Genomic DNA, 140,324 nt, shown 5'->3' with positions numbered 1-140,324 from the left:
CATAGATAAGCAATGCAAATTTCCTGGATTGTTTTAGAGAAAAAAGCTCCGGTTATCAGATCGTATCCATGCAGAAATAAGATTTACAGTAAAATTCTCATTATTATTATTCATGCATGAATAAGTTCAAAAAAGAGATGTGGGGGATGTTGTTTCAATTCCAGCTGATTTTAGGAAGCACTGTCAGGATGGAAAGGCTAGTGTTTGCCATGGGCAAAGAAACACTTCTGGTTTTCATGTTCCCTTTGTCTTTGAGTGCAAGAGGCCATGAGGAGAGTGTGCCCTAAACTTGGACCCTTTTTGACCATTGCAGCAGAGATGGAGAAGTGTTCAACCTTCTAGAAGGATTTCAGGACAAAGATATGTAATGAAAATAAGTCCAGGCTGGCTGTCCTTGTGGGCATCAGCTGCTGGCATCTGCATAGTTGTTGCTATGGGAATGGCAGAACAGCTGGAATGTTGCATTTCCTTGTGTGACACAAGCACTGGTGAATTCAAAGCCAGAGGGGTATAATAGAAAGAGAATCACCTCCCTTCCAGATTAGGCAAAGGTGAGTGGGATGTTGTTTCAATTAGTGCTGATGTCAGGAAGGACTGTAAGGATGGAAAGGCTGGTGTTTGCCATGGGCAGGGAAACACATCTGGTTTTCACCTTCTCTTTGTGTGCCAGAAAAAGAGCAGAGTGTGCCTGTAACTTGGACCCATCCTGCCCTCTGCTGCTCAGAGGGAGAAATGTTCCAGCTTCTAGAAGGACATCAGGACAAGGATATGTAATGAAAATAAGTCCACGCTGGCTGTCCTTGTGGGCATCAGCTGATGGCATCTGCATTGCTGCTGCCATGAGCATGGCACAGCAGGTAAAAGATTGCTTTTCCTTGTGTGACACACTCTGTTGACTTGAAAGCAAGAGGGATGCAATAGAAAGAGCTGCAACCTCTGCCAGACATGGCAAAGGTGAGTGGGATGTTGTTTCCATTGCTGATGATGTCAGGAAGGACTGTAAGGATGGAAGGGCTGGTGTTTGCCATGGGCAGGGAAAGACATCTGGTTTTCATTTTGTCTTAATCTTTCAAGGCTAGATAAGTAGAGGTGAGTGTGCCCTCACCATGGACCCCTCCTGCCCTCTTATGCTGAGATTCAGAAATGTTCCAGCTTCTAGAAGGACATCAAGGGAAAGATATGTAATGAAAATAAGTCCCGGCTGGCTGTCCTTGTGGGCATCAGCTGCTGGCATCTGCATTGCTGCTGCCATGAGCATGGCAAAGCAGGTAAATATTGCTTTTCCTTGTGTGTCACAGGAGCTTTTGACTTGACAGCTAGAGGGATGCAATAGCAAGAGCTGCAACCTCTGCCAGACATGGCAAAGGTGAGTGGGATGTTGTTTCAATTAGTGCTGATGTTAGGAAGACTTTAAGGATGGAAAGGCTGGTGTTTGCCATGGGCTGGGAAACACATCTTGTTTTCATTTTCTCTTTCTCTTTGAGTGCCAGATAAACAGGGGAGAGTGTGCCCTCACCTAGGACCCATCCTGCCCTCTGCTGCTCAGAGGGAGAATTGCCAAGCTTGTAGAAGGACATCAGGAGAAAGATATATAATGAAAATAAGTCCAGGCTGGCTGTCCTTGTGGGCATCAGCTGCTGGCATCTGGACTTCTGCTGCCATGAGCATGGCACAGCAGGTAAAAGATTGCTTTTCCTTGTGTGACACAGGAGCGCTTGACTTGAAAGCTAGAGGGATGCAATAGAAAGAGCTGCAACCTCTGGCAGACATGGCAAAGGTGAGTGGGATGTTGTTTCAATTAGTGCTGATGTCAGGAAGGACTGTAAGGATGGAAAGGCTGGTGTTTGCCATGGGCAGGGAAACACATCTGGTTTTCATTTTCTCTTTCTCTTTGAGTGCCAGATAAAGAGGAGAGTGTGCCCTCACCTTGTAACTCCCCTGCCCTCTTCTGCTGAGATGGTGAAATGTCCCAGCTTCTAGAAGGACATCAGGACAAAGATATGTAATGAAAATAAGTCCAGGCTGGCTGTCCTTGTGGGCATCAGCTGCTGGCGTCTGCATTGGTGTTGCCATGAGCATGGCACAGCAGGTAAAAGATTGCTTTTCCTTGTGTGACACAGGAGCTCTTGAGCTGACAGCTAGAGGGATGCAATAGAAAGAGCTGCAACCTCTGCCAGACATGGCAAAGGTGAGTGGGATGTTGTTTCCATTGCTGCTGATGGTAGGAAGGACTGTAAGGATGGAAAGTCTGGTGTTTGCCATGGGCAGGGAAACACATCTGGTATTCATTTTCTCTTTCTTTTTGAGAGCCAGATAAACAGGGGAGAGTGTGCCCTCACCTTGCAACTCTCCTTCCCTCTGCTGCTGAGAGGGAGAAATGTTCCAACTTCTAGAAGGACATCAGGACAAAGATATGTAATGAAAATAAGTCCAGGCTGGCTGTCCTTGTGGACATCCTTGTGGACAATCCTTGATTGCCGAGGATCGCCGCTTCGGAGCTGGTCCAGCCAGAAGCGCAGCGACTGATCGCGAGGTACAAGGGGGTTTCGGTCGGTTCCCTCACTCAGGGATCCCCGAGAGAGCAGAGTAGCCGGGCAGCTCTCGGCCGGGAAGTTCTCGCGAGAGCGGACGTCGCGGCGGGGGCGTTGCCAGGGCAACGGTTCCGCACCCACCCCTTCTTGCTTTAAAAAGCCTCGGGGAGGGCAGCGACACGTTGCTGCCCACCAGAGAAGGTGTGTGGGAAACACCTGGGCTTATCTGTCGAGGAGAATCAGTAAGCCACTCCTGCACGGAACTCCCCAGCCTAGGACGGTTGACATTGCCAGGGTGAGTGATAAGTGGGGGGGCTCCTGTTAACGACCCGGCAACGGTGCGGGGGCAGCGCCAGCACTACCGGCAGCAGGGCGGGCCTGATCAGGCACACCCCGTTAAGGCTATCTAATAGTGTTGGTGTGCCTGCTGGTTGGCAATGCCTGCACCCCGGAGGAAGGCTAATAGCACAAGAATTGTGGAGTCCCAGGTGGAAGTCCCATGCTCCCGCAGAAAAAAGGCTGCGGCCATAAAGAGTGTGGAGACTCAGACTGAGGCCCCAACGCGAGATGCTAGTACACAGGTCGCTGGCTGTTATGAGTGCCAGAGCCTGGCCTTTGCAGTGCTGGGTGATGACAGTGGTAGATGTATAAGATGTGACCAACTGCATGACTTACTCAGCCTTGTGGTTGACCTGAAAGAGGAGGTAGAGAGGCTGAGGACCATAAAAGAGTGTGAGAAGGAGATTGACTGGTGGTGCCAGTCCCTATCGGCCCCGAGATCTGGGCGCATAACTGAGGCATCATGTGGAGCTTGTCACCCCCCCCTGCCTCATAAACAGGTGGGAGAGGGGAAGCGGCACGTGGGTGCAGGGAGCCGGCGGGCTGACGGTGCTGCAGTGAGCCTCCTGTCCTCTCCTCCTCCTAAGAACAATTCAAGAAAGGGGGATGAGTGGAAACATATACCGGCTCGACAAAGTAGGCGTCCCCCATCCCGACCATCCTCGGCTCCCCAGGTGCCTCTGAGTAATAGGTTTGAGGCCCTGGAACTCGAGGGAGAGGTGAGTGAGGATGTAGGGGGAGGTCAACCTGTGAGGTTGCCTCGGGAAAAGCACTTGGCCCCACGCCTCAAGACTGCCTCTGCCCGGAAGGACAGAAGAGTGGTTGTTGTAGGAGACTCCCTGCTGAGAGGAACAGAAGGTCCCATATGTCGGCCTGACCCTACCCGCAGGGAGGTGTGCTGCCTCCCTGGGGCACGGGTCAGAGACATTTCTAGGAGACTTCCTGGTCTGATTCGCCCTTCCGATTATTACCCGTTATTGATAATCCAGGCTGGCAGTGACGAAGTTGCAGAGAGGAGTCTCAGAGCTATCAAGAAAGACTTCAGGGGACTGGGGCGGGTAGTCGAGGGAGCGGGTGTGCAGGTGGTGTTTTCTTCCATACCTTCAGTGGCAGGGCGGGATACCGAGAGATACCAAAAAACACACCTCATAAATAAATGGCTCAAAAGTTGGTGCAAATCCAGGGATTTTGGGTTTTTTGACCATGGGGAAACTTACTCAGCACCTGGCATGATGGCAGCAAATGAAAGTAGTCTGTCTCTGAGGGGGAGGAGGATCTTAGCTGAGGAACTAGCAGGACTCATTGACAGGTCTTTAAACTAGGTATGAAGGGGGAAGGGAGCAAAATCAGGGATGTTGAGCTTGAGCGAATCATTCCAGGGCTCGTACCAAACCTGCTGGGCGACGACAGTCAAGTACGAAGGGATGGACTGGGGCAGGGGGGTGTTGGGGATGCTGCTGTTCTAGGGGAACCTAGACCATCTATAAAGGCGGTGCGACGGAAAGCCGAGCTGAAGTGCCTTTATACTAATGCACGCAGCCTGGGAAACAAGCAGGATGAGTTGGAAACCGTGATGTGCTTAGAAAATTACGACCTTGTTGCTATCACGGAAACGTGGTGGGATGATTCCCATAACTGGAATACCACCATTGAGGGCTATCGGCTCTTTAGAAGAGATAGGCTAGGTAGGAAGGGTGGGGGAGTAGCCCTCTATGTCAAAGAGTGGATAGACTGTGAGGAGCTTCCTCTGAGAAACAGTCATGATCAGGTTGAGAGCCTGTGGGTTAGAATTAGGAATGGGTCTAACAAAGGCCAGCTGGTGATAGGAGTATACTATAGGCCACCTGATCAAGGGGAGACTGTTGACGAGGCTTTCTTGCTTCAGATGCGGGAGGCTTCGTGCTCACGGGCTCTTGTCCTGATGGGGGACTTCAACCATCCGGATATCTCCTGGATAGATCACACGGCGAGTTGCAAGAGGTCCAGGAGGCTCTTGGAATGTGTTGATGATAACTTTCTGGTCCAGGTGTTGGACAGACCGACCAGAGGTGAAGCGCTGCTGGACCTGCTGCTCACCAATGTGAAGGAAATAATTAATGGTGTTAAGGTCGGAGGCAGCCTGGGTTGCAGTGACCACGCTCTGATTGAGTTTGTGATCTCGAGAACTGTGGGCCTGGTGAAGAGTGGCATCAGGACCCTGAACTTTGGGAGAGCAAACTTTAAGCTGTTCAATGGACTGTTGGCCGAGATCCCCTGGGATGCTCTCTTTAAAAACAAAAATGCTGAAGAGAGCTGGTTACTCTTCAAGGATGCCTTCCTAAGAGCGCAAGAACTCTCTGTCCCACTGAACAAGAAAGCGGGCAGAGGAGGGAGGATGCCAGCGTGGCTCAGTAAGGACCTGCTGAGAGAGCTGAGGGCGAAGAAAGGTGTGTACAAACTCTGGAAACAAGGGCATGCCACCTGGGAAGAATACAGGGATGTTGTCCGGACTTGCAGATGTGGGATCAGGAAAGCCAAGGCGCAGGTGGAACTGAACTTGGCGAGGGACGTGAAAAACAACAGGAAGACTTTCTATAGGTACATTAGCCAGAAGAGACAGGCCAAAGCGAGTGTACCTCCTTTGGTAAACGTAAAAGGAGAACTGGTTTCAACGGACGAAGAGAAGGCCGAGGTACTGAATGAGTTCTTTGCCTCGGTCTTCACTGGCGGCCAGGACTCCAGTACTCCTTCCGTCCCTGTGCCCTGCATCCCTACACCTCTGGGTGGGGACTGGGGTGGTAAATCCCCCCCTGCTGTGAGGACAGAGCAGGTCCGAGACCGCCTCATGAGACTGAATGTGTACAAGTCTATGGGGCCGGATGGCATGCATCCCAGGGTTCTGAAGGAGCTGGCTGAGGTGGTTGCCGAGCCGCTCTCCATCATATTTGAGAAGTCGTGGCTGTCTGGTGTGGTCCCGGATGACTGGAGGAAGGGTCACGTCACTCCCATTTACAAGAAAGGGAGCAAGGAGGACCCTGGGAACTACAGGCCGGTGAGTCTCACCTCTGTGCCTGGGAAGATCATGGAACAGATCATCCTGGATGACATGCTTGATCACATGAGGAAAGGGCGTGTGATCCGTGACAGCCAGCACGGCTTCACCAGAGGAAGGTCATGCTTGACCAATCTGGTGGCCTTTTATGATGGAGTGACGGCATCGGTGGACAAGGGAAAGGCGACCGATGTCATTTACCTGGACTTGAGCAAGGCCTTTGACATGGTCCCCCACCACATCCTTCTCTCCAAACTGGAGGGATGTGGATTTGATGGGTGGACCACTCGATGGATAAGAAACTGGTTGAAAGGCCGCAGACAGAGGGTGGTCATCAATGGCTCCATGTCCAGGTGGAGGCTGGTAACGAGCAGCGTCCCCCAGGGGTCTGTCTTGGGACCGGTGCTCTTTAACATCTTTATCAATGACATTGATGACGGAATTGAGTGCACCCTCAGCAAGTTTGCTGACGACACCAAGCTGAGTGGTGTGGTTGACACAGTTGAAGGACGGGATGCCATTCAGAGGGACCTCGAGAGGCTAGAAAGGTGGGCCAGGGTGAACCTGATGAGGTTCAACACTGCAAAGTGCAGAGTTTTGCACTTGGGCCGGAGGAATCCCAAGCATCCCTACAGACTGGAAGGAGAGGTCCTTGAGAGCAGCCCTGTGGAGAAGGACCTGGGGGTCTTGGTAGACGAAAAACTTAACATGAGCCAGCAGTGTGCCCTTGCGGCTCGGAAGGCAAATGGGATCCTGTGCTCCATCAGAAGAGGGGTGGCCAGCAGGGACAGAGAGGTGATTGTTCCCCTCTACTCTGCTCTTGTGAGGCCCCATCTGGAATACTGCGTCCAGGTCTGGAGCCCCCAGTACAAGAAAGACAGGGAGCTGTTGGAGAGGGTCCAGAGGAGGGCCACAAAGATGATCAGGGGACTGGAGCACCTCCCCTATGAGGACAGGCTGAGGGAGCTGGGCTTGTTCAGCCTGGAGAAAAGAAGGCTGCGGGGTGACCTCATTGCAGCCTGTCAGTACCTAAAGGGAGCCTACAAAGAGGAGGGGAATCAACTCTTTGAAAGGGTAAGTGACAGCAGGACAAGGGGAAATGGTTTTAAGCTGAGGGAAGGGAGATATAGGTTGGATGTCAGGGGGAAATTCTTTACGGAGAGAGTGGTGAGGTACTGGAACAGCTGCCCAGGGAGGTTGTGGATGCCCCGTCCCTGGAGGTGTTCAAAGCCAGATTGGATGGGGCCCTGGGCAGTCTGGTCTAGCATTAGGTGGAATGGTGGTGGCCCTGCATGTGGCAGGGGGGTTGGAGATTCATGATCCTTGAGGTCCCTTCCAACCCTGGCAATTCTGTGATTCTGTGAAATCACTGTGTTCCTCAGAATGAAAAGCAAAAGAATAAAAATCTTTTTGTGAGTGACAGCACGCCTGAATGAAGCACAAATCTAAACATTTAAAATAAGGGCTAGTGTCAAAGGGACTTGCAGTATTTCTCGTGAAGAAATATTTGATGCTTCTTTAGGAAAGTCATCCTAACAAAAGTGTACTGATGTCTTTGCTGAGGATTTCCTTGGTTCCAGCCTGAAGGTGTGCGCAGGCATGAGCAGGCAGTGCTGAGCTGCAGGTGAGTGCCTGTGTCCCACAGCAGGAAACCCGTGGATGTCTTCAGGGGTTTGAAATGGGCAGAGCTGTAAAACCTGCAGGCTTTCACTGAAATTGTCCTCTGCTTTATTTTGTAATCTTAGTTTCACCAATGCTTTCCAATATGATTTTCGTATGAATGCAGATACATGGGATAGGATTTAAAGTTTTTATGGTGCTGCTGTATAATTTTCTGTAGTCATCATAAGCCAATAAAAAAAATAAATGGTAATCAGGCAATCTATTAACAACCTGTGGCACGTGTCAAAACAATGAAATTCCTTGCAGGAAGACAGTATTGCTATACAATAATGTGGCAATCCAAAACTGTTAATTATACTTGATGAGCTGGAGATAATCCTGAAATGCGGGACTTTGATCTTAGCCAAGAATAATAAAAGTTATTATCATTCTTAAATTGGCAGCTGCTATCAAAAGCCTGTGTCTTATTTCCCTTTTAGTAACACTGGCTAAATCAGAGAAAGTGATAAAAGAATTTCATGATTGCAGCTTAGGGATTCTTTCCCACTTGACCAGAAGTAATCAATGTCCAAAAATGTCTGTAAATACTTTTTCTATATTATTTGGCCAGATGTATTGATATTTGAGATGAATGGCAAAAACATTATGCGTACATAGATAAGCAATGCAAATTTCCTGGATTGTTTTAGAGAAAAAAGCTCCGGTTATCTGATCAGACTCCTGAGATTTACAGAAGAATTCTCATTACTATTATTCATGCATGAATAAGTTCAAAAAAGAGATGTGGGGGATGTTGTTTCAATTCAAGCTGATTGTAGGAAGGACTATAAGGATGGAAAGGCTAGTGTTTGCCATGGGCAGGGAAACACATCGGGTTTTCATTTTCTCTTTCACTTTCAGTGCCAGATAAACAGGGGAGTGTGTGTCTGCAACTTGGACCCATCCTGCCCTCTTCTGCTGAGATGGTGAAATGTTCCAGCTTCTAGAAGGACATCAGGACAAAGATATGTAATGAAAATAAGTCCAGGCTGGCTGTCCTTGTGGGCATCAGCTGCTGGCATCTGCATTGCTGCTGCCATGAGCATGGCAAAGCAGCTAAAAGATTGCTTTTCCTTGTGTGACACAGGAGCTCTTGACTTGAAAACTAGAGGGATGCAATAGAAAGACCTGCAACCTCTGCCAGACATGGCAAAGGTGAGTGGGATGTTGTATCAATTATTGCTGAAGTCAGGAAGACTGTAAGGATGGAAAGGCTGGTGTTTGCCATGGGCAGGGAAACACATCTAGTTTTCATCTTCTCTTTGTGTGCCAGAAAAAGAGGAGAGTGTGCCCACAGCTTGGACCCCTCCTGCCCACTTCTACTTAGATGGTGAAATGTCCCAGCTTCTAGAAGGACATCAGGACAAAGATATGTAATGAAAATAAGTCCAGGCTGGCTGTCCTTGTGGGCATCAGCTGCTGGCATCTGCATTGCTGCTGCCATGAGCATGGCAAAGCAGGTAAAATATTGCTTTTCCTTGTTTGACACAGGTTCTGTTGACTTGAAAGCAAGAGGGACGCAATAGAAAGAGCTGCAAGCTGTGCCAGACATGGCAAAGGTGAGTGGGATGTTGTTTCAGTTGCTGCTGATATCAGGAAGGACTGTAAGGATGGAAAGGCTGGTGTTTGCCATGGGCAGGGAAACACATCTGGTTTTCATTTTCTCTTTCTCTTTCAGTGCCAGATAAACAGGGGAGAGAGTGCCCTAACCTTGGACCCCTCCTGCCCTCTTCTGCTGAGATGGAGAAATGCTCCAGCTTCTAGAAGGACATCAGGACAAAGATATGTAATGAGAATAAGTCCAGGCTGGCTGTCCTTGTGGGCATCAGCTGCTGGCATCTGCATTGCTGCTGCCATGAGCATGGCAAAGCAGGTAAAAGATTGCTTTTCCTTGTGTGACACAGGAGCTCTTGACTTGAAAACTAGAGGGATGCAATAGAAAGACCTGCAACCTCTGCCAGACATGGCAAAGGTGAGTGGGATGTTGTATCAATTATTGCTGAGGTCAGGAAGACTGTAAGGATGGAAAGGCTGGTGTTTGCCATGGGCAGTCAAACACATCTAGTTTTCATCTTCTCTTTGTGTGCCAGAAAAAGAGGAGAGTGTGCCCACAGCTTGGACCCCTCCTGCCCACTTCTACTTAGATGGTGAAATGTCCCAGCTTCTAGAAGGACATCAGGACAAAGATATGTGATGAAAATAAGTCCAGGCTGGCTGTCCTTGTGGGCATCAGCTGCTGGCATCTGGACTTCTGCTGCCATGAGCGTGGCACAGGAGGTAAAAGATTGCGTTTCCTTGTGTGACACAGGAGCTCTTGACTTGACAGCTAGAGGGATGCAATAGAAAGAGCTGCAACCTCTGCCAGACATGGCAAAGGTGAGTGGGATGTTGTTTCCATTGCTGATGATTGCAGGAAGGACTGTAAGGATGGAAAGGCTGGTGTTTGTCATGGGCTGGGAAACACATCTTGTTTTCATTTTCTCTTTCTCTTTGAGTGCCAGATAAAGAGCAGAGTGTGCCCTCACCTTGGACCCCTCCTGTCCTCTTCTGCTGAGATGGAGAAATGTTCCAGCTTGTAGAAGGACATCAGGACAAAGATATGTAATGAAAATAAGTCCAGGCTGGCTGTACTTGTGGGCTTCAGCTGCTGGCATCTGCATTGCTGCTGCCATGAGCATGGCAAAGCAGGTAAAAGATTGCGTTTCCTTGTGTGACACAGGAGCTCTTGACTTGAAAGCTAGAGGGATGCAATAGAAAGAGCTGCAACCTCTGCCAGACATGGCAAAAGTGAGTGTGATGTTGTTTCAATTAGTGCTGATGTCAGGAGGACTGTAAGGATGGAAAGGCTGGTGTTTGCCATGGGCTGGGAAACACATCAGGTTTTCATTTTCTCTTTGTGTTCCAGAAAAAGAGCAGAGTGTGCCCTCACCTTGGACCCATCCTGCCCTCCTCTGCTGAGATGGAAAAATGTTCCAGCTTCTAGAAAGACATCAGGACAAAGATATGTAATGAAAATAAGTCCAGGCTGGCTGTCTTTGTGGGCATCAGCTGCTGGCATCTGCATTGCTGCTTCCATGAGCATGGCACAGCAGGTAAAATATTGCTTTTCCTTGTGTGACACAGGAGCTCTTGACTTGAAAGCTAGTGGGATGCAATAGAAAGAGCTGCAACCTCTGCCAGACATGGCAAAGGTGAGTGGGATGTTGTTTCAATTAGTGCTGATGTCAGGAAGGACTGTAAGGATGGAAAGGCTGGTGTTTGCCATGGGCAGGGAAACACATCTGGTTTTCATTTTCTCTTTCTCTTTGAGTGCCAGATAAAGAGAAGAGTGTGCCCTCACCTTGGACCCATCCTGCCCTCTGCTGCTCAGAGGGAGAAATGTGCCAGCTTCTAGAAGGACATCAGGACAAAGATATGTAATGAAAATAAGTCCAGGCTGGCTGTCCTTGTGGGCATCACCTGCTGGCATCTGCATTGCTGCTGCCATGAGCATGGCACAGCAGGTAAAAGATTGCTTTTCCTTGTGTGACACAGGAGCTCTTGACTTGAAAGCTAGAGGGATGCAATAGAAAGAGCTGCAACCTCTGCCAGACATGGCAAAGGTGAGTGGGATGTTGTTTCAATTAGTGCTGATGTCAGGAAGGACTGTAAGGATGGAAAGGCTGGTGTTTGCCATGGGCAGGGAATCACAGCTGGTTTTCATCTTCTCTTTCTCTTTGAGTGCCAGATAAACAGGGGAGAGTGTGCCCTCACCTTGGAACTCCCCTGCCCTCTTCTGCTGAGATGGTGAAATGTCCCAGGTTCTACAAGGACATCAGGACAAAGATATGTAGTGAAAATAAGTCCAGGCTGGCTGTCCTTTTGGGCATCAGCTGCTGGCTTCTGCATTGCTGTTGCCATGAGCATGTCACAGCAGGTAAGGGATTGCTTTTCCTTGTGGGACAGCTGTTAAGCCATTCTGATTCACCCTTTGCATCCACAGCATACAGTTTTTTCCCACACTGCTGTTTCTATCCAGCAGTGTGCATATGTGCAGTCGTACAGATGTTGGTGGTCCTTCCTGTGGCAGGGGCTTGGAGATTCCTGATCCTTGAGGTCCCTTCCAACCCAGGCTATTCTGTGTGTGTGTGTGTGACTGGCTAAACACCAACTCTTGCTAGCTCAGCAGGTATACTGCTAATTATTGAACGCCTGACAGCTGCTTATCAACACTTGGCCACTATTTCTGGACACCTGCTCATCCCTGAAGAGAGAGAAGTTTGGAAGGAGGACAGAGGGGAGTCTCTTGATGCCTGCCTGTTGCATCCCAACCTGCCCACAGAGTGAGTCAGTTCGGCCTTGTGTGGAGGCCCTGGCTTCTTTGGAGTCTGTTTTTCTTTTGCTGAGCTTCTCCTATCCAAACAGAATGGCCTTACAACATGCTTTCTGGTCCTTAATACTAAACCCATGCAATTTGTAACTATTACAGTTCTGTAAGTGAGAATTGATCACATGATTGAACAACTGTATTTCTAAAATATGTTATGAAATAACTTCTTTTTACTAATACTAATAAAGTCTTTCTACTTTTTCAAGCTGTTTCTAAGGGCAAATTACTAAACACATGGTGCTGTACTGCTTCTGTCCAATCCCACATTTGATACCCAGAGCAGAAACAACATTCCATCCTACAGCATTAGCTAGTTCAGAGGTACCAGACGTGTATCTGGATGTGGCTGTTGTGCATAACTGGGGCTGAGGGATCAGAAGTGACAGCTCCACTCTTGGAGACCACAGAACTAAAATGGAAAGATAAAATAGTTGCAGGGCAATTGTTCTGTGTGCCTGAAGCAGGGACCGATTTATGGGGGAGAGATTTAACAGTTAAATGAGGATTACAGCTGCAAGTCTGTGAAACAGATATCAGGTGTCAATGAATGTGTTAACAGCTGTGATGAGAAGAAATGAATCCAAAGCTGTGGGCAGGGGAAGGAAATCGGGGTGGACTCACAATTTTCCCTTACAAATAACTGCCCAAGGAGGGAGTGGAGCTGTGAAACAGCAACAATATCCCATAGCCTTAGAAGGGAGAGTGGGTCTAAAAGCTGTAACACAGACAGTGCTTAAGGATGGTCTTCTGGAACCTTGTCTGTGGCCTTATAACACCCCAATCCTGTCGGCACGGAAGGCAGACGGCACGTATCGGCTGGTGCAAGATGTAAGGAAATGACTGAACCCGTTCTCAAAAGACAGCCTGTGGCTCCTAACCCCTACACCCTAATGAGTCAGATCCCACACGGACAGCAGTGGTTTGGTGTGAGAGACCTCAAAGATGCTTTCCGGACAGCCTTTGGACTCAGAGAGAAATGGCTGCGTTTGTATGAGGACACATTGTAATCCTATCGTGATTCGTGATGATACTGTAGATACTGGAACTCGTGCTAATCCTTGTCTTTGCAGCATTTGAAGCAAGCAACTGGTGCTGCTGTCATGCAGAAAGCTCCCTTCCAACCACTCAGCAAGCATTTGGATGAGACAGCTTCCTGCTGGGAGCCCTCCGACATCACTGCTGCCTCCTCCAGAACCATACCTGCAGATGCTTCAGAGCTCTTCAGCATGGACTTCCTTCCTCCCATCAGCAGCTGCTCCTGCACTGACCTTCATTCACACTGGGATACCATCTGCTTCCAGCAGGAGCTGACCTGCGAGACAGAGAAAGGAAACGTGGGATGAGCACCAATGCAGAAGCACAAGGCTGTGTCACCACCACGTCTTGCAGCCTTGGGAAGTCAGCTGCAACTGCAGCCTTGGTCAGAATTACAACGGGCACCGTAAATTAAGTGTGACCTCTGAAGTTGTTGCCATGATCAGAAATAGACGCTGAAATCGCTCACATAACTGTCGGTGGTTCCCTCCAAATTCTTTTGCTTTGGGGAACAGATGGACTCGGAATGGAAGGACACGAGAAAAATGACATCTGATTGAGCTCAGCAGACTTGAGAGGTGGGCCTGGGTGAACCTCATGAGGTTCAGCACAGCCAAGTGCAAGGTTTGGCATTTGGGCCGGAGGAATCCCAGGCATTCTTTTGTCATCGTGGTGGTTTCCAATAGACCCCAACAATGAGACATCAGGTCGCCGTGTGGGCTCCTGGGTGACACTGCCATTTCCCAGCCATTGCAGCCTAGGGGCAAATAAAGTAAAATCCTTCAGAAAGATCTCACACTGATTGCATATTTTACTGTTCTTTTACACAAAACAGAAGGAGAGGGCAGCAGATGCATACAACTGCATCAACACCCAGGCTGCTAAAGGAATGGAAAGACAGAAACATCAAATATCAATGCCTTATTCTAATGCAAGGAGGGAAGCTTCTATCAATGTTACTTTTTATCATTTAAAATGAGCAGTTGGCACTCTTAAAGGAAAATCCTAGGCCCCAGGTTCTGACAGTGTGGCAATCTGGACTCAGCTGTGACTGATCCAAACAGTCTGTTCCAGATTTTAACATCCCTTCTATGCATTCACAAGTTTTCTCTCTTGACTTCCCCTTACAGCCGTTAGATGCCAGCAAAACATCCCACAAACACTCCTTACCTCTGTGCACACAGGCACCCATCCAACCAGAGCCATCAGTCATTCCCAGCCATGCGCTCTTCCTCCAATCATGGTCAGCATCACACGGCCGTCACGCAGCTCACTTGACTCAGTTTTTCTCTTCTTTCTGGAGGTGTCCTTGCTTCTCAGCCTTACCTTCTCGTGATGTTTATCTCGCTCTGCAGCTCCTGCTCTGAATAGGCTTTCTTGGATTCCCGCATGACAGGCACAAAATGCAGCCACAGCCCCTGCCACCAAGGTCAGCTCTTCAGCACACATTACCTGAGGAGCACTTGGCAACTCCTGCAACCTGAGCAGTGCCAGGAAGACTGTTTCACTTCTGCTTCTCCTGGCTCAGAAATTCATTTTCCTATCTAGAAAATGGAAAAAGAAAGGAAAGAAAAAAAATCCTGACATAAAGCAGACACAATTGATACTATGGAATTCTGGAAGGCAAGGGATTTGCCCTCTATGATGAGAAGTTGAGTGCAAAGAACTAAGAAGAGCCATGAGCAGGTTGTGAACTTGTGGGTAAAATTAGGAAGTGCAGCAGTGCAGGGCTTCTGGAGGTGAGGGTCTGCTACAGCCGCCTGGAAAGAGAGCCTGTTGGTGGGAGCTGCTTACTGCAGCCAGCAGAAGCATCGCACTCACTGACTCTCATCCTGATGGGGGATTCCAGTCAGTCTGGGAAATCAGCATGGCTGGCTGCAAGCAATCTGACAGACTCCTGGAGTGCAGTGAGAATCACTCTGTGGTGCAGGCATTGGGCACAGCAAGCAGAAGGGAAGCATTGCTGGACATGGTGCACACCAGGGGTTACGACAGGAGGCGGTCAGGGCTGCAGTGACCATGCCCTCCTTGAGTTGGTGATCTCAAGGAATGCGGGCCTGGCAGGAAGCAAAGGCAGGAGCCTGAACTTCAGGAGAGCCAGCTGCAGGCTGTTCCAGGAATTCTTGGACGAGATCCTCTGGACAACTGTTTGTAGGGGCAAAGGGATGGAAAAGAGCTGGTCACTTTCTCAGAAAAAAACTTGCTCAGGTTGCAGGCTGAGCTGCAGGAGAGGAAGGGGAGGAGGTGCCAGCACGGCTCTGCACGATGCTCTGCCACACTGGGCAGCTTGATCATGGCTCAGCAGTGGGATCAGACGAGGAGAAGGGGAGAAGGAAATCAAGGATGGGAGGGAACCATCAGACACAGTCGGTGAGTGTCTGTGAAGTCTTGCAGACCCAGAGATTCCCAGGTTGTTTCTGCTTTCGTAGCATTTGTGTGCTGCAGGGTGAGCAAAAGGTTCTGCTGCTTGATTCTTCTGCAGGAGCCGCCTAAAGGGGAAATGGCCACTGAGCTGCAGACCAAGCAGTACTGCCTGACGTTGGCCAGGGGGAGCTTCTCCTGCCGCAGTGTGCTGATGACAGGTCTGGAGATGATCTGCATGACCAGCTCGTAGCTGGGAGCCAGGAAAGGACATGATGCGAGGAGGGAGGTGTTAAGCAACATCCAAGGCATCAAAATGCATCAGAAAGCCCTGAAAAGCATCACAAAGCCACAGCCAGGAAGCTTGGGAGTATCATGAGCAGCATCCAGGATGTGAGAGATTATTTGCTACCATGCCAAATGGTAGCAGAGCTCCCCCTGCAGACATCCCAAAGCCAGACAAAACAGGAACAAACCCGGAGCTGTGCTGCACGCACCCCACAGCCACAGCATTGCAAGCTGGGGTGCCTTGCTGTGTGCTGCATTCATCCCAGTCCGTGTGAATGAAGACTCTGGAGGCAGTCAAGGCGTTGGTTGAGCACGAGTGTGCTTTTATTATTATATAAAGGACAGGAGGGTGTGAGAGGTCCATGATGACTTAGGGACTCATCCTGTCTTGTCGTGGAGAGAGTGGCTCAGAGCTCTCAGTGCTGCTGTCCGGTGCCTGGGACTGGAGGCCTGATTGAAAGTCCCCCTGCAAGAGGCTCTGCTCCTCCGCACTGACGCTGACCTGCTCCTGCATGGAGGTGCTGCTGTCGGGGCACTCACACTGCTCTTGGGATGGGCTGCACTGCAGAGACTCCTGGTTACAATCCAGGCTGGTGACTGTGGTGTCTGGGAGGCTCAGGTCACCAACTTCAGCAGAACCAGGTGTAATGAGAGCATGAACTTCGATGAGCTCCTTCTCTCCATTAATGTTGTTAGATTGAAGGCTGCTGTTGGAACTGCAGCAATTTGTGCTTCCTAAGAGCTCTCCACTGATCGAAGCACATAGAGCATTGTTGCTACTTGCCCTGGATCTTATGGGTTGGCAAGGGCTCGATTCACCTAGAAAGGATACACAGGGGTTAGTGTCAAACTTTCACAAGCTGAATTACGACAGTGGTTCTTGATCAGGAGTGAACTGAAGATGCTAGGCAGGGGCTGGGATGCCAGAAGGAGATACAAGTGCAGAGCAAGCTTGAATTCTATGTTCCTGAAAAGCAGGGATTTGGAAGCTGCATTTGCACCCTTACCTGCCAGGACTACCACTGCTGTTTCTGAGGGCTGCCTGGCATTGCGCTGCAGTTGGCGTTTGCTCCCAGAGGATGGCTTTCTGAGCCTGAAGCAGCAACACCAACTGCTAGCTGGTGATTCCTCAGTTTTGCTGGGTGGATTTTGCCTGGAGAGAGAAAACAGCCAATGCTGTGAGTCGTGCGTGGTGCAGGGTGAGGGAAGAGGAGCACTGAGCTCTTGGCAGCAGTTGCTTGTTCCTAGCACTGCCTGGTTTCTGCAGAAACACAACTTAGAAACTCGCTCTGTTTCCAACAGTTGAGGATGGTTCCCTTCTACAGCTCAGCCCTGAAGTCTTGCTGGCTGAATTCTCCTCAACTCTGTCAAGCAAGATGCAGAGCATGTGAGCAAAGGCTCCACAGCTGTACAGCACAACATCTGAGGGATGGCTTTGATGGAGCTGTCAGGCGTAACTGCTTTCTGAGGAACCGTGCAGCCATAAAGGAAGTTCAGAAGCATCTCTGACTCTTACATTAGCACCTCATCGGCCTCATCTCACTGCCATGTTTAATTTCTAGTGCCAGCAAGTCTGACCAACTGCTCTGCTTAGAGGAGAACTGCAATTGGTTTCAGGCACGTGGCCCTGACATCTGGAAAACCCCACCAGTAGCATAACTTAGTTTCAGCAAGCTTTGGCACTAGAAATCATGGAAAGAAAAACACAAAAACCCACCCAAACAATGATGCTAGGTGCTGGAAAAGAAAGTCCTCTTTACCTTTCAGATGGAAAGTCGATGACTGTGTGGAATTTGCCCTGCCCAGCTGCAGGGCTTTCTTCCACTTCAATGTCGTGGCTGCCCTCTGTCACAGGGGGAGAGCTGCGGTGGCCTCGCCTCTGTGCCTGTGCCTCCTCCAGGCTGAGCAGCTTTGTGGCAGCAGAAGAGACCCCCACAGACTTGGGCCCTGGGAGAGAATTGTGCCCTGTCAGGGAAAACCACAGGTAAGAGCGAGGATCAGAAAGCAGCAGCACAGCCACCACAGTTCTGGGGGAGGTGCTGTATTTTTCTCAGGCTTGCTTATCCCAGCCACTGGAAGAAGAGGAGCCCAAAATAACCATGTGGGCAGAGGTCTGTTTATGGCAAAGGACACGGTCATCATTAAGAGCAGCTTACTGTATCATAATAGGCAAGGAAAAACCCAAGGAAATGGGGGCAGGGAACTGAGAAAGCTTCACTGCCACACTTGCATCAAGCTTTTCCTGCATGCAAACCATAATAATGATGGTTTCCTCCTTGTGAAGTTTGGGCTTGGACATTCTCAGCATCCAGGAACAGAATGCCATACCCTAATGGAAGCCCAGAGGTCTGCTGTCCCCTTGATGGTAAAAGAGTATCTCAAAGGTCCCGGAGAAGGCCTGCATTTGATCAAGGTGTCAGGTCAAGATAAAGCTAATGGAGGAAGACACTCACCTGCTGCATCTGCGATGTCTGCTCTGGATTTGGAGCAGAAGAGGACGTCTGTGTGGTTGATGATGAATTCCACCACATCTGACTGTGTCTGCAGCTCCATGCAGGCAGCTCTTCCGCTGGCGCAGGCAGACTCGTTCTGCTGTGATCTGTAGAAAAGGCAGATTTTAGAAGTCATTTCTCCAAGACCGTTTCCCCGAGTCTGAATTGTTGCAGCCAAAAGCTGTCAGCTGAGGCTCTGGAGACTTCCGCAGTGGGCAATCAGTGATGGCACTGCAGAAATTCCCCTGGATGATCAAGGACACGTCAGTCCCATCTCAACAAGACTGCAGAAATTGTCACCTAGACATTGTGCCCGTGGGGATGGAGAACAGCCCAGGCTCCTGCTCTTCTGTCAGCCACAGATTTTACAGGAGAAGAGCACATTTGATGGAGAAAAAGGGAGGACTGTTTTTTTTTTTTTACTGGAGAACAGATGTAAGCGTTGTGTTGAAACAGAAGCAGAAGTTTACCTTAAGAGGTTTGGAGCCCACACAATGGCTAGGTTCTTGGCATGCATGTTTGTGGTGGTGGAGCTCCCAGCCAGACACGCCAAGTGTCTCATCAGGAACTCCAGTGTCCTGGAAAACAAGAGAGGCAAACGTTCAGCACCAACGAGCATGCCGTGCTGCAATTCAGAAAGACAAAGGCTGGAACCGCATCGTTGCCCTCTGCAATGCAGCAGGGCTGAGCTCAGCAGGCTGAGGGCAGCACTGACCTGTAGTGAGGAGCGGGCAGCTGCTGGATGACGTCCTGCATTCTGAGCAGCCGCTCCTCCTCTGTAGCGGCACCAACAGCATCCTGGAGTAGTGCAGAAAGGGAGCGAGACACCAATCAGGCTAGTACACCACTGCGAGTAAACCTCGTGGGGCTGACAGCAAAAGGGCCTCCGAGCTGGGGCACTGCTGCAGCCATCTGCCAAGAGGCCCAGGAAGAGGGAAATGAAAGACGTGGCCTTGTGCTTACCGAGAACTTGCCGTACAGCTGGTGGGTGAGCAGAGGGTTCGGGAGCTCCCTGAAGTACATCTTGCAGAGGGAGCTCACGCTGTGAATGTCGCGGACGGTGAGCTCAGGAATCTGCTCCGACTCAAATTCCTGCCTGGAGAGAGGGACGCAAACCCGGTTGAGCGAGAGGAAGGCAAGCCCAAAGCCACACCAGATGCACTCAGGCTGTGTCAGTCGCAGCACTCTTACCGCAGTCTCTGGATGTTGGACGCGACGCCGGACAGGCGGTATATCCCCTGCACCACGCCGTGCTGCTCAATGAACTCAGCGCAGCTCTGGAGGACCTGGGGGACTGAAGAACACGTGCCAGTCGTCAGTGGAGCTCCTGATTCAATCGTGCTGCAGGCTGTGCTTCACATCCCATCCACTAAGCCCAGCCAGGCTTGGCTGAAGCAAATACAGATGTGCTTGTCTCTTAGGAGCATCCGCCTCACTTTATCCTTCAGCCATCAACTCCCATTACACGTGTCTCCACGGCTATCAGCCTGCCCCCTGCTAGATATGAGCTCCCTTTCATCTTCTTTAGATGCCCAGCAGAGGAAGATCTCAGGAATGGGCAGCTCCTTACCATCACGACCGGAGTGGAGAAGATGCTCTCCCAGGTCACCGCCAAACACCCTTTCCTTCTCCACCTCCCGCTCGGTCGGTTTCTTTGGGCGGGCCTTCACCAAGGAACGAAGGAAGGTGAGGATCTTGCTGCGTTTCTTGGGCACTGCACAACAAAAGGAAGAAACCAGGTCATTTCAGGTCTGGCTCCGTTGGACGAGGCCGAGCACAGCACATTCTACAGAGCACGTCAGAACGGGAAGAACATTACCAAACAGTACATACAAAAAGGGATTTTCCCCATCTCTGGAGGAGCCCAAGGCCAGGTTGGATGGGGCCCTGGGCAGCCTGGACTAATCTGACATTAAATGTGGGGGCTGGCAGCACAGCCTGATGCAAGGAAGTGGAAGCTTGAGGATCCTTAAGGGCCCTACCATCCCAAGCCATTCTATGAAGATTCTATAGTTTTGCCAAGTCCAATCATAAACACAGGAGGATTGGGCCAAATCTCTGCCCCATGGTGTGCATGAAGAATCATCAACCCAGAGGACAATGTGGGATGGATAAAGGAGGTACTAAACATGGAACGCACCCCAAAAAAGACTTCATTTTGCTTCCCCACACCATCAAATGTAACATCCCTACCTGGCTTTGGCACTGAGTTGATGAGTGCCTCAGGAATGTTCTTATTAATCAGTTCCACACACTCCCCTGGGAAAAATCCAACCTGTAACAAGAAGAGAAGCCAACTATTGCATGCAGCACTTCTCAGGTCTGAACTGTTAAACCAAAAGCCACATAACATTTCCCTCGGAACGTGCTTGCCTGACGTTCCATAAGACTATCCAGCAGAAAATGGCCATAGTTCAAAGCATAAAGGTAATAATTTTTCAACATTTGCAGCCAACGGCAAGGTCCCCTGACACCGACACAGGGAAACTGTTTACGTCCATTAGGCATCCTGTGCATGCAGAGCAGCTCTAAGCTAAGATTCCTGCCTTTACTGCAGTTGCACTCTCCAGTCTGAAGCTTGTGCCTACCTGGAAGCCGAGCTTGCCTCTCCACCAGGGGGTCAGCTCCTTTGGTGGCATGTCGATGACACACACGATGTCTCCCACCTGCAAGAGATTGCAACGTCAATCCCAGCTTCAGCACGGCTGGGAGGAAAGCACAGCTCAAATGTCTGCATTCTTCTGCACTGCCAAACATCGCCGAGCATTAAAGCACTTGCACCAGTGCAGCTCTGAAGACATTTGCCATTGTAAAATTGAGCAACAAGGAACGCCTTGAACTGCTTACCTCAATGGAGAGTTCATCCGCTGCCTGGGCAACGTATCTCTTAATAGCATGGGCAGCAGCAATAGCTGGAACATTCACAGGTGCCACCTCATGGTCCAGCAGGGGCTTCCCCTTGTTCTCAGCCTGAAACAGAGAGCACAGGCCACGGTGAGGAGCTGGGAACCAACAAGGAGGATTTCAAGGTGAGGAGCACATCTGCAGAGAAAGCTGCAGGAAATGCACTCGGTCCTTATCATGGGCACTTCAGAAGGAACTGCAAGTCTAATAACGGCTGTTTCTCTCCCTGGTGTGCAGCAGGCACACGCCAGCAAAGATGCATCTCTCCCCATCCAGACTAATCAGCAATGGCACTGACGCAGACAGGTGGCCTTGTGTATTTTGCCCCCTCCTTTCCTGCGCTCTTTGTGCAGGAAGGCTGACTGTTTAAGATGCTAGGAGACCGTGAAGAGGGAAACCAAAGCTACGGCTGCAGTTACAAGGTGCAAACAGTGCCACTGCAAGCACCAAGCAGCTCTCTTGAGCAGTCCAACCAACAGCGAGGCCAAACAGAGCAGAGAATGATTGTTGATTCTGCAGCCATTTCAAGGGAAAAGTCAGTAGAGGACAAACACAACAGCCGAGATGGCTCTGGTACTTTTATAAACTTGCCACGCTTGCACTACTGTCTTGCCACAGAGGAGCTCTCTTGGAAAGCAGGAGAGCACATCTGCGGCTCACTCTGCTGGCTGCAGTCAGGGAACAAAGACCAATCAGAGCTTCATACTCTACCTCTGTCCATGCCAGGTCAGGCCCACAGCTGATCTCGCTGCACGCCACAGCCATCAGCGTAGGTGTGACAAGCTGGAACTGAAAAGAAACACACTTTTATTTTCTCTGTTCACATCTCTGCTGTGCTCCCTACAGCTGTCGGGCACACTCACACAGCCCAAGCACGCCTGCTGGTGTCCCTGGTGATGCTGTGCAGCTCTGCACAAGCTGGGGCTGGGACTCTTTGCCTAAGGGACTGGTTTCCTGTAGACCAGCTGGTCACAGCACCACAGACAGCATCCTTCTGAGGGCTGAGCTGCAGAGCACGTGGAGAAAACCCACACGTGACCAGTGTCTCATCAAAGCTGGATGAGGCTGTGTTACTAAACACGGGGCGTCACGGGCTGCTAAAGCATGTGGGGGGACAAACCATGGCAGGTACCTGGCAAGAGATCAGAACGAGGGAGAGAAATCTCTCGAATCCGCAGCCGTTCCTTGTCACTTTGCTCTGATCTTCCACAAGCAAAAGCTGCAGCAGGGAAGCAGGCAGAGGGTGGAGAGAGGAGAGAGAAAGAGCAGGTCAGTTTGCTTCCACGGTTTAGCAAAGACTACGAGGGAAAAACCAAAATCTGCCCTCCCTCAACTTAAAAACTCAAGTTTTCAACTTAAAACCATTTCCCTTGTCCTGCTGATATCTACCCTTTCAAAGAGTTGATTCCCCTCCTCTTTTTAGGCTCCCTTTAGGTACTGAAGGCTGCCATGAGGTCACCCCACAGCCTTCATTTCTCCAGGCTGAACAAGCCCAGCTCCCTCAGCCTGTCTTTGCAGGGGAGGTGCTCCAGTCCCCTGATCATCTCTGTGGCTCGCCTCTGGACCCTCTCCAACAGCTCCCTGTCTTTCTGGACACTGTACTGCAGCTGGGGCCTCACAAGAGCAGAGCAGGGGGGGACGATCACCTCCCTGTCCCTCATGGCCACCCCTCTGCTGATGGAGATAATGTGATCCTATGAGCTCCGCCAGCCAGCAGTTCTCAGCACTCACTGTCCCCCCGTCTCTCCCACACTGTCTCAGCTTACCTACAAGGTGCTGCACAGGACGGTGTGAAGACAAAGGGACGCAGTCGGTGCACAAGTGCAACAAGCGAGCTGCTCAGTCAGAGCTCCAGCGCTCCAATGAAGGGACGCAGCACGCACTGCTCCTCCCCTCATTCTAGCCCTTATGACATCACTGAGGGCCACCAGGCTGCTCCACCACGACGCACAGGGTGGGGAGGCAAGACCAGGCACAAGGGCAGAAGATTCCAACAGCCCAGCCCAACGTTCTGGAATCAGGGGCTGCTTGGAATTCTACCCCAGCCAAATCCTGGAGAAGCTGGCACGGGGTCGTCATGACCAAAGCGCAGGACCTGGCGCTTGCTCTTGTTGAGCCTCGCACAACTGGCCTCAGTGCATCCCTCTGGAGGGCCTTCCTGCCCTCAGCCAGATGGACGCTTCCTCCCAGCAGCGTACCTTGCAGTGCTGGGCCCATGTCAAATCCACACTAGAGTGGGTTTTGTTACATTCAAGGGCATGTTGCAGCACCCATCTATTTCACCTGGAAGGAAATAAAGAGGAGATGGGAGAAACACAGAACTACTGCCAGACTGCTTTATCACTTTCTTACACCAACTTCCCTTGCCTCATCCCCTACCCCAACTCCTGGATGATGCCCACGGGCTGATAGTTGGATCTCAAGTCCATAGGACTCCTTTCACAGGGCTCCATCAAAAAGGCTGTCACACTTGTTCCGTACACTCACACTGACCCAGCAGTGGTATCACAGTCACTTAACACACACACAACAACCAAACCCCGAGCATGCACATCCCTTCCTGCGTGACTGCAGCCCACAGCTCCCCTTCACACCTCCGTGGATCTCTGGTGTTTTACACTGATGCAGCCTCGCTGCAGCTCCGTGGCTGTCACACAAGGCCTGCAGGACCTCTTTCTCTGCAAACCCCGTCTGCAGGCATTGGTTCACGAGGTTCACCTCCTGCCCTCCTGAGCAAAAACAAGCACTAAGAACAAGAGCAAAGCACACTGGACTCGACCTGGCTGGACATCAGCACAGGCATCATTCTTCAAACGCCCCATCCAAGCAGCAAGGGATCAAAGCGTTGGCACAGCTGAAACAGAAATGCTGTGTGAGTTTCCTGTTAGCACTGAGCAGGAACAAATCTACCGCTGAGCAGCAGGATGTGAGACAAGCAGCAGAAGACACCCAACCTGCAGAACCAGCTCGTTTGGGGTCGGTCCAGATGTTTGTCTGCTCCCTTCCCTGGCCCAGGCCAAGCTTGTGAGCTGCTCCTCCTTTGTGCAGGGGGAAATGGTGCAGATGCCATGTGGTGGCTATGCACAGCATGCCTTGCACTTGCTTTTCCTCTCTCCATCTGCCATTAGCAAACAGCATCTCCAGCCTGCAGAGATCACTGAGTCCAACCCCTGCACAACAGTGAAAAAAAAAGATATGATAAGGGGTACTTAAAGCACAGCATCTGTAATCAGATCAGACTCCTGCACTGTGAAGACTTCCATGAGTATTCCTGCAGAGTGCATCACTTAGTCTCTCTTTAGCCTTGTGTTCATGGTTTTCCTGTAAGAGCTTGTCTAAACACTGCCTGTAATCGTGGTTATGCTAGAAGCATTTGGATTTATTGATCCTCAGTGTGATTTCAATAACAAATGCAGATGTTTTTTGTTAGGGACAGCTTTCAATTTCTCAACTGAAATTTCAATATTGCATTAGGTGTTGACAACCACGGGGCTGCAGTACAGAGAATTACAGGAAGATTAATTTCTCCATCTCCATGCTCCTAGACATTTGTACAGTGATGTAGTTATATACAAAGTTGCAAGATACCAAAGCTAGAATAACCTCTTGGTGCAGCAGGATGTCTGGAGCCCAAGTGCAGAGTCTCAGTGTTCCAAAGCCTTGAAGATGTGCACCGATGGGCTGGGGCTGATGACACAGACACTGGAGCAAGGCCAGTGTGCTGTTAGAAACTTGACCAGCAGCTGATCTGTTGTCAGCCATTTCTGGACACAAACGGGATCTGGTCGACTTAGGACATGACCTTTGGGCTGGAGAGCAACTCCCCGAGGAATCACACAGCCACTGCAGACCGTTGGCAAGAACCCCATACCAAAACAGCTCATCTGCAATCAGTTTTTAATCTGTGCAGCAGTGATTGGAACAGGCGCATGCTCTCTGGAATTGCAGGAATGTTCACAAGTGGAATGTACATCACCTGTGTGCTCCAGCTCTTCTGTGTGCATGCTAGGAGCAGTGATCCCCCTGCACCCAGGGCTGCAATAAAGTCCTGTGGGCTTTCTAACCTGCCCACCAGCAGCCCAGGCTGCCCAGAGCCACATCCAGCCTGGCCGTGGATGCCTGCAGGGATGGGGCATCCACAGCCTCCCTGGGCAACCTGTTCCAGTGCCTCACCACCCTCTGGCTGAAAAACTTCCTCCTCACATCCAACCTCAACCTCAACACCCCCCGTCTCAGTTTAAAGCCACTCCCCACTTGTCCCATCACTGTCCACCCTCCAAAACAAAACACCTCGGCTGTTCAACACTGAAAGAGCAAAATAACCCACAGCTCTTACTTCCACTGTATGCATTTAATTCCAAACTTAAGGTCACAGGTTAATTACTCATGTGATCCTTCCTGACAGAAGAACTACTCGTAGTGATGTGTAGGAGTAAGGAACAGCTTGAAAAGGTCATGGACATATTAGAACTTGCATCATTTATCTTAATAGATGCCTACATTGCACAGCATTTTGTAAAACACACGTTACAAGTACTGTGCATTGGATAACACTATAACAAACTCTATGTAACAATACAGGTTGCTTTTAAATCTACACTTACTTGTTTTCTTCTAACTCCTTGATAACATTCCTTACTACCTTCAGTTTTATAGCCAAAGCAGTGTTTGAGCTGGTAATGTACTCTTGAACAGCACTGCTGCCTTCAGCATTTGTATGTTTAGATCTGAAAAGAGAACTTGGTCATTATTTCACGATGAGAGAATCTTATATGACAAAACAGAATTACAAAAATCTGACAATACTGTAAAATGCCAGCGTAAGAATGTGGCTTTGATTTTTTTTTTCTTTTTTTTTTTTAAATGGTGAGTGTACCATTAATTCAAGACAAGAATTTTGTTTGTAAGTCGATCTCTATAACTGTTCTTGGCATCATTCTGTAGGATGAACTAGATACATGGAATTTGGCACTGGCTCCCCAGGGCAGTGGTTTGGCACTGAGCTGACAAAGGCCAAAGAGCATTTGCACAATGCTCTCAGACACAGGGCTTGACCCATAGGAGGTCCGGTGTGGAACCAGGAGGTGGAATACATGATCCTCGAGGTCCCTTCCAAATAAAGATATTCCATGATCCTCTAATACTTATATTCCCAAGTCCTGTACACAGTGCTCAGGTGCTTAATTGAAAGGTTCCATGAAACAGTGAGGTATCTATGTCCCTTTACCACCCAGTTATTCAATTTGCCACGTGGATCTTTTATCCAGTCACATTAAAAAACCCCTCAAAGTATTTCCTTCAGTCTTCCATTCTGATAGAGCTTTCTGGAGCAAATAAAGAGTTGCAACTCAGAATGTCCACACCTCCCTTCCTGCACCCTGCATACTTTTTTCATTGTACTGTGATTACGTACCATTCTATTGTCACCCTCATTCTGTCATTATCTAGGCAGTTTACTGCCATTAAATTTTCCAGCAACAGATGCCCACAAGTACAGCCAGCCTGGACTTATTTCCAATACTTATCTTTGTCCTGATGTCCTTGTAGGAGCTGGGACATTTCTCCATCTCAGCAGCAGAGGGCAGGAGGGGTCCAAGGTGAGGGCACGCTCTCCTCTATTTTTCTGGCACTCAAAGACAAAGGGAACAAGAAAACCAGATGTGTTTCCCTGCCCATGGCAAACACCAGCCTTTCCATCCTTACAGTCCTTCCTGCCATCAGCACTAACTGAAACAACATCCCACTCACCCTTGCCATGTCTGGCAGAGGTTGCAGCTCTTTCTATTGCATCCCTCTAGCTTTCAAGTCAAGAGCTCCTGTGTCACACAAGGAAAAGCAATCTTTTACCTGCTGTGCCATGCTCATGGCAGCAGACATGCAGATGCCAGCAGCTGATGCCCACAAGGACAGCCAGCCTGGACTTTTTTTCATTACATATCTTTGTCCTGATGTCCTTCTACAAGCTTGGACATTTCTCCCTCTCAGCAGCACAGGGGAGGAGAGCTCCAAGGTGAGGGCCAACTATCCCATGTTTATCTGGCACTCAAAGAGAAAGAGAAAATGAAAACCAGATGTGTTTCCCTGCCCATGGCAAACACCGGCCTTTCCATCCTTACAGTCCTTCCTGCCATCAGCAGAGATATTTTGCTTTCTTGTGCCACTTCATCCCTTTAGCATCTGGCATTCTAACAAAAAAGTACTTACAAGGAGTTTTAATATTTTCATATTAAATGTCAGAATTAGAACCATTATGTTTACCAAATATTTAAAACATTCAACCCAGTGAGAATTGAATTGATTTAGCATTCAGATAAGAACTTGTAAAGGAAGTAAAAAGTGCTGCTTTCATAAACTATAGTCTCATTGTCAAGCCTTGCAATGTCTCAGCAGATTATTACAGAATGTTCATTCAAGCAGGAATTAAGAGATGCGTCTGAATTGATAAGAACAACGAATAATTAAGAAAGCTTGACTGCAGTCTGCTTGAGGATTCCAGTCTGAAGTGTGTTCCACCTGGTGACAACTGGGAATGTCTTTCTCTCACCATTAGAACCATTGCACCTCTGACTAAACACATAGCTAATCACCACTGAAAACCTAGGTGCAATTTCTGCAGTGCACAGACCAACTACGTGTTGATTAACATTCAGAGAGATTGTGCAGGTGTCCTTTTAGGAACTGGCCTACAGTATGCTAAGAGGGATGGATGTGGGGACATTAGGATAACGTGCCCTCTGCCTGTTAAGACAGCCCCAGCAGAGCAGGTCAGCAGGCTGAAGAGCTGAGTGGGTCACCAGGGCTCAGAGACTTCACTCGGCCATCTGCAAGTTGAGGGACTTCAGCCCAAGCTGCCCTTTTCCATGCAGGCAAGGAGGCCAAGAGAAGGTGGATCGGCACGGTTCTGGTGCAGACAGGGGCTGCAGTGTGAGCAGGCCTACACAGACAAGGCTGTGCCCACACAGAGTGACAGCAGCTTTCGCTGTGAGCAGATTCCCAGGGGGCCTGAGCCATGGCAGTTCTTGATGGCAGCATGTTCCAATCAGCCCTGGAAGTCTTCTCTGGACGTCTGTCGCATTCTGGAATCCACACTGAGGACGCAGTCGCTGTGTCAGAGCAGCTGGCAGAGTCACGGGGAACCGTGACGTAGTTGGCCCAGGGAGCAACAACAAGGCCTGCACTGCTCAGCCAGCCCAGGCCAAAGGGGAGCACGAGAGAGAGCAGAGGAGAGAGGGGGGGAAAGAGGGCCAGGAAGGAAAGGCCTGTGCCTGAATGGACGTGTAGCAGCAGCTGCTGACAGCAAACTCGGTGATGGCAGGGGCACAGCAGAGCAGTGCAATGCTGGCAGCTTCCTGTGTCTTTCACACAGGCACTGCAGACATGGCCAGCACTGGGAGATCAGCAGAACTGCTGCACACCTCTGCCAGCCCAGGCCAGAGGAGTGCAGAACAGTGAGCTGCTGCTGAGGGGAGAGAGGATGGCCTGAGAGCTGACCTGAGAGGCAGGGCTGGCTGTGTTACAGCAGCCTCTGTGTCCTCCTCCTGTGTCTGTGAGGGCCAGAGGGCCAGAAGAGAACATGCCCAGACAACGAAGCCCTGCTGTCCTCTGCTGCTCAGCTGGAGAGATGTTCCGCCTTCCTGAAGGACGCTGATCCAAAGGGAAGGAATCAAAGGAAGTCCAGGCTGGCTGTCCTTGTGGGCATCAGCTGCTGGCAGCTGCATTGCTGCTGCCATGAGCAAGGCAAAGCAGGTAAATGATTGCTTTTCCTTGTTTGACACAGGTTCTGTTGACTTGAAAGCAAGAGGGATGCAATAGAAAGAGCTGCAAGCTGTGCCAGACATGGCAAAGGTGAGTGGGATGTTGTTTCAGTTGCTGATGATTGCAGGAAGGACTGTAAGGATGGAAAGGCTGGAGTTTGCCATGGGCTGGGAAACACATCTTGTTTTCATTTTCTCTTTCTCTTTGTGTGCCAGAAAAAGAGGAGAGTGTGCCCTCACCTTGGACCCCTCCTGCCCTCTTCTGCTGAGATGGAGAAATGTTCCAGCTTATAGAAGGACATCACGATAAATATATGTAATGAAAATAAGTCCAGGCTGGCTGTCCTTTTGGGCATCAGCTGCTGGCATCTGCATTGCTGCTGCCATGAGCATGGAAAGCAGGTAAAAGATTGCTTTTCCTTGTGTGACACAGGAGCTCTTGACTTGACAGCTAGAGGGATGTAATAAAAACAGCTGCAACCTCTGCCAGACATGGCAAAGGTGAGTGGGATGTTGTTTCAGTTGCTGCTGATGTCAGGAGGACTGTAAGAATGGAAAGGCTGGGGTTTGCCCTGGGCAGGGAAACACATCTGGTTTTCATTTTCTCTTTATCTTTGAGTGCCTGATAAACAGGGGAGAGTGTGCCCTCACCTTGGACCACTCCTGCCCTCTTCTGCTGAGATGGAGAAATGTTCCAGCTTCCAGAAGGACATCAGTACAAAGATATGTAATGAAAATAAGTCCAGGCTGGCTGTCCTTGTGGGCATCAGCTGCTGGCATCTGCATTGCTGCTGCCATGAGCATGGCACAGCAGGTAAAAGATTGCTTTTCCTTGTGTGACACAGGAGCTCTTGACTTGAAAGGTAGAGGGATGCAATAGAAAGAGCTGCAACCTCTGCCAGACATGGCAAAGGTGAGTGGGATGTTGTTTCAATTAGTGCTGATGTCAGGAAGGACTGTAAGGATGTAAAGGCTGGTGTTTGCCATGGGCAGGGAAACACATCTGGTTTTCATCTTCTCTTTGTGTGCCAGAAAAAGAGTAGAGTGTGCCTGCTACTTGGACCCCTCCTGCCTTCTGCTGCTGAGATGGAGAAATGTTCCAGCTTGTAGAAGGACATCAGGACCAAGATAAGTAATCAAAATATTTCCAGGCTGGCTGTACTTGTGGGCATCTGTTGCTGGAAAATTTAATGGCAGTAAACTGCCTAGATAATGACAGAATGAGTGTGACAATAGAATGGTACGTAATCACAGTACAATGAAAAAAGTATGCAGGGTGCAGGAAGGGAGGTGTGGACATTCTGAGTTGCAACTCCTTATTTGCTCCAGAAAGCTCTATCAGAATGGAAGACTGAAGGAAATACTTTGAGGGGTTTTTTAATGTGACTGGATAAAAGATCCACGTGGCAAATTGAATAACTGGGTGGTAAAGGGACATAGATACCTCACTGTTTCATGGAACCTTTCAGTTAAGCACCTGAGCACTGCGTACAGGACTTGGGAATAACAGTATTGGAGGATCATGGAATATCTTTACTTGGAAGGGACCTCGAGGATCATGTATTCCACCTCCTGGTTCCACACTGGACCTCCTATGGGTCAAGCCCTGTGTCTGAGAGCATTGTGCAAATGCTCTTTGGCCTTTGTCAGCTCAGTGCCAAACCACTGCCCTGGGGAGCCAGTGCCAAATTCCATGTATCTAGTTCATCCTCCAGAATGATGCCAAGAACAGTTATAGAGATCGACTTACAAACAAAATTCTTGTCTTGAATTAATGGTACACTCACCATTTAAAAAAAAAAAAAGAAAGAAAGAAAAAAAAGAAAATAATAGAGAAAAAAAAAGAAAAAAAAAAAGAAAAAAGAAGAAAAAAAAGAAAAAAAAAAAATCAGAGCCACATTCTAACACTGGCATTTTACAGTATTGTCAGATTTTTGTAATTCTGTTTTGTCATATAAGATTCTCTCATCATGAAATAATGACCAAGTTCTCTTTTCATATCTAAACATACAAATGCTGAAGGCAGCAGTGCTGTTCAAGAGTACATTACCAGCTCAAACACTGCTTTGGCTGTAAAACTAAGGTAGTAAGGAATTTTATCAAGGAGTTAGAAGAAAACAAGTAAGTGTAGATTTAAAAGCAACCTGTATTGTTACTTAGAGTTTGATATAGTGTAATCCAATGCACAGTACTTGTAACGTGTGTTTTACAAAATGCTGTGCAATGTAGGCATCTATTAAGATAAATGCTGCAAGTTCTGATATGTCCATGACCTTTTCAAACTGTTCCTTACTCCTACACATCACTACAAGTAGTTCTTCTGTCAGGAAGGATCACATGAGTAATTAACCTGTGACCTTAAGTTTGGAATTAAATGCATACAGTGGAAGTAAGAGCTGTGGGTTATTTTGCTCTTTCAGTGTTGAACAGCCGAGGTGTTTTGTTTTGGAGGGTGGACAGTGATGGGACACGTGGGGAATGGCTTTAAACTGAGACGGGGGGTGTTGAGGTTGAGGTTGGATGTGAGGAGGAAGTTTTTCAGCCAGAGGGTGGTGAGGCACTGGAACAGGTTGCCCAGGGAGGCTGTGGATGCCCCATCCCTGCAGGCATCCAAGGCCAGGCTGGATGTGGCTCTGGGCAGCCTGGGCTGCTGGTTGGCAGGTTAGAAACCCAGCATGACTTTATTGCAGCCCTGGGTGCAGGGGGATCACTGCTCCTAGCATGCACACAGAAGAGCTGGAGCACACAGGTGATGTACATTCCACTTGTGAACATTCCTGCAATTCCAGAGAGCGTGCGCCTGTTCCAATCACTGCTGCACAGATTAAAAACTGATTGCAGATGAGCTGTTTTGGTAAGGGGTTCTTGCAAACGGTCTGTAGTGGCTGTGTGATTCCTCGGGGAGTTGCTCTCCAGCCCAAAGGTCATGTCCTAAGTCGACCAGATCCCGTTTGTGTCCAGAAATGGCTGACAACAGATCAGCTGCTGGTCAAGTTTCTAACATCACACTGGCCTTGCTCCAGTGTCTGTGTCATCAGCCCCAGCACATACGGTGCACCTCTTCAAGGCTTTGCAACACTGAGACTCTGCACTTGGGCTCCAGACATCCTGCTGCACCAAGAGGTTATTCTAGCTTTGGTATCTTGCAACTTTGTATATAACTACATCACTGTAATCATAAATGTCTAGGAGCATGGAGATGGAGAAATTAATCTCCCTGTAATTCTCTGTACTGCAGCCCCGTGGTTGTCAACACCTAATGCAATATTGAAATTTCAGTTGAGAAATTGAAAGCTGTCCCTAACAAAAAAACATCTGCATTTGTTATTGAAATCACACTGAGGATCAATAAATCCAAATGCTTCTAGCATAACCACGATTATGGGCAGTGTTTAGACAAGCTCTTACAGGAAAACCATGAACACAAGGCTAAAGAGAGACTAAGTGATGCACTCTGCTGGAATACTCATGGAAGTCTTCACAGTGCAGGAGTCTGATCTGATTACAGATGCTGTGCTTTAAGTACCCCTTATCATATCTTTTTTTTCACTGTTGTGCAGGGGTTGGACTCAGTGATCTCTGGAGGCTGGAGATGCTGTTTGCTAATGGCAGATGGAGAGAGGAAAAGCAAGTGCAAGGCATGCTGTGCATAGCCACCACATGGCATCTGCACCATTTCCCCCTGCACCAAGGAGGAGCAGCTCACAAGCTTGGCCTGGGCCAGGGAAGGGAGCAGACAAACATCTGGACCGACCCCAGACGAGCTGGTTCTGCAGGTTGGGTGTCTTCTGCTGCTTGTCTCACATCCTGCTGCTCAGCGGTAGATTTGTTCCTGCTCAGTGCTAACAGGAAACTCACACAGCATTTCTGTTTCAGCTGTGCCAACGCTTTGATCCCTTGCTGCTTGGATGGGGCGTTTGAAGAAGGATGCCTGTGCTGATGTCCAGCCAGGCTTTGGGGATGAGTCTCCACACCAGGGTCCGTCTGACAGGACTGAGGGTTGGGGATCCAGCCAGGTCGAGTGCAGTGCGCTTTGCTCTTGTTCTTAGTGCTTGTTTTTGCTCAGGAGGGCAGGAGGTGAACCTCGTGAACCAATGCCTGCAGACGGGGTTTGCAGAGAAAGAGGTCCTGCAGGCCTTGTGTGACAGCCACGGAGCTGCAGCAAGGCTGCATCAGTGTAAAACACCAGAGATCCACGGAGGTGTGAAGGGGAGCTGTGGGCTGCAGTCACGCAGGAAGGGATGTGCATGCTCGGGGTTTGGTTGTTGTGTGTGTGTTAAGTGACTGTGATACCACTGCTGGGTCAGTGTGAGTGTACGGAACAAGTGTGACAGCCTTTTTGATGGAGCCCTGTGAAAGGAGTCCTATGGACTTGAGATCCAACTATCAGCCCGTGGGCATCATCCAGGAGTTGGGGTAGGGGATGAGGCAAGGGAAGTTGGTGTAAGAAAGTGATAAAGCAGTCTGGCAGTAGTTCTGTGTTTCTCCCATCTCCTCTTTATTTCCTTCCAGGTGAAATAGATGGGTGCTGCAACATGCCCTTGAATGTAACAAAACCCACTCTAGTGTGGATTTGACATGGGCCCAGCACTGCAAGGTACGCTGCTGGGAGGAAGCGTCCATCTGGCTGAGGGCAGGAAGGCCCTCCAGAGGGATGCACTGAGGCCAGTTGTGCGAGGCTCAACAAGAGCAAGCGCCAGGTCCTGCGCTTTGGTCATGACGACCCCGTGCCAGCTTCTCCAGGATTTGGCTGGGGTAGAATTCCAAGCAGCCCCTGATTCCAGAACGTTGGGCTGGGCTGTTGGAATCTTCTGCCCTTGTGCCTGGTCTTGCCTCCCCACCCTGTGCGTCGTGGTGGAGCAGCCTGGTGGCCCTCAGTGATGTCATAAGGGCTAGAATGAGGGGAGGAGCAGTGCGTGCTGCGTCCCTTCATTGGAGCGCTGGAGCTCTGACTGAGCAGCTCGCTTGATGCACTTGTGCACCGACTGCGTCCCTTTGTCTTCACACCGTCCTGTGCAGCACCTTGTAGGTAAGCTGAGACAGTGTGGGAGAGACGGGGGGACAGTGAGTGCTGAGAACTGCTGGCTGGCGGAGCTCATAGGATCACATTATCTCCATCAGCAGAGGGGTGGCCATGAGGGACAGGGAGGTGATCGTCCCCCCCTGCTCTGCTCTTGTGAGGCCCCAGCTGCAGTACAGTGTCCAGAAAGACAGGGAGCTGTTGGAGAGGGTCCAGAGGCGAGCCACAGAGATGATCAGGGGACTGGAGCACCTCCCCTGCAAAGACAGGCTGAGGGAGCTGGGCTTGTTCAGCCTGGAGAAAAGAAGGCAGTGGGGTGACCTCATGGCAGCCTTCAGTACCTAAAGGGAGCCTAAAAAGAGGAGGGGAATCAACTCTTTGAAAGGGTAGATAACAGCAGGACAAGGGGAAATGGTTTTAAGTTGAAAACTTAAGTTTTTAAGTTGAGGGAGGGCAGATTTTGGTTTTTCCCTCGTAGGCTTTGCTAAACCGTGGAAGCAAACTGACCTGGTCTTTCTCTCTCCTCTCTCCACCCTCTGCCTGCTTCCCTGGTGCAGCTTTTGCTCGTGGAAGATCAGAGCAGAGTGACAAGGAACGGCTGTGGATTCAAGGCATTTGTCTCCCTCGTTCTGATCTCTTGCCAGGTACCTGCCATGGTTTGTCCCCCCACATGCTTTAGCAGCCCGTGACGCCCCGTGTTTAGTAACACAGCCTCATCCAGCTTTGATGGGACGCTGGTCACGTGTGGGTTTTCTCCACGTGCTCTGCAGCTCAGCCCTCAGAAGGATGCTGTCTGTGGTGCTGTGAGCAGCTGGTCTTAAGGAAACCAATCCCTTAGGCAAAGAGTCCCAGCCCCAGCTTGTGCAGAGCTGCACAGCATCACCAGGGACACCAGCAGGCGTGCTTGGGCTGTGTGAGTGTGCCCGACAGCTGTAGGGAGCACAGCAGAGATGTGAACAGAGAAAATAAAAGTGTGTTTCTTTTCAGTTCCAGCTTGTCACACCTACGCTGATGGCCGTGGCGTGCAGCGAGATCAGCTGTGGGCCTGACCTGGCATGGACAGAGGTAGAGTATGAAGCTCTGATTGGTCTTTGTTCCCTGACTGCAGCCAGCAGAGTGAGCCGCAGATGTGCTCTCCTGCTTTCCAAGAGAGCTACTCTGTGGCAAGACAGTAGTGCAAGTGTGGCAAGTTTATAAAAGTACCAGAGCCATCTCGGGTGTTGTGTTTGTCCTCTACTGACTTTTCCCTTGAAATGGCTGCAGAAACAACAATCATTCTCTGCTCTGTTTGGCCTCGCTGTTGGTTGGACTGCTCAAGAGAGCTGCTTGGTGCTTGCAGTGGCACTGTTTGCACCTTGTAACTGCAGCCGTAGCTTTGGTTTCCCTTTTCACGGTCTCCTACCATCTGAAACAGTCAGTCTTCCTGCACAAAGAGCGCAGGAAAGGAGGGGGCAAAATGGACAAGGCCACCTGTCTGCGTCAGTGCCATTGCTGATTAGTCTGGTGGGGAGAGATGCATCTTTGCTGGCATGTGCCTGCTGCACACCAGGGAGAGAAACAGCCGTTATTAGACTTGCAGTTCCTTCTGAAGTGCCCATGATAAGGACCGAGTGCATTTCCTGCAGCTTTCTCTGCAGATGTGCTCCTCACCTTGAAATCCTCCTTGTTGGTTCCCAGCTCCTCACCGTGGCCTGTGCTCTCTGTTTCAGGCTGAGAACAAGGGGAAGCCCCTGCTGGACCATGAGGTGGCACCTGTGAATGTTCCAGCTATTGCTGCTGCCCATGCTATTAAGAGATACGTTGCCCAGGCAGCGGATGAACTCTCCTTTGAGGTAAGCAGTTCAAGGCGTTCCTTGTTGCTCAATTTTACAATGGCAAATGCCTTCAGAGCTGCACTGGTGCAAGTGCTCTCATGCTCGGCGATGTTTGGCAGTGCAGAAGAATGCAGTCATTTGAGCTGTGCTTTCCTCCCAGCCGTGCTGAAGCTGGGATTGACGTTGCAATCTCTTGCAGGTGGGAGACATCGTGTGTGTCATCGACATGCCACCAAAGGAGCTGACCCCCTGGTGGAGAGGCAAGCTCGGCTTCCAGGTAGGCACAAGCTTCAGACTGGAGAGTGCAACTTCAGTAAAGGCAGGAATCTCAGCTTAGAGCTGCTCTGCCTGCTCAGGATGCCTAAAGGACATAAACAGTTTCCCTGTGTTGGTGTCAGAGGACCTTGCCTTTGGCTGCAAATGATGAAAAATTATTACCTTTATGCTTTGAACTATGGCCATTTTCTGCTGGATAGTCTTATGGAACGTCAGGCAAGCACGTTCCGAGGGAAATGTTATGTGGCTTTTGGTTTAACAGTTCAGATCTGAGAAGTGCTGTATGCAATAGTTGGCCTCTCTTCTTGTTACAGGTTGGATTTTTCCCAGGGGAGTGTGTGGAACTCATTAATAAGAACATTCCTGAGGCACTCATCAATTCTGTGCCAAAGCCAGGTACGGATGTTACATTTGATGGTGTGGGGAAACAAAATGAAGTCTTTTTTGGGGTGTGTTCCATGTTTAGTACCTCCTTTATCCATCCCACATTGTCCTCTGGGTTGATGATTCTTCATGCACACCATGGGGCAGAGATTTGGCCCAATCCTCCTATGTTTATGATTGGACTTGGGGAAACTATAGAATCTTCATAGAATGGCTTGGGATGGAAGGGACCTCAGGGATCATCATGCTCCAACCCTCCTGCCTCAGGATGGTCTCCCAGCCCCCACATTTAATGTGAGACTAGACCAGGCTGCCCAGGGCCCCATCCATCCTGGCCTTGGGCTCTTCCAGGTATGGGGAAAATCCCTTTTTGTATGTACTGGTTGGTAATGTTCTTCCCGTTCTGACGTGCTCTGTAGAATGTGCTGTGCTCGGCCTCGTCCAACGGAGCCAAACCTGAAATGACCTGGTTTCTTCCTTTTGTTATGCAGAGCCCAAGAAACGCAGCAAGATCCTCACCTTCCTTCGTTCCTTGGTGAAGGCCCGCCCAAAGAAACCGACAGAGCGGGAGGTGGAGAAGGAAAGGGTGTTTGGCAGTGACCTGGGAGAGCATCTTCTCCACTCCGGTCGTGATGGTAAGGAGCTGCCCATTCCTGAGATCTTCCTCTGCTGGGCATCTAAAGAAGATGAAAGGGAGCTCATATCTAGCAGGGGGCAGGCTGATAGCCGTGGAGACACGTGTAATGGGAGTTGATGGCTGAAGGATAAAGTGAGGCGGATGCTCCTAAGAGACAAGCACATCTGTATTTGCTTCAGCCAAGCCTGGCTGGGCTTAGTGGATGGGATGTGAAGCACAGCCTGCAGCACAATTGAATCAGGAGCTCCACTGACGGCTGGCACGTGTTCTTCAGTCCCCCAGGTCCTCCAGAGCTGCGCTGAGTTCATTGAGCAGCACGGCGTGGTGCAGGGGATATACCGCCTGTCCGGCGTCGCGTCCAACATCCAGAGACTGCGGTAAGAGTGCTGCGACTGACACAGCCTGAGTGCATCTGGTGTGGCTTTGGGCTTGCCTTCCTCTCGCTCAACCGGGTTTGCGTCCCTCTCTCCAGGCAGGAATTTGAGTCGGAGCAGATTCCTGAGCTCACCGTCCGTGACATTCACAGCGTGAGCTCCCTCTGCAAGATGTACTTCAGGGAGCTCCCGAACCCTCTGCTCACCCACCAGCTGTACGGCAAGTTCTCGGTAAGCACAAGGCCACGTCTTTCATTTCCCTCTTCCTGGGCCTCTTGGCAGATGGCTGCAGCAGTGCCCCAGCTCGGAGGCCCTTTTGCTGTCAGCCCCACGAGGTTTACTCGCAGTGGTGTACTAGCCTGATTGGTGTCTCGCTCCCTTTCTGCACTACTCCAGGATGCTGTTGGTGCCGCTACAGAGGAGGAGCGGCTGCTCAGAATGCAGGACGTCATCCAGCAGCTGCCCGCTCCTCACTACAGGTCAGTGCTGCCCTCAGCCTGCTGAGCTCAGCCCTGCTGCATTGCAGAGGGCAACGATGCGGTTCCAGCCTTTGTCTTTCTGAATTGCAGCACGGCATGCTTGTTGGTGCTGAACGTTTGCCTCTCTTGTTTTCCAGGACTCTGGAGTATCTGATGAGACACTTGGCGTGTCTGGCTGGGAGCTCCACGATAACAAACATGCATGCCAAGAACCTAGCCATTGTGTGGGCTCCAAACCTCTTAAGGTAAACTTCTGGTTCTGTTTCAACACTTCCTCTGTTCTCCAGTTAAGAAAAACAGTCCTCTCTTTTTCTCCATCAAATGTGCTCTTCTCCTGTAAAATCTGTGGCTGACAGAAGCGCAGGAGCCTGGGCTGTTCTCCAACCCCACGGGCACAATGTCTAGGTGACAATTTCTGCAGTCTTGTTGAGATGGGACTGATGTGTCCTTGATCATCCAGGAATTTCTGCAGTGGCATCACTGATTGCCCACTGTGGAAGTCTCCAGAGCCTCAGCTGACAGCTTTTGGCTGCAACAATTCAGACTCGGGGAAACGGTCTTGGAGAAATGACTTCTAAAATCTGCCTTTTCTACAGATCACAGCAGAACGAGTCTGCCTGCGCCAGCGGAAGAGCTGCCTGCATGGAGCTGCAGACGCAGTCGGATGTGGTGGAATTCATGATCAACCACACCGACGTCCTCTTCTGCTCCAAATCCGGAGCAGACATTGCAGATGCAGCAGGTGAGTGTCTTCCTCCATTAGCTTGATCTTGACCTGACACCTTGACCAAATGCAGGCCTTCTCCGGGACCTTTGAGATACTCTTTTACCATCAAGGGGACAGCAGACCTCTGGGCTTCCATTAGAATCTGGCATCCTGTTGCTGGATGCTGAGAATGTCCAAGCCCAAATTTCACAAGGAGGAAACCGTCATTATTATGGTTTGCATGCAGGAAAAGCTTCATGCAAGCATGGCAGCGAAGCTTTCTCAGTTCCCTGCCCCTTTTATCTAGGGGTGAGATCTCTTAATGATGACCATGTCCTTTGCCATAAACACACCTCTGCCCACGTGGTTATTTTGAGCTCCTCTTCTTCCAGTGGCTCGGATAAGCAAGCCTGAGAAAAATACAGCACCTCCCCCAGAACTGTGGTGGCTGTGCTGCTGCTTCCTGATCCTCGCTCTTACCTGTGGTTTTCCCTGACAGGGCACAATTCTCTCCCAGGGCCCAAGTCTGTGGGGGTCTCTTCTGCTGCCACAAAGCTGCTCAGCCTGGAGGAGGCACAGGCACAGAGGCGAGGCCACAGCAGCTCTCCTGTTGTGACAGAGAGCAGCCCCGACATTGAAGTGGAAGAAAGCCCTGCAGCTGGGCAGGGCAAGTTCCACACATTCATCGACTTTCCATCTGACAGGTAAAGAGGACTTTCTTTTCCAGCACCTAGCATCATTGTTTGGGTGGGTTTTTTGTTTTTCTGCAGAAACCAGGCAGTGCTAGGAACAAGCAACTGCTGCCAAGAGCTCAGTGCTGCTCTTCCCTCACCCTGCACCACGCACGACTCACAGCATTGGCTGTTTTCTCTCTCCAGGCAAAATCCACCCAGCAAGACTGAGGAATCGCCAGCTAGCAGTTGGTGTTGCTGCTTCAGCCTCAGAAAGCCATCCTCTGGGAGCAAACGCCAACTGCAGCGCAATGCCAGGCAGCCCTCAGAAACAGCAGTGGTAGTCCTGGCAGGTAAGGGTGCAAATGCAGCTTCCAAATCCCTGCTTTTCAGGAACATAGAATTCAAGCTTGCTCTGCACTTGTATCTCCTTCTGGCATTCCAGCCCCTGCCTAACATCTTCAGTTCACCCCTGATCAAGAACCACTGTCGTAATTCAGTTTGTGAAAGTTTGACACTAACCCCTGTGTATCCTTTCTAGGTGAATCGAGCCCTGGCCAACCCACAAGATCCAGGGCAAGTAGCGAGGATGCTCTCTGTGCTTCCATCATTGGAGAGCTCATAGGGAGCACAAATTGCTGCAACTCCAACAGCAGCCTTCCATCTAACAACAGTAACAATAGTGATGGAGAGAAGGAGCTCATTCAAGTTCATGCTCTCATTACACCTGGCTCTGCTGAAGTTGGTGACCTGAGCCTGCCAGACACCACCGTGACCAACCTGGATTTTAACCCCGTGCCTTTGCTGTGCAGCCCAGCCCAAGCACAGTCAGAATGCCCCGAAAGTTGCACCTCTGTGCAGGAACAGGCCAGGATCAGTGAGGAAGAGCAGAGCCTCTTGCAGGGGGACTTTCAATCAGGCCTCCAGTCCCAGGCACCGGACAGCAGCACTGAGAGCTCTGAGCCACTCTCTCCATGACAAGACAGGATGAGTCCCATCGTCACCGTGGACCTCTCACACCCTCCTGTCTTTTATATAATAATAAAAGCACACTTGTGCTCAATCAACGTCTTGACTGCTTCCAGAGTCTTCATTCACACGGACTGGGATGAATGCAGCACACAGCAAGGCACCCCAGCTTGCAACATGATGGCTGTGGGGTGCGTGCAGCACAGCTCTGGGGTTTTTCCCATTTTGTCTGGCTTTGGGATGTCTGCAGGGAGAGCTCTGCTACCATTTGGCATGGTAGCAAATAATCTCTCGCATCCTGGATGCTGCTCATGATACTCCCAAGCTTCCTGGCTGTGGCTTTGTGATGATTTTCAGGGCTTTCTGATGCATTTTCATGCCTTGGATGTTGCTTAACACCTCTCTCCTCCCACCATGTCCTTTCCTGGCTCCCACCTACGTGCTGGCCGTGCAGATCTTACTTCTCCAGCAAAATTGGTGTGCCCTTATCTTACTAGAGAAAGGGCCTCTCACCATGGCACAAAGCTGCTAGAGTTTCCCAGGACACAGGAAGAAGATTTTCTCCACTTTTCCACTCCTCCACTTTAGCATTTTGCAGTCAGTGCTTTGGGGTTTTGGCAGAACTCACGGGTTACCCTAGTGTAGGATACTGGCTTCTACATTGCCAAGATACCTCATGGTAATTTTGGTCGCCCAGATTTCAGCTCTGTTGGGGATGAAAAAAGAGGCTGAATTTCCCACCGTCAGTCCCACAGATTCCTTCTCTCCCATTGGAAACGTCTGGGACATTACTGAGAAAAACACTGCAGTCTTTTGTTCAGGGGTTGGCAAAGGCAATGCTCCCTGCATTCCTTGCAGGGGGCTTTTTCCATGACTTTTTCATTGCTGTACACAAGTGCATACGGATACTTGGACACTCCGATGTAGGTCGCTCCAAAAGTAATGCCTGCTGTTGATTTCGATGGAAACTGCAGCTCTGCTGCCATCTGCTGGCACGACAACAAAACGTAATGGAGCATTTGTAGGAAGGTTCAGCCTCTGCTGCCGTACCACCAACAGTCACCTCTGATATCACGGGCATTCATCATTATCTGTCATCACAACACCTGAACGTACGGCCACTGACACAGATTGCTGACAAGGCCTACGATTAACCTGCAGCAATGAGGAAACCCATGAAGTCTACGTGGAAATGATAAAAGCTGACCAGGATAACTGCCAGCCAAGTTTCATGTTACAGATCGGTGCATCATTTCTGTATTTGGCAGGGTTGAGCAGTCGGCAGCTGGAAAACAAAGCACTGGATTTTGCAGTGTTAGTGAAAGAGTGAGATGTGAACAAATTCACCACTTGTCACGTACTGCCTTCTTCTGTAGCGACATTAAACTCTGCAGAAATACATTTTTCCTGTGTTTGCCTGTATTTGTGAGGAACCGGGGCAGAAAGAGAGCAGCGTCGGGCAGAGGGGATGAAAGATGGAACCCTGCTTTCTCGGGCTCTCCTGCTTGCAGGAGGCCGCCACCGCAACTGCGAAGAACGTCTGCTTTATCCGAGACGCCGTCCCAGAGCGTTATGTGGAGACTTCCCACACTGCGGCACGTCCTCCGGCATCACCGCGAAGTGCGGACGCCTCGACCGCCGAGGTTCGCCGCTTCGGAGCCGTTCCCGCCAGAAGCGCAGCGACGGCCCGCGAGGCGCGGCGCGGTTCCGGCCGCTTCCCTCACTCACGGCTCCCCGAGGCGACGGAGCGGCCGCGCGGCTCTCGGCCGGGCGGCTCTCGCGAGAGCGGCCGACGCGGCGGGGACGTCGCCGGGGCTCGCCTGGAAAAAGCCTCGGGGGCGGAGCGGAGGCGGCGGGGCGCGAGGATCGCCCGGGCCGCTTTAATGAGGAGAAGCCGCGAGCCGCTCGGACGCGGGACCGCGCGGCGAGGGCGGCCGTCGGCGCCGCCGGGCGAGCGGTGAGTGCGCGGCTCCCGTTGACGGCCCGGCGGCCGCAGCTCCGGAGGCGCCGAGTGGCCGCGGCCGCGCCCGGCGGAAGGCTGACGCCGCAGCTGCGGAGCCCCGGGTGCTGCTGGGCGCCGGCAGACCGGGCGGCTTGTGGAGATGGAAGCTGCGGGTTGTGTCGGCGAAAGCGCCTCAGCTGCCACACGCAGGCAGGGCTGCTGTTTCGTCGTTGCTGTGCTCGGCGGCCGCTGTGTGAAATGGCGGCGCTTCATGTGAACCTGGCTGCTGTCTCAGTTAGTCCAGGCTGTGTCTTCTGTGGGTGGTTCTGCTGGGAAAATGAGGTGCTAGAGATCCACCTCTGCAGTGTGAGTGTTCTCCTGCTCCCGCGTTGCTTCTCCTGCTCCCACATCCCTCTCTGCGCAGGGCTTTGGTGGTTTCTGTGAGGAGAAGCCTGGACGAAGAAGTGGCTGCAGGACGGTGCCCAGAGGCTGGTGCTCAGTGGCTCGACGTCTCGCTGGAGATCGGAGGCAAGTGGTGTCGCACGTTGCTGGGACTGATGTTCTTTTGTGTCCGTGAGATTGGCAGTGGGGCTGAGTGTTCCCTCAGCAGGTCTGTAGATGACACCGAGCTGTGGGCTGTGGTCAGCACACCGGAGGGATGGGGTGCCACCAAATGGACCTGGACGGGCTTGAGCACTCGGCCTGGGAGAGCCTCAGCAAATTCAAGTGCAAGGTCTTGCACCTGGGCTGAGGCAACACCCATTAGCAGTACAGACTGGGGGATGAAAGGATTGAGCGCAGCCCTGCTGAAAAAGTCCCGGGAGTGCTGGTGGATGGAAAGCTGGACATGAGTCAGCCCGGAAAGCCAACCGTGTGCTGGGCTGCACCCAAAGCAGTGTGGCCAGCAGGGTGAAGGAGGGGATCCTTCCTCTCTACTTTTCACTGGTGAGACCTTACCTGGAGTCCTGTGTCCAGATGTGGAGTCCTCAGTACAGGAGAGACGTAGACCCGTTGGATTGTATTGAGTGGAGGGCCATAAAAATTATCGAAGGGGTGAAGCACCTCTCCTATGAGGACAGGCTGAAAGAGCTGGGGCTGCTCAGCCTGGAGAAGAGAAGGCTCTGAGGTGATTGTGGCATTTCAGGATCTCAATGGGAGCTACAGGAACAAAGGTGATAGACTCTTTATCAGGGTCTGTTGTGATAGGACCAGGGGAAATGGTTTCAAGCTTAAAAAGGATGGATTTAGGTTAGATATAAGGAAAAAGATTTTTTACAGTAAGGGTGGTAAGGCAGTGGAACAGATTGCCCAGAGATGTGGTGGATGCTGTGTCCCTAGTGACTTTCAAGGCAGTGTGCTGGATCAGACCCTGGGGAACCTGATGTAGATGTAAATGTCCCTGTTCATTGCAGAGGAGTTGGACTAGATGACTTCTAAAGGTCTGTTCCAACCCTAAGGATTCTATGATAAAAGACGCTATACACACTCTCTTGGCTTTGATTTCTATCTCTTGCCACTTACTCTTCCTTTCCTCCTGTCACAAATACAAACATCTCATTTGCTTTTCTCTGTTCTGTTTCCATGTAATCTTCTAGTGTCTTCAGATGCCTTTCTTGCACTCAGTTTCTTTGTTTCCTACACAGAGGAAACCCACCCGTGACCCTTTCCTCCCCCCACTCTTCGAACTTCTTTCCAGGCATTCCATTCCTAAACTTATTGGTATTCTGAACTCTCCTCTGATTTCATCATGGCAACAATCCATCCTCCATCCTTGACATCTCTCTAGAATTTCTCTCACTAAAGCCTTTGATGACTGCAGCTGAATCTCAGATCCACATCAGTATGCTTATCTTTTTCAAATTATCAGACACCTGCCTCACATTTAACCAGGCTTTTCTTACTGAATTCTTGCCCTTCCTCAGGGACTGTATCCTCTCTGAGCTTCTCTCATTATTCTCCAACTTTTTTTTTTTTCAGTTTTGTTTTGGGGGGGGTGGGGTAGGAGCAAGACAACACCTTTAACTTCCTCTGGGTTTTGGATAAATTTTTTGTCTCTATCCATGCTGTCTGTGGATAACTTTGTCAGGAAACAAAGTCAGTTCCAAATTCTGAGACAGAGAAGCAGATTAAAACTTGGTTTTCTCTCTTTGGCACTCTCTTCCAAACATTCAGCAGTCCACTCTAGCTGTGACTAGAGGAAAACTCATTTTCTCTAGGCCACCTGGCAGCTTTGTGTCCTGTTTGTTCAGTCCTTAGTCACTGAGGTTATGGCCTGTGACTAGAGTGCTGCAGCAGTGTGACAACCAGAATAACAAATAGCCACAGAGTTGAATTAGGTAGAAACAAGTCAGTTTTGAAACGAGTGTCACAGTACCTTGAAGAACACCTACATAAAGATTTACTGTCATTAAAAACTAAGTATTTGACTCGGTTGTTCAGCATTTGTGTGCATGCTGCATGGCCTGAATTCAGTGCTCTACAAAAGTTTCTGTTGTTTGGCATAAAAGAGGTCTGGATCCTGTACTTTGCTACCCTAGTATCTCTGGTTCTGCTGGTACATCTCTTGTGCCTGGAGCTGGCTCTCCATCTAACTGAGGCATCATCTTTAACACTTAAAAAAACAAGCTCAAGGAAAAAAGGTTTTGGTGATGTGACATGAAAATAGACAGCACAAATACAGACCTGCAGTAACAGAAGATGTACGTGCTAGGTGTTGAATATAATTTGGAAACCAAGCCACAGATGAGAGGTCTTACTTGATTTGGTTTATTTTTGCTAATCAGAAAGTCAGTAGATGTAAACTACAGATGCATCATAGGGATATTCAGTCAGGTGATGCAACATGTATCTAATAGTTTTTTCATAATTACAATGATTAATAGATATTAGCATGATGATGACTCTCTTCCTAGCTTAAAATATGTTATCACTAAATTTGAAAATGGCACACTAATAAATAGGGCTTCTAAAAGAGGTGTGTTGGTAAAACCTTGTTTTATCTACTTGTTTTTCACTGTAATATCAATATATTGAAAACATTTGTACGGGGCCAAGTAATTGTGAGGGAATAAAACAGCATATGAGGTTATAATTACTATGTTAGGTAAAACAGAGCATTATCAGTCTTCATTGTTGTTGTTTTTTTTTCCCTTCCAATTACTTGACAGTCCAGGAAACTTTTCACAGCTGAGCCATTGTGTTTTCTTCAGAAGTTAGAAAGAAGATTGGCAGCCATGCAGCAAAGTGCTGGAAGAACTGCACTATTTCATCCTACTCTTCTGTGAGTTTCTATTATTTACCACGTAAGAACAACTTCTTTGTAATGTCTCCCTTGTAGAAAAATGCCATGTTTATCTTCAGTGCCAGCCCTTGATTTCCAGTGCATGTTCAAAATAGTTAATGGGTAAAGGAATGCTGGCTGGTTTTATGCCAAGAAAAAAAGCCTCCACAAGTTCACAGTTAGTAAAGTACACTTTTTTTTTTTTTTTTTTTTTTTTTTTTTTTTTTTTTGGCCAGATGGTCTGCTGGTTTCTCAAGTCTTCTTCTGTAACATGAGGGAACATTTTGTTGTTAGAAATGTTATAACTGCCTATTTTCTGTGTTCAAAGGAATAGATTCCCTTACATCTGGGGTATTTTTAACTGGATAATGTAACTCAGAGTGATAATATATAAAAACAGACTTCTGTGTTGGTTGTTTGAAAGAAAGTTGTTTTTTCATTAGAAATACTAGAAATGTCATAATTTGATTTGGTAGTTAGTTTTTCATCTGAATATTAAGTTCCGAGCAGAAAAGAAAATAGCACTAAGTTTAATTGCATGCTTTGAACAAGTTTTAATAACCTATACACTTTCTTAAATATCCCTCAGTAGTGTATGCTGTTATTGTCCTTAGAAGCACTGGATGTCCTTGTTTTAATGGTTCAAAGCATGTGAAAAATCTTTGTCTGGAAGAATATAACAACTGGGATTTTTTATTTGTACATGATAACACACTAAATTCTATCACTTTTAATTAATTTGATTAATTATAATTTAATAACTTAATAATTTAACTATATATAAAAATATATGGCCTTAATTCACTGCTGCAGATCTGAATACAAAGATTGCTGGGGCAATGCTTTCAGGGCCAAAACTTCAGCTAGACTGTTGTGTCTTTTGAGAGAATTATGCAGATCCTTCCTATTTGAGGGTCTAGCTTTTGGCTGTCACCTTATGAAGTCACTGCTTTCCATGGACTTCCTGGCATTCGCCTTAATCAAGAGTTGGTCAGGGATAAAAGCCCCTGGCTGATCTCATATCTGCACTTCTTGCATAACCATTGTAGTAAGTATCATCTTTAATCTAACATTGTGAAATGGTTTAATTTATAATGATTAAAAAGGTGCAAAAATATGTCAACCTTCACATACCTTTGGAAGATCACAGAATCATATAATGGCTTAGATTGGAAAGGACCTTACAGGCCCCCCCAGCCCCAACCCCTGCCATGTGCAGGGCTGCCCCCCACCAGCTCAGCTGCCCAGGGCCCCATCCAGCCTGGCCTCGAGCGCCTCCAGGGATGGGGCACCACAGCTTCTCTGGGCAGCTGTGCCAGCGCCTCACCAACCTCTGGGTACAGCATTTCCTCCTAACATCTAACTTAAATTGCCCCCTTTTTAATTTAAAATCATTTCCCCCTGTCCTATTACTAGCAGACTGTGTAAAAACTTGTAAGCTCCCTTCAAGTACTGGGAGGCTGCAATCAGGCCTGCCCAGAGCCTTCTCTTCTCCAAGCTACACAAGCCCAGCTCCCTCAGCCTTTCTTCACAGGAAATGTTCTCCAGCCCTCTCATCATCTCCAAGGCCACCTCTGGACCTGCTTCAGCAGCTCCACATCCTTACTGTACTGGGATGCAGTACTCCAGATGGGGCCTCACAAGGACAGAGTAGAGGGGAGCAATAGCTCAGGTTGGGTAAAACCCAGCATCCTGGCCGAGAAGCAAGGATGTGTAAGCAGTGTGCTTACATGTATTTCTGAAGCTGTAGTTTGATTTTTACGGTGTATATATGTATGGGAAGAATGGCCTGAACCTCTGATTGATCACCTGAGGCGAGCAATGAGTCAGCCCTGGGAGCACAGGTGAAGGCAATTCAGCTGTGCTGCTGGAAGGAGTGGAGCCTGGCTGCACCTTTCCTAGACCCATTTAAGAGCTGACTACCAGTGGGGAAGGATCTTTTTCTGGAGATCCCTTCTTTGGAGTTTTTCAACAAGCCCAGGTAAGTGTAAGCACTCTATCTGTTCTTTCTTTGGTGTATGTAATAATCTGCTTAGCCAAACTCTCTTGTGTTTCGTAATTATAATGTCTGTGTATTCATTGATTATACAGTATAACTAAGGTTTTCTAGCATGTGTTCACTGCAGTTGGGAATTATCTAGGGCAAACATGAAAACCTGGCAAACTGTAGTATTGTGGAATAAAGAGAAATCCTGCAGTAGAACAACTTGCAAGCAGAGGCGTCTAAGCAGAGAACTAATTGCTTAATAGTATTTTTTTATCGTTTGTTTTCTTGAGAGCAAGAAGGCAAAATGGAAGTCAAGGAGTAAGAATGGACATCATGAAAACATCAGTAAGAATTTCTGTTCTAAAAGTAAGCTAGAGAAGGAGTCTGTAAATACTTACAATTCCACATTAATCATAAATTATTTTTCTTGAGTTCCTGTATTCAAGTTTGTTTAAATAAGAGGTTGACATAATCTCTGCTTATGCTTGTGTGTGCATAGCAGTATATTTGGAGATGCTCAGGTTAATGGTGGGCCAGTAACTCAGTCACTCTGTTATAGCAAGAAAGGGATGTTTTAAATTCTTTATTTATTAAATATTTAATTATAATATAATATATATATATATATATTAATATTTTATTTAAAAATTTAAATAAAATTTAAATATTATAGAAATAGTTGCTAGTCAAAAATGGATTTTTTTTGGTTCCCAGTCCTTACCAATACATTTCTCTGGTCTTGAGTCAACAGGTGGGTCGTTTATTACAAGATGAAGAAAATCCAGCAGAACTGTGTGGAGCACTGAGGGCATAGCCAAATAATGGATCGTCAGTACCAGATGGATGTATGTATTTCTTAAAATTCCGTCTTTTTATATAGCAATATAGATGGCTGTACTTATCTTGTCCTTAGTACACTTCAAATACTTTGATTCCAGCCTGTTCTGACTTCCTTGTCAGTACCAACTGGGGTACAAATCATCTCACTTGACATCAAACCTGTAACCGTTAGGTGTGAAGTTAAGCTGGCTGAAGATCAGATTTGGCTGCTATGGACGTTCTAAGTGCATCTACAGAGGAAGCTTAATCTTTCCCATCCCAGAGGGCTGTCTTGAAAAGGTATGGATTGCTGTCCTTCATCACTGCTTTCTCTTTGCTGAATATATAGGGAATGTAAATACTAACTTAAGATAATATGTCTAATTTTTGGATGGCTGATTCTAGAGAACAGAAATTCTATTTTAAGGAGGCACACAAATCCTTCCATGCGGTACTGTTCTTTCTGGGATGTGGTGTCTTATGTACTTTGAGGAAGATAACAATTTAACTGCTCTGTCCTGTACTCTTGGTGTATTTGCTTGGTGCTGGGGGAGTACTGGTCCATTAGGATCCTGGTATGAAAGGCACTCAGAGTCTGTAAGGTACCATTTGACCTGCTGTTTATTAGATGGAATGCTAAAAGGACAGAATAATAAATAACTGATGTCCCTTTAGATGCTAAGAACCCCAAGTTATGCAGCACCGAAGAAGCATCTGATCCATGCACAACACTATGCAGACCCCTTATTTGAAGGGGTACTCCCATTTGGATAATTTCCCAACATGCCAGCTTTTTGCTGTACTTCTAGACAAAGGCAGGATAACCCAAGTGGCATAATCACTGGTACTAAATGGGAGCTGGAGTTTTTGTGAAGGAAACTTAAAACTTGATTGCAGTACTGAATCAACAGGTGAGAATGATGCCTAGAGCAGAGATCCACGGCAGTTCTAGCTGTTTGGTTCTGTTCACTTGTAGCCTTTAATGTCAGGAAAGGAGTTGAGCACTGAGCTGTGTATGCTCTGTTTTGCTGAGAGTTGCAGCGTGGCTTATTGAGTCAAACTGCTATCTCTTCCTGGAAGGCAGGTTCCATTTAAGACACTTTTGTGGCTCACACACTCCAGATTATGCAGATGCACGTTTAAAGGTTGTGCATGACTGGCTCTGGGTCTTTTGAAATGCTCCTTTCCTACCTATCTACTTCAACAAGTAAATAGTTTTGTGTCAAGTTAAAGATCAGAGGGCATTATTCTACCTGATCGTATTTGTGGCTTGGAGACAATCACTATGGCAGATTTCCTGCTCTGAAGAGTACTGCTATGGCATTTAGCTAAGAAACAGAAAATCTGTGGAAAAGATAGACCTCTTCTGTTACTGAGGCTTACTGTGTAGAAGTGCTTTTTTGGGAGAGCAGTTTGAAGGAAATCGTCCTGAGAGCTTGAGACATTTCTAACTGTAGCTGTTTAGATCTGTTTCCAACCACCACAGAGCCGACAAGAAAGCTGCCCCAACTCCTCTGTAGAGGTCTGATGTGACTGATGATGGGGCAAGGCCAGGGCCTCCTTCTGTTACCTGTCCTCCTGTCAAGGAAGAAGCATTGCTGCACTTGTGTTTTCCAGAAGAGGTGACAGGCCTTGGCAGTGTGACGTCTGCGATGCTTGCAAGGAAGTCAGGCTGGTCCTATGTAAAAGTGAGAAAAATCATCTGGATAAAAAATCATCTGGTAAATATTGCCTTCATAACCTGGGGCTCCCTTATTGCATCCGTGTGCAGAGGGACTGGGCTTTTTCTTGGTGATGGACTGACAGATTAATGAAGAAGATTCAGTATGGATCAGATAGATAGAATTGGAGCTGGAGGTCTCAGCAGCAGTATGAGATGCCTAAACAGTGTCATCCTATGAACTCAGAAGGCTCAGGGTGCATTACAGCCATACATGAATTCATGGAGTTCAGTAAAAGACTCACGGTAGGGGTTGCATGGTCAAGGCATCTGGCTTTTGATCTGAAATATGCTGCATTTAACACACGACTCAAACTGATGGTGTGGGGCCAGAGCAATGGAAATCTGTGCCCTAATATGCAATTAAGTCCTATTATGGGCCTTGCAGACAAGGTCAGACAAGATCAGAATTTCCCTTCTCCTATTAGAAGCTTTTAGTAGAAAAGAAAATAAAGCTTGAAATCATACTTTTTTAAAAATTACTATTATTTGGAAGAGAATATCAGTGTACCGTGTGGTAAATGCCGCTGAATGAAAGGATTTTCATTTGCAATTGGCTTGAAGCTAATTTCTATTAGCATCTCTTCTACCAAGATTTAATAGCAATCAGAGGGCTGAGGAGGCTTCCCATGCTCTTCAGTTGCAGTAGCATGTGCAGTGTCAATTTACTGGATCCGTAGGTGAAGTCTGTGCCCTTTATCTCAAATCCCTGGGCACTGCCTGCCTTTTAACTACATTTCTGGCTTTTCATCTGATGTTCCTACCCCTGTTTACAGATACTTGATTTTTGCCTTGGTAATCCAGTTTGGCTTGAAACTTTATTCTGGACAATGAGCTTTAATCTCTTACTAAGTTAACAAGAAAGCAGGCATGGTTTTAGGTTTGCTCAAAGAAAGCTTAGCAGTGATTATGTGGGGACGTTTTAGAAGTCAAAGGTCTAGTTTCATTTGATTCTGTTTTCTGTATTGTTTACCATCTCTATCTTAATGTTTGCTGGCATAGCTGACTTCATCTCCCCAGCGTCACCGATTCATTCGTAAGTTTGTTGCTTGGATGAACCTCAGCTGTATTCACTCCTCTCTGTGCCTTATTCTCAGATTTGGTCGTTTCCTCTTTTTTTTTTTTTTTCCCCAGGCATTTATTGAAGTGCAACCTTTTCCATGTAGTCCTCTTTTTCCTTTGGTGTCCAGACAGTACTACCTCCTCTTCATCCTGAGCTGATGAGATTTATTGCCACCCTGCTTCAGTCTGATCAGGCAGTCAAGAATTTCTTGCTGTTGATGGAATTGTTAAAACTTTCCCAACTTTGTTTTTTAGAGTTTCCAGTCTCTTGAGTTTACTGTGGCAAGATCAAGGTTCTCAGAATTCTTGTATGCCTATTCATTATGAGTAAAAACAATGTTTTTCATCTGTCAACTGAAGACATGCTCAGAGTGCTAAGTAAACATGCTACAACAAACAGCAAGAAGGCTAAGCCTTTAAAATCCCCTTCATTTGCTGTGATTTGTGACTGTTGTCTTTCATTTTTTGAGTTTTGTAGGAGTTGTATCTAACCCGCTTACCCTGTGGCATTCATTCAGATGTTGTGCAGGTCAGAGCAGAAGTCTGCATTGGTGCGTTTGAGATTTGCTGTAGTTTGAGTCTAGCTTTAATATATTGATTCACTGGATGAAGGACTGATTCAGCCTTGATGTGACTGTTAAACTGCAGTAGATAGAAACCTTGACTACAGCTTGCCCAGCCTTGAACTTGGCCGTCATGATCACTTGGGCACTCCTCCTGGAAAGCTGCTGAGTATAAACTTAGCCTGAGAAGATGAATCTGTTAAATTATCTAACTTTTAACAGATGGACTTGCTTGAACACAGAAGTCTCTGTTATTCTATGGAAAATGCCTTTAGAATTGAGGAAGAATGTATGAAAAGGAAAAATATGCAAAATTTGCATTTTCTTTGGCAATGGGATACTCAGAACAACTTAACAGTTATGGTTGGCATGTAAGTAATGTGAGATAAGATGAAGCTTCTTTTTGAATCTGAAGTTTTCAAAACTTCAGAGATGACGTAGATGTTATTGCAAAATAGCATAGTGGTTACAAGTGATGTGCTTTTGTACCCATATAACAAGCAGAAAAGATTGTGTATTATTTAGAATAATTTAGAATAATTCAAATAGAATTAGAAAAAATCCTTTATGTAAGCAAGAATGAATTTGGTATTCCAAGCACTATCATTCATGGAAACTTGTCAGTGCTCATGTATCATAGATATCTACTGGGATACTTACAAATACATGCACTTAGGTACAAGACCTAATATTTGCAAACTAATGAAGATCATTTAGTTCAGACACTGAAACTAGCAAAAAAGAATAACCTTAATAAAATAAAATAACCCCACAATTATCAACTGTTAGGATTCTGATAGGCTTTTGTAACAAGTCTTTGTCTCAGATACTAAAAATACCTTTGGAAAAGACAGATGGGGAGCTTTCTGACTGGTTTTGTGAGAACAGCCAAAATGTGCTCTGAAAAGGAATGTCTTCCTGTATGACCTGATGCACTGATGTGTGTCCAAGCTGCAGCTCATTTCACAAGTGTTGCTGGGCTTGTTAATGGTGCGTTGAGAGAGCTTTTCCTTATCTGAAGCTGCTCATTAATGACACAAAGGATCTAAATAACCTTAATTGGTTTCAAATACCTATATGCTGAACTCAATTACGTAAATTTGATTTCTCTTCATTCTTTGGAGATAATTTGATAGGAAAATCTTCATCTTAGCTAAAATGATCCCATTCGCTCCTGCTAGTGTAGGTATTGCTGTCCACATTTCTTAAATAATCACAGATTTCTGTAAATTGCATAGTTAGTTGGGATAAGACAGCTGTTAAGTTCCCCAGACTGGCTCATATTGCATTGTATACATTACTGTTTTTGAAACATTGCCTATACCTCTGCTGACAGCACTTTCATATCTTCAAGATTAACCTTCTATTGAGTACAGTGATACCATGGTTTTCATATTGCTTTACCCCAGCCTATGCACATCTGATTGCTGTTGTGGGTTCTTCCTTGTATAGGTTTGATGTCACACATCTTGACAGTATTGACCTGTATTAAATTGTATAAAACCTTTTGCTTGGAGAGTAATAAATGACTTTACCCCGGAAAGAACGGAAATATTCCCTCCCTCCTTCCTTCCTCCCTCACTTACTGCTTTGGCTTATTGTTGGAAATGCAAAACTCCTAGAGATCTTATTTCAAGTGTTTCAAATATTCTCTACAATACTTGTCATTAATTTATGTTACTGCTTTTTTGCCCACATTCTATTTATTATATGGAGCTGGCGTCAGTATGAACCTTGAGAGGTTGCCATCCAGGAGCATTAAAGAGATTTAAATCCCTTAATGTTCAATGCATTAAAAACTATTTTATGATATGGCAATTAAAAATGACATGCTGTGGCAAGTAAGAGGATCCCACAGAGTATGTTACAGGTATGGCTCAGCAGAAAATGAGCAGTATGTCCAACTTCTCCCCTTGGCCTCTTCTTATCTCATAAAAACTGTAACTTTCAAAATGTAAAGGAAGCAATACAGATCTCTACTGGGTTGAAGGATGATGTTTTGTTGCAGGATGGAAAGTTGCAAGTTATTAGAAAGAAATGACCATTGAAAGTGGTCAATTTATGGTGCAGGAAATCCAATTTCTGGAGCTGTGTGTGCATGTATGTTCTCACTTCATCACTGTTTCCAGATGATGGGGCTACAAAGTCGGGCAGTAACCATCATCAGTCATCATTAGTCTCAAAGTTCAGATCTTCTTTCTGACTTTTTAGAGATCATTTGAGATGTTTGTAGCAATGGTCATGGCATTCTCTGTTTGGCTGCAGCTCTGACTAAATGGAATAGAATTATGAAGGAAAACATAGAAGCTGATATTCCCTGGGCAAACCTGCAGGCCAAATGTACCTTTCGCAGAAAAAGATGTAATGTTTTAGAGCTCAGGAGAGCTGTAGCCACACGCTGCAGGCATATTTGATGAGCTTGCATTCCCCTTCTGTTGAATCAAAAATCTGGGCTAAGCAGGAACTTTGTAGGGAAAAGAAGATAGAACATGTTCCTTTCCAGGCTCGCTTGGGAAATGTCAGGTCTTTCTAAAGGCACCATTCAGCCCCCGGCCTTTTTTGCCAAAAAGATAACAAGACAGCCAGCACTGCAGAACTGAGTATTCTCCATGTATTTACTCATAGCCTGAAATAGACTATGGCAGTTGCCTTTAAGATCATCAATATACAGTTAAGAAGTGAGCAGCTGACAAAGGTAGGGGCATACCAATGAGTCTTTCCATTTTGAAAGATTTTCATGTAGACCTTAACTCTAAGTATTAATGATTGATCACAGTCACAAATCCCATCTTTCATCCCAAACCTATTAAGCTATTGCAAATTGACCTTACCTGAGCCCTGTTCTTTTTTCTTTTTTTAACTTAACTGCTTATTATGTATTCATTTTATGTATCTCTTATTTTTGCCTCGCCTCGAGCTGGAAGTCACTTTAAGAAAGCCATCTAAAAAACTCTCTGTATCTCTATTTAGTATGTAAGTAAATCTTGGTGTGAATTGTAGGGTATGTGTATCTTTGGTTCATCTCCTGTACTACATAGTGTGGCAGTATGTCTTTACTCTTTCCAAAACAGTATGCCTTCTCAGAAAGCACTTCACTGACAGCTGAAGCTGTTCCTGTGGTTTTGAAATGTCAGGGGGATAAGAAATGCCATGTGGCAGCAGCAGCTGTGCTGGCTGCATCTCCTCTGTTGTCTGGGGGAACATCTGATAAGGTGCCCATCTTGCACCTTATCTGTGGCTCCAGTGGAATGTGTAGCAAGGCAGAAGCAAAAGACTTGAGCTTTGCAGCTGTGAAGAAAACCTACAAAATAAGACAGTTACTCACAGCTTGAGATAAAAGTGACAGATATGAATAATGAAGAAGTCCATGTGATATCTAACCTTCTTCCTCATCTTCCTCCAAGCAGAGATTCACTGTCAGACAGGCTGCTTCAGACATTGATCTCGTATTATCACACATCTGGAGCAATGACAGCCTTTGCTTCCTGCTTACAGGGAGACCTCTAGGGTAAATGCACACACAAGTGTACAAGGAGAGTTAGCAGTTGTCACTCTTCCCAAATGCACTGTGACATGGGATGTGTTCAAGGTAACAGACTTGCTGGAGGGGCAGATTTCCTTGCAGCTTTATAGGAAACCTGAGAGCTAGGTGCAGAACTGTATGATAAAACACCCTTAGTAAAGTCTAGTTGAGTGGTGAATCCTCCTGGTTTCCATGAAGTTTGGGACTCCCTAATAATGAAATTAAAATTTGCACGATTGGAAATTATGTTTGGTTCTTTTGATCCCACTGGACTTTAGTTTTAATATTTACCTTGCTGCCTATTGGGGTACTTGAGTAATTTTAATCTGCCACAATATTATGCAGCTCCTCTCTTTAACAGAATGGTGTAGGCTGTTACCAACTTGGCTGAGGGAGCTGGCATTGTTCAGTCTGCTGAAGTGGAAGCTCAGGGGAGACATTATAGCTCTCTCTACCTACCTGAAGGGAAGTTGTAGCCAGCTGGTCTCGGCCTCTTCTCCCATGTAACTAGTGACACGACTGGAGGAAATGGCCTCGAGTTGCACCAGGGGAGCTTCAGGTTGGACATTAGGAAATTGTACTTCTCTGAAAGAGTGGGCAGGCACTGGAATGGGCTGCCCAGGGAGGTGGTGGAGTCACCGACCCAGGAGGCATTCAGGGAACGTTCAGATGTTGTGTTGAGGGATGTGGTTTAGTGAGAAATATTGGTGATGATCTTGCAGGTCTTTTCCAACCTCGGTGATTCTGTGATAGCAGGAGAAATAGTTATTGTATATCCTTTATTTTCTATTCTTCATCACTTTGTATTTGGGTGCTGCTTGGGATCTGCTCAGGATCACAGATTATCTTAAATACTTTTGATCTATAAAGATGAAAATAAGAATGAAGATGGGGTGGATTTTAATATTAGCTTTTGGGTGAATACCAAGGGTGTAGAAAGGGATTAGAAATATTTTGATGGAGAGAGATAAAAAAAAGATCTAGTGGAGATTGTAGAGATTGAATTGTCTTTCCTTCTTCATGTATCAAATTTGTTAATAGAGAAAGTGCTCTTTAAGATCAAGCGAAGGTGACAAATTTTAATTAAATCATGTCTTTATGGATTTTTTTTTCTGTTCTTATACAGTCATCTAAAAATGTTGTAAAGAAGACTGCAACATTTCAGAGGAAGAGTGAGATTCAATTTCCAGTTAATTGCTTTCCTGAACATAGGTGTCCTCATGTCGGTGTGCACATGGAGCTAGGAACTTGGCTCAGTTCCCCACATGCAGGCACTGATGAAAGTTGAGGTGCTCTGGGGTGCTCCTTGTTTCCTGCTGCTGGCTCAGACGAGTCTGGGTGTCTCTGAAGCTGCCTGTCACGTTCAGCAGTCCTGTATGTGCTGAACTGCAGCACAGTTCTGTGCACTTTTAAGGCTGTGCTGTTGGATAAGGTGATGAGAGCACTTGACCAGTATAGGGCAGTGCAGGAGCACAGGATTCAGTATTGTCTTGAGACTTTGGAGAGGAGAAATAAGATTCAGCTACAAACAGACCCAGGACTGGGAAAGGGTCTTCCATCCCAGACAGATCCTGCTGATGAACTGCTCAGCATAGAGTTGTCTCCTGCTCCCCAGTGAGGAAACATCAACAAGAGCAAAGCTGAAAGCCTCATGATCAGGGACTTTGCCTGAAAGAGAGTTAAATGTGGCTCTAATTCTTAGTCTGAAAACCACATCAACAATTTATTCAATTACTGTTTATAGTAGAAGTTTATAGTAGAAGTAGCTACACAAGCTTACAATCTGTACAGGCTCCAAGAATGCCTTCTATTTATGTGCAGTTTTTGTTTGTTTTCCCCTTGATCTCCAGATGGGTTCTTCATTTGTTCACATGAGAAAAAAATGAACAGAAGTAGAGAGGTGTGAATTGAGTGTGTGTGTATACTTTTACATCTGTTCCTTGTGCTTCGCATGCTCTATAGGAACGTAGGTGACCTGGATGCAAACTCCATAAGGCTGTGGGGGAAACTTAAATATATCCCTACTCCCTGGGTGGCAATTAAGTATTTGTTATCTTACAGAAGGAGGCTGCGTATGAACTGAGATGCCTGTCAATTTCTAATGACATTTCTGTAAGTCTTGTGGTAAAAATGGTGAAGACAGATGAAAGGCAAGTAGGTTGGTTTATTAAATGTTCATTCTTCACATTGAATAGCAATTTGATGCACTCTGAATCCAAGTATTAGAGCCTCTTGTTGTTTTGTAACTTGATCACAGCACAGTAACTCCTAAGCTAATTTCTTAAAGGCTCATCTGTAGTCTCAGCTGATTATGCTCCGACAGTGAAATGTTTGGGATGGAGAACAGCAGCAAATGTAGATCACTGATTTATTTTATTGCAGCCATTATGTCTACCCTTGGAGGCCTTAGAAGCAAATTCTGTTTTCCATGTATTCAAGCTGGAGTAAACCTTTGCTCCAACAGTACTAAATGTAACTATCTGAAATGTTTTGTAGTGTATCAGTAGTTAAGAGTGAGCACCCTATTCAGAGTCACTGAAGTCCAAGACTTGCAGGTAGCTGTCAGAGCTGAAGACAAGTGGCTCTGTGGGCATGTTGCATAGCCACGGTCCCGCATGCATCCCTACTGGTGGACGGGCTGTCGAAGTGCCCTGTGGTTCCCTTTCAGCCTCTGCACTTTCCTTCTCAGGGAATCAGAGTAAGAGATCAAAGGCAGAGAGAAGGTGCACAGTGTTTTGCCCACCTGTGTTTTCTGGAGAAGAGCCTTCAGATGCCTTGGCACAAGTTTTTCCCTAATGATTTCGTAGGGCTTTGCACGTGGCTGCAGACTAGCACTGTTTGAACACACAACATAAAGGTAATGTAGGTGCCCTGCTCACAAAGGAGCAAAATTGTTTCTGACAGATTCTTGGAGATACCAGACAAAGCATTCACAGGTAGACCAGTAATCATAGCAAGAAAAATTGTGCTCCCCCAACTGGTGAAGGGGCTCTATGGCCACACAGCACTCCTTCCCAGGAAGCAGCCTAGTTCCAAGAGATCCTCTCTTGTTGTGGTCTTATGATTTTTGGTCAGTATTCCACATCATAACATCACACTGTACTGGGAGTTAAAGGGTTAGTACTGCAGCTCAGTGGCTTGTCAGCATTTCTGGTTTCCTGGTCTCAGAAGGAAAGAGTGAGCTACAACTCCCAGAAGACTTCATTGTTCCATTTCCATTCGAACAAAAAGATAAAACTGGCGGAGTCTCAAGACTGCCTCTCTTTGCTCTCTGTGCTCTTGGCTGCCTCTCCTATAGCATTAGAGTAAGGAATGCAGTTTTGTAAACTCTCTCCTGTTTTATTTGAGTTATTAACTCCAAATCCCATTGTATTCTATTATCTCACATTCCGACACTGTATTTTTTTAAATGAAGTTTTTCCCTTAGTTCACTGCTGCTGGTTTTCTTGCCTCTTCCCCCACCCTTTTGTCTTCCCAGTCCATAGATCCCTTAGCTCCCTCTCACCAAACCTGGCCAAGCTACGACAACTTCCTTCAGTGACTGGCCCTTACATGAGCCCAGGCTAACAGAAGGGGACTTATTTTCTGGAGAACATTTTTGTCCTTTTGTTTTTCTTCTAAGACTGTGCAAGCTTTGGGTAGCAGTGTCATGGTAGGGAAAGGAGATCGTGTGGACTTAGCAACAGGTAGGGCATACTGCCACCTGCAGAGCCTGAGTTGACTTCAGACAGAGCACAGAGGGCACCTGAAGAATGGGGGATAGGGCATAATGGATATACCTCATCTTACTAGAGGATCATTAGATGAGGTAACTGGAGGTAAAAGGTAAAGGAGTTTACACTAGACAGCAGGGATTTATCTGAGCATCAGCTTAGTAAGGGCTATGCAGAATATCTCATCGTGCCAACCTAGCTTCTCCCCATCTCACTTTTGAGCACTGCACAGACTTTTTGATGTGCTGTACTTTCTGACGTGGTGGGACTCAATAGTCAGGAACCAGAGGAGATAGACCATACCCTCTCAGCCCACCTGGAGGGTTTGGTTTGGAAATGTCTTGGGCTGATGCAAGCGAACAAATCAGGAAATAATTTTTGCTGCTGTATTTTCAGTTAGTGAGCAGGTGTAGCTTGTGAGCTCTCAGGGCCAAATCAGAGAGTATTCAGGAAAAGCAGCATTACCTTTAGAGTGAGGGTGGAACCACTGATGTGATGAAGTTCTGAAGTGTGGTCTAAACTACTTAAAGTAAACTCCAGATTGAATGAATATAGCTTCACATGAAAAATGAAGCTGTGTAAATGCTTACAACACGACAGTCTTGAAAAATACAGCTCTCTAGGTGTTAGATTCTTATATCCTATTAGGGAAAGAAGTTGTGTGATTCCTAATGATTTCATCTGGGAGCACCCAAAGGTACAAGAAGAGTAATTTCAGAGAATCTCAATTGGAATCACAGATTCTGGAAGGGCACCTTTGGAGATTTTCTAGTCCACTGCTTGCTCAGGCAGGGTGTTGCTCGCAGACGTGTCCAATTGGGCTTGAGCATCTCCAGAAATTCCATCACCTCTCTGGGCAATCTGTTCCAGTGTTTGACTTCTCCTGGAGTAAAACTGTTGTTTTTTTGTTTTGTTTTTCCTATTTATACAGACTTTCACAGGTATTCACTTTGTGTTCATCACTTGTTATCCTATCACTGGGCAGAATCTGGCTCCCTCTTCTTCATTCCTTCCTATCAAGAATTTATATCATCAACAAGATCCCCCTAAGCCTCTTCTTTTCCAGGCTGAACAGTCTCAGTTCTTTCAGCTTCTCTTCATGTCACATTATCCTCTTCCTTTGTTATTTTTGTGCCCCTTCACTGCACCTGCTGCAGTAGCTTCCTGTCTCATACCAGTAAGCCCAGAGCTCCAGATGTATTGCACCAGAACTGAGTACAGGAGAGGGAATTCCTCTGCTGACCTGCTGTCAATGCCTTGCCTAACGTGACTCTGGAGGTCGCTGACCTCCTCTGCTGTGAAGGCACAGTGTTGGCTTGTGGTCAGCTTTTTGTCCTGCAGAACCCAGATTCCTTTCTGTAGTGCTTCTCCTCATCCTGTCGTTATGTACTGGGGAGTCATTCCTTGACAGACACAGGACTTTGCATTTCTTCTTGCTGAATATCACATGATTCTTTTCAGCCTAATACTGCAGCCAATCCAGCTCCCTTTGAATGGCAGCACACTCAACTAGTGCCTCAGCAGCAATGTTGTACCATCTGCAAACTTGATGAGAGTGCACTTTGTCCAGACGGTCAGGTCATTAATGAAGATAGACAATATTGGCCCTGATGTTTTCCTCTGGCATACTTGTTGTGGTTTCAAGATTTCTGCTATTGGTATTCCACATCATAGCATCAGGTAATGCACGGGGAGTTAAAGAGTTAAGGCTTCAGTTCCATGGATTGTTGATAGTTCCAGGTACATTTCACAGAAGAGAGAGAATGAACTGTATCTCCCAGAATACTTCACTGTTCCATTTCCATTTTCTGTTAAAAGGGAAAGAGAAAACTGGGAGTCATGAGACTTCTTTTTCTGCTTGGCTCTGCAGTGTGTGCTCCCTAGCTGTCAACATTAGAGTAAGGCCTTTGGTTTTGGACAATTTCTTGTTTAGTTTATTAGCTACAATTCCAATTGTATTTTGTTCTATTGCATTCTCTCACATTGTGCTCTAATACTTAGTGAATTCATTTTCTCCCTTAGCTCGTTGCTGCTGTTTTGTTTTTAGACCCATCACAGGGTCCCCCTGTGCCATTTAGTCAGGGAACCAGGTCAAACCAGGCCAGAACTGTGACAGTGCTGTATCTGAATAAGTGGGTAAAAGGCACGAGGTGCACTGAGTAGGACTTCTGCTCCACCATACGTTTTTGTTGAGTTTGTAATATAGAGCTGGTTGTATTGAAGTGGAGCTTAATTGTAACTTTCCTAAAATCAGAATGCTGTATTGTTGTAATTCCAAAGATGTTCACTATATGTTTCCCATTTACGAGTATTTATAGCTGACCTACTGTTACTGAATCCTTGCTAATTTTGTATTTACCTTTTTTCTTTGAGAGTTATAACTGTGAGGTGAGAAGATGGAAAATTCATTGCACTCTGCGGAGAAGAAAGACAATTTTCTTTGCATGAATGGCAGAACAGCCCCACGGCAAGACTTGTAGGGTGAGTTAATACCTTTTTCTGGAGTAACTGAAAAAAATAGAGAAGACATGAAAGCTGCTTGCAGCCCTGAAATGGGGGATGTATGGCAGAATAATTAATATTGACCTCCAAAGGTAAATCCAGACTGAGAACAGTTGTAATGACTGCAACTGCACAGTGTTGCTCAGTTAAGGAAAAATTAAATGTAACGCAGTGGAGAAAAGGAGAAAGAAATGAAGAGTTTAGTGTTCAGATCACATACACGGAGCCAAAAATTTCTATATATCATGTGTGAGATGCCTCTGCTAAGTGAAAAAACATCATTGATTTAACCCCTACAGACTAAAGCACCATGAATTTCTACCAAACGCTGTGAGTATGCTTGCTTCATCACATTTTTTCCACTCTCTGTCAAGACTAGTGGGGTAAGAATCCTCCACAAGGGAAACACTGGGGCAAAAGTACTAAGAGAATCTGCTGGGAAAAGGGGAAAAGGAGTTGGGGGGTGTTGTCTGTAAGAGTGGATGTGATGATGCCCCAAATTGCAGGTGTATTCTGGATGTTGGCACCAGTGTTTTCTTTGCATAACTCTGCTTCATGGTATGAGTGGTGAGAGGCAGTCAGAAAGCTCACCTGGCTGTCTGCTCAACAGGGATCACACTGAACCTCTATTTCAGTAGTGGAAAAAATGGTGAATATATGATGTCTGACTGTCTGCTAGCAGTCAGTTTGGGTATGCAATTTTTGTAGGAAGAATGATGGAACAGGGAAGTCAGCTGGCCTTCTAGTTGTCCCTGAAAAGCAGCTTATGCTACCATGGCTTGGAATCACAGAATCATGGAATCATAGAATGGCCCGGGTTGGAAGGGGCCTCAAGGATCATGAAGCTCCAGCCCTCATGCCACAGGCAGGGCCACCATCCTCCAAATTTAGTACTAGACCAGGCTGCCCAGGGCCCCATCCAACCTGCCCTTGAACACCTCCAGGGATGGGGCATCCACAACCTGGAAGATCTTCCTGGAAGATCTGGGCATTCACTTAGGGACTACCTGAGTTCAGTAACTCCTCTGCTACCCATAGAAGTACATGGAAATTGTGAGTAAATGATACTACAGCACATCAACCAATATTAATACTGCTGCTAATGCTGATGGAGGTAAATGAATAGATGTAAGAAAATATGGGAAGTTAGAAGACACAAAGTTGTCCTAAAACATTTGCTGAGAGTTTTACTCACGTAAGTGTTTCCATATGTTAAAGTGGGACTGTTCATGCACATGAATACATCTTTGAAGGATTCACTCGTTAGCAACGTCATCTTTTTCACTTTAGAAGATTTTAATGTGACTGTTGTACTTTCTTGAAAAGACAAACAGATATTTTACTGTAGTATTCTTCTACATCTTTTTAGTTGTTTTACATAAACTGCTTACATATGTGATTTTTTGAGACCTTTTATTCTTCTCTTACTGTATGATCGTCAGTTTCTATAATGACTTTTTAAATTGTAATACATTCTATTGTTTATATTGCAATGAGTCACAAATATGTCTCATGCTCAGTTTCCTCTCATTCCCTTTGATCACTCTGTGCGACTGATTTCTCAATACTGGTGTGCTGTCTTTCATGGTTTCTGTCTTTTCCTTTTGCAGAAATTGCTGACTTTGACACAATCACCTTTCATCCATACTCTGTTCTCATCAAAGTTAGTATAACCACAAGCTGTAGGCTTCTTTTTAGCTTTACTCTTTCTCATTTATCATAGATGAGCTGCATTTAAGCTACAGCCAACAGTACCTCCTTGCAGGTCCACGCACTGGAGATAACGGAGGTCCTTGCTGTGAAGAAAGGGGAATAGAGATGCAAGGGAATGATGGAGCTGAAAAGAAGTACAATAAGAGACTTTGGCAAACTTTTTTCACAGGACAGTGATTCATCAGTTTGCTCTCTTCTACTTATGAATCATCTGGAAGTGGGCTTTGCCACAGTGTATGCTCAATCTGTGAGTTGTTTTTGAGTTAATTACTATGACTATCAGCCTTTCTGTTTATTTGTAATGTGTAATAATCCAAATCACCTGTCTGATGTCTTTTCCTTGGTTCAAAGATTCATTAATCCCACAAATGACTTTCACTATAAATGTGAGTACGTTGATATAACTTTCTGTTCACAAATCTATGTTCAGAGAATAGAAGTAGTCCTATCTTAATTTTTTTTCTGCTTACAAACTGCCATAGAGTGTGCTTTCAAATTTACATGAAAAGAACATGAACAATGTATTGAAGGAGAATTTACAGACATACAGATATCCTTGTGCAATATTTGCCCACGTTTGAAGTGTCTGTATAAGTACCAAACATGAGGAAGAATCAGAAACTCATTAACAGAATTTCATGTACATTTAATGTAAACAGTATCTACTAAAGTCCCCAATTAGGAAAGCATAACATGGCTTTATCCCAGTGTTAAATGTGCTGTGATTAAGTAATGGATGGCTTTTGGGAAATGAATTGATGGTCTCAGGCTTGTTCCTGCTGGACAGTTATCACTGTCATACAAATGAAATTGTTATCCTGTTGCTTTACGAGCTAAGGAGAAGGATAATGAACAGGATAGATAAAGCAGCAGAACTATTCCTTGTCCTTAAAACATTTAAGTGGCATTTAATCATCTGGATGATATGGTAGTAACTTATATTGCCACTGGCCTCGCTGAAATCTTTGTGGCAGAAAATATAACTTCCAAGGTCTCTAAATCTTTCTTATCAGTGACATCTCAGATGAAAATGTTCACGCAGGTTCCTACATCAGGTTGCTTTTTACTGTCAGAATTTTACACAAAAAGTTTTCTAAAAGCTATACTACCTACTGGGAAATGAGTCCTCACGTGGAAGGAACCCAACCCTTGAAAACCAAAATGTTGGTTAAAATAAAGCAAAATAACAATATGCAGTAATGCAACATTAATTAAATAACTTTTCTCGGGGAAAAAGTTCATAAGGTATTTTTCATCAGCTCACAAATGTTCAAGAGGAGTCCTTTCTGTTAAAAAGAGCTCAGATACTTCCAGTACTTAAAGCTGAAGGTACATATTATGAAGTATGAAATGTCAGGAGATGCCTTAAGGTACCGTCTACTCCATCAGTGCCTAGAAAGACAGGATCAACCACAGATGTATATCATTCTTTACCACTGTCTAACTTGTTATTGAAACTCTCAGATGACGTAGATCTTGTTTGTTGAACCAACAGTACATCTCATTGTTTAATTAGCTCTGTTTATTCTTCCTCATGTCTGCTTGGATTCTTCTGTACTTCAGTTTAAGCCATGTTTTGTCTTACTGTCAATGGATTTATGTAATCCATACGTAATATGTATGCATGATGCCATGGGCTTCTCCTGCCCTATTCCTTACAAGGCTTTCTCCTCTCTATCGTGTAAGCCAGTTGTGAAGATTCTCTTTAAATCCTAATGATTAATATTTGTCTTTTTCATCTTTATTATTTTGTCGGTCTTCAGGGAATTGAGAAAATGACAACATGGCATAGAATTGTGGCTTAAACTCTCTTCTAACAGCTGTCACTAAACCAGCCATCTGTACAGTATCTGTAAGGATTCCTAAATATTCATTTTTCTCTGTTTTTTGTTTTAGAAAAGATGATGGCTGTACCACGAGACACGAAGGACCCGAGAAGAGATGAAACGAAGGTCACTCATCTCTGGGCCCTGCAAACAGTGCAAGGCAAAAAACTCTTACCATCCTGAAGGCCTGTCGTTCTGCACACCGATGAATCATCCAGTGTGGAACCCTGCAGATACCAGTAAGGTGTGCCAATTAACAGAATAATGATGTAGATTGCTCTTAATCATAATAGGCCATTAATTTTCTGGTAACTCATAATACAAATAAGACAGTAGCTATCCAAGCATCCCAGTCACCTCAATTTCATAGAGTAGCTATTGTTGCTAAGAATCGTATCGCCCCTGTGCGTTTTGGATCAGCTGTGTCCTTGAGAAGTCTCCTAAAGTCTCTCTGCTCTGAAGCAGACACTCATGCCAAGAATAGGAGTGCTGGAGATGGAATACCACACGTGCTTCAGAGTTCACACACTGCGTAGTGCTACAGGCAAAGAGGCATAAAGGAGGAAATATGCAGAGCAAATGTGGAAGTTTCATGTGAGATTATCTTCTCCTCTTTTACCAGACCACCACTAGATTAATTCTGATGTCTTTTGCTGACAGGTTTACAAATTATCTCGTTAGTTCCTGTGAGTGTACATTCTTCCACTCAGTGAACAAATAAGCAAAGACAAAAGCAAAACCAAAAATCACAGCAGGCTGGAATTCCTACACTAAGTACAGGTCAGGCAACACAGCTATATGATAAAAGGAATTCACACAACAGAACTGATCCAAACCAAAAACATCTTGGTGAAGGCTTTTAGTTAGAGGTATCTGGTTCAGCTTGTTATTGAAGTAATGTATTGATCAGCCTTATCGTCACATTTTCCTGGACCCCATAGGCATTCTGCATTGACACTAATTGCTACTGACATATTTCCTTTTTTTCTGTAATTTTCTATGTTTCTCTAATTTTCTTTCAGAATTATGTTCCTACTAAAAAATCCAGCTTTATACAAGCACTGTTGTTAAGTACTATATGTTAAAAATATAGGTACATAATATATTTAAAATTTAAAACAAAGGGCATAATTATACCCTTTTTCAAAGTGATAAAATTAACCCTTTTCATTTATAGGAATATTTGAATACTGTCTATTGACTACTTACAAATCATCTTATTTCTAGATGAGCAAAACTATTTTTTGGAACGTGATGTTGCATGTGTCCTTTTTAAAAGCTAGAAACTATACAATGCTTCATAAAGTCTTACAGGTCTTACAATCCATGCTTGCAATATTTAGTTTTGAGGCATGTGGCTTTTAAAGCTCATCTCCTTAATGCCGTTTGTGTGCCAAGTTTACAGCTTGGCTTCCAGACTGGGATTCTCTGTTCTAACAACTGTGAATGCCTAAAGCCCTAGCAGATTGTCTGAAGGATTTGTTTCCAATAGCTGCTCATATGGAAATAACAGTCAGCTGCTCATAATGGAAATTAGTGAGCTACTTTGACACTTGTGAAATACACGGATCACTTCTTAGAGCTTAAACATGGCTTTTTTTTTTTTTTTTTTGAGGAATTGAACTTGAATAAGATAAAGTGGGATAAAGATTAAAAAAGACTGTGGACAGCTTAGAAAGTAGGTGGAAGGGAAATTTTCAGGACTCTACTAACAGTGCACAAATCACATAGGAATGACAGAGAACAGAGGCTCATGGAACAGAGGCTGAATAAATTACAGAAAATATCAGATATTATAACTGAAGTAAGATGCCTATAGGTGGAAATTCCATACCTAAGTAGGTAAGCAGAGCATGAAAGCCATGCAACTGCCTGCCTCTCTTTATCCAGGTGATGCCAGTGACTATGGAGAGCAAGTGACCATGAGATGCTGCTACCTCACAGTAATCTGATTGGAAAGGGGCTTCAGGAAGTCTCTGTCCCACCGTAGGACAAGCTTTGGGGTCAGACCAAGTTGCTCAGGGCTTTGTTCATTTGAGTATCTAAAGCCATCATAGCCATATCATTTGCATAGTGATGCCAACACATGTCAGGGCAACCTGCTCCACTTTTCCAGGATAATTAAGAGGCCTTACCATGAGCAGCTCCATTCACTAGGTGCATTCCATCAAGTTCCTTGGGCTCACGTCCTATTCAAGTGCATCCTAACCTGATTGTCCTCTGCTCAGGATAGGTCTTTATTTGGCTTCTAACCTTCCCTCTTTTCTCAAGGGTCAGGAATTCCTAAAGACCAGTCTTACCAGGAAAGACTGAGGTAAGAAGGGCACTGAATACCTCATTCTTTTCAGTGTTCTGCAAAGGGTTCCTTCTTCATTCAGCATTGAGCCCTTATTTTCCCTAGTTTTCATATTCCTGCCTGTGTACCTGTAGAAGTCTTTCCTGTTGCCTTTTATGTCCCTCACCAGATTCACCTCCAGATGGACTTCGGTTGGAATAATGACTCTGTGTTTGTCCTCGGTCACCTCTTGCTGCTTATGTTTGAGTTTAGTCAGGATATCTACACTTGCTCTTTTGATCACCTGTGTCAGGATCATCAGTGCACTCCAGAAATCTGGATTGTTTCTGATTGTGCTGGACTGCGTTGTCTCTTTTGCATTTATTAGGCTGTGCAAACAAGAGGTTTCTTCCAGTTATCTAATAGGCTCTAATTATGTGAGCTATCCCACTGCATTCTGATGAAGTCATAGCCCTTTCCCTGCATACAGGCCTCCATTTCATGCTTTTGTTCCCATGACGTGGGCATTAGTGTAGAGCACTTCAGCAAGTCACAGAGATGTGCTGGTTTTCCAGAAAGAGTGTGAAAGCCTTCCCCACGTGCTGAGGAGACCTTTTCAGGAGACTGAGGCAAAACAGAAAACAGATGAATAATGTCAGATATTTGTATCTTCACTAGACCACTTTTGATTCAGAAAAGTTGTATTACTAGGATGTACTTGTTGCGTATTCAAATAACATTACCTCTGCTCCTTAGAGCACGTTGTCCTGCAGGAAAAAACAGCTCATGACTTAATTATAGAATCAGAGAATTGTTTGAGTTGGAAGAAACCTGCAGAGGTCATCTTGTCCAACACCGCTGCAATGATCTGGTGCTCAGTGCCCCATCCAGCCTGACTTTGAGTGTCTGCAGGGACGGGGCAGCCACCTCCTCTCTGGACAACATGCTCCAGTGACTCACTACTATTACTGTAAAAATCTTTTTCCTTATGTGCAATCTAAATCTCTCCTTTTAGTTTAAAACTCCCCCTGTCCTATCACAGCAGGTACTGCTAAGGAGTCTGTCCTCTTCTTTCTTATAGTCCTTGTTTAGATACTGATAGGAATGGCAGTAAGTGCCATTATCAGTTTCATCACGCTAATTATTCACCTACATAATTTAAGACGACCTGAAATGAAAGATGAGTCAGACTGAGCATTATAGATCTTTCTGTGTTCCCTACCTGTCTCGTGTTAGCACTTTTACTCAGTGGAGCAGTGTGGGAATCAACCAAGAAAAGAATATTTTCTTTCTTTCCAGTATCTACAACTAAAAGATCAATTTGTTTTGCTCATATATATATACATATTCTTGGGATATCTGTTCCCAAATTAGATGATAGTTATTTGATTGATATGTTTGATTTTTATTTGGGTTGTTTCTTTTTTTCCCCCCTGAAAGCATCAGTTGGTGAGCTCTTCTCTGTGAATCTTCCTTTCTTGTAGCAAGCTGGGGAGAATTTTCTTGCCCTTCTCAAAACTCACTGGCCCTCAACCTGTGGGCTGGAGTATCATCTGGTCTACTTGGGTTAGCATGCATTCTACTTTGCTGAGCATAAATGTTAGCATCTTTGATAAAGCAAGAAGGTGCCTGCCTGGAGGCAAGTACTGATACAAATAGGGAAAAACCTTTGATGTCACTGATAACCTGAAAATGGCTTTCATTGCTAGCTGAGAGCAACATATTAAAAAAACATAGACTTGATGTTCATGGAGAATGAAAAAATCAGGTACAGTTCTTGTTCATAACACCCAAACATTCCTGAGTCTTTTTCTCTAGGAGCGACAAAATTGGTTTAGCTTATTCACATCAGCAGAAAGCTTCATTAGGTAAGTTTAATAATTTTTAATAATGTCATGGCATAATATTATTAAACTGTATCTCACGTATTAGAGTCTTTCAGTCAAAATAAAATACAATAAACTATTTCTTTTGTAAGTCTAATGACTAGTAACAAGGTTACTGATTACCTTTCCTACACAAAGGGAGACTTGTCTCTGTGAAGAACTGATTGTCTTCAGATGCTTGTTGGCAGCAGGCAATGTAGGGTGTTCAAGTATTCAGCAAGTATTCTTGTCCAAAAAAGCCTCATGGCCTTGCTATGTTCTGCCCTCAGAATGAATCTGTACCTGTTCTGCAAAGTGGAAGGCTGCACGGGAGTTCTCAAACAACTTCACACGTGCAATTTGTCAAGGGCAAAAGCCACCAATCCCCAAGAAGCTGATAAAGGAGTGGGAAGTTCATTCTATGGCTTTGTCTCTGTCTTATTTGCACCTGTTCTGTTTCTATCCAAAACTGTGCTGAATCTTACAGATATTGCTGTCTTATACAGGGTATGAGGACTCTGGGGAGCCAGATTTGCTATGTTATGATCCCACAGATGGAAAAAATTCTGCCAATTTATTTAAATAAGAGGCATAATTCATTACATCTTTATTCTAGGAAACCAAACTTTGTGTGATAGTAAGTTTTCAAAAGCACTAAAATTATTTTTCAGCTATTTTTTATGTCACCCGTTGTGTAGACTTCTTATGTATTGTTTCTTTTGATACTACTGGGAAGGAACCAGTCTTTATCTCTTGGTTGTCCTGAACTTTGAGCTGCAGGGAGCTGGGGCAGTACCTTCTTAATTTGTATATACACATTCCAGTCCATGGGTCCATGTAACAGTCAGAACAATTACTAAAGGGAACAGAAGTGATTTCTGTCACACAGAATACAGTCTGACATTGCTGACTTAGTGTCTTTCAGAAGTGTTGTCTACAGAGTCTTTCCTGACCAGTGGCTAGGATCCCTGCCTCATTTGTAGTGTTATCCTTGCTTCTTATATGCCAGTACTGTGGGGATTTGGAGATGCAGAAATGTTATTTAGTCATGCACCACCAGACTAAACTCAGTCACCATAAAGTGACCCAGCCCAGATCCATAGAGTGGTGTCTAAATTTGTCATTTAATAGCAGGTGTTTGGACGTGGTAGGAGTAATAAGGGTATCTGACAATCTGTGCAGTTTTGGTAAGGTTTCCTTCTCCAGAGAGACTTCTCCTATCTTTTTGTATCTTCTGTGGGAATGAGCTCTGCGTAAGCCTCAATGGAGTTAGTCTGGTTCCAAAGGAGAAATAGAAAAATGTTGCCTTTCATACATAGTCTAGCTCTTAATACATGTAAGAGTACAGGAAGAATTTCTAAGTATTTCAAGAATCCATGAAGGAAAAGGAAGCAATCCAAATTTATTTGCTCTCAGAATATCACCCAATAACAGAAAGTCTCTGTGCCTACATTTTCCTACCTCTGAGTCTCTAACCTATAGAGAAGAGTAGTGATACAGCTTGAAACATCACCTGAGGAACAAGGTCTAACTGGAGATTAAACTGAGGATGTTATCAAGATGAAACTGAGCAATAGATGGGGCCCTGCACAGCCTGAGCTGGGGGGGGCAGCCCTGCCCACGGCAGGGGTTGGGGCTGGGTGGGCTTTGAGATCTCTTCCAATCCAAACCATTCTCTGATTCTATGATTCCAACATCTCTACTAATCTCTACTCTAATTCAGGGATTTCCAGTAGTGGAAGTGTAACAGCAGAACTTCCTCTGTCTATTCTGTGATTATAAGCTCTTGTCACATGTGCCCAGGGTTTCCAGGCTCTCTCTTCTGCGACTGTGGGACTGGGAGACTGGGTTTGGCAGGGCACGCAGCAAAATTCCTGTCTGTATGCCAGCATCGATGGGAACAAGGGATATAGCTGTTATAGCTGCATAAGGTAAACCAAGAAAAAAACAACAACAAAGCTATTTCTGTGCCAGATGAATGTCACGTTTCTTTTTTACTGCTTTATGACTTACTATCCCACTACAGTATAAAATAAATATTCCTGTGGACCTGTGAATCAGCCTTGCCCTTGTTTTAATATAGGGGATTGTATTTATGTTTGTGAGTATAATAACTTGTCCTCGACTGAAGGAGCTCTGTGATTTTTCTTGCTCTTTGTTAAATTTATTTTTGAGAGGTGCACTTGCTGCTATTTTGATACTTACATTTTCTTTTAGCATTGTGCTGAATTCAACCTGATAGCAGTGAGAGCCCTAGGCAGAAAATACCAATTTTATGATTGTATGGTAGGCTTATGACACCTGAGTAAAATTTCCTAATTTGCTATTGCTAGTGTCATACACTGCTACAACTGAGCAAAAGTACTTTAGATGTTCATTGTGCATTCTTATTAATAAGACTTTCTTGCCTCTGAGCCCTTGCAAATCCAAAGTTGATCAGTAGGAGATAAAAGGAAATACCAGAAAGGGATATTCTTAAGCAAGTTCTACGAGATTATAGGAATTTTTCTCACTAGGAAAACAGACCATACATTTGGCAAATTACTAGGTTTTTTTCCCTATGTTCAAAAGTTTTTATGAAAAATAGTCAAAATAATCCTGAAGACAAACAGCAAGAAGAGTACTCTGCTTTTCCAGTGGAGATAGTTCAGCTTTTGATTTTCACTTTTCAAATACTGTTAGCCATGAGAAAGCTATGGAAAAAACAGAGTCTGATGACTACGTGCAGTGATTAATGTAATTGCCTGCAGAACTAGGCCCCAGATATGTCTCCTGTTTTCATCTTGTGGGCACTGTTGGTTTAGGAAAGCTATCAGATGTGTGGGTTTCTCCTCCAGGTGTGTACTAGAACCACAAAATTATATAGGATGTAAAGGACCTCTGGAGGTCATTTAATCTAATGTCCTGTTCAAAATCAGGTGCAGGCTAGATCTGGGTGCTGAAGGCTTTACCAGTCAAGCTCTGAGTATCTTCAAGGATGGAGGTCTCACAACCATTATGAAAGAACCTGTTCTAGATTTTGACTACAATTTTTGTTACAAGATTTTTTTTCTAACATCCAATCATAATTCCTCTTCTTGCAAGCAGTGTCTCTTGTCCTTTGTCTTTTTCTCTATGAATCTTCAAGAAGTGATGAGTCTTGTTCTGCTAGCCTCCCACTAGCCAGTTGAAGATATGGTCTGTCCTCCTTCCACATCCCAACACTGAACAAACACAGTTCTGTCAACCTTTCCCACATGTTTCTGTAGACAATGGCATAAAAAATAAAAGAAAGGGATTTGGGAAATATGTGGTAGAAGGGAGAAAGGTCATTGATGGGCTGCCCAATATTAGATCAGAAATATCCTTAACATATATTATCTTGTATCCTTGACACTAAAAATGTCAATATGTGTTGAGTGCAGGTTTCATTTTTCATTTGTTAGAAGTCTGTAGGAAAGAGAAGGGCTCTTCAGCCACAGTGCAGCCCAGTGGAATACAGATTTTCATGTCTCCTGGTATGTGTTCATATCTTCCAGGTTCCCACAATCACAGTGCTTTATGTATCAGTGTTGCACTGCAAGCAGATAGCTATTTTGATCTTCAGGCACAAATTGGAATATTTTTACCCTACATATTTTAAAATATTCCAAACAATAATATTTATGTTTTGAGTTATTCTCCCCACAGACATCAGTCTACATATTTAAAATCTAACCTTTTTTTTTTTTTTTCCATTTCTCAATCTTCTAGATTCCTTTTCCCTCTATTTCATTAGAGACTACAATCTTTTCTATTTGAATAGAACTTGCAGCACACTATTGACTCTTTCATCAAGTTATGGAAGAAGTCAATTGGGCAGTCTTTCTTGTGCTCAACAAGAACATCCCTCTGCACTGTGCTGGTCTATCATGACATCCTGCCAGCATTGCTCCTCTCTGCTTATAGCCCTTCACTGAGTTCATTACTGCTCTAACCTGCCATTCCATGCAAAACAAACTGCAGTACATTTCACTCTTCAAATAAACTATTAACCTGTATTCTTAGAGAGGGAAACTTTTCGAGCTGTGTCCTACAATATAGATTGAGAATATCAGTAGAAATGAGCTCAAAGAAGTGTAAGGAAATATTACCAAGAAGTTAGGAATTAATGTTAAAGCATTACATGTCCTCTCCAGATTGATGCAGCTATATCCCACTTAAAATGTCAGTGCATATGCAGACACCATCTTCAAAGAACTTCTACTATATGCATACACGTATATATAAAATTATGTTAATAAGATCAGCCATTTCTGTCTTTGCTCTGAATACTTTTGAGAAAGTGTAGGTGGTTTTCTGTAGTATGATGAATATCTTTTCAGATTAAGAGACTGTAAAAAGAGAACATTCACCTAAGAAGGGCCATCAAATGATATCAACAAAACAGTGAATGACTGCATTTCTTTGTGCATGGTTACTTCTTTTCCCTGTTTTTCAAGATACCTTGCTGTTTGTTTAAAAATCCCAAGGAAAGAGTTTTTCTGTTAAACAGAAGAAACAGCCATGCTGGATTGGACAGAAGATGCCTTAGGGTTAAGTCTTCATTGTCTTTTGAGATAAGCCTTAAAGCAACCTTACAGCCAGTGTGCTATGCCACATGGACTCACTCACGCTCAGCCACAGGCACATCAATCACACATCAGTCTTTCAGGGACATGCAGGCAAACTCCGAGCATGCCTCTGGGTCCTGCTCTGCTCACTCATTTAGAACAGGCTTTGGGATCTAAAGATGTGTAAAGCAGTTGGTATCCCATCTCTTATGCAGTTGGGGGTTAGATGCTTCAAAGGAAGATTCCTGGCTATACTAATGGTGAAGAATTTTGAAATCAATTAGAATCATAGAATCATTGAATTATTTAGGTTGAAGGAGACCTCTGGATGCCATCTAATCCAGTCTGTTGCTCAGAGAGGGTCTGATTATATCAGTTTGCTCAGGGAGGTTTCTAATTGAGTGTTCAACAACTCCAAGGCTGGAGATCCCAAAAGCTGTCTGAACACCTTCCAGTGTTTGACTATCCTTATAATGAAAATATTTTCCTTATATCTAATTGGAATTTCCTGTGTTCCAAACTCTGCCCAAGCCTTTTTTCCCCCTGCTGTTCTGCACATCTATTAAGAATTTTGCTCAGCCTGGCTCCACCTGCTCTGAATCTTCTGTTCAGGTACCAACTTGGTTGTTCCTCCTAATCTAGAGTTGTCTGCAGACTTGCTGAGAATGCATATTGTCCTGCCATTGGGGTTAATAATGAGGACATTAAACAGTATGAACTTCAGTGTCAGCCCCTGAAGGGTGCTGTAGTTTCTGGCTGCCAGTTGGACTTTGCACCGCTGATCACAACATTTTGCTATGTTGTTTTCGCAGGGACTGAACTGAGACTGACGAGCCTTTAAGTGACCTGGATCCTTACGCCTGCAATTCCTGAAGCTGGATGAAGACCTGCTGAAATGTTCTTGCCCTGAGGCTCCTGTGGTTAACAATTATTTTATTCTTTATACGTAAGAACTTACAAACCTCATAGATAGTGTATCTAGACTTCCATTAAATAAAAAATGCTGCAGATTTCTTGGCTCTAAGAGTAAACTGGGTTAGCAAATTCATGGGTCTGAAATTGTTCCTGTCGGTTGTTGTTCCTGAATATGAGCCAGTGCCAATTTTTAGATGTTCTACTTCTCACTAACACAGCTTTATTAGGTTCCTTCAGAATCCCTTGCAATCTTCTCTGATCTTGCCAAATGAAATAATTTTCAACCATCTGCAAGATTAATTGACTGACTCACTGTTCACAATTTTTTCTCAGTGATTGTACTCATACAAAACACATGGGGTTCTATCAGACGTTGGTCCTATCATGTTCCCTGAGATGTTTTAAAAGACTATTTTTATTTAAATTTTACAAGATTAACTTACATTGAAATAAAACTCTATGATCTGTGTTTCTCCAGTTCCCTACCTTTTCTTTTTTCCTTTCTTTTTTTTAATAGCTGGAACAGTCGTTACCCTGCAGGTCTCCAGTGGAGCTGCTGATTTTAACCAGAGATTGAATATTTTGATAGCTGTTAAATCCTTTCTGTCTTCAGCATCTGCAGAGCTTTGGAGAGGTACCAGCTAGTCCTAGTGAGTTGTTGTTTGCCAGTTTGTGCCAGCCTCGTTTGCTGTACTTTTCATCTTCAGTCTCTGTTTGAGGCCCATCTTCATTACTTGAAATTACTGATCCTGGGTTGGTGAATGAATACTTTTGCTGTGACATGGTGGGAAGGGATTATTCAAAGAATTCTTTAAGTTTATTTGCATTTTTGTTGTCTTTTAGTTCGTGGTCGTCTTGGGCTTGGAGATAACTAATTCACTTCTGACTTCCTTCTTCTGTAATACCTGGAAAGTTTCATTGGGTTTGTTGTATCCCGTGCAGTTCTTCTCCAAATTCCTGCTTTGCTCTTCTGTCTTCTTTTCTGCACACTGTCACTAATGATTTTCCCTTTCCTGTTGACTTCTCTTCTCTTGGGTCAGATTTCTTTCTTCCCAGTGAGATTAAGTGCACGTCAGTAGATTTTTAACTTTTTTTACTTATCTAGCTAACTTCCTCAGCTACTGGCTTATATTTCATACTAGTCTTTCTTAAGTATGTATATATACATGAGATTCATTGTATCATTTTTCCCACAAAGTAAAACTTCTAAGATACTTCTGTTACTGTACAAAGAAATCCAGCTTTAAATAATGTTTTGTGGAAAACCCAGCTAATCATGAAATCTTTAGCTGTCAAGAAACGTGTTGCTCAGTCCAGTAAAGCTACTTCTGTTAATTCAGGATTCCGTTAATTAAGCATTCACTTCATCAATGGAGACCACAGTGGAAATGTCAGGAGATGAGGAAGTGGGAGATTTTCCAGCAAGAAATGTTTAAAGCAGTAACCCTGAAGTCAGCTTTAACAATAACCAGAGAACAAAAATTTCAGAGTGCTTGACAGTGGCCTTTAAGGTGAAGGATGAATACTGAGGGAGGAAGAAAGAAGCCACACTCGTGTAAAAACAGGTTTTGGATTTATAGCTTGCTACAGGCTACTGAAGATGCTTATGTTCTTCAGTTTCTATAAATCTTTCTGTGTGAACTTGTTCATCCAGATGGAGACTCAGTAATGGTACTGATACTGCAACTGCAGAGTGGAGTTGTAGATTACTTTCTTAAAGATTACCTGTGAACTTTTGTTATAATTTCACAGAGATCCACATATATTCATGATTTTTAAGAGTGAAGAAACTTTTTATTTATAGCTAGAAGATAATACTTTCTCAGCACCAACCCTCAAGTACCAGATTTATTTCTCTAGCTTTGTTATTCTTGGCAGCAACTGAAACCCACAAGAACTTCATCTTCATAATCTGCAGCTTTCACTACCCTGCAGCAATTCTGAATACTTAACAAGTACATTTCTAAACCAGACATAGAAAGGAGGTGTATTTACGATAAAAAGAAATTGCCAAAGGAATTCTGAAACTAAACAAGCTATCACTTTCTTTCTTTCCCCAGTTCCGTCACAGTATGATGAATCACAAATCAAGTTATCTTTTATTCTCTTGGAAAAGCTTCCAACCAAATCCTTGTTTAATGTCATAGGCAGTGTTTCAGCTGGGTTTTCTCAAGAGAGTAGCTCTATTTCATGAAGTAATTAAATTCAAATTTCCTTGGTGGCCTAAAAGTCCTCAACTGGATTTCAAGCTTATAAACACAGTGGGAAGAAAATGATTCCTGAGAAATGAGAACGGAGTCAAGCTGGGGATAAATACTCTAAATAGTGATCTCAGCCACAAATCCTGTTTCAGGAGCAGAGAGAATGCAGGCAAGGTGGTGATCCAGACTGACAAGACACGAAACTGCAGTACTGGTTTATTAAGTCTAGCACAAGCATGTTAATCAAAGTCAGTGAAAGAAAAAAGGAGTTGCTGGACTGAAGTGATAAAATCAGATACAAACTCTGATTTGCTAAAACAATCTGCAAGAGGCAAAATTTCATTGTAGGGAGCACGGTCACAAAAAGGTAGAGAGTGCTGTGCTCACTTACACTGAAGCAAAAAGCTGTGTAACAGTGAGGGAGAAAATCAGTATCATATAGGAATAAACAAAAAGAGTATGTGCCAGCAGTAAGTCCTTTCATTCTGTTTGAACTCTAGGAAGCTGTGGGGACTGCACTGGGATCTGAATGCTAACTGCATTGCAACTCTTCTCAGGTTAAAGGTAAGGATCACCCCCAGACTGTCTGATTTTCCACTACATTCACATCAGTGCATATAAAAGCAGTTAAGCAAGATAAGAGCTATGCCTGAATCATAGAAACATATAATCATTAAAAGGTTGGAAAAGACCACTAAGATCATCTGGTCCAACCATTCACCTACCACCAGTTAAACTATTCTTGGATATTCTGTTTTAGGAGAGCCTCAGTCAATGTCTTGCTAGTTCATACTTGCCTTCTGCAACACTTTTTGAACAAACAGTTTAGTAATACATTCTGATGGGGGGACATAGCTCTGGTCTTTGGCACTATGTCTGACATTTTCCTTAACTTGCTAGCAATACCTTACTCCCCTCCCATATACTTACTCTACCAAGCTTTCTCCCTGCTCTGATCCAAAGGATCACTGCATTTTCTGTTGTACGTGGCCCAAATCTTGGTCTTCAGCAAAATAAATATTTCTGTGTAGATGTTCACTGTTCCAATTGGTCTTTTCCATGGAAAGGATGACTAGGTTCAATTGAAAACAGTTGTAAAGTTTTTTTCTATGCCATATTTTGTCCCATGGAAAGGATGGAATAATGCTGCTCCACTGCCACACTTGTGCTGCTTTTGAGTTGTGTCAGGGAAGATATGCTGCCACAGTGAGACCCGGTGTGAAGGGCTCTTGCCAGTGCAGTGGCTGTTTCCTGAATGCAGTCCCTGTAAAGATGGGAAACAGATCTGACTGTGAATTCTTGTTCTACTGTTTTGTAACTGCTGGAACTTTTATTATTTGATGCAGATGCTCTTACTAAAACCTCTGTCAGTTGCCATCCCTAGGGAAGTGGTGATACTTGGCTGAGAGTAGAAAAGGGAAACCTCAGTTAGAGAAAGCGAGAAGCCTGGGGCAGGGAGCAGGGGGAGCACCCACCATAGATTTTCCTGCTGGAAAAGGTTTCATGCACTTCTTTTTCTGCTCCCTCTTTGCTGAGTGGGAGGCAGAACACTTCTCCCCAGACATCCCCTGGTGCCTTCTGACGTGTCCTGTGCGGCACCTCTGAAGCACACAGCAGTCCCTGCAGATGAGAGAGCTTCCTTCCATGCTTTCCTGGGGACGTTTGAGCAGATTGCATTCTTCAGGGTGGTTACTTTTTGTTCTAATTACCAAGAACAGCTTTACAAGGTTACTCAAACAGTGGTCTATCCAGAGGAAGTTGTGTAACTTGTGACCTGATGGCACTGTGACTGACTCAGATGGGTTTTGAACGTTCAGATCTGGTGTTATTGGCTCTTGTTGTCCAATACAGTTTCTTTTCAACATGGGCAGAGTGTTGAAATATTTCTTCAGTACACTGCATCTTTAACATCACACAGGCAAACAAGAGCCTCACAGCTCCTCCCTTCAAATTCGTGACAATTATTTAAATACCACAAGAAACATCACAAGAAGGGTTGTAGTTTTCTTTTTTTTTTTTTTTAATACATATATTTTTTCTCTGTTTACAGCCTTTAAATTTATGGCTATGGTGGGTTGACTCCAAGTGGCAGCTAAGTCCCCACTCAGTTTCTCACTCCTTACCTGCAGTACTTGGGAGAAAAAATTGGAAGAGCAAGAGTAAGAACAGATTATGGTTCAAGACAAAGACAGTGTCTGTATCCCCAGCTTTTATGGTTGAGCATGACGTCAGATGATATGGAATTTTGTTCAGCTGGAGTCAGCTGTCCCTCCCAGCTTCTTTTGCAGCCACAGCATCCTCACTGGCAGGGCAGTATGGGAAGCTGAAAGTCCATGACTTGGTGTATGCACTGCTCAGCAGCAATCAAAACACTGCTGTGCTATCAACATTATTTTCACCCCAAATTCAGAACACAGAACCACCCCAACTGCTATAATAACTCTGTGCTACCTGAGACCAGGACACCTCCCAACCTTTACCTTCTCTCCAGCCTACTTTCAGTGGGGCCTGAAAGGGAAAAAAAGACAAGGCCTATATACCGTGCAAGCGCTGCTCAGCAAAAGCTGGAACACCAGTTTGTTATCACCACTCTCTTGGCCACCAATCTAAAGTAAAGCCCCAAAGAAGCTATTATGAATTCCAGCCTAGCTGGACTCAGTTCAATCTCTGCCCCTTTTTCCATGCCATTTACATCATGGTCAGTAATGCCCCACTATCTAATGCCTCTTTGTCAGCCACACCTCTCAACCTCACTTTCAGCACATCTACCCATTCCCTGTGTAACATCTGTAAAATGTACAGCAAATATCCACCAGGTTCATTCAGCTCTGCCTGTCCATGCCCACCCCTGGGCCTTCCCTTGCCCAAGCCCAGGCCCCCACACCATCCTGGGGCTGTGGTCCCTTTCCCAGCAAGACAACAGCAGGCTGGGCTTCGGCCCTTCACAGCCCTGCCAGGTCAGCCCTTTGCCCAGCTGAGCCCACCTGTGGCCCAAACCCACCCCAACCTGTGGGCCTGTCCCCCCCCAAGGAGACTCCACACCCAAGGTCTGCACCACTGTCCCTGACCGCCTTCCTGTGCTTGGGAACATAGGATGGGATCAGGTTGCCAGGGCCTGCCCTGAACTCCCCATGGGGACCCCCAACACTTTTGTCTTGCAGGGTGCCCCTGGCCCATCTTCCCATGCTGTGTCACTGAGTGGCAGAGAACTCTTCCATCCTTTTAAAAAAATTGTTGTTGTTTTCAGCTTTTGTTTGTTACTTACTTTCTGCATCCAAGCTGTGTTTCTTGCCCAAGCGTGAACCTTAGAGGTGAATCTTTCAAAACAACAGAACATAAAACCATACTTCACAGCAAAGTTGTGTTTGCACTTGTGAATATGTTGACAAAAAGGCCAACTTTCAAGAAAGAAAGAAATTCAAGGGAACACAAGAGGCACAGGAATAGTCTGTAGGCAGAAATATGGCCTGCCTTACGTATGAATGGGAAAATACTTCTTCTAATGTAATATGTAAATAATTATAGATGACGACCCCTAAGAAATATCTTATGAACAGTTGCTTTTTCCAACACCTTCTATTTGGTTTGGTTCAGGTTGTTGTTTTTTATTCAGTTTTTGTGTCTCCTGGGCTGGATCTTATTGCCTTCTCTGGGCTGAACATTTGAAACCTATCATTAAAATATTCCTTCTGCTAGATCTTTGAGAGCGAGCACTCAACCTCTGCAAATCCCCATTAGTTCTGTATTTTAAGTTGCTGTGGAAGTTTGTTCTGCCGTGTCACATGCACAGTGTGCAAAGTGCAGTGTGAAGGGTCAGGCTGTGTCAGGTGGAATTCCCAGTCCGAACTGAACGTTGCTCAATTTTCCCACTGCCCAGAAGCATTTTGAGAAATGACCTTTCAGTCATGCCTTTAAGCAGGAATCTTCAGACTGTCCGACTTGATCCACCAGCCCTCACAACATGGGTATATGAAAGTTGGGGCCAGGACTTTATTCCAGACTACAGGGTATTTTAGTACTGCTCATCAAAGCCCCTGGTTACTCTTACCAGTGTAGTGCACTCCATGTTCTTAGAGAACATACTTCTAAACAACTTAGCTGGCCTTTCAGCATGTTCTGCTTCTCACCTGAGTTAACCATTAAAGAAGGCTGAACAAAGGACATTATTTTCCTACTGATGGCAAACAAATCCAAAGAGAATGGTATGGTAGAATTGACAAAGCAGCATGAAATAGAAAGAAGGAGAGCTCTGACACTGATGACTCAAAACCAGCAAATACTCCAAATTTCAAAGCCAGCGTAATTTGAAAACTGTGATGAAATCATAGGAGTATGTTTAGCAAAAAACACTGTGATTACCTCTTTCTTGACAGTCTGCTGCTTCATGGATACTTGATGGATATTATGTGCATTCATAGCAGTACATAGTTTGAGCAAATGAGTTTCAAAGTACAAAGCTAAATGTTTTCATAATTCAGTATTTTAGGATGAACATAGTGCAGGTGTGACCTAGAAAATCAGTTCTCTAGAAACATAGTCCATTTCTTTTGTTACATTTTGGCTTATTGAAGGATACAGGTAAGATTGCATGTTACAGTTGTCACTGAAGCACATATTTTACATAGAATGTCTATTTAAGTTTAAAAAATATTTTACTTTTTTTTTTTTTTTTCAATATTGAAAAGATATTATGCTGTTTTGTGGATTCTGGGCTATCATTTATTCACACTTTTATGTACCTCTGACTGCAATTCCTGCATATATCAATTCTCTCTTTAGCAGCTTCATCTGCAGGAAGAAAAATGGCAGCACAACAGTTGTCCGATCTGCAGATTTTGCTCCTTGCAAATTCTGAGAAACATTTCAATACAGTTTTCCTTGAGCGACATCTAATACTGCTAAAAGCAGTGTTTTGTTCCCATTTCTAGATTATTTACAGTATGAAGGAACCATCAGCTGCACTTCCTTTCTCTTGTAATTTTTGCTCCTTGATTGAAGTTGCTGTTACATGGCTTCTCCTGGAAGCTGTTGGCACTGTCTGTGGTCTCTACCAGCATCATGATTTGGAAGGTACGACATTTCTGGCTCAATGGAAAGAAAGTACATGTAGTAGATGTAGAAAGTCATGCTTCCATGTTCTGACAGCACTTGGGTACAGGACGGCAGCCCTTTGGCACTGTGCAGCTGGCTGTGATTTAGAAAGAAGTTTGCCGAGGCATCTCCAGACAGTGTGGGAAATTCAGTTCACCAAGGGCTTAGAAATGAAGGATGTATATTCCTGTGCCCTTTTTCTGTTGCTGTGCTTTTTCTTGGCAGTGTGAAAGTAGGAAACAGTAACGGAAGGAACAGAAACCTGCAGATGTTGTTCTTGCAAACAAAGTACGCTCATGTTACTCTTGAGATTTTCACCTTGCAGATCGCTGAGTAGAATTCAGGTGCTTATGCATGAATGGCTACAACTATTTTAGATGCCTTGGGACACCTGAAACGTTCAAAGCCTGCAAACATGCCATGGATCCTACAGAAGATGTGTATCCTTTTGGAGAGAAAGGCCAAGAGAAAAGCTGGGGAGGCTTAATTGGTGTTAGATGTCCTGTGCTTATTTGAAAGATTCCTGTCTACACTGCGTCTCAGGTGAGTGTCCTGTGTCTGAAAGGAGAGGGCAAAGAGTGGAGAAGGGAGGTTCACATGGATGTATTGGTAGAAATGTTCTGTAGATTGTAGACAAATTGGCTCTTATCTTCATCACTGCTAATAAGAAAACTATTTTGCATTGTATAGCATTGCATGAGTGTGCCTAAACTGTGTTACAAATACTGATGAAATGATTTAATCTTCTTCATTCATACAAATACAATTAAACCACTTTTCTCCACTCTTCCCTCTAATCCTCACATTGACACAGAGTCAGTGGGACAGTTGTTATTCCGGGGTTTGCTATCTGATAGAACAAAAAAATAAAGGACTTATTCATTACAGAATGGTTTATGGTCAGTGAAGCTCTGACTACCTGTTCTCTTTAGCTGTACTGTATTCTCATGTCAGGAATGAGAAAATACAAATTTGTCCATTTCATCTCTCTTTTGGGAACAAAAAAAGTTGTAGCAATTTTTGTTTGGACACGTGCTAATTTTTCTTCCTGCCCTAGGGCAGAATGGTTTGGAAATGGCTTTAACAGAGTGCTTTGGAAACTGTTCCCAGCTAATGAAAGCTATTAAGTAGCCAGATCTAGCTGAAGGAGGATGGCTTTGGTAACCTGTGTAGAGCAACATGCTGGTTTTGCTTTGCAGTATAATTAGCCTCTGGATGAGGCACCCTGCTTTTATTTTAAAAGTAAAATATATGTGTGGTTTATGAAAACCAAGCATCTGCCACAGAGACACTAAAATATGTACCCTAAAATATCTTCTGCTAATACACTGCTAAGTACATTAAACAAATTAACAACGATCCAAACGGACATTTTAATACTGAAATTATGGTTGCCTGTCACTTAACTCATGTATCTTCCTGTTAATTATACTCCTGATATACAGACCTTACTTGCTTTAAAAATATATCTTCCATGTTTCTGAATCATCTTTTCATCTACTGACCACAAGACTTGCTTCACTCCCAGAATGAGCAGATCTCATACACCTTTCTTCTCAATTCTTTTCTTCTTAATTTCTTCTTAATTTCCTCCTTAATTGTATAGGATTGATTCCTCTTTATCATTGCTCAGTGATGTCTACCCTAGAAAAACAGAAGACCAGTTTGTCACCTGTCAGATGCTGGCAGAATAAGAGACACTGATTGATGGAACGATGACTTGAATCTCCCCACATATGCCGAAACTGCCTTAAATATTCCTTTGGCCGTGGTATTTACAGGAAAAAATGCTGCAATGTGGCAATAAAGGAAATGAATATGAAGGGCAGACTGACTTTTCTGCTGGTGGTTTTGCTACACAAAAACTTAACTCCCAGGCGGTGACACCTTGTACTAATGAGAAGCACCGTTATCCAGGGTCTTTCCTAACAGCACATGAAGCTTACTTGAAGTTTCAGCTTTCTCTCCCCTACTAATAGAAACTAGAAAACACAACTAATGCATTTGATAATTAAATTGCCAAGTTACTTCATGGGAAACCGCTCACACCACTTCAGCTTGTGTTCAAATCAGCAACCGGCTGGAGAAACGTGGTGTCTTTTCATCATTCTGTTGTCAAAGGGCAAGCTTGGAAAACAAACTGAAACATGCATGCTGGCTTTCTGTCACTGAATAGGCGGTAGCAAAAAGTGAATGCTGACACGGACTTAAAGATTGGAGATCCTGAAAGTGAGGGAGGCAAGTTTTCCTAAGATTTCATTAGAACTCTCCCATAAGGTAAGGCAAGGCTGCACTTACAGGCACTGAAATTGTTGAAAACAGAAATAATTTCTGTTGAGAGTCAGAGTTGTAGTTCATGGGAGGAACTACTCTTAAAATCTCCTCGTCTGAATGGAGTTTGATAGCTGGATAAGCTAATGGTGTGAATTAAGTTTCTGTCTGTACATTCCCTTTTCTTTATTTGTTGATTTGTTTACTTTGCTTTTCAGGGAGGAAGAGGCAGTAGGACAAGACCAGCTGTTTTAACATCAGGCTGTGAAAAACAGCCATCAAATAATGCAGTAAATTATTCCTCTTGTCCAGTGAGCAGCACTATGGAACCACCTTCAGTGAGAAAATAGAGATTCGTAAATACAGAACATTTCACCAGGATTAGATTAAGAAATCTTTGAAATAAATTTGTTTCAACTTCATTTAAAATAAAAAATGTGTGCATTTTTTATGCTGCATGTTGGTGGTAAACTTGAGACACACACAAAATGAACATACTTCTACATGTATAATAAGCCATGGTGCAAATGAGAAATCTTTTTTAAAAGAAATAGGTTGTTTTTCACTGAGGGCATTCTGAGTCTTCATGCTGGAAAACTATGGCTCTCATTTCAGTACGATTTTAATTGCAAAGTCTCCTTCAGCAGAAAAACAATGAACTGCTGGACAGGTAGATGAAGGTACGTGATTAATGGAGTTGTTCCCTGGAAAGGGAAATATTCGGCCACATTAGAAGTCCAGCCTGTTTCTGTTTGCATATTTGGCAGCCTTAAAAAAAAGGCATTAACCAGTACTGCTGTGTCAGTGGGGTTATGTCATATTGTGTGGGGACACCAGTGGTTCTTCCCTATATGATATTCTAAGGTTAAAAAGGAGAGGGAGAGAAAAAAAAATGAAAATAAAAAGAAATCAAAATCAAAACCAAGTTGTTCATTTTTGCTGTTGTTTCTTTTAGTGCATAAATTAAAACATAGTTTTATGATGCTTTAAGACATGCGACCTTTGTCTGTGAATAAAATGTATCAGAGAATCATAGAATGACAGGATAGCCTGGGTTGAAAGGAACAATGATCACACAGTTTCAACGCCCCTGCTGTGTGCAGGGCACCAAGCACTCAACCAGGCTGCCCAGAGCCACATCCAGCCTGGCCTCGAATACCTCCAGGGATGGGCATCCACAGCCTCCTTACTCTTCTCCAGTGTGAGAAATGCTATTGCTGGGCTACCTTGGAGTTTGTTCTGTGTCCTCACGATGTTCTAGTGAGGCCAAACATCTGCCAACCTGTCTAATTGAGCGTGGCTGACAGCTGCTTTTGCTTCTGGAAGTCTGTAAACCCACTGAATCTAACTAGGAGCACAGCGTAGTTGTGAGAGATGTGTGAACTTGCAGCCTAATTCCACCCTTAGCTGTGCAGCCCATCTGCCACTGCTGAGAGTGGCTTCTATTACTGTTGGTTCACATTTCGTGCTGTTGCCAAAATAATGCAAATTATTGTGTGAATATTTCCAGATTTGCTGCCAAGATAAGCAGAGCTAGCAGATAAATACCTCTTTGGCATCTGAGTTGCCAAGAGACATTGCTGAGCTTTGAACGAGCGTCAGCCACTCAGTGAGGAACCACCCACAGCTCCAACATGGACCAGATTCTCTCAGTGGTACTCATGTCTGACTGCACAACTGAGGAGCCTCCAAATTTAAGGCGTCTGCAGCAACTACATTTGAGTGTCTAAATGTAAGTGTCTGAATCTAGAGCTGAGCTACACAGCTTCTGGTCTGAAAGACTGTTAAAATTAAAGCCTGCCACCAAGCACTGTCTGCCAACATATTATGACACATTTTGTCATAGATGCTAGGGATGTGAGGAATTTAAGGGGGAAAAAGAGACGTGTAGATGTGTCCTAGTTTCATGAGAGACACATGCACTTAGACTGCTGAGGTAAACTTTTACAGTTCATAACTCAACTAGTTTTTCAATTCTGAAGGCCACTCAGACTTTCAGACCCTTCAGTAAGGGTGATGGAGCACTGGAGCAGGTTGCCCAGAGAGGCTGTGGGGTCTCCTTCTCTGGAGACATTACTCAAAACCTGCCTGGATGCATTCCTGAGTGACCTAATCTAGGAGTTCTGCTAAGGCAGGGGATTGCACTCGATGAGCTTCCAGGTTCCTTCAGCTATAAATAGGAAGACTGCTAAAAAAGTACCCTTTTCACATCTCAGCCAGGATTCTCGCATTTATTTATTTTTAATAAATGATACAATCTTCTCTCTTCTCTTCTCTTCTCTTCTCTTCTCTTCTCTTCTCTTCTCTTCTCTTCTCTTCTCTTCTCTTCTCTTCTCTTCTCTTCTCTTCTCTTCTCTTCTCTTCTCTTCTTTCTCCTCTCTTCTCTTCTTTCTCCTCTCTTCTCCTCTCTTCTCTTCTTTCTCCTCTCTTCTCCTCTCTTCTCCTCTCTTCTCCTCTCTTCTCTTCTTTCTCCTCTCTTCTCTCTTCTCCTCTCTTCTCTTTCTTTCTCCTCTCTTCTCCTCTCTTCTCCTTTCCCCTCCTTCCCTTTTTCCTTCCCTTTTCCTTCGCTTTCTCCTTCCATTTTCCCTTCCCTTTTTCTTCTACTCCTCTCATTTTAATTTTTTTTTTCATTCCCTTTTTCCTTCCCTCTCTGTTTCCTCTTCATCCCCTCTCCTTTCCCTTTTCCCTCCTCTCCCTTCTCCTCCCCTTCTCTCTTTTCATTTTCTTTTCTTTCCTCTCCTCTCCTCCCCTCCCCACTCCTCCCCTCCCCTCCCCACTCCTCCCCTCTCCTCCCTTCTCCTCCCTTCTCTTCTCCTCCCTTCTCTTCTCTTCTCTTCTCCTCCCTTCTCTTTTCTCTTCTCCTCCCTTCTCTCTTCTCTTCTCTTCTCTTCTCTTCTCTTCTCTTCTCTTCTCTTCTCTTCTCTTCTCTTCTCTTCTCTTCTCTTCTCTTCTCTTCTCTTCTCTTCTCTTCTCTTCTCTTCTCTTCTCTTTTTCTCTTCTCTCCTCCTTTCCCCTCCTTCCCTTTTTCCTTCCCTTTTTCCTCTCCTCTCCTCTCCTCTTCTCTCTTCTCTCCTCCTTTCCCCTCCTTCTTTTTCCTTCCCTTTTTCCTTCCCTTTTTCCTTCCCTTTTTCCTTCCCTTTTTCCTCTCCTCTCCTCTCCTCTCCTCTCCTCTCCTCTCCTCTCCTCTCCTCTCCTCTCCTCTCCTCTCCTCTCCTCTCCTCTCCTCTCCTCTCCTCTCCTCATTTTAAATTTCTCTTTTTCATTCCCTTTTTCTTCCCTCCCCTTTCCTCTCATTCCTCCTCATTCCCTCTCCTTTCCCTTCTCCCTCCTCTCCTCTCCCTTCTACTCCCCTTCTCTCCTTCTTCTTTTCCTTTCTATCTTTTTTCTCTTCTCTCCTTTCGTTTTGTCTTTTTCCTTTTGTGTCCTTTTCTTTTTCTTCTTTTTTCTTCTACTGGCTCCACCGTTGAAGGCAGAACTCTCTTATTCTCTTCCACGTCTCACTAGAAAATGGAGAGTCTCAAGTTGTGACTGAGTAATTTCCACCTCACACAGACTTTGAGAGGAAAAAAGAGAAGCTGCCTCCTCCCTGGATCCCTCTGGCAGAGGCAAGCTACAACAACAGCAAAGGCAGGAGTGCCAGTACCTGTCTGTGGGTCCAGGCGGCCGGGAGAAGTTGTTCATCACGGCCTCAGTGTGACAGCGGGTGAGGATGACCACCGCCTGGCACAGGAAGGGCACGAACGTGCTCTGCTGCGTAGATGACGCGCAGCTGCGCAGGATGTAGAGGATGGGTGGCACCTGGAAGAAGAAGGGGAGAAGGAATGACTTGCTGCATCCTGGACTCTGCAGGGCCTAACCACGGACATTCAGCGCGTGAGCAGTGCCTGCTCCCTTGACATGCTGCAACGCCTAAGCCTAAATTTCAAACCAGCCCCCCTGTCCAAGCCCTGGCTCTGCGCTCAGGCTGTGCTGCTTTAGTACCAGAGGCAGACGGCACAGGGCATGGTGCAACAGCCAGAAACAAACCAAGACACGTGGAAGAAAGAAAGTCTCTTACGTTCCAACAGATGTCCTTCCCGTGCATCTGCAGAAAGGTGGTCACCCACTTCCCAGCAGCACGCACGCGCACTCCTGTGGCTTTCCGGATGGTCTCCTTGGTGGCCATCATGAAGTCGACGGTGCGTTCGACGGGGAAGTTTCTGCACACGATCTGCAGAGAGATGAGAAGCAGGAGAGATCCCATCACTGCTCTGCGCAGCTCTTCAGAGCACAAAGCAGGCTGGAGGGCATTCTTAGCTCAGTGGCTTGCCGGCCATTCACAACGCTCCTGCTGTCCGTACCCTGCTATTTACACGGAAGGCGGCTGAGCCTTCGCTCAGCTTCTGCACCCATGGTGTCTGCTGACATGCAAAGCCTACCTCCCAGCAGCCACAGTCACACATGCACGCAAGTGCACACACACACACACACACACACACACACACACATCATGGAGTCAGCCCCTTGCACTGCGTGCCTGAAGGCCAGCCATAGCTCAGAGCCTCCTGCTGCTTGCTGAGAACAGCGGTCTCAGGGCGACAGCTCATTTTGGAAACGGTGTGAAAGGCTGGGAGCAGCACAGAGTCGTGCAGAAGCCTCCGCACAGAGATCCCACCACCCCTTTCTGGGTCCACTTACCATGGCCATTTTGGACGTGGTCTGGAGCTGAGAGACAGTGCTGCAGGCATGCAGTCCCTCAGACAGGCTCCCGATGTCTCTTGGCTCCCTGTTGGCTGCTTTGGCTGGAAAGAGCCCAGGGAGAAAAGGGAAGTCATGCTTCTGGAAATGGAACCGCTCTCCACAGGGGAGAGACAGAGGACAGGGTGGGGACGAGAAGAGAGCTGTGCACGGTGCCTCTCCCTCCTGTAAACAGGGCCCAGCCCGTGGGGCTCTGGCAGTGCTACGGAGGAGGGCAGAGGGCTGGTGCAACCTGCTCTGCTCACCTTGGATTCGGAGAAGGGAGCTCAGACAGGAGGCAGCCAACTGGCGGGATGCGGGCATGGGGTCGCACGTCAGAGGTGCCAGCAATCCCACCAGGGAGCCAAAGTGCTCGCAGGCATCTGCTCTCTGCAGGGGTGAGAGGCAGGAAGAAAGCTGTAGGCAGCCCCGGCTCTCCCTGGCTTCTCCGCCTGTGCCTTCCTCACGCCGTGGCACAGCATGCACAGCTGGGCGGAGCTCGCCTTCCAGCTCAGGGGCTCTGGGGAGGGAGCAGGGGGCATGCCGTGGGGCTCTTTACTCACTCGAAGCTCTTCGCAAACAGCCAGAAGCTGGGAGCAGGTCTGCAGGGCCCTCTTGCGCTCCCACACATTCTCTGAGACCATGCATTTCTGCAGGACCTGGGGTAGAGCATCTGTCTCACTGAGGACGTCTTTGCTTTCCCTCCTGCCGCCCCTCTCCCTGTCCCTCCTTCTCCAGCACTTTCCCCCAAGGCTGCCCTGTGGCTCCACGTGGCCTCCAGCCTCACTGAGCACCGGCACTGCTGCCCCCGCTCTCTGCAGTCATCCTGCCTGCCAACCCGGGAGCTTTTCCTCGGCTGTGGCCTGCCAGGGGCTGGCTCCTGCCTTTCCCCTGCAGGGCCCATTGCTCTGCCCATTTCTGAGCTCGCAGTGAGCTGGCACGTCAGCAGGAGATTGCTCCCCTCTGATCACCCTCTCAGTCCCCAGATCTGCCCCCACTGCCGACAGGCACCATGCTTTCTCCCTTGCCCCACACATACTCACATGCACTATGTTCTGAAAGAAGCCGCCGCTGGGCTCTGTCTGGAGCAGAACCGCCATGAGCCGGCCCAGAGCTTTCAGGGACGTTTGCTGAAGCTGAAAGCAGAAGAGGGCAGTGAGGTTTAGCATCACGGCTGTTGCCAGAGCATAGGTTGTGTGTGCTGAGGTCGGGTTTGACCGAGAGGTGGCCGGGAAAGTTACGGCAGGTTACCTGCAGGTACTGCGCTGCGTGCTGTGACTTCCTGATCTTCAGCATCATCTCTGCTGAAGGGTGCGTCACGATGTTCTTGCAGCACAGGACCAACATCTCCCGCATGTCCTTGCTTTCGAAAGTGGGCTTCAGCTTGCTGAGAGGAGGAAGAAAGAAAGAGAAATCGGAAAGGGCCTTTAGCAGTGCTCTCCAGCCTGGTTCAGACAACATCTGACTTTCTCCTAATCGACAGCTACCAAGCCAATACCCCCAGCTCCTGCTGCTGAGCACTGTCTTCAGTTCAGCAGCGCCCACCTCCTCCCCGGCAGCAGTGAACCAGCTCCCTCTCTGAAGGGAAGGAGACCCCAACTCTCCCTTCTCTTCCCTGCCAGGGGACAGGAGCACCAGGGCCTTTCTCCCTGCCCAGAACCTCAGTTTTGCTGGGCGCAACAGCCCAGTCTTCACTCCTATAGATGCGGCTCCACGCCCCCTACCTCCTCCAGACCTTCAGGAGCTACCCAAAATGGGGACCTTACCTCAACTGCTCCAGGGCCAGGACCACCTTGAGGGGCACTGGGGAGACAGGAATGCCCGAGTAGTATTTCTTCAGCAGGTCCTGCAAGTCCCAGAAAGACACTGTCAAGTTGGGCAGGGGGCACATGAGAGCTTTTCCACCCAGCCCCAAGACAGGCACAACTGCCACACACCAGCCCCATCACTCCCATGTTTCCCATGGAAGCACTGCAGGATGCAGCAGCTCGACAGCTGGTGCACCTAGCCCGCTGCCCAGCAGCTGCATCCAGCACCCAAAGTCCCCACCAGCTGGAGACGTGTAGCTGATGGAGACCTGTGTGCCCCCAGGGAAGCAGGCCTCATGGCGCAGCCCAGAACTCTGCAGGCAGCCCTGCCTCTAGGCACTCACCATCAAGATCTCCAGAAGCTTTCCCTTTAAGGAGGGGTTAAAGGATGTAGAATCACCCACGACTGCTTGGAAGGCAGAGCTGAAGTCGGTGATGCTCTGCACCAGTGCGAGGTTGTTCTGCAGGTCCTGAGGCCCAAGAGAGAAGAACATTCTTTGAACTGTGGGATGGGACAAGGGCTGCAAGGGGGACACGTGGGGGCAACGCTAAGGGAAGGGCTTGGGTCTTCATCTGGGCACAAACCATTCCCCGAGGCACCTTTGGAAAGGGAAGGCCCCTCTCAGCATCCCCCCTTGTGGAGGGGCTGCAGCTGGGCGCTCAGACACCCTGGCACGTTTTGACTCTCACCCGGCAGCTGCAGCTGTAGAGCATCAGGATGTTGCCCACGATGTCTCCCTCCAGGTGGGCGAGCAGCTGCTCCTTGGAGGCACGCAGTGCCAAGCTGCCGTGGGCGAGCACGAGAGCGCTGCGTGTGGCCTGAGCTCTCGTGCTGTCCAGCTCCATCTGTGTGGGAAGAAATGCCTTGAGACACTCGCTCAACGGCCCCCAGTGCCCCGCGATGCACCTGGGCTCCAAGGCAGAAAATAAGGCAGAAGAATGCCAAGATGGAAACCCGTAACACTTTACCTTCTTGTGCCTGGAAATCCTCGCGTTGCGGCCTTTGCACAGCCTGGACGCAAACGTGGTGAGCGTGGCCAGGACTGCTTGGAAGTTACTCTCAGCCGCGTGGCTGAGAAGAGAGACCATTCCCTGCACAAAGGAACAAGGGGCAGTTGGCACAGGCCTGAATCTACAGATCCTCTCCTGAGGAAAAGGGCAGCAGGGAGGAGATGGAAAGGCGCGGAGCAGGGCCAGGAGAAGCCCTCTGCCCCAGGGACGGAGTGGGGATGCTCGCAGGAGCTGGAGGAGAGCAGGGCTCACCTGGGCCTCACATGGGTCCTCCGCGTTTGCTTCCTCCAGGTGCTGCAGCAGCTTCTCCTGGACGTGGAGGACTCCCTTACAGGCTCCCAGCACTGTGCCCAGAGCCTTGTACAGGAAAGACTGCAGGGGAAGGGAAGGAAGAAGGTGAGATGTGGCAGCAGCTTAACCTGTTGGGGGAGGGCCAGGTGGAAGGAGCCACGCTCCCTGGGAGTCGCTGAGAGCAGCTGCAGGGCCGAGCTTTATCCATCCCTGGGCAGCTTGCAGGGAAAGGCCCTCTGGGGGCACAGACTGGGGAAGCAGCACCAGCATCCTGCGTGGGCAGAGCACCAGCCACAGCCCCAGCCCCAGTTGGACACCTGCAGCTGCACCGCTGGGTGGAGCCGGGGGGAACTCACCTTTTCTGCAGAGCTGCTGGCAGAGCTGCTCAGCCACCGGCTCAGCTCACAGCTCAGGGCCTCGATCCAGGCCTCATCCCGTATGGTGTCCATTGACGCCCCGAGGAACTGTTGGAGAACAGGAGAAGACGATGTTCCCTTGCCCTTTGCCTCTTCCCTCACTCCCAATTGCTGCAGCCCTCTGGGGAGAGGTGTCTGGAAGAACAGTTCCTCTCCCAGCTCCCCAGCATTCCCTCCATTTAAGCCTTCTGCCACTCTTCTCCTAAGACCCCCCTTGGGCTTGGGGCAGAGTGGAAGAGGCAGCGCCTCAAAGGCTCCTCAGCAGCACTGGAGAGGCTGTTCCTGTCCCGTGGTGGCTCATATGGGAGCGGGGCTACTTGGGGCAGGCAAGCACTTCTCTGCACCCAGCAGTGCTGTACCTTCAGCAGACGGCACTCCCACCCTGCAGTGTCCAGGAAGCTCTCATCTTTCCCTGCACAGCAACAGGAAGAAAAAGACCCTTACTTGGGATCAAGGCACAGAAGAAGAGCTGCTGCAAACCTGGCTTGGCCTGGGCACTTGACACTGCCAAGCTGGGACCCGCACCCCCTCCACCATGACCTGTCCCTCCCCACAAACACTGTCCCCGCAGGAACACAGAACTAACTGAGGGGACGTGAAGGGCCCATCCGTGTCCTGGAAGGGGCAGATCCCCGCGGGGAAAGATCCCCGGGCCTCAGCGCTGTCTCCCTGGAATGGGAACAGCAGCAGAGCAAGCACTGGGCTGCAGGCAATGCTTCCCCTCTGCCACCCTGCAGAGAGAGCTGCATTTTCACTCCTGCCCTTCCCTGCCTCCGCCTCTCCCACCCCACCAGCACTTTACCTTGGAGACACTGCAGCAGCAGGGGGATCTCAGCGGCCCACATGGCCCCCACAGCTCTGTGGAACCTGCTGTGGAGGTTTTGCATCAGCTGTAAGGCAGCGGCCTGGAGTTCGCTGCCTGCAACAGGGCTCCCTGCCACCACCTGAGCGAGAGCAAGGAGAAGCAGGGTCACTTCTGCAGCAAGAGCAGCGGCTTCCCCCCAGGATGGAAGCAGCCAACAGCTCTGCCCGTGGCCGTGCTGCTTCCTCCCGGGGGCTGGTGGCACTGGGCTCTGGAGCATCTACTCACCAGCAGGCGCGCCAGCAGTGTCTGGGGAGTCAGTCGTGGGCCTGTGAGGAGAAAAAAGTGCTGAGTCAGACTCCAAGACGCTCCGTGCCCAGCCACGCGCAGCTCCGCTGTCCCTTCTGGGTGGTAGCACAGGTCAGCAGAGCTCACTGGCGGAGCTTCTGCTCCTACCTTGAAACATGGAGCTGAGGAAATGGGGATCCAGCTCCTCTACTCGCCGTCCTGTCAGATCCTCTCTCTCGGCCAGGGCTCGGACACAGCGCGAGACCGGGATCAGCATGCCGGTGTGCTGGGCTGGCACCACGAACAGCAGCAGCCGTGGCCACAGGAGCTGTCGGGAACGAGGCAGTTGAGCGTGTCAGCATTCCTGCCTCCGCTCAGAGACGAAGAGGACTCTGTGAATTTCCCTGAGTCTTGCGTGCTTCAGAGCACGCTGGAGGAGAGACCTGGGGTGGTGGGATGAGGAACAGGTGGTGCAAAGGCAAGGAGCAGCAGCAGGGCAGATGTGACTTACTTTGGACATCCCTGTCGCAGAGACGTCCAGAGACCCCAGGATGTCCATGCACAGCTCCTGCAGAGCTCCTTCCTCCTGGGCTTCCCGGGCAGAAAGGTCTCCAGCTGCCTGCACAACAACGGTGTTGAAACCCGGTTACCTCAGTTCTCAGGAGCCTCTCAGGAGGCTCAGGTGCGGCCCCAGCGGTGCTTCTGTGCCACCCTCTGAGCAGCACAGGTCTTCCCAAAGAAGATGCTGCCCACTGTCCTTACCCTTCTTCCAGCGGTGCGGCTGAACTCAGTGAAGATGTGCCCCACCACATCCCAGGCTGAGCAGCTCCGGGTGTTCGAACTGAGCAGGTCCTTGATGAAGTGCAGAACTGCCGTCCTCACCTGCCAGGGGTCAATTGTGGGTGTGATTTTTCAGGTCAGAAGGCAAAGGGAAGCCACCTGCTCATCGGGGCAGCCTTTGGGCACGAGCAGAGACAACAGGAGCAGAGGAGAAGCCTTGGCTCCTGAGGTGAGGGCCAGGCCGTAGCACCAGGCTGTGCACTTTCCAAGCACAGCACAGGGACCTGCCTGCTCCACTCTGCCTGCTCTCCCACAGGAGCCATCGCGACCGTGTGGTCAATGCCCCAGCACCTCTCTAGTCACCCCAGCCCTGCCCGTGTTGGCAGCAGCATCACCACCCCAACAACACTTTCTATTCCCAAAGCAGCTCACCCGGATCCTGAGGTCGCTGCACAGACACTGCACAGCCTCAACCACCTGGGGCAGCTTCTCCATCATCACGGGCTCTGCAAGAGATGCACAGAAGCATGAGCGGAGCCACAACCCCGATGGCAGAGGGGATCCCTGGAAGTCCCAGCCTGTGGTACTGACCATCAGAGCGAGCCAGAGCACCGAGCAGACCCAGTGCTGCCACGCGTCCAGCCTCCCAGTCCTCGCCCAGCTGTGACTGCAGAAACAGGACCATTTCCTCTGGGCAGATCCGGGCTGCAGGGAGGAAATCCCACGCTATGTTAGCAAGAAACTCACGCCCATTCCCGAGGTTTGTGAGAGAGGCCCTTTTGGCAAGGGCACTGCAAGCATTGCCAAAGCTCCTCTCCTTACCCTGCAGCATGATGCAGTGGGTCAGCTCCGCTCGATCAGCCTCGCTGTGCTGCTTGGTGTTGTCATAGAGCTGTGGGAACAAAGTCCATATGAGAAAATCACATCAGCACTGAGGACGGAAAAGACACTGTGCTGCCTGCTCTCATCTCCCTGGGCATTCTCAGGAAGAGAACAGGCAGACCAAACCCAGCCTGCCTCACAGCATCCCTGGGGGGACAGGCACGGCTCTGGAACAGCCGTGAGCATGCAGGAGCCAAGGCTCAGCTGCATTAGTCAGGGGCTCAGACCTTTGCAGTCCTCCTCAGACTTAGGTAAGAGGGAAACTGCTGTGGGCACAGGGATAGGCTCCCCTTACCTGGTAGAACACGGCACTCATGACGTCCAGAAACTTGTCGTTCTGGATGACAGACTCAGTGCCCTCTAAGGCCTCCAGGAAGACAGTGAGGCTCTGCAAGAGACAAGGAGAGGAAGAAAGGGATGAAGCCACATCTAGCCACTTGGGAGTGGAAAACCTCTTTCCCAATTGTTTCTCTGCAGGGAGAAGCTCCTGCACAGGCTTTTTATCCCCCACCTCCCAGCAGCACCGAGAGTCTCTCTGCTCTCAATCGAGCCATGCTTGAGCATCATTTGCAGGCATTTCCCACCCAGCAGCCCTCTTCTCCCCCATCAGATGCAACTGGATGTGGTCCCCCCAGTTGCTAGCACAGAGCTCCTCAGGCTCTCAGGCACCCATTCCTCCTTTCTCCAAGGGCTCCCCACCTCCTCCCTGCACCCCCCGACCCCTCGTGGCACTTGCACTGGCCCCACGTCCACCCTGAGCCCTGCACAGCGTCTCACCTTGGCCACCCTGCAGGTGTCTTGGATCTCCTGACACGGGTGCACAAGCCAGAGGAGCTGCTCCCAGACGTGCTCTTGGTGCAGCTCCTCTTGCAGGAGAACATCCAGCATGGCAGCCACGGCCCCGAGGACGGCCTGTTTGTCCTGGAGAGGGATGGCAGAGGCCCGGCATCAAAGACCAAAGGTCTGCCCTTCCTACAGAGAAGGCTTTCTCTTTCCCTTCCCCTTCCCCACACCCCCACGCCCAGCAGGGGATGGGCTCGCTCTGGAGGGCAGGCAGGTTTTCCCCAGACCCTCATCCCCAGCTCTTCCTGCCACAGTGCTGTGACATGCAGCTGCTCCCTGCCACAGAGCCACTTCGGGGCCCTTTGCAGAGCCAGCCCACTCCCTCCCATCACTGCTCAGCTGCCAGCCCACTGGGCACAGACAGAGCTGCCACATGGGTGCCCTGCTGCCACCCTGGGCTGGGAGCGCAGCAAGGCTCACCTTCTCCTCCTGGCAGTCCTGCCAGTTCCTCAGCACAGAGAAGAGCAGCTCCTGAAGGTTCTCGTAGATCTGCTCTTTCTCCATGGCAGGCCAGGGGCATTGGGATCCAGAGGACAAGTGAATCTTCACTCTGTCCAGCCACTGTTTCACAACTGAGAAAACAAAATTAAAGAAACATATATGAATAGTAATTGTTATTTTCTATGTTTAAAGAGAGTGAGAGAAAAGGCAGCCTGTGAGAGCCTGCAGCAGGGCAAGGTGCAAGGGCTGTCCTGAGGCCCCCTGCTCTGGAGCCAGCACTCACCAGCACAAGCGAGGCGCAGGGTCCGGCCGCTCCTCACCTGGCCCACCACACTGCGCAGGCCAGCCAGCATCAGCCGCACGAAGGGGACGCACTGTGGAGCTGCAGAGAGGAAGGAGAGGCCACAGTCAGAGTCTGGGCAGTGAGGGAGGAGGGGCTGCAGCCCCGCATCCCCCAGCTCAACGCAGATCGCGCGCGGAGGGGAGAGGCTCCTGTCCCGGTTGTCGGAGATGTCGGGGGGCTGAGGGCGCTCTACCAGAGGTGCTGAAGAGTCGGCTCAGGGTGAGGAGCACAAACTCCTTGGACGCGTCCCCCGTGGCCTTCAGGTGGCTCTGGAGCTCGGCCATCACCAGGGTGAAGTGCGTCCGAGCCAGAGCCACCAGGACATTGCTGGCAGCTGTCTTCACATGGCCGGTCACGCCCTGCAAAAGAGGCTCTGGTGACACGCGGCACAGGAGATCGCCCGAGGCCCTGGGAAGGGCTGAGCCATCGCCGTCCGCCAGCAGAATGCCAGTGTGGGCAGCGGCTCCCTTTGCCATCGGGAGTGACCCCTCACCTGGGCTGCCGTCAGGTCCTGGGACACCTCTGCCAGCAGCCGGTTCACCACTCCGCACAGCGGGCGGCTGTCATCTTCCCACAGGGCGCCCTCCAGCTCACGGTACGCCTGCGCTCGGTCACCCTGGGGACAAGGATCGGGCACGCTCGCTTTGCCCGCTGCCACCCATCCCGACAGGACCGTGGCACCAGGCCGGGAGGGCGAGGGAGGATGGTTGGCAGCCGGACGTCCCCGACTCACCTCCCGGTCTTGCAGGCGCCGCAGCAGCGAAGTCACGGCGCAGGCAGGGACAGGGCTCGGCACCCTGCTTCTCTCCCTGCGACGCGTACGTCTGGGCACGCAGCCCACACAGGCAAAGAGACCTGGAAGCAAAGAGCGGAGCAGCTGCCGCCGGTGTCGCTCGGAGCCAGGGCCGAGCATCCGGCCGGCTCTGGGAGGAACGCTCCTCCAGCCCCACGGTTGGCGGGGACGGGGGAGGGAGCTTTCCCCTTGCTGGGGTGCCGGGGAAACCACGGCGGGCAGCTGCGCTCAGCAGAGCGAGGACGGTGCTGCCGGCGCGGCCTGAACTGACTCTGGAGGCACACGTGCGCTCGGGCGGCGTCACGGCGTGCGGAGAGGTGGAGGGACTCACCTCGAAGGGCTCTCAGCCGCTCCATGACAGCAGGAAATCTCCAGGTAGACGCAACGCTCTCTCTGGTTCCGCTTCCTGCGGGTCCCACAAGCGGACTGAGCCACCGCTCCCACCGCTGCCACGAGGGCGCACGAGGTACCACTGTGACATCACAGCGCAGTGTCACCTCACAGGGAATGGCTGGGGACCAGGCAGCACGCAGAGCAGCCCTGCAGGCCCCCAAACGCAGCATCTTCTGTGATGCACTCGGCTCTGGGGTTCCGGTTCCATGCGGAATTCCAAGCAGGGAATGACCTCAGCTGAGGGAGAGCCCCTGCCAGGGAGCAGCTGCTGGGCACCGCTGCCCGGCACTGTCTCAGTGACTGGGGACTCCATGCCGGGAGGTCCCTCTGGATCGCATCCCTCCCTTCTACTCTGCCAGCTGTACCACCGCACTGGGTATCATCAGCAAATTTGCTGAGGGTACACTTGTGTCATGGAATCATAGAATCATGGAATGGCCTGGGTTGAAAAGGACACCATGATCACATAGTTTTAATCCCCCTGCTGTGTGCAGTCCCAACCAGCAGACCAGGCTGCCCAGAGCCACATCCAGCCTGGCCTGGGATGCTTCCAGGGATGGGGCATCCACAGCCTCCTTGGGCAACCTGTTCCAGTGCCTCACCACCCTCCGTGTGTTGTTTCCACTGCCTATGACATTGATGAAAACGCTGAAGAGCACCAGTCCCAGGATGGACCCTTAGGGGACACCACTCACGACTGGCCTCCACCCGGACTCAGAACTGGTGATAACAACCTCTGGCTGTGACCATCAGACCAATTATTTACCCACAGAATGATTCAGCCTTCAAATCCATCTCTCTCCAACTTAGAGATAAGGACGCAATGTGGGAACACGTCAAATCTCTATTGTAGAAAATGCTGGCATACAAAATAATCTCCTTTATTGAAAAGTTTACGGTTAAGAGTTCAGCCCACATGAAGATAGAAGCTTCACATCTTTTGATTGCTATCTGGAGCTCTGCTGCTACGTTTCTAATAAAATTGGAAACATGACAAACCTAGCTAGCAACACTAACCTTAGAGTCTAAATCATGAAAAAGAAAAGGGAAGGCAGCAATTTCACATTTCCACTGCTGTCGCCGTCCAAGGAGGTGACTAGGCTGCATTATTTTCAACAGCTGAAGTCATCAGGGCCCAAACTGTGTAACTGTAAAGGAAGACCAGCGTGTTCTGACTCAGACTGCTTGCTTATCTCTGTGGCTGCAAGGAAAAACTGAAATCTTCCATTCAGTTCAGCAGTCAGCTCCTCCAGCTGACACAAGGCCAAATGTTCTATTGCACTCACTCATAAATAAAGCATGGGGCAGATCTGCTAGGTTTACAAATTGCTGGAAGAGATGGTGTGTGCAGATTGCCTTTCCTTTGCCCTTTTCTACTACATGTGAGAGGAATCCAAACTGAGTTCTTCCTCTGCCTGGGGCATTTGGAACCCACACAGTCAGATCCGATACTAGGAGAAAAATTCTAAGAGTGGTGAGGTGCTGAACACCTCAATAGAAAGCAGAAAACTCTCCAAATCCTGTCCTTATTGCTTGTGTCCCACACTGAAGTTAGCTTTTCCCTTCCCACCAAGGGCCGCAGTCTTTGATTCTCTCTATCTTCCCCCATCTTGCTCCCTTGCCCGTCACAGGAAAGCTCTACTTTCTAAAGTGCACACGATGCCTTGTTTACCTGCTGCCATGCTGCTCAGTACCGTCTCTTCTCCTGCTCTGTGCTGGAATTCATTCAGACACAGCCTGATTTTCCAAGAAATCAAGCTCACAGTTCTGTTCCGACCATTACTGGATTGTGGAAGGATGCTCCCAGCAATATGCCATTCAGCAGGTAGAGCTTGTTGCTGGGAGGATGGTAAGATTTGACTCAGAAAGAAGGCTGTCACTGCAGCCAAAACCTTGTCAGAAGAGAGACGTGAGCTTGTCATTTGTCCATTGCATTCCTTGCAGGTTTGATATAGCACATGAAGATTTCGGTACATCAGCAGTGAGCTTTCACCATTCTCATCTTCACTTGTGATTGCTTGGGTGATTTACATACCAGCAGCACAAGGAGCCTTTATATTTCTTCTTCCTTTGTTTTCTTATTGGAAAATCACTGTGAGACAGGTAAAATGGTTTACAAGTGTCAGTGCAATATATTTGCTTCTAGTAATGCAGATGTATTGATGCCTTGTTTTTCATCTGGCGAATGTACTTTGTAAGTTATGTACTTCTTTGTAAGCAGTAAGCAAGTACTTTTAATTACTGATACAAATTATTTTACCTGGACTTGAGCAAGGCCTTTGACATGGTCCCCCACCACATCCTTCTCTCCAAACTGGAGGGATGTGGATTTGATGGGTGGACCACTCGATGGATAAGAAACTGGTTGAAAGGCCGCAGACAGAGGGTGGTCATCAATGGCTCCATGTCCAGGTGGAGGCTGGTAACGAGCGGCGTCCCCCAGGGGTCTGTCTTGGGACCGGTGCTCTTTAACATCTTTATCAATGACATTGATGACGGAATTGAGTGCACCCTCAGCAAGTTTGCTGACGACACCAAGCTGAGTGGTGTGGTTGACACGGTTGAAGGACGGGATGCCATTCAGAGGGACCTCGAGAGGCTGGAAAGGTGGGCCCGGGTGAACCTGATGAGGTTCAACACAGCAAAGTGCAGAGTTTTGCACTTGGGCCGGAGGAATCCCAGGCATCCCTACAGACTGGAAGGAGAGGTCCTTGAGAGCAGCCCTGTGGAGAAGGACCTGGGGGTCTTGGTAGACGAAAAACTTAACATGAGCCAGCAGTGTGCCCTTGCGGCTCAGAAGGCAAATGGGATCCTGGGCTCCATCAGAAGAGGGGTGGCCAGCAGGGACAGGGAGGTGATTGTTCCCCTCTACTCTGCTCTTGTGAGGCCCCATCTGGAATACTGTGTCCAGGTCTGGAGCCCCCAGTACAAGAAAGACAGGGAGCTGTTGGAGAGGGTCCAGAGGAGGGCCACAAAGATGATCAGGGGACTGGAGCACCTCCCCTATGAGGACAGGCTGAAAGAGCTGGGCTTGTTCAGCCTGGAGAAAAGAAGGCTGCGGGGTGACCTCATTGCAGCCTTTCAGTACCTAAAGGGAGCCTAAAAAGAGGAGGGGAATCAACTCTTTGAAAGGGTAGATAACAGCAGGACAAGGGGAAATGGTTTTAAGCTGAGGGAAGGGAGATTTAGGTTGGACATCAGGGGGAAATTCTTTACGGAGAGAGTGGTGAGGTACTGGAACAGCTGCCCAGGGAGGTTGTGGATGCCCCGTCCCTGGAGGTGTTCAAGGCCAGATTGGATGGGGCCCTGGGCAGCCTGGTCTAGCATTAGGTGGGATGGTTGGTGGCCCTGAGTGTGGCAGGGGGGGTGGAGATTCATGATCCTTGAGGTCCCTTCCAACCCTGGCAGTTCTGTGATTCTGTGATTCCTTGATAAAATTCCTTACTACCTTCAGTTGTATAGCCAAAGCAGTGTTTGAGCTGGTAATGTATTCTTGAACAGCACTGCTGCCTTTAGCATTTGTATGTTTAGATATGAAAAGAGAACTTGATCATTATTTCACGATGAGAGAACCTTGATTTCACACAACAGAATTACAATACTGTAAAATGCCACTGTAAGAATGTGGCTTTTCTTCTTTCTTTTTTTTTCTTTCTTTCTTATTTTTTTTTTTTAATTGCAGTGGTGAGTGTATGATTGATTCAAGATAAACATTTTTTTGTAAGTCAATCTCTATACCTGTTTTGAAAAATATGTGTTTTTATTTCTCATTATTTAAAAATTGTCAGGCGTGAAGAATCAGGAGGTCACTCATGCTACAAGATCAGTAAATATCTCATATCAAGGTTAGAGAACATTCTCTCTGTACATTTTAACAGAGGAGCTGCATCTGTACGTAACTGTAGCTACACACGATGAGCTTTTCTTGAAGGTAGGCAGGAAATTTGGTCTGCGCTGGAACAAAAATCCAGTCCTGTTTTGACTGCTATACTTTTCACTGAGATAAAAAAATGGCATCATTCTGCAGGATGAACTAGATATACGGAATTTGGCACTGCCCTTAAATTTTGTGTAGTGAACTGAGGGACATCAGAGCTTTACAGATTTCTACATATTCTCATGGAGAAATCTAGAGAGGTCACAGGACGTAACACTGAGCTTCCAAATGAATAACAAAACACTGATGTATTTCAGAAGACCAGAAGCTGTAGAGGACCAAGTAGCCTGGCTAGAAAAAGAGTGCACTGAATAACTGGCTGGATTAAATGAACTGCAGTGTATTTGCAGTGTTTATTTCTGGAGTACTGCAGGACTTGACTAATTTTTGGCATCCTATGAGGAGATACTACAGCATTTACATTCTGATTAAATCATAGAATCACACAATGGCCTGGGTTGAAAAGGGCCACAATGATCATCTAGTTTCAACCCCCAGCTCTGTGCTGGGAACCCAATCACTAGACCAGGCTGCCCAGAGCAAAATCCAGCCTTCCCTTGAATGCATACAGGAGTGGGGCATCCAAAACTTCCTTGGGTTTTTCCTCCCTAGTAATATTCCAGAGATATCATACAGCCTGGAGGAGAGGAACCAAAGTGACACCTGATGAGGACCTGCTGAAAACTGAGAGATTCTTCAGTCTGTGTTTGTCAAGTTTCAACTATTGGCAAATTGTCAGCTGGAACCTCACGGTCCAGAAGAATGTGTGATCGCCAAAGTGAAAGACAATTTGCTGATAGCCCATGGAAACAGGAATCCTCCTGGCCTCTGGCACTCAAAGACAAAGAGAAGAGAAAAACCAGATGTGTTCCCCTGCCCATGGCAAACACCTGCCTTTCCATCCTTCCTGATGCCCACAGATGCCAGCAGCTGATGCCCTCAAGGACAGCCAGCCTGGACTTATTTTCATTACATATCTTTGTCCTGATGTCCTTCTAGAAGCTGGAACATTTCTCCATCTCAGCAGGAGAGGGCAGGAGAGTTGCAAGGTGAGGGCACACTCTCCCCTGTTTATCTGGCACACAAAGAGAAAGAGAGGATGAAAACCAGATGTGTTTCCCTACCCAGGGCAAACACCAGACTTTCCATCCTTACAGTCCTTCCTGACATCAGCACTAATTGAAACAACATCCCACTCACCTTTGCCATGTCTGGCAGAGGTTGCAGCTCTTTCTATTGCATCCCTCTAGCTTTCAAGTCAAGAGCTCCTGTGTCACACAAGGAAAAGCAATCTTTTACCTGCTGTGCCATGCTCATGGCAGCAGCAATGCAGATGCCAGGAGCTGATGCCCACAAGGACAGCCAGCCTGGACTTATTTTCATTACATATCTTTGTCCTGATGTCCTTCTACAAGCTGGGACATTTCTCCATCTCAGCAGCAGAGGGCAGGAGGGGTCCAAGGTGAGGGCACGCTCTCCTCTATTTTTCTGGCACTCAAAGACAAAGGGAACAAGAAAACCAGATGTGTTTCCCGGCCCATGGCAAACACTGGCCTTTCCATCCTTACAGTCCTTCCTGCCTTCAGCAGAGATATTTTGCTTTCTTGTGCCACTTCATCCCTTTAGCATCTGGCATTCTAACAAAAAAGTACTTACAAGGAATTTTAATATTTTCATATTAAATGTCAGAATTAGAACCTTATATTTACCAAATATTTAAAACGTTCAACCCAGTGAGAAGTGAATTGATGTTGTATTTAGCATTCAGATAAGAACTTGTAAAGGAAGTAAAAAGTGCTGCTTTCATAAACTATAGTCTCATTGTCAAGCCTTGCACTGTCTCAGCAGATTATTACAGAATGTTCATTCAAGCAGGAATTGAGAGATGCGTCTGAATTGATAACAACAACGAGTAATTAAGAAAGCTTGACTGCAGTCTGCTTGAGGATTCCAGTCTGAAGTGTGTTCCACCTGGTGACAACTGGGAATGTCTTTCTCTCACCATTAGAACCATTGCACCTCTGACTAAACACATAGCTAATCACCACTGAAAACCTAGGTGCAATTTCTGCAGTGCACAGACCAACTACATGTTGATTAACATTCAGAGAGATTGTGCAGGTGTCCTTTTAGGAACTGGCCTACAGTATGCTAAGAGGGATGGATGTGGGGACATTAGGATCACGTGCCCTCTGCCTTTTAAGACAGCCCCAGCAGAGCAGGTCAGCAGGCTGAAGAGCTGCGTGGGTCACCAGGGCTCAGAGACTTCACTCGGCCATCTGAAAGTGGAGGGACTTCAGCCCAAGCTGCCCTTTTCCATGCAGGCAAGGAGGCCAAGAGAAGGTGGATCGGCACGGTTCTGGTGCAGACAGGGGCTGCAGTGTGAGCAGGCCTACACAGACAAGGCTGTGCCCACACAGAGTGACAGCAGCTTTCGCTGTGAGCAGATTCCCAGGGGGCCTGAGCCATGGCAGTTCTTGATGGCAGCATGTTCCAATCAGCCCTGGAAGTCTTCTCTGGACGTCTGTCGCATTCTGGAATCCACACTGAGGACGCAGTCGCTGTGTCAGAGCAGCTGGCAGAGTCACGGGGAACCGTGACGTAGTTGGCCCAGGGAGCAACAACAAGGCCTGCACTGCTCAGCCAGCCCAGGCCAAAGGGGAGCACGAGAGAGAGCAGAGGAGAGAGGGGGGGAAAGAGGGCCAGGAAGGAAAGGCCTGTGCCTGAATGGACGTGTAGCAGCAGCTGCTGACAGCAAACTCGGTGATGGCAGGGGCACAGCAGAGCAGTGCAATGCTGGCAGCTTCCTGTGTCTTTCACACAGGCACTGCAGACATGGCCAGCACTGGGAGATCAGCAGAACTGCTGCACACCTCTGCCAGCCCAGGCCAGAGGAGTGCAGAACAGTGAGCTGCTGCTGAGGGGAGAGAGGATGGCCTGAGAGCTGACCTGAGAGGCAGGGCTGGCTGTGTTACAGCAGCCTCTGTGTCCTCCTCCTGTGTCTGTGAGGGCCAGAGGGCCAGAAGAGAACATGCCCAGACAACGAAGCCCTGCTGTCCTCTGCTGCTCAGCTGGAGAGATGTTCCGCCTTCCTGAAGGACGCTGATCCAAAGGGAAGGAATCAAAGGAAGTCCAGGCTGGCTGTCCTTGTGGGCATCAGCTGCTGGCAGCTGCCTCTGTGCTGCCATGGGCAGGGCACAGCACACACAGTGTTTGCAGTTCCCTGTGTGACACTGGCCCTGGGGACCTGACAGCCATAGGGAGACAACAGAAAGAGCTGCCTCCCTCTGCCAGATGAGGCAAAGGTGAGAATCCCAGAATCACAGCATGGCCCGGGTTGGAAAGGAGCTCAAGGTTCATGAATCTCCAACCCTTGGCTCTCCAAGGGTGCACAGGGGGCTTTGTTCTCCCTGTGGTGCAGCTTCAGTGCCAACTCACAGCTGAGCTGGTTGGCACACTGTGACAGCCTGCCGCTCTGAAGCTCTTGGGGCAGTGCTCAGTTCTTTCTGAAGTACTCTGGAAATGCTGCTTCTCCTTCACCAAGTCTGTTTCCAGACAGACGTCTTTTTCTCCTCTGTACACACAAACAGTATCTTGTAACTCCCTGGCACAGTGCTCAGAAGTGATACTTCTGGAAGCACGTCAGAGAAAAGTGGCCTTGTCCCAGTGGACTTTCAGAGCAGATGAGAACAAGTCTTGGTTGACGGCTTTCTTCTGCTTCTGGAACTGCACAGGCAGGTTGTGTGTTGTCATACTTTATGCCAAAGTGCCAAACTGAAGCAGTTTCTGCAACCTCTTTTTTTCATACTTGTCACTCTTTGCTGAGACCTTAACTTAGTCATTTTTAATGCGCTCTCATCTAAACTACTGAGTCCTCCAGTGTCAGTGTTGTATGAATCAGGACTGTGGGATTTCATCAGTGAAAGGATTCTGCTCTAATGACTGTCATTCTAAAGCTGATATTGTTTCTACCGCATCAGGCTTGCAGGAAGCATCTCTGATCAACAGAGAAATCAGAAAAATTGCTTTTCCTATTGCAGTTTCCTTTTAACTAGTGATGAAAGCTGTCAGTTTATTTTTGGCACCAGAAATCCTGGGATGCAACCAGGTTAGATAAGAAGTGAAACTGAGTCAACAGTAAGGGAACACAGATGAGATAGCATCACACAGCTCTGGAAAAGATGTTCCAGCTCTGTGTCTACCTACACCTTCAGGAGATGAAAAGTACTGGCTTACTGAGGTGTCCTGGGTTGCAGGTTCTGTTAATCTCCATTTTTGGAAGAGCTGCTTGCAATAAATACCTTGTAAGGTGAATGAGCTTGATAGAATCAGGTTGTGAAAGAGATGGATTTGCTATTTCCCTGAAGGTGCAGGAGTATTGCTGTGCCTACAGTCAGTAAACAAGGCAGAAATCACTGTGTTCCTCAGAATGAAAAACAAAAGAATAAAAATCTTTTTGTGAGGGACAGCACGCCTGAATGAAGCATAAATCTAAACATTTAAAATAAGGGCTAGTTTCAAAGGGGCTTGCAGTATTTCTCGTGAGGAAATATTTGATGCTTCTTTATGAAAGTCATCATAACAAAAGTGTACTGATGTCTTTGCTGAGGATTTCCTTGGTTCCAGCCTGAAGGTGTGCGCAGGCATGAGCAGGCAGTGCTGAGCTGCAGGTGAGTGCCTGTGTCCCACAGCAGGAAACCCGTGGGTGTCTTCAGGGGTTTGAAATGGGCAGAGCTGTGAAACCTGTAGGCTTTCACTGAAATTGTCCTCTGCTTTATTTTGTAATCTTAGTTTCACCAGTGCTTTCCAATGTTATTTTCGTATGAATGCAGATACATGGGATAGGATTAAAAGTTTTTATGGTGCTGCTGTATAATTTTCTGTGGTCATCATAAGCCAATAAAAAAAATAAATGGTAATCAGGCAATCTATTAACAACCTGTGGCACGTGTCAAACCAATGAAATTTCTTGCAGGAAGACAATATTGCTATACAATAATGTGGCTATCCAAAACTGTTAATTATACTTGATGAGCTGGAGATAAACCTGAAATGCAGGACTTTGATCTTAGCCAAGAATAATAAAAGTTATTATCGTTCTTAAATTGGCAGCTGCTATCAAAAGCCTGTGTCTTATTTCCCTTTTAGTAACACTGAATAAATCAGAGAAACTGATAAAAGAATTTCATGATTGCAGCTTAGGGATTCTTTCCCACTTGACTAGAAGTAATCTATGTCCAAAAATGTCTGTAAATACTTTTTCTATCTTATTTTGCCAGATGTATTGATATTTGAGATGAATGGCAAAAACATTTTGCGTACATAGATAAGCAATGCAAATTTCCTGGATTGTTTTAGAGAAAAAAGCTCCGGTTATCAGATCGATTCCATGCAGAAATAAGATTTACAGAAAAATTCTCATTATTATTATTCATGCATGAATAAGTTCAAAAAAGAGATGTGGGGGATGTTGTTTCAATTCCAGGTGATTGTAGGAAGGACTGTCAGGATGGAAAGGCTAGTGTCTGCCATGGGCAAAGAAACACTTCTGGTTTTCATGTTCCCTTTGTATTTGAGTGCAAGAGGCCATGAGGAGAGTGTGCCCTAAAGTTGGACCTTTTTTAACCATTGCAGCTGAGATGGAGAAGTGTTCAACCTTCTAGAAGGACATCAGGACAAAGATATGTAATGAAAATAAGTCCAGGCTGGCTGTCCTTGTGGGCATCAGCTGTTGGCATCTGCATTGGTGTTGCCATGAGCATGGTACAGCAGGTAAATGATTGCTTTTCCTTGTGTGACACAGGAGCTCTTGACTTGAAAGCTAGAGGGACGCAATAGAAAGAGCTGCAACCTCTGCCAGACATGGCAAAGGTGAGTGGGATGTTGTTTCAATTAGTGCTGATGTCAGGAAGGAGTGTAAGGATGGAAAGTCTGATGTTTGCCATTGGCAGGGAAACAGATCTGGTTTTCATTTTCTCTTTCTCTCTGAGAGCCAGATAAGCAGGGGAGAGTGTGCCCTCACCTTGGAACTCTCCGGCCCTCTTCTGCTGAGATGGAGAAATGTTCCAGCTTCTAGAAGGACATCAGGACAAAGATATGTAATGAAAATAAGTCCAGGCTGGCTGTCCTTGTGGGCATCAGCTGCTGACATCTGCACTGCTGCTGCCATGAGCATGGCACAGCAGGTAAAAGATTGCTTTTTCTTGTGTGACACAGGAGCTCTTGACTTGACAGCTAGAGGGATGTAATAGGAAGAGCTGCAACCTCTGCCAGACATGGCAAAGGTGAGTGGGATTTTGTTTCCGTTGCTGCTGATGTCAGGAAGGACTGTAAGGATGGAAAGGCTGGTGTTTGCTATGGGCATGGAAACACATCTGGTTTTCATCTTCTCTTTGTTTTCCAGAAAAAGAGGAGAGTGTGCCTGCAACTTGGACCCCTCCTGCCCTTTTCTGCTGATATGGTGAAATGTTCCAGCTTCTAGAAGGACATCAGGACAAAGATATGTAATGAAAATAAGTCCAGGCTGGCTGTCCTTGTGGGCATCAGCTGCTGGCATCTGCATTGCTGCTGCCATGAGCATGGCACAGCAGGTAAAAGATTGCTTTTCCTTGTGTGACACAGGAGCTCTTGACTTGAAAGCTAGAGGGATGCAATAGAAAGAGCTGCAACCTCTGCCAGACATGGCAAAGGTGAGTGGGATGTTGTTTCAATTAGTGCTGATGTCAGGAGGACTGTAGTGATGGAAATGCTGTTGTTTGCCAAGGGCAGGGAAACACATCTGGTTTTCATCTTCGCTTTGTCTTTGAGAGCCACAAAAATAGAGGAGAGTGTGCCCTAAACTTGGACCACTCCTGCCCTCTTCTGCTGAGATGGAGAAATGTCCCAGCTTCTAGAAGGACATCAGGACAAAGATATGTAATGAAAATAAGTCCAGGCTGGCTGCCCTTGTGGGCATCAGCTGCTGGCATCTGCATTGCTGCTGCCATGAGCATGGCAAAGCAGGTAAAAGGTTGCTTTTCCTTGTGTGACACAGGAGCTCTTGACTTGACAGCTAGAGGGATGCAATAGAAAGAGCTGCAACCTCTGCCAGACATGGCAAAGGTGAGTGGGATGTTGTTTCAGTTGCTGCTGATGTCAGGAAGGACTGTAAGGATGGAAAGGCTGGTGTTTGCCACGGGCAGGGAAAGACATCAGGTTTTCATTTTCATTTTCTCTTTGTGTGCCAGAAAATGAGCAGAGTGTGCCCTCACCTTGGACCCATCCTGCCTTCTTCTGCTGAGATGGAGACATGTTCCAGCTTCTAGAAGGACATCAGGAAAAAGATATGTAATGAAAATAAGTCCAGGCTGGCTGTCCTTGTGGGCATCAGCTGCTGGCATCTGCATTGCTGCTGCCATGAGCATGGCAAAGCAGGTAAAAGATTGCTTTTCCTTGTGTAACACAGGAGCTCTTGACTTAAAAGCTAGAGGGATGCAATAGAAAGAGCTGCAACCTCTGCCAGACTTGGCAAAGGTGAGTGGGATGTTATTTCAATTACTGCTGATGTCAGGAAGGACTGTAATGCTGGAAAGGCTGGTGTTTGCCATGGGCTGGGAAACACATCTGGTTTTCATCTTCTCTTTGTCTTTGTGTGCCAGAAAAAGAGGAGAGTGTGCCCTCACCTTGGAACTCTCCTGCCCTCTTCTGCTGAGATGGAGAAATGTCCCAGCTTGTAGAAGGACATCAGGACAAAGATATGTAATGAAAATAAGTCAAGGTTGGTTGTCCTTGTGGGCATCAGCTGCTGGCATCTGCATTGCTGCTGCCATGAGCATGGCAAAGCAGGTAAAAGATTGCTTTTCCTTGTGTGACAGAGGAGCTCTTGACTTGAAAGCTAGAGGGATGCAATAGAAAGAGCTGCAACCTCTGGCAGACATGGCAAAGGTGAGTGGGATGTTGTTTCAGTTGCTGCTGAAGGGAGGGAGGACTGTAAGGATGGAAAGACTGGTGTTTGCCATGGGCAGGGAAAGACATCTGGTTGTCATCTTCTGTTTCTCTTTGAGTGCCAGAAAAAGAGGAGCGTGTCCCCTCACCTTCTACCCCTCCTGCACGCATCTGCTGAGAGGGAGAAATGTTCCAGCTTGTAGAAGGACATCAGGACAAAGATATGTAATGAAAATAAGTCCAGGCTGGCTGTCCTTGTGGGCATCAGCTGCTGGCAGCTGGACTGCTGCTGCCATGAGCATGGCAAAGCAGGTAAAAGATTGCTTTTCCTTGTGTGACACAGGAGTTCTTGACTTGAAAGCTAGAGGGATGCAATAGAAAGAGCTGCAACCTCTGCCAGACATGGCAAAGGTGAGTGGGATGTTGTTTCAATTATTGCTGATGTCAGGAAGGATTGTAGGAATGGAAAGGCTGGTGTTTGCCACGGGCAGGGAAACACATCTGGTTTTCATCTTCTCTTTGTGTCCCTGAAAAAGAGGAGAGTGTGCCTGCAAGTTGGACCCCTCCTGCCCTCTTCTGCTGAGATGGAGAAATGTTCCAGCTTGTAGAAGGACATCAGGACAAAGATATGTAATGAAAATAAGTCCAGGCTGGCTGTCCTTGTGGGCATCAGCTGCTGGCATCTGCATTGCTGCTGCCATGAGCATGGCAAAGCAGGTAAAAGATTGCTTTTCCTTGTGTGACACAGGAGTTCTTGACTTGAAAGCTAGAGGGATGCAATAGAAAGAGCTGCAACCTCTGCCAGACATGGCAAAGGTGAGTAGGATGTTGTTTCAATTAGTGCTGATGTCAGGAAGGACTGTAAGGATGGAAAGGCTGGTATTTGCCATGGGCAGGGAAACACATCTGGTTTTCATTTTCTCTTTCTCTTTGTGTGCCAGAAAAAAAAAGGAGTGTGTGCCCTCACCTAGGAACCCTCCTGCCCTCTTCTGCTGGGATGGAGAAATGTCCCTGGTTCTAGAAGGACATCAGGACAAAGATATGTAATGAAAATAAGTCCAGGCTGGCTGTCCTTGTGGGCATCAGCTGCTGGCATCTGCATTGCTGCTGCCATGAGCATGGCAAAGCAGGTAAAAGATTGCTTTTCCTTGTGTGACACAGGAGCTCTTGACTTGACAGCTAGAGGGATGCAATAGAAAGAGCTGCAACCTCTGCCAGACATGGCAAAGGTGAGTGGGATGTTGTTTCAGTTGCTGCTGATGTCAGGAAGGACTGTAAGGATGGAAAGGCTGGTGTTTGCCATGGGCAGGGAAACACATCTGGTTTTCATTTTCTCTTTCTCTTTGACTGCCAGATAAACAGGGGAGAGTGTGCCCTCACCTTCGAACTCTCCTGCTCACTGCTGCTGAGATGGAGAAATGTCCCAGCTTCTAGAAGGACATCAGGACAAAGATATGTAATGAAAATAAGAGCACGCTGGCTGTCCTTGTGGGCATCAGCTGCTGGCATCTGCATTGCTGCTGCCATGAGCATGGCAAAGCAGGTAAAAGATTGCTTTTCCTTGTGTGACACAGGAGCTCTTGACTTGAAAGCTAGAGGGATGCAATAGAAAGAGCTGCAACCTCTGCCAGACATGGCAAAGGTGAGTGGGATGTTGTTTCAGTTGCTGCTGATTTCAGGAAGGACTGTAGGGATGGAAAGGCTGGTGTTTGCCATGGGCAGGGAAACACATCTGGATTTCATCTTCTCTTTCTCTTTGTGTTCCAGGGAAAGAGGAGAGTGTGCCCTCACCTTGGACCCCTCCTGCCCTCTTCTGCTGAGATGGAGAAATATTCCAGCTTGTAGAAGGACATCAGGACAAAGATATGTAATGAAAATAAGTCCAGGCTGGCTGTCCTTGTGGGCATCAGCTGCTGGCATCTGCATTGCTGCTGCCATGAGCATGGCACAGCAGGTAAAAGATTGCTTTTCCTTGTGTGACACAGGAGCTCTTGACTTGAAAGCTAGAGGGATGCAATAGAAAGAGCTGCAACCTCTGCCACACATGGCAAAGGTGAGTGGGATGTTGTTTCAGTTGCTGCTGATGCCAGGAAGGACTGTAAGGATGGAAAGGCTGTTGTTTGCCACGGGCAGGGAAACACATCTGGTTTTCATCTTCTCTTTCTCTTTGAGTGCCAGATAAACAGGGGAGAGTGTGCCCTCACCTTGGAACACTCCTGCCCTCTGCTGCTGAGATGGAGAAATGTCCCAGCTTCTAGAAGGACATCAGGACAAAGATATGTAATGAAAATAAGTCCAGGCTGGCTGTCCTTGTGGGCATCAGCTGCTGGCATCTGCATTGCTGCTGCCATGAGCATGGCAAAGCAGGTAAAAGATTGCTTTTCCTTGTGTGACACAGGAGCTCTTGACTTGAAAGCTAGAGGGATGCAATAGAAAGAGCTGCAACCTCTGCCAGACATGGCAAAGGTGAGTGGGATGTTGTTTCAATTAGTGCTGATGTCAGGAAGGACTGTAAGGATGGAAAGGCTGGTGTTTGCCATGGGCAGGGAAACACATCTGGTTTTCATCTTCTCTTTGTGTGCCAGAAAAAGAGGAGAGTGTGCCCCCAGCTTGGACCCCTCCTGCACGCTTCTGCTGAGATGGAGAAATGTTCCAGCTTGTAGAAGGACATCAGGACAAAGATATGTAATGAAAATAAGTCCAGGCTGGCTGTCCTTGTGGGCATCAGCTGCTGGCATCTGCATTGCTGCTGCCATGAGCATGGCACAGCAGGTAAAAGATTGCTTTTTCTTGTGTGACACAGGAGCTTTTGACTTGAAAGCTAGAGGTATGCAATAGAAAGAGATGCAACCTCTGCCAGACATGGCAAAGGTGAGTGGGATGTTGTTTCAATTAGTGCTGATGTCAGGAAGGACTGTAAGGATGGAAAGGCTGGTGTTTACCACGGGCAGGGAAACACATCTGGTTTTCATCTTCTCTTTGTGTGCCAGAAAAAGAGCAGAGTGTGCCTGCAAGTTGGACCCCTCCTGCCCTCTTCTGCTGAGATGGAGAAATGTCCCAGCTTCAAGAAGGACATCAGGACAAAGATATGTAATGAAAATAAGAGCACGCTGGCTGTCCTTGTGGGCATCAGCTGCTGGCATCTGCATTGCTGCTGCCATGAGCATGGCACAGCAGGTAAAAGATTGCTTTTCCTTGTGTGACACAGGAGTTCTTGACTTGAAAGCTAGAGGGATGCAATAGAAAGAGCTGCAACCTCTGCCAGACATGGCAAAGGTGAGTGGGATGTTATTTCAATTAGTGCTGATGTCAGGAAGGACTGTAAGGATGGAAAGGCTGGTGTTTGGCATGGGCAGGGAAACACATCTGGATTTCATCTTCTCTTTCTCTTTGAGTGCCAGAAAAAGAGGAGAGTGTGCCCCCACCTTGGAAGTCTCCTGCCCTCTGCTGCTGAGATGGAGAAATGTCCCAGCTTCTAGAAGGACATCAGGACAAAGATATGTAATGAAAATAAGTCAAGGTTGGTTGTCCTTGTGGGCATCAGCTGCTGGCATCTGCATTGGTGTTGCCATGAGCATGGCACAGCAGGTAAAAGATTGCTTTTTCTTGTGTGACACAGGAGCTTTTGACTTGAAATCTAGAGGGATGCAATAGAAAGAGCTGCAACCTCTGCCAGACATGGCAATGGTGAGTGGGATGTTGTTTCAATTAGTGCTGATGTCAGGAAGGACTGTAAGGATGGAAAGGCTGGTGTTTACCACGGGCAGGGAAACACATCTGGTTTTCATCTTCTCTTTGTGTGCCAGAAAAAGAGGAGAGTGTGCCTGCAAGTTGGACCCCTCCTGCCCTCTTCTGCTGAGATGGAGAAATGTCCCAGCTTCAAGAAGGACATCAGGACAAAGATATGTAATGAAAATAAGTCCAGGCTGGCTGTCCTTGTGGGCATCAGCTGCTGGCATCTGCATTGCTGCTGCCATGAGCATGGCAAAGCAGGTAAAAGATTGCTTTTCCTTGTGTGACACAGGAGTTCTTGACTTGAAAGCTAGAGGGATGCAATAGAAAGAGCTGCAACCTCTGGCAGACATGGCAAAGGTGAGTGGGATGTTGTTTCAATTAGTGCTGATGTCAGGAAGGACTGTAAGGATGGAAAGGCTGGTGTTTGGCATGGGCAGGGAAACACATCTGGATTTCATTTTCTCTTTCTCTTTGAGTGCCAGAAAAAGAGGAGAGTGTGCCCTCACCTTGGAACTCTCCTGCCCTCTTCTGCTGAGATGGAGAAATGTCCCAGCTTCAAGAAGGACATCAGGACAAAGATATGTAATGAAAATAAGTCCAGGCTGGCTGTCCTTGTAGGCATCAGCTGCTGGCATCTGCATTGCTGCTGCCATGAGCATGGCACAGCAGGTAAAAGATTGCTTTTCTTGTGTGACACAGGAGCTTTTGACTTGAAAGCTAGAGGTATGCAATAGAAAGAGATGCAACCTCTGCCAGACATGGCAAAGGTGAGTGGGATGTTGTTTCAATTAGTGCTGATGTCAGCAAGGACTGTAAGGATGGAAAGGCTGGTGTTTACCACGGGCAGGGAAACACATCTGGTTTTCATCTTCTCTTTGTGTGCCAGAAAAAGAGCAGAGTGTGCCTGCAAGTTGGACCCCTCCTGCCCTCTTCTGCTGAGATGGAGAAATGTCCCAGCTTCAAGAAGGACATCAGGACAAAGATATGTAATGAAAATAAGAGCACGCTGGCTGTCCTTGTGGGCATCAGCTGCTGGCATCTGCATTGCTGCTGCCATGAGCATGGCACAGCAGGTAAAAGATTGCTTTTCCTTGTGTGACACAGGAGTTCTTGACTTGAAAGCTAGAGGGATGCAATAGAAAGAGCTGCAACCTCTGCCAGACATGGCAAAGGTGAGTGGGATGTTGTTTCAGTTGCTGCTGATGTCAGGAAGGACTGTAAGGATGGAAAGGCTGGTGTTTGGCATGGGCAGGGAAACACATCTGGATTTCATCTTCTCTTTCTCTTTGTGTTCCAGGGAAAGAGGAGAGTGTGCCCTCACCTTGGACCCCTCCTGCACGCTTCTGCTGAGATGGAGAAATGTCCCAGCTTCAAGAAGGACATCAGGACAAAGATATGTAATGAAAATAAGAGCACGCTGGCTGTCCTTGTGGGCATCAGCTGCTGGCATCTGCATTGCTGCTGCCATGAGCATGGCACAGCAGGTAAAAGATTGCTTTTCCTTGTGTGACACAGGAGTTCTTGACTTGAAAGCTAGAGGGATGCAATAGAAAGAGCTGCAACCTCTGGCAGACATGGCAAAGGTGAGTGGGATGTTGTTTCATTTGCTGCTGATGTCAGGAAGGACTGTAAGGATGGAAAGGCTGGTGTTTGCCATGGGCAGGGAAACACATCTGGATTTCATCTTCTCTTTCTCTTTGTGTTCCAGGGAAAGAGGAGAGTGTGCCCTCACCTTGGACCCCTCCTGCCCTCTTCTGCTGAGATGGAGAAATGTTCCAGCTTGTAGAAGGACATCAGGACAAAGATATGTAATGAAAATAAGTCCAGGCTGGCTGTCCTTGTGGGCATCAGCTGATGGCATCTGCATTGCTGCTGCCATGAGCATGGCAAAGCAGGTAAAAGATTGCTTTTCCTTGTGTGACACAGGAGTTCTTGACTTGAAAGCTAGAGGGATGCAATAGAAAGAGCTGCAACCTCTGCCAGACATGGCAAAGGTGAGTGGGATGTTGTTTCAATTAGTGCTGATGTCAGGAAGGACTGTAAGGATGGAAAGGCTGGTGTTTGGCATGGGCAGGGAAACACATCTGGATTTCATCTTCTCTTTCTCTTTGAGTGCCAGAAAAAGAGGAGAGTGTGCCCTCACCTTGGAACTCTCCTGCCCTCTTCTGCTGAGATGGAGAAATGTCCCAGCTTCAAGAAGGACATCAGGACAAAGATATGTAATGAAAATAAGTCCAGGCTGGCTGTCCTTGTAGGCATCAGCTGCTGGCATCTGCATTGGTGTTGCCATGAGCATGGCACAGCAGGTAAAAGATTGCTTTTCCTTGTGTGACACAGGAGCTTTTGACTTGAAAGCTAGAGGTATGCAATAGAAAGAGCTGCAACCTCTACCAGACATGGCAAAGGTGAGTGGGATGTTGTTTCAATTAGTGCTGATGTCAGGAAGGACTGTAAGGATGGAAAGGCTGGTGTTTGCCATGGGCTGGGAAACACATCTGGTTTTCATTTTCTCGTTCTCTTTGAGTGCCAGATAAACAGGGGAGAGTGTGCCCTCACCTTGGACCCCTCCTGCCCTCTTCTGCTGAGATGGAGAAATGTCCCAGCTTGTAGAAGGACATTAGGACAAAGATATGTAATGAAAATAAGTCCAGGCTGGTTGTCCTTGTGGGCATCAGCTGATGGCATCTGCATTGCTGCTGCCATGAGCATGGCAAAGCAGGTAAAAGATTGCTTTTCCTTGTGTGAAACAGGAGCTCTTGACTTGAAAGCTAGAGGGATGCAATAGAAAGAGCTGCAACCTCTGGCAGACATGGCAAAGGTGAGTGGGATGTTGTTTCAGTTGCTGCTGAAGGGAGGGAGGACTGTAAGGATGGAAAGGCTGGTGTTTGCCATGGGCAGGGAAACACATCTGGATTTCATCTTCTCTTTCTCTTTGTATTCCAGAAAAAGAGGAGAGTGTGCCCTCACCTTGGACCCCTCCTGCCCTCTTCTGCTGAGATGGTGAAATATTCCAGCTTGTAGAAGGACATCAGGACAAAGATATGTAATGAAAATAAGTCCAGGCTGGCTGTCCTTGTGGGCATCAGCTGCTGGCATCTGCATTGCTGCTGCCATGAGCATGGCACAGCAGGTAAAAGATTGCTTTTCCTTGTGTGACACAGGAGTTCTTGACTTGAAAGCTAGAGGGATGCAATAGAAAGAGCTGCAACCTCTGCCAGACATGGCAAAGGTGAGTGGGATGTTGTTTCAGTTGCTGCTGATGTCAGGAGAACTGTAAGGATCGAAGGTCTGGTGTTTGCCATGGGCTGGGAAACACATCTGGTTTTCATTTTCTCTTTGTGTGCCAGAAAAAGAGGAGAGTGTGCCCCCACCTTGGACCCCTCCTGCACGCTTCTGCTGAGATGGAGAAATGTTCCAGCTTGTAGAAGGACATCAGGACAAAGATATGTAATGAAAATAAGTCCAGGCTGGCTGTCCTTGTGGGCATCAGCTGCTGGCATCTGCATTGCTGCTGCCATGAGCATGGCAAAGCAGGTAAAAGATTGCTTTTCCTTGTGTGACACAGGAGTTCTTGACTTGAAAGCTAGAGGGATGCAATAGAAAGAGCTGCAACCTCTGCCAGACATGGCAAAGGTGAGTGGGATGTTGTTTCAATTAGTGCTGATGTCAGGAAGGACTGTAAGGATGGAAAGGCTGGTGTTTGGCATGGGCAGGGAAACACATCTGGATTTCATCTTCTCTTTCTCTTTGAGTGCCAGAAAAAGAGGAGAGTGTGCCCTCACCTTGGAACTCTCCTGCCCTCTTCTGCTGAGATGGAGAAATGTCCCAGCTTCAAGAAGGACATCAGGACAAAGATATGTAATGAAAATAAGTCCAGGCTGGCTGTCCTTGTAGGCATCAGCTGCTGGCATCTGCATTGGTGTTGCCATGAGCATGTCACAGCAGGTAAGGGATTGCTTTTCCTTGTGTGACACAGGAGCTTTTGACTTGAAAGCTAGAGGTATGCAATAGAAAGAGCTGCAACCTCTACCAGACATGGCAAAGGTGAGTGGGATGTTGTTTCAATTAGTGCTGATGTCAGGAAGGACTGTAAGGATGGAAAGGCTGGTGTTTGCCATGGGCTGGGAAACACATCTGGATTTCATTTTCTCGTTCTCTTTGAGTGCCAGATAAACAGGGGAGAGTGTGCCCTCACCTTGGACCCCTCCTGCCCTCTTCTGCTGAGATGGAGAAATGTCCCAGCTTGTAGAAGGACATTAGGACAAAGATATGTAATGAAAATAAGTCCAGGCTGGTTGTCCTTGTGGGCATCAGCTGATGGCATCTGCATTGCTGCTGCCATGAGCATGGCAAAGCAGGTAAAAGATTGCTTTTCCTTGTGTGAAACAGGAGCTCTTGACTTGAAAGCTAGAGGGATGCAATAGAAAGAGCTGCAACCTCTGGCAGACATGGCAAAGGTGAGTGGGATGTTGTTTCAGTTGCTGCTGAAGGGAGGGAGGACTGAAAGGATGGAAAGGCTGGTGTTTGCCATGGGCAGGGAAACACATCTGGATTTCATCTTCTCTTTCTCTTTGTATTCCAGAAAAAGAGGAGAGTGTGCCCTCACCTTGGACCCATCCTGCCCTCTTCTGCTGAGATGGTGAAATATTCCAGCTTCTAGAAGGACATCAGGACAAAGATATGTAATGAAAATAAGTCCAGGCTGGCTGTCCTTGTGGGCATCAGCTGCTGGCATCTGCATTGCTGCTGCCATGAGCATGGCACAGCAGGTAAAAGATTGCTTTTCCTTGTGTGACACAGGAGTTCTTGACTTGAAAGCTAGAGGGATGCAATAGAAAGAGCTGCAACCTCTGCCAGACATGGCAAAGGTGAGTGGGATGTTGTTTCAGTTGCTGCTGATGTCAGGAGGACTGTAAGGATCGAAGGTCTGGTGTTTGCCATGGGCTGGGAAACACATCTGGTTTTCATTTTCTCTTTGTGTGCCAGAAAAAGAGGAGAGTGTGCCCCCACCTTGGACCCCTCCTGCACGCTTCTGCTGAGATGGAGAAATGTTCCAGCTTCTAGAAGGACATCAGGACAAAGATATGTAATGAAAATAAGTTCAGGCTGGTTGTCCTTGTGGGCATCAGCTGCTGGCATCTGCATTGCTGCTGCCATGAGCATGGCAAAGCAGGTAAAAGATTGCATTTCCTTGTGTGACACAGGAGCTCTTGACTTGAAAGCTAGAGGGATGCAATAGAAAGAGCTGCAACCTCTGCCAGACATGGCAAAGGTGAGTGGGATGTTGTTTCAATTATTGCTGATGTCAGGAAGGATTGTAGGAATGGAAAGGCTGGTGTTTGCCATGGGCAGGGAAACACATCTGGTTTTCATCTTCTCTTTGTGTGCCAGAAAAAGAGGAGAGTGTGCCTGCAAGTTGGACCCCTTCTGCCCTCTTCTGCTGAGATGGAGAAATGTCCCAGCTTCCAGAAGGACATCAGGACAAAGATATGTAATGAAAATAAGTCCAGGCTGGCTGTCCTTGTGGGCATCAGCTGCTGGCATCTGCATTGCTGCTGCCATGAGCATGGCAAAGCAGGTAAAAGATTGCTTTTCCTTGTGTGACACAGGAGCTCTTGACTTGAAAGCAAGAGGGATGCAATAGAAAGAGCTGCAACCTCTGCCAGACATGGCAAAGGTGAGTGGGATGTTGTTTCAGTTGCTGCTGATGTCAGGAAGGACTGTAAGGATGGAAAGGCTGGTGTTTGCCATGGGCAGGAAACACATCTGGTTTTCATCTTCTCTTTCTCTTTGAGTGCCAGAAAAAGAGGAGAGTGTGCCCTCACCTTGGACCCCTCCTGCCCTCTTCTGCTGAGATGGAGAAATGTTCCAGCTTGTAGAAGGACATCAGGACAAAGATATGTAATGAAAATAAGAGCACGCTGGCTGTCCTTGTGGGCATCAGCTGCTGGCATCTGCATTGCTGCTGCCATGAGCATGGCAAAGCAGGTAAAAGATTGCTTTTCCTTGTGTGACACAGGAGTTCTTGACTTGAAAGCTAGAGGGATGCAATAGAAAGAGCTGCAACCTCTGGCAGACATGGCAAAGGTGAGTGGGATGTTGTTTCAATTAGTGCTGATGTCAGGAAGGACTGTAAGGATGGAAAGGCTGGTGTTTGGCATGGGCAGGGAAACACATCTGGATTTCATTTTCTCTTTCTCTTTGAGTGCCAGAAAAAGAGGAGAGTGTGCCCTCACCTTGGAACTCTCCTGCCCTCTTCTGCTGAGATGGAGAAATGTCCCAGCTTCAAGAAGGACATCAGGACAAAGATATGTAATGAAAATAAGTCCAGGCTGGCTGTCCTTGTAGGCATCAGCTGCTGGCATCTGCATTGGTGTTGCCATGAGCATGGCACAGCAGGTAAAAGATTGCTTTTCCTTGTGTGACACAGGAGTTCTTGACTTGAAAGCTAGAGGTATGCAATAGAAAGAGCTGCAACCTCTACCAGACATGGCAAAGGTGAGTGGGATGTTGTTTCAATTAGTGCTGATGTCAGGAAGGACTGTAAGAATGGAAAGGCTGGTGTTTGCCATGGGCTGGGAAACACATCTGGTTTTCATTTTCTCGTTCTCTTTGAGTGCCAGATAAACAGGGGAGAGTGTGCCCTCACCTTGGACCCCTCCTGCCCTCTTCTGCTGAGATGGAGAAATGTCCCAGCTTGTAGAAGGACATCAGGACAAAGATATGTAATGAAAATAAGTCCAGGCTGGCTGTCCTTGTGGGCATCAGCTGCTGGCATCTGCATTGCTGCTGCCATGAGCATGGCACAGCAGGTAAAAGATTGCTTTTCCTTGTGTGACACAGGAGCTCTTGACTTGAAAGCTAGAGGGATGCAATAGAAAGAGCTGCAACCTCTGGCAGACATGGCAAAGGTGAGTGGGATGTTGTTTCATTTGCTGCTGATGTCAGGAAGGACTGTAAGGATGGAAAGGCTGGTGTTTGCCATGGGCAGGGAAACACATCTGGATTTCATCTTCTCTTTCTCTTTGTGTTCCAGGGAAAGAGGAGAGTGTGCCCTCACCTTGGACCCCTCCTGCCCTCTTCTGCTGAGATGGAGAAATCTTCCAGCTTGTAGAAGGACATCAGGACAAAGATATGTAATGAAAATAAGTCCAGGCTGGCTGTCCTTGTGGGCATCAGCTGCTGGCATCTGCATTGCTGCTGCCATGAGCATGGCAAAGCAGGTAAAAGATTGCTTTTCCTTGTGTGACACAGGAGTTCTTGACTTGAAAGCTAGAGGGATGCAATAGAAAGAGCTGCAACCTCTGCCAGACATGGGAAAGGTGAGTGGGATGTTGTTTCAGTTGCTGCTGAAGGGAGGGAGGACTGAAAGGATGGAAAGGCTGGTGTTTGCCATGGGCAGGGAAACACATCTGGATTTCATCTTCTCTTTCTCTTTGTATTCCAGAAAAAGAGGAGAGTGTGCCCTCACCTTGGACCCCTCCTGCCCTCTTCTGCTGAGATGGTGAAATATTCCAGCTTGTAGAAGGACATCAGGACAAAGATATGTAATGAAAATAAGTCCAGGCTGGCTGTCCTTGTGGGCATCAGCTGCTGGCATCTGCATTGCTGCTGCCATGAGCATGGCACAGCAGGTAAAAGATTGCTTTTCCTTGTGTGACACAGGAGTTCTTGACTTGAAAGCTAGAGGGATGCAATAGAAAGAGCTGCAACCTCTGCCAGACATGGCAAAGGTGAGTGGGATGTTGTTTCAGTTGCTGCTGATGTCAGGAGGACTGTAAGGATCGAAGGTCTGGTGTTTGCCATGGGCTGGGAAACACATCTGGTTTTCATTTTCTCTTTGTGTGCCAGAAAAAGAGGAGAGTGTGCCCCCACCTTGGACCCCTCCTGCACGCTTCTGCTGAGATGGAGAAATGTTCCAGCTTGTAGAAGGACATCAGGACAAAGATATGTAATGAAAATAAGTTCAGGCTGGTTGTCCTTGTGGGCATCAGCTGCTGGCATCTGCATTGCTGCTGCCATGAGCATGGCAAAGCAGGTAAAAGATTGCATTTCCTTGTGTGACACAGGAGCTCTTGACTTGAAAGCTAGAGGGATGCAATAGAAAGAGCTGCAACCTCTGCCAGACATGGCAAAGGTGAGTGGGATGTTGTTTCAGTTGCTGCTGATGTCAGGAAGGATTGTAGGAATGGAAAGGCTGGTGTTTGCCATGGGCAGGGAAACACATCTGGTTTTCATCTTCTCTTTGTGTGCCAGAAAAAGAGGAGAGTGTGCCTGCAAGTTGGACCCCTTCTGCCCTCTTCTGCTGAGATGGAGAAATGTCCCAGCTTCCAGAAGGACATCAGGACAAAGATATGTAATGAAAATAAGTCCAGGCTGGCTGTCCTTGTGGGCATCAGCTGCTGGCATCTGCATTGCTGCTGCCATGAGCATGGCAAAGCAGGTAAAAGATTGCTTTTCCTTGTGTGACACAGGAGCTCTTGACTTGAAAGCAAGAGGGATGCAATAGAAAGAGCTGCAACCTCTGCCAGACATGGCAAAGGTGAGTGGGATGTTGTTTCAGTTGCTGCTGATGTCAGGAAGGACTGTAAGGATGGAAAGGCTGGTGTTTGCCATGGGCAGGAAACACATCTGGTTTTCATCTTCTCTTACTCTTTGAGTGCCAGAAAAAGAGGAGAGTGTGCCCTCACCTTGGACCCCTCCTGCCCTCTTCTGCTGAGATGGAGAAATGTTCCAGCTTGTAGAAGGACATCAGGACAAAGATATGTAATGAAAATAAGTCCAGGCTGGCTGTCCTTGTGGGCATCAGCTGCTGGCATCTGCATTGCTGCTGCCATGAGCATGGCAAAGCAGGTAAAAGATTGCTTTTCCTTGTGTGACACAGGAGTTCTTGACTTGAAAGCTAGAGGGATGCAATAGAAAGAGCTGCAACCTCTGCCAGACATGGCAAAGGTGAGTGGGATGTTGTTTCAATTAGTGCTGATGTCAGGAAGGACTGTAAGGATGGAAAGGCTGGTGTTTGGCATGGGCAGGGAAACACATCTGGATTTCATTTTCTCTTTCTCTTTGAGTGCCAGAAAAAGAGGAGAGTGTGCCCTCACCTTGGAACTCTCCTGCCCTCTTCTGCTGAGATGGAGAAATGTCCCAGCTTCAAGAAGGACATCAGGACAAAGATATGTAATGAAAATAAGTCCAGGCTGGCTGTCCTTGTAGGCATCAGCTGCTGGCATCTGCATTGGTGTTGCCATGAGCATGGCACAGCAGGTAAAAGATTGCTTTTCCTTGTGTGACACAGGAGTTCTTGACTTGAAAGCTAGAGGTATGCAATAGAAAGAGCTGCAACCTCTACCAGACATGGCAAAGGTGAGTGGGATGTTGTTTCAATTAGTGCTGATGTCAGGAAGGACTGTAAGGATGGAAAGGCTGGTGTTTGCCATGGGCTGGGAAACACATCTGGTTTTCATTTTCTCGTTCTCTTTGAGTGCCAGATAAACAGGGGAGAGTGTGCCCTCACCTTGGACCCCTCCTGCCCTCTTCTGCTGAGATGGAGAAATGTCCCAGCTTGTAGAAGGACATCAGGACAAAGATATGTAATGAAAATAAGTCCAGGCTGGTTTTCCTTGTGGGCATCAGCTGATGGCATCTGCATTGCTGCTGCCATGAGCATGGCAAAGCAGGTAAAAGATTGCTTTTCCTTGTGTGAAACAGGAGCTCTTGACTTGAAAGCTAGAGGGATGCAATAGAAAGAGCTGCAACCTCTGGCAGACACGGCAAAGGTGAGTGGGATGTTGTTTCAGTTGCTGCTGAAGGGAGGGAGGACTGAAAGGATGGAAAGGCTGGTGTTTGCCATGGGCAGGGAAACACATCTGGATTTCATCTTCTCTTTCTCTTTGTATTCCAGAAAAAGAGGAGAGTGTGCCCTCACCTTGGACCCCTCCTGCCCTCTTCTGCTGAGATGGTGAAATATTCCAGCTTGTAGAAGGACATCAGGACAAAGATATGTAATGAAAATAAGTCCAGGCTGGCTGTCCTTGTGGGCATCAGCTGCTGGCATCTGCATTGCTGCTGCCATGAGCATGGCACAGCAGGTAAAAGATTGCTTTTCCTTGTGTGACACAGGAGTTCTTGACTTGAAAGCTAGAGGGATGCAATAGAAAGAGCTGCAACCTCTGCCAGACATGGCAAAGGTGAGTGGGATGTTGTTTCAGTTGCTGCTGATGTCAGGAGGACTGTAAGGATCGAAGGTCTGGTGTTTGCCATGGGCTGGGAAACACATCTGGTTTTCATTTTCTCTTTGTGTGCCAGAAAAAGAGCAGAGTGTGCCTTCACCTTGGACCCATCCTGCCCTCTTCTGCTGAGATGGAGAAATGTTCCAGCTTGTAGAAGGACATCAGGACAAAGATATGTAATGAAAATAAGTTCAGGCTGGTTGTCCTTGTGGGCATCAGCTGCTGGCATCTGCATTGCTGCTGCCATGAGCATGGCAAAGCAGGTAAAAGATTGCTTTTCCTTGTGTGACACAGGAGCTCTTGACTTGAAAGCTAGAGGGATGCAATAGAAAGAGCTGCAACCTCTGCCAGACATGGCAAAGGTGAGTGGGATGTTGTTTCAATTATTGCTGATGTCAGGAAGGATTGTAGGAATGGAAAGGCTGGTGTTTGCCATGGGCAGGGAAACACATCTGGATTTCATCTTCTCTTTGTGTGCCAGAAAAAGAGGAGAGTGTGCCTGCAAGTTGGACCCCTTCTGCCCTCTTCTGCTGAGATGGAGAAATGTCCCAGCTTCCAGAAGGACATCAGGACAAAGATATGTAATGAAAATAAGTCCAGGCTGGCTGTCCTTGTGGGCATCAGCTGCTGGCATCTGCATTGCTGCTGCCATGAGCATGGCAAAGCAGGTAAAAGATTGCTTTTCCTTGTGTGACACAGGAGCTCTTGACTTGAAAGCAAGAGGGATGCAATAGAAAGAGCTGCAACCTCTGCCAGACATGGCAAAGGTGAGTGGGATGTTGTTTCAGTTGCTGCTGAAGGGAGGGAGGACTGAAAGGATGGAAAGGCTGGTGTTTGCCATGGGCAGGGAAACACATCTGGATTTCATCTTCTCTTTCTCTTTGTATTCCAGAAAAAGAGGAGAGTGTGCCCTCACCTTGGACCCATCCTGCCCTCTTCTGCTGAGATGGAGAAATGTCCCAGCTTCTAGAAGGACATCAGGACAAAGATATGTAATGAAAATAAGAGCACGCTGGCTGTCCTTGTGGGCATCAGCTGCTGGCATCTGCATTGCTGCTGCCATGAGCATGGCACAGCAGGTAAAAGATTGCTTTTCCTTGTGTGACACAGGAGCTCTTGACTTGACAGCTAGAGGGATGCAATAGAAAGAGCTGCAACCTCTGCCAGACATAGCAAAGGTGAGTGGGATGTTGTTTCAGTTGCTGATGATGTCAGGAGGACTGTAAGGATGGAAGGTCTGGTGTTTGCCATGGGCTGGGAAACACATCTGGTTTTCATTTTCTCTTTGTGTGCCAGAAAAAGAGCAGAGTGTGCCTTCACCTTGGACCCATCCTGCCCTCTTCTGCTGAGTTGGAGAAATTTTCCAGCTTCTAGAAGGACATCAGGACAAAGATATGTAATGAAAATAAGTCCAGGCTGGCTGTCCTTGTGGGCATCAGCTGCTGGCATCTGCATTGCTGCTGCCATGAGCATGGCACAGCAGGTAAAAGATTGCTTTTCCTTGTGTGACACAGGAGTTCTTGACTTGAAAGCTAGAGGGATGCAATAGAAAGAGCTGCAACCTCTGCCAGACATGGCAAAGGTGAGTGGGATGTTGTTTCAGTTGCTGCTGAAGGGAGGGAGGAGTGAAAGGATGGAAAGGCTGGTGTTTGCCATGGGCAGGGAAACACATCTGGTTTTCATTTTCTCTTTCTCTTTGTGTTCCAGGGAAAGAGGAGAGTGTGCCCTCACCTTGGACCCCTCCTGCCCTCTTCTGCTGAGATGGAGAAATGTTCCAGCTTGTAGAAGGACATCAGGACAAAGATATGTAATGAAAATAAGTCCAGGCTGGTTGTCCTTGTGGGCATCAGCTGCTGGCATCTGCATTGGTGTTGCCATGAGCATGGCAAAGCAGGTAAAAGATTGCTTTTCCTTGTGTGACACAGGAGTTCTTGACTTGAAAGCTAGAGGGATGCAATAGAAAGAGCTGCAACCTCTGCCAGACATGGCAAAGGTGAGTGGGATGTTGTTTCAATTAGTGCTGATGTCAGGAAGGACTGTAAGGATGGAAAGGCTGGTGTTTGGCATGGGCAGGGAAACACATCTGGATTTCATCTTCTCTTTCTCTTTGAGTGCCAGAAAAAGAGGAGAGTGTGCCCTCACCTTGGAACTCTCCTGCCCTCTTCTGCTGAGATGGAGAAATGTCCCAGCTTCAAGAAGGACATCAGGACAAAGATATGTAATGAAAATAAGTCCAGGCTGGCTGTCCTTGTAGGCATCAGCTGCTGGCATCTGCATTGCTGCTGCCATGAGCGTGGCAAGGCAGGTAAAAGGTTGCTTTTCCTTGTGTGACACAGGAGCTCTTGACTTGAAAGCTAGAGGTATGCAATAGAAAGAGCTGCAACCTCTGCCAGACATGGCAAAGGTGAGTGGGATGTTGTTTCCATTTCTGCTGATGTCACGAAGGACTGTAAGTATGGAAAGTCTGGTGTTTGCCATGGGCTGGGAAAAACATCTATTTTCTTGTTCTCTTAATCTTTCAGTGCTAGGTAAATAGAGGAGAGTGTGCCCTCACCTTGGAACTCTCCTGCCCTCTTCTGCTCAGAGGAAGAAATGTCCAAGCTTCTAGAAGGACATCAGGACAAAGATATGTAATGAAAATAAGTCCAGGCTGGCTGCCCTTGTGGGCATCAGCTGCTGGCATCTGCATTGGTGTTGCCATGAGCATGGCACAGCAGGTAAAAGATTGCTTTTCCTTGTGTGACACAGGAGTTCTTGACTTGAAAGCTAGAGGGATGCAATAGAAAGAGCTGCAACTTCTGGCAGACATGGCAAAGGTGAGTGGGATGTTGTTTCAGTTGCTGCTGAAGGGAGGGAGGACTGTAAGGATGGAAAGGCTGGTGTTTGCCATGGGCAGGGAAACACATCTGGATTTCATCTTCTCTTTCTCTTTGTATTCCAGAAAAAGAGGAGAGTGTGCCCTCACCTTGGACCCCTCCTGCCCTCTTCTGCTGAGAGGGAGAAATGTTCCAGCTTCTAGAAGGACATCAGGACAAAGATACGTAATGAAAATAAGTCCAGGCTGGCTGTCCTTGTGGGCATCAGCTGCTGGCATCTGCATTGCTGCTGCCATGAGCATGGCACAGCAGGTAAAAGATTGCTTTTCCTTGTGTGACACAGGAGTTCTTGACTTGAAAGCTAGAGGGATGCAATAGAAAGAGCTGCAACCTCTGCCAGACATGGCAAAGGTGAGGGGGATGTTGTTTCAATTAGTGCTGATGTCAGGAGGACTGTAAGGATCGAAGGTCTGGTGTTTGCCATGGGCTGGGAAACACATCTGGTTTTCATTTTCTCTTTGTGTGCCAGAAAAAGAGGAGAGTGTGCCCCCACCTTGGACCCCTCCTGCACGCTTCTGCTGAGATGGAGAAATGTTCCAGCTTGTAGAAGGACATCAGGACAAAGATATGTAATGAAAATATATCAAGGTTGGTTGTCCTTGTGGGCATCAGCTGCTGGCATCTGCATTGCTGCTGCCATGAGCATGGCAAAGCAGGTAAAAGATTGCTTTTCCTTGTGTGACACAGGAGCTCTTGACTTGAAAGCTAGAGGGATGCAATAGAAAGAGCTGCAACCTCTGCCAGACATGGCAAAGGTGAGTGGGATGTTGTTTCAGTTAGTGCTGATATCAGGAAGGACTGTAGGGATGGAAAGGCTGGTGTTTGCCATGGGCAGGGAAACACATCTGGATTTCATCTTCTCTTTCTCTTTGTGTGCCAGAAAAAGAGGAGAGTGTGCCTGCAAGTTGGACCCCTCCTGCCCTCTTCTGCTGAGATGGAGAAATATTCCAGCTTGTAGAAGGACATCAGGACAAAGATATGTAATGAAAATAAGTCCAGGCTGGCTGTCCTTGTGGGCATCAGCTGCTGGCATCTGCATTGCTGCTGCCATGAGCATGGCAAAGCAGGTAAAAGATTGCTTTTCCTTGTGTGACACAGGAGCTCTTGACTTGAAAGCTAGAGGAATGCAATAGAAAGAGCTGCAACCTCTGCCAGACATGGCAAAGGTGAGTGGGATGTTGTTTCATTTGCTGCTGATGTCAGGAAGGACTGTAAGGATGGAAAGGCTGGTGTTTGCCATGGGCAGGGAAACACATCTGGTTTTCATCTTCTCTTTCTCTTTGAGTGCCAGATAAACAGGGGAGAGTGTGCCCTCACCTTGGAACTCTCCTGCCCTCTTCTGCTGAGATGGAGAAATGTCACAGCTTCTAGAAGGACATCAGGACAAAGATATGTAATGAAAATAAGTCCAGGCTGGCTGTCCTTGTGGGCATCAGCTGCTGGCATCTGCATTGCTGCTGCCATGAGCATGGCACAGCAGGTAAAAGATTGCTTTTCCTTGTGTGACACAGGAGTTCTTGACTTGAAAGCTAGAGGTATGCAATAGAAAGAGCTGCAACCTCTGCCAGACATGGCAAAGGTGAGTGGGATGTTGTTTCAGTTGCTGATGATGTCAGGAGGACTGTAAGGATCGAAGGTCTGGTGTTTGCCATGGGCTGGGAAACACATCTGGTTTTCATTTTCTCTTTGTGTGCCAGAAAAAGAGCAGAGTGTGCCTTCACCTTGGACCCATCCTGCCCTCTTCTGCTGAGTTCGAGAAATGTCCCAGCTTTTAGAAGGACATCAGGACAAAGATATGTAATGAAAATAAGTCCAGGCTGGCTGTCCTTGTGGGCATCAGCTGCTGGCAGCTGGACTACTGCTGCCATGAGCATGGCACAGCAGGTAAAAGATTGCTTTTCCTTGTGTGACACAGGAGTTCTTGACTTGAAAGCTAGAGGGATGCAATAGAAAGAGCTGCAACCTCTGCCAGACATGGCAAAGGTGAGTGGGATGTTGTTTCAATTAGTGCTGATGTCAGGAAGGACTGTAAGGATGGAAAGGCTGGTGTTTGCCATGGGCAGGGAAACACATCTGGATTTCATCTTCTCGTTCTCTTTGAGTGCCAGAAAAAGAGGAGAGTGTGCCCCCACCTTGGAAGTCTCCTGCCCTCTTCTGCTGAGATGGAGAAATGTTCCAGCTTCTAGAAGGACATCAGGACAAAGATATGTAATGAAAATAAGTCAAGGTTGGTTGTCCTTGTGGGCATCAGCTGCTGGCATCTGCATTGGTGTTGCCATGAGCATGGCACAGCAGGTAAAAGATTGCTTTTCCTTGTGTGACACAGGAGCTCTTGACTTGACAGCTATAGGGATGCAATAGAAAGAGCTGCAACCTCTGCCTGACATGGCAAAGGTGAGTGGGATGTTGTTTCAGTTAGTGCTGATGTCAGGAAGGACTGTAAGGATGGAAAGTCTGGTGTTTGCCATGGGCAGGGAAACACATATGGTTTTCATTTTCTCTTTCTCTTTGAGTGCCAGATAAAGAGCAGAGTGTGCCCTAACCTTGGAACACTCCTGCCCTCTTCTGCTGAGATGGAGAAATGTTCCAGCTTGTAGAAGGACATCAGGACAAAGATATGTAATGAAAATAAGTCCAGGCTGGCTGTCCTTGTGGGCATCAGCTGCTGGCATCTGCATTGCTGCTGCCATGAGCGTGGCAAAGCAGGTAAAAGGTTGCTTTTCCTTGTGTGACACAGGAGCTCTTGACTTGAAAGCTAGAGGGAAGCAATAGAAAGAGCTGCAACCTCTCCCAGACATGGCAAAGGTGAGTGGGATGTTGTTTCCATTTCTGCTGATGTCACGAAGGACTGTAAGGATGGAAAGGCTGGTGTTTGCCATGGGCTGGGAAAAACATCTATTTTCTTGTTCTCTTAATCTTTCAGTGCTAGGTAAATAGAGGAGAGTGTGCCCTCACCTTGGAACTCTCCTGCCCTCTTCTGCTCAGAGGAAGAAATGTCCAAGCTTCTAGAAGGACATCAGGACAAAGATATGTAATGAAAATAAGTCCAGGCTGGCTGCCCTTGTGGGCATCAGCTGCTGGCATCTGCATTGCTGCTGCCATGAGCATGGCAAAGCAGGTAAAAGATTGCTTTTCCTTGTGTGACACAGGAGCTCTTGACTTGACAGCTAGAGGGATGCAATAGAAAGAGCTGCAACCTCTGGCAGACATGGCAAAGGTGAGTGGGATGTTGTTTCATTTGCTGCTGATGTCAGGAAGGACTGTAAGGATGGAAAGTCTGGTGTTTGCCATGGGCAGGGAAACACATCTGGTTTTCATCTTCTCTTTCTCTTTGAGTGCCAGATAAACAGGGGAGAGTGTGCCCTCACCTTGGACCCATCCTGCCATCTTCTCCTGAGGTGGAGAAATCTTCCAGCTTGTAGAAGGACATCAGGACAAATATATGTAATGAAAATAAGTCCAGGCTGGCTGTCCTTGTAGGCATCAGCTGCTGGCATCTGCATTGCTGCTGCCATGAGCATGGCACAGGAGGTAAAAGATTGCTTTTCCTTGTGTGACACAGGAGCTCTTGACTTGAAAGCTAGAGGGATGCAATAGAAAGAGCTGCAACCTCTGCCAGACATGGCAAAGGTGAGTGGGATGTTGTTTCAATTAGTGCTGATGTGAGGAAGACTGTAAGGATGGAAAGGCTGGTGTTAGCCATGGGCAGGGAAACAATGCTGGTTTTCATCTTCTCTTTCTCTTTGAGTGCCAGAAAAATAGAGGAGAGTGTGCGTGCTTTCTACACGTCTTGCCCTCTTCTGCTGAGATGGAGAAATGTCCCAGGTTCTAGAAGGACATCAGGACAAAGATATGTAGTGAAAATAAGTCCAGGCTGGCTGTCCTTGTGGGCATCAGCTGCTGGCATCTGCATTGGTGTTGCCATGAGCATGTCACAGCAGGTAAGGGATTGCTTTTCCTTGTGGGACAGCTGTTAAGCCTTTCTGATTCACCCTTTGCATCCACAGCATACAGTTTTTTCCCACACTGCTCTTTCTATCTAGCAGTGTGCATATGTGCAGTGCTACAGATGTTGGTGGTCCTTCCTGTGGCAGGGGCTTGGAGATTCCTGATCCTTGAGGTCCCTTCCAACCCGGGCCATTCTGTGTGTGTGTGTGTGACTGGCTAAACACCAATTGTTGCTAGCTCAGCAGGTATACTGCTAATTATTGAACGCCTGACAGCTGCTTATCAACACTTGGCCACTATTTCTGGACACCTGCTCATCCCTGAAGAGAGAGAAGTTTGGAAGGAGGACAGAGGGGAGTCTCTTGATGCCTGCCTGTTGCATCCCAACCTGCCCACAGAGTGAGTCAGTTCGGCCTTGTGTGGAGGCCCTGGCTTCTTTGGAGTCTGTTTTTCTTTTGCTGAGCTTCTCCTATCCAAACAGAATGGCCTTACAACATGCTTTCTGGTCCTTAATACTAAACCCATGCAATTTGTAACTATTACAGTTCTGTAAGTGAGAATTGATCACATGATTGAACAACTGTATTTCTAAAATATGTTATGAAATAACTTCTTTTTACTAATACTAATACTAATAAAGTCTTTCTACTTTTTCAAACTGTTTCTAAGGGCAAATTACAAAACACATCGTGCTGTACTGCTTCAGAGCAATCCCACATTTGATAGCCAGTGCAGAAACAACATTCCATCCTACAGCATTAGCTAGTTCAGAGGTACCAGGCGTGTATCTGGATGTGGCTGTTGTGCATAACTGGGGCTGAGGGATCAGAAGTGACAGCTCCACTCTTGGAGACCACAGAACTAAAATGGAAAGATAAAATAGTTGCAGGGCAATTGTTCTCTGTGCCTGAAGCAGGGACCGATTTATGGGGGAGAGATTTAACAGTTAAATGAGTATTACTGCTGTAAGTCTGTGAAACAGATATCAGGGGTCAATGAATGTGTTAACAGCTGTGATGAAGAAGAAATGAATCCAAAGGTGTGGGCAGGGGAAGGAAATCGGGGTGGACTCACAATTTTCCCTTACAAAGAACTGCCCAAGGAGGGAGTGGAGCTGTGAAACAGCAACAACATCCCATAGCCTTAGAAGGGAGAGTGGGTCTAAATCTGTAACACAGACAGTGCTTAAGGATGGTCTTCTGGAACCTTGTCTGTGGCCTTATAACACCCCAATCCTGTCGGCACGGAAGGCAGACGGCACGTATCGGCTGGTGCAAGATGTAAGGAAATGACTGAACCCGTTCTCAAAAGACAGCCTGTGGTTCCTAACCCCTATACCCTAATGAGTCAGATCCCACACGGACAGCAGTGGTTTGGTGTGAGAGACCTCAAAGATGCTTTCCGGACAGCCTTTGGACTCAGAGAGAAATGGCTGCGTTTGTATGAGGACACATTGTAATCCTATCGTGATTCGTGATGATACTGTAGATACTGGAACTCGTGCTAATCCTTGTCTTTGCAGCATTTGAAGCAAGCAGCTGGTGCTGCTGTCATGCAGAAAGCTCCCTTCCAACCACTCAGCAAGCATTTGGATGAGACAGCTTCCTGCTGGGGAGCCCTCCGACATCACTACTGCCTCCTCCAGAACCATACCTGCAGATGCTTCAGAGCTCTTCAGCATGGACTTCCTTCCTCCCATCAGCAGCTGCTCCTGCACTGACCTTCATTCACACTGGGATACCATCTGCTTCCAGCAGGAGCTGACCTGCTTGAACCTCATGAGGTTCAGCACAGCCAAGTGCAAGGTTTGGCAATTGGGCCGGAGGAATCCCAGGCGTTCTTTTGTCATCGTGGTGGTTTCCAATAGACCCCAACAATGAGACATCAGGTCGCCGTGTGGGCTCCTGGGTGACACTGCCATTTCCCAGCCATTGCAGCCTAGGGGCAAATAAAGTAAAATCCTTCAGAAAGATCTCACACTGATTGCATATTTTACTGTTCTTTTACACAAAACAGAAGGGGAGGGCAGCAGATGCATACAGCTGCATCAACACCCAGGCTGCTAAAGGAATGGAAAGACAGAAACATCAAATATCAATGCCTTATTCTAATGCAAGGAGGGAAGCTTCTATCAATGTTACTTTTTATCATTTAAAATGAGCAGTTGGCACTCTTAAAGGAAAATCCTAGGCCCCAGGTTCTGACAGTGTGGCAATCTGGACTCAGCTGTGAATGATCCAAACAGTCTGTTCCAGATTTTAACATCCCTTCTATGCATTCACAAGTTTTCTCTCTTGACTTCCCCTTACAGCCGTTAGATGCCAGCAAAACATCCCACAAACACTCCTTACCTCTGTGCACACAGGCACCCATCCAACCAGAGCCATCAGTCATTCCCAGCCATGCGCTCTTCCTCCAATCATGGTCAGCATCACACGGCCGTCACGCAGCTCACTTGACTCAGTTTTTCTCTTCTTTCTGGAGGTGTCCTTGCTTCTCAGCCTTACCTTCTCGTGATGTTTATCTCGCTCTGCAGCTCCTGCTCTGAATAGGCTTTCTTGGATTCCCGCATGACAGGCACAAAATGCAGCCACAGCCCCTGCCACCAAGGTCAGCTCTTCAGCACACATTACCTGAGGAGCACTTGGCAACTCCTGCAACCTGAGCAGTGCCAGGAAGACTGTTTCACTTCTGCTTCTCCTGGCTCAGAAATTAATTTTTCTACCTAGAAAATGGGAAAAGAAAAGAAAGACAAAAAATCCTGACATAAAGCAGACACAGTTGATACCTCACCAGTGGGATCAGACGAGGAGAAGGGGAGAAGGAAATCAAGGATGGGAGGGAGCCATCAGACACAGTCAGTGAGTGTCTGTGAAGTCTTGCAGACCCAGAGATTCCCAGGTTGTTTCTGCTTTCGTAGCATTTGTGTGCTGCAGGGTGAGCAAAAGGTTCTGCTGCTTGATTCTTCTGCAGGATCCGCCTAAAAGGGAAATGGCCACTGAGCTGCAGACCAAGCAGTACTGCCTGACGTTGGCCAGGGGGAGCTTCTCCTGCCGCAGTGTGCTGATGACAGGTCTGGAGATGATCTGCAGGGCCAGTTCGTAGATGGGAGCCAGGAAAGGACATGATGGGAGGAGGGAGGTGTTAAGCAACATCCAAGGCATGGAAATGCATCAGAAAGCCCTGAAAAGCATCACAAAGCCACAGCCAGGAAGCTTGGGAGTATCATGAGCAGCATCCAGGATGCGAGAGATTATTTGCTACCATGCCAAATGGTAGCAGAGCTCCCCCTGCAGACATCCCAAAGCCAGACAAAACAGGAACAAACCCGGAGCTGTGCTGCACGCACCCCACAGCCACAGCATTGCAAGCTGGGGTGCCTTGCTGTGTGCTGCATTCATCCCAGTCCATGTGAATGAAGACTCTGGAGGCAGTCAAGGCGTTGATTGAGCACGAGTGTGCTTTTATTATTGTATAAAAGACAGGAGGGTGTGAGAGGTCGATGGTGAAGTAGGGACTCATCCTGTCTTGTCATGGAGAGAGTGGCTCAGAGCTCTCAGTGCTGCTGTCCGGTGCCTGGGACTGGAGGCCTGATTGAAAGTCCCCCTGCAAGAGGCTCTGCTCCTCTTCACTGATGCTGACCTGCTCCTGCATGGAGGTGCTGCTGTTGGGGCACTCACACTGTGCTTGGGATGGGCTGCACTGCAGAGACTCTGGGTTAAAATCCACACTTGTGACTGTGGTGTCTGGGAGGCTCAGGTCAGCAACTTCAGCAGAGCCAGGTGTAATGAGAGCATGGACTTCGATGAGCTCCTTCTCTCCATTAATGTTGTTAGATGGAAGGCTGCTATTGGAACTGCAGCAATCTGTGCTTCCTATGAGCTCTCCACTGATGGAAGCACACAGAGCATCCTCGCTACTTGCCCTGGATCTTATGGCTTGGCAAGGGCTCGATTCACCTAGAAAGGATACACAGGGGTTAGTGTCAAACTTTCACAAGCTGAATTACGACAGTGGTTCTTGATCAGGGGTGAAGATTTAGGCACGGGATTGAACGCTAGAAAGAGATACATGTGCAGAGCAAGCTTGAATTGTATGTTCCTGAAAAGCAGGGATTTGGAAGCTGCATTTGCACCCTTACCTGCCAGGACTACCACTGCTGTTTCTGAGGGCTGCCTGGCATTGCGCTGCAGTTGGCGTTTGCTGCCAGAGGATGGCTTCCTGAGGCTGAAGCAGCAACACCAACTGCTAGCTGGTGATTCCTCAGTCTTGCTGGGTGGATTTTGTCTGGAGAGAGAAAACAGCCAATGCTGTGAGTCGTGCGTGGTGCAGGGTGAGGGAAGAGCAGCACTGAGCTCTTGGCAGCAGTTGCTTGTTCCTAGCACTGCCTGGTTTCTGCAGGAAAACACAAAAACCCACCCAAACAATGATGCTAGGTGCTGGAAAAGAAAGTCCTCTTTACCTGTCAGATGGAAAGTTGATGATGGTGTGGAATTTGCCCTGCCCAGCTGCAGGGCTTTCTTCCACTTCAATGTCGTGGCTGCTCTCTGTCACAGGGGGAGAGCTGCTGTGGCCTCGCCTCTGTGCCTGTGCCTCCTCCAGGCTGAGCAGCTTTGTGGCAGCAGAAGAGACCCCCACAGACTTGGGCCCTGGGAGAGAATTGTGCCCTGTCAGGGAAAACCACAGGTAAGAGCGAGGATCAGAAAGCAGCAGCACAGCCACCACAGTTCTGGGGGAGGTGCTGTATTTTTCTCAGTCTTGCTTCTCCCAGCCACTGGAAGAAGAGGAGCTCAAAATAACCATGTGGGCAGAGGTCTGTTTATGGCAAAGGACACGGTCATCATTAAGAGAGCTCACCCCTAGATAAAAGGGGCAGGGAACTGAGAAAGCTTCGCTGCCACACTTGCATCAAGCTTTTCCTGCGTGCAAACCATAATAATGACGGTTTCCTCCTTGTGAAGTTTGGGCTTGGACATTCTCAGCATCCAGCAACAGGATGCCATACCCTAATGGAAGTCCAGAGGTCTGCTGTCCCCTTGATGGTAAAAGAGTATCTCAAACATCCTGGAGAAGGCCTGCATTTGGTCAAGGTGTCAGGTCAAGATCAAGCTAATGGAGGAAGACACTCACCTGCTGCATCTGCAATGTCTGCTCTGGATTTGGAGCCGAAGAGGACGTCTGTGTGGTTGATGAGAAATTCCACCACATCCGACTGCGTCTGCAGCTCCATGCAGGCAGCTCTTCCGCTGGCGCAGGCAGACTCGTTCTGCTGTGATCTGTAGAAAAGGCAGATTTTAGAAGTCATTTCTCCAAGACCGTTTCCCCGAGTCTGAATTGTTGCAGCCAAAAGCTGTCAGCTGAGGCTCTGGAGACTTCCGCAGTGGGCAATCAGTGATGCCACTGCAGAAATTCTCCTGGATGATCAAGGACACGTCAGTCCCATCTCAACAAGACTGCAGAAATTGTCACCTAGACATTGTGCCCGTGGGGATGGAGAACAGCTCAGGCTCCTGCTCTTCTGTCAGCCACAGATTTTACAGGAGAAGAGCACATTTGATGGAGAAAAAGGGAGCACTGTTTTTTTTTTTAATGGAGAACAGATGTAAGCGTTGTGTTGAAACAGAACCAGCAGTTTACCTTAAGAGGTTTGGAGCCCACACAATGGCGAGGTTCTTGGCATGCATGTTTGTGATGGTGGAGCTCCCAGCCAGACACGCCAAGTGTCTCATCAGATACTCCAGAGTCCTGGAAAACAAGAGAGGCAAACGTTCAGCACCAACGAGCATGCCGTGCTGCAATTCAGAAAGACAGAGCCTGGAACCGCATCGTTGCCCTCTGCAATGCAGCAGGGCTGAGCTCAGCAGGCTGAGGGCAGCACTGACCTGTAGTGAGGAGCGGGCAGCTGCTGGATGACGTCCTGCATTCTGAGCAGCCGCTCCTCCTCTGTAGCGGCACCAACAGCATCCTGGAGTAGTGCAGAAAGGGAGCGAGACACCAATCAGGCTAGTACACCACTGCGAGTAAACCTCGTGGGGCTGACAGCAAAAGGGCCTCCGAGCTGGGGCACTGCTGCAGCCATCTGCCAAGAGGCCCAGGAAGAGGGAAATGAAAGACGTGGCCTTGTGCTTACCGAGAACTTGCCGTACAGCTGGTGGGTGAGCAGAGGGTTCGGGAGCTCCCTGAAGTACATCTTGCAGAGGGAGCTCACGCTGTGAATGTCACGGACGGTGAGCTCAGGAATCTGCTCCGACTCAAATTCCTGCCTGGAGAGAGGGACGCAAACCCGGTTGAGCGAGAGGAAGGCAAGCCCAAAGCCAAACCAGATGCACTCAGGCTGTGTCAGTCGCAGCACTCTTACCGCAGTCTCTGGATGTTGGACGCGACGCCGGACAGGCGGTATATCCCCTGCACCACGCCGTGCTGCTCAAGGAACTCAGCGCAGCTCTGGAGGACCTGGGGGACTGAAGAACACGTGCCAGCCGTCAGTGGAGCTCCTGATTCAATCGTGCTGCAGGCTGTGCTTCACATCCCATCCACTAAGCCCAGCCAGGCTTGGCTGAAGCAAATACAGATGTGCTTGTCTCTTAGGAGCATCCGCCTCACTTTATCCTTCAGCCATCAACTCCCTTTACACGTGTCTCCACGGCTATCAGCCTGCCCCCTGCTAGATATGAGCTCCCTTTCATCTTCTTTAGATGCCCAGCAGAGGAAGATCTCAGGAATGGGCAGCTCCTTACCATCACGACCGGAGTGGAGAAGATGCTCTCCCAGGTCACCGCCAAACACCCTTTCCTTCTCCACCTCCCGCTCGGTCGGTTTCTTTGGGCGGGCCTTCACCAAGGAACGAAGGAAGGTGAGGATCTTGCTGCGTTTCCTGGGCACTGCACAACAAAAGGAAGAAACCAGGTCATTTCAGGTCTGGCTCCGTTGGACGAGGCTGAGCACAGCACATTCTACAGAGCACGTCAGAATGGGAAGAACATTACCAACCAGTACATACAAAAAGGGATTTTCCCCATCTCTGGAGGAGCCCAAGGCCAGGTTGGATGGGGCCCTGGGCAGCTTGGTCTAATCTAACATTAAATGTGGGGGCTGGGAGACCATCCTGAGGAGGGAGGGTTGGAGCATGATGATCCCTGAGGTTCCTTTCCATCCCAAGCCATTCTATGAAGATTCTATAGTTTTGCCAAGTCCAATCATAAAATCAGGAGGATTGGGCCAAATCTCTGCCCCATGGTGTGCATGAAGAATCATTAACCCAGAGGACAATGTGGGATGGATAAGGGAGGTACTAAACATGGAACACACCCCAAAAAAGACTTCATTTTGCTTCCCCACAACATCAAATGTAACATCCGTACCTGGCTTTGGCACTGAGTTGATGAGTGCCTCAGGAATGTTCTTATTAATGAGTTCTACATACTCCCCTGGGAAAAATCCAACCTGTAACAAGAAGAAAATTGAGACCAACTATTGCATGCAGCACTTCTCAGATCTGAACTGTTAAACCAAAAGCCACGTAACATTTCCCTCGGAACGTGCTTGCCTGACGTTCCATAAGACTATCCAGCAGAAAATGGCCATAGTTCACAGCATAAAGGTAACAATTTTTCAACATTTGCAGCCAAAGGCAAGGTCCTCTGACACCGACACAGGGAAACTGTTTATGTCCTTTAGGCATCCTGTGCAGGCAGAGCAGCTCTAAGCTGAGATTCCTGCCTTTACTGAAGTTGCACTCTCCAGTCTGAAGCTTGTGCCTACCTGGAAGCCGAGCTTGCCTCTCCACCAGGGGGTCAGCTCCTTTGGTGGCATGTCGATGACACACACGATGTCTCCGACCTGCAAGAGATTGCAACGTCAATCCCAGCTTCAGCACAGCTGGGAGGAAAGCACAGTTCAAATGTCTGCATTCTTCTGCACTGCCAAACATCGCCGAGCATGAGAGCACTTGCACCAGTGCAGCTCTGAAGGCATTTGCCATTGTAAAATTGAGCAACAAGGAACGCCTTGAACTGCTTACCTCAAAGGAGAGTTCATCCGCTGCCTGGGCAACGTATCTCTTAATAGCATGGGCAGCAGCAATAGCTGGAATGTTCACAGCTGACTCCCCATGGTCTAGCAGGGGCTTCCCCTTGTTCTCAGCCTGAAACAGAGAGCACAGGCCACGGTGAGGAGCTGGGAACCAACAAGGAGGATTTCAAGGTGAGGAGCACATCTGCAGAGAAAGCTGCAGGAAATGCACTCGGTCCTTATCGTGGGCACTTCAGAAGGAACTGCAAGTCTAATAACGGCTGTTTCTCTCCCTGGTGTGCAGCAGGCACACGCCAGGCAATGCAAAGATGCATCTCTCCCCACCCAGACTAATCAGCAATGGCACTGACGCAGACAGGTGGCCTTGTCCATTTTGCCCCCTCCTTTCCTGCGCTCTTTGTGCAGGAAGGCTGACTGTTTCAGATGCTAGGAGACCGTGAAGAGGGAAACCAAAGCTACGGCTGCAGTTACAAGGTGCAAACAGTGCCACTGCAAGCACCAAGCAGCTCTCTTGAGCAGCCCAACCAACAGCGAGGCCAAACAGAGCAGAGAATGATTGTTGTTTCTGCAGCCATTTCAAGGGAAAAGTCAGTAGAGGACAAACACAACACCCGAGATGGCTCTGGTACTTTTATAAACTTGCCACTCTTGCACTACTGTCTTGCCACAGAGGAGCTCTCTTGGAAAGCAGGAGAGCACATCTGCGGCTCACTCTGCTGGCTGCAGTCAGGGAACAAAGACCAATCAGAGCTTCATACTCTACCTCTGTCCATGCCAGGTCAGGCCCACAGCTGATCTCGCTGCACGCCACGGCCATCAGCGTAGGTGTGACAAGCTGGAACTGAAAAGAAACACACTTTTATTTTCTCTGTTCACATCTCTGCTGTGCTCCCTACAGCTGTCGGGCACACTCACACAGCCCAAGCACGCCTGCTGGTGTCCCTGGTGATGCTGTGCAGCTCTGCACAAGCTGGGGCTGGGACTCTTTGCCTAAGGGATTGCTTTCCATAAAACCAGCTGGTCACAGCACCACAGACAGCATCCTTCTGAGGGCTGAGCTGCAGAGCACGTGGAGAAAACCCACACGTGACCAGCGTCCCATCAAAGCTGGATGAGGCTGTGTTACTAAACACGGGGCGTCACGGGCTGCTAAAGCATGTGGGGGGACAAAGCATGGCAGGTACCTGGCAAGAGATCAGAACGAGGGAGAGAAATCTCTCAAATCCGCAGCCGTTCCTTGTCACTTTGCTCTGATCTTCCACGAGCAAAAGCTGCAGCAGGGAAGCAGGCAGAGGGTGGAGAGAGGAGAGAGAAAGAGCAGGTCAGTTTGCTTCCACGGTTTAGCAAAGACTACGAGGGAAAAACCAAAATCTGCCCTCCCTCAACTTAAAAACTTAAGTTTTCAACTTAAAACCATTTCCCCTTGTCCTGCAGTTATCTACCCTTTCAAAGAGTTGATTCCCCTCCTCTTTTTAGGCTCCCTTTAGGTACTGAAGGCTGCCATGAGGTCACCCCACTGCCTTCTTTTCTCCAGGCTGAACAAGCCCAGCTCCCTCAGCCTGTCTTTGCAGGGGAGGTGCTCCAGTCCCCTGATCATCTCTGTGGCTCGCCTCTGGACCCTCTCCAACAGCTCCCTGTCTTTCTGGACACTGTACTGCAGCTGGGGCCTCACAAGAGCAGAGCAGGGGGGGACGATCACCTCCCTGTCCCTCATGGCCACCCCTCTGCTGATGGAGATAATGTGATCCTATGAGCTCCGCCAGCCAGCAGTTCTCAGCACTCACTGTCCCCCCGTCTCTCCCACACTGTCTCAGCTTACCTACAAGGTGCTGCACAGGACGGTGTGAAGACAAAGGGACGCAGTCGGTGCACAAGTGCAACAAGCGAGCTGCTCAGTCAGAGC

The 140,324-nt window shown here is 47.4% G+C and overlaps 5 protein-coding genes and 2 long non-coding RNA genes across 20 annotated transcripts; 4 read left to right on the top strand and 3 right to left on the bottom strand.

Annotated features, from left to right (window-relative positions):
- Positions 1–16,974: 16,974 nt before the first annotated feature.
- LOC149912522 (rho GTPase-activating protein 33-like) lies at positions 16,975–20,103 on the bottom strand. The gene is made up of 4 exons (XM_090131830.1): positions 20,091–20,103; positions 19,300–19,402; positions 19,072–19,204; positions 16,975–16,980 (listed from the first exon to the last, which is right to left on the bottom strand). Exons 1-4 carry the CDS (start codon positions 20,101–20,103, stop codon positions 16,975–16,977), a joined length of 255 nt encoding a protein of 84 aa, XP_089987956.1.
- A 13,620-nt stretch (positions 20,104–33,723) lies between these two features.
- Positions 33,724–35,568, top strand: LOC149912521 (uncharacterized). The gene is made up of 4 exons (XR_016461534.1): positions 33,724–33,795; positions 34,344–34,430; positions 34,774–34,851; positions 35,496–35,568. It is a non-coding gene; the product is annotated as an uncharacterized LOC149912521 (long non-coding RNA).
- Positions 35,569–36,721: 1,153 nt separating this feature from the next.
- Positions 36,722–37,775, top strand: LOC149912520 (rho GTPase-activating protein 33-like). The gene is made up of 5 exons (XM_090131829.1): positions 36,722–36,742; positions 36,802–36,895; positions 37,172–37,274; positions 37,370–37,502; positions 37,668–37,775. The coding sequence occupies exons 1-5, from the start codon at positions 36,722–36,724 to the stop codon at positions 37,773–37,775; spliced, it is 459 nt and encodes a 152-aa protein (XP_089987955.1).
- Positions 37,776–37,903: 128 nt separating this feature from the next.
- Positions 37,904–40,190, top strand: LOC149912519 (rho GTPase-activating protein 32-like). The gene is made up of 5 exons (XM_090132159.1): positions 37,904–37,995; positions 38,347–38,492; positions 38,956–39,160; positions 39,335–39,480; positions 39,669–40,190. The coding sequence occupies exons 1-5, from the start codon at positions 37,904–37,906 to the stop codon at positions 40,103–40,105; spliced, it is 1,026 nt and encodes a 341-aa protein (XP_089988285.1). The 3' UTR covers positions 40,106–40,190.
- Positions 40,191–41,493: 1,303 nt separating this feature from the next.
- LOC149912518 (uncharacterized) lies at positions 41,494–65,527 on the top strand. Of its 14 annotated transcripts, XR_016461942.1 has the most exons (10): positions 42,066–42,566; positions 45,206–45,318; positions 46,232–47,650; positions 48,050–48,150; positions 48,244–48,424; positions 49,742–49,845; positions 61,079–61,186; positions 61,507–61,537; positions 62,931–63,167; positions 64,817–65,527. XR_016461942.1 is itself a non-coding variant. In XM_090131794.1 (9 exons), exons 1-3 carry the CDS (start codon positions 41,572–41,574, stop codon positions 45,226–45,228), a joined length of 609 nt encoding a protein of 202 aa, XP_089987920.1. In that variant the 5' UTR covers positions 41,494–41,571; the 3' UTR covers positions 45,229–45,318; positions 46,232–47,650; positions 48,050–48,150; positions 48,244–48,424; positions 49,742–49,845; positions 61,079–61,186; positions 62,931–63,167. The 14 variants fall into 14 exon arrangements, 2 of the variants coding, with proteins under 2 accessions (XP_089987920.1, XP_089987919.1); XM_090131794.1 differs by lacking the exons at positions 61,507–61,537; positions 64,817–65,527 and adding an exon at positions 41,494–42,053 and having other exon boundaries at positions 42,463–42,566; XR_016461938.1 differs by lacking the exon at positions 61,507–61,537 and having other exon boundaries at positions 45,211–45,318.
- A 24,447-nt stretch (positions 65,528–89,974) lies between these two features.
- Positions 89,975–90,866, bottom strand: LOC149912517 (uncharacterized). The gene is made up of 3 exons (XR_016461409.1): positions 90,804–90,866; positions 90,418–90,497; positions 89,975–90,038 (listed from the first exon to the last, which is right to left on the bottom strand). It is a non-coding gene; the product is annotated as an uncharacterized LOC149912517 (long non-coding RNA).
- Positions 90,867–91,081: 215 nt separating this feature from the next.
- Positions 91,082–97,780, bottom strand: LOC149912516 (uncharacterized). The gene is made up of 14 exons (XM_090131828.1): positions 97,681–97,780; positions 97,290–97,411; positions 97,050–97,172; positions 96,750–96,915; positions 96,497–96,595; positions 96,193–96,344; positions 95,225–95,317; positions 93,779–93,886; positions 93,479–93,595; positions 92,980–92,989; positions 92,537–92,589; positions 91,723–91,779; positions 91,429–91,551; positions 91,082–91,162 (listed from the first exon to the last, which is right to left on the bottom strand). Exons 1-14 carry the CDS (start codon positions 97,703–97,705, stop codon positions 91,082–91,084), a joined length of 1,329 nt encoding a protein of 442 aa, XP_089987954.1. The 5' UTR covers positions 97,706–97,780.
- Positions 97,781–140,324: the final 42,544 nt, after the last annotated feature.

The sequence above is a fragment of the Phasianus colchicus genome, chromosome Z, assembly GCF_987193195.1.
Source record: "Phasianus colchicus chromosome Z, bPhaCol1.hap1.1, whole genome shotgun sequence".
NCBI classification, from domain to species: domain Eukaryota; kingdom Metazoa; phylum Chordata; class Aves; order Galliformes; family Phasianidae; genus Phasianus; species Phasianus colchicus.
Note: the sequence above shows the minus strand (reverse complement) of the source record. Positions and strands in the feature narration are given on the sequence as shown.

Excerpts from the sequence above, each read along its gene's own strand:
- LOC149912522 (XM_090131830.1), bottom strand. Across the intron at positions 19,205-19,299 it reads TCCAACATCCAGAGACTGCG|GCAGGAATTTGAGTCGGAGC; the intron begins GTAAGAGTGCTG and ends CCCTCTCTCCAG.
- LOC149912520 (XM_090131829.1), top strand. The coding sequence starts at position 36,722 with ATGACCTGGTTTCTTCCTTTT. Across the intron at positions 36,896-37,171 it reads TCTCCACTCCGGTCGTGATG|TCCCCCAGGTCCTCCAGAGC; the intron begins GTAAGGAGCTGC and ends CGTGTTCTTCAG. Across the intron at positions 37,503-37,667 it reads AGCTGTACGGCAAGTTCTCG|GATGCTGTTGGTGCCGCTAC; the intron begins GTAAGCACAAGG and ends GCACTACTCCAG.
- LOC149912519 (XM_090132159.1), top strand. The coding sequence starts at position 37,904 with ATGAGACACTTGGCGTGTCTGGCTGGGAGCTCCACGATAACAAACATG. Across the intron at positions 37,996-38,346 it reads TGGGCTCCAAACCTCTTAAG|ATCACAGCAGAACGAGTCTG; the intron begins GTAAACTTCTGG and ends CCTTTTCTACAG. Across the intron at positions 38,493-38,955 it reads AGACATTGCAGATGCAGCAG|GGCACAATTCTCTCCCAGGG; the intron begins GTGAGTGTCTTC and ends TTTCCCTGACAG.
- LOC149912518 (XM_090131793.1), top strand. The coding sequence starts at position 41,572 with ATGGAACCCTGCTTTCTCGGGCTCTCCTGCTTGCAGGAGGCCGCCACC. Across the intron at positions 42,054-42,462 it reads TCGGCGCCGCCGGGCGAGCG|GGCTTTGGTGGTTTCTGTGA; the intron begins GTGAGTGCGCGG and ends CTCTCTGCGCAG.
- LOC149912516 (XM_090131828.1), bottom strand. The coding sequence starts at position 97,705 with ATGGAGCGGCTGAGAGCCCTTCGAG. Across the intron at positions 96,596-96,749 it reads CCGACTCTTCAGCACCTCTG|CTCCACAGTGCGTCCCCTTC; the intron begins GTAGAGCGCCCT and ends TCCTCTCTGCAG. Across the intron at positions 93,596-93,778 it reads CTGCGACAGGGATGTCCAAA|CTCCTGTGGCCACGGCTGCT; the intron begins GTAAGTCACATC and ends CGTTCCCGACAG.